This window comes from Numenius arquata, chromosome 2 (genome assembly GCF_964106895.1).
Source record: "Numenius arquata chromosome 2, bNumArq3.hap1.1, whole genome shotgun sequence".
NCBI lineage: Eukaryota > Metazoa > Chordata > Aves > Charadriiformes > Scolopacidae > Numenius > Numenius arquata.
This window is the reverse complement of record NC_133577.1, coordinates 17,692,644-17,836,822: the sequence shown is the minus strand read 5'-3', so window position 1 is coordinate 17,836,822 and position 144,179 is coordinate 17,692,644.

Below are 144,179 nucleotides of genomic sequence, written 5' to 3'. Positions count from 1 at the left end.
CTATGCCATGAAAGCTGAAAGTTGAATTAAGTGAGCAAAATATCAGACCCCAGACAAGTTCGACTGAGGTCATTGACACACCTGAAGCCAGAAAAACTTTAAATTGCTGTCATTTTAGTTTCCGTTTGAGTTCAGAAGGGCTTCTTTAAATTTGCTACCATAACCCATAACAAAGGAAAATCATACCTCACACTGCACAACAAAACCACATTTTCTTCTTTTTTTTTTTTTCTAAGAAAGTGCACATATTTTTAGGAAGAATAAACAGTTAGAAAGCCATAAGCTGATGCTAATGATTTTCTAGTCAATGCATGTACTCATCCTAAATAAATAAATAAATGTCAGCTGTCAGTCCTATGCTTATTGTTGCATTAATGTCAAATCCATGAAAAGGGTAAGTATGTAATATAGTATGCTCCACTAGTACTGAGGCAATGACTTCTTTTTTAGAGTGTGAGTAGGAGAAATGATTTCAGCCATATATTTTGAATATCTATTTGAAGCTATCACTTTGCAGCGAATAAAATATGTTTTATCCTTGTTAAGTCTGCAATCAAGTCTAGCTTAGTGGGCTAATGTTCTCATCGCTTCAACTTTCTTGCTTGGCAGGGGATCAGCCTCTCTTTGCTGCTCACATTCAGCAGGCAAACTTGCAGACTTCAATCCTGCTGGCACTTGTCTCTGAAATAAATGGGCTACAGTGTACCTTTTGGCCTGACAAGGAAACTGTGAATCTGGGAGCCTTCCCCTCAGCCAGTCTCGGACCTCAGAGAGGGGCTGATGTTCCTTCACCATCAATGTCATTACAAACAATGTGGCTGCTTAGCAAAATGCTTGAAACACACGCAGAGAATTAAATTAGCCATGGCAAGAACAACAACAAAACACAGCCTATAACCCCTTAGAAAAAAAATCTCAGATGAAAGCTATGGGACTAAATAACTTGAATGGAATTATCTGGGGTTTTTTTTCTGTTTCCTTGCAGGTCATGTAAGAAGGGAAAACAGCGCTGCACCTTTGATGTAGTTTTAATAAATGTTCAAAGTGCCTTCAGTTACTGCCTGAGTAATTAGTGTGGATAAAATGGGGAACAACAGAATGACTTTCTGGGCTTCCTCAGGGGACCGGACTTGGGAAGTAGCAGCACTGTATCGTATGTGATGAAACTTTGAAACAAGAGTAAAGGAGAAAGCTGAGAATAGTAGGTGGTGGAAGCCTCCCAAACACACTACACTGCTAGCTGTGTATGTAGGAGAGTCTGCATTAGCACTGCAATCTTCAACCACTGTGATTTGCCAATCACAGTTTTGGAAATGATACTTCCTTGGTCCTTGTGCCCTGAGGGAAGTCTCTGTGCATTACCATGCTGCCTGCTTGAGTGAATCCTTTATAGCAAAATAAACCTGGCTGTGAGAAACAGAGAATGTTTTCAAGCCAAAACACCTATGAAGAGGCTTGTGTTTGTAGTGAGAGTTTAAATCTGGGAGTCCCATCTAGCCCATTTTATACTCTGATCCAGCAGTTCCTTGTTGTTAGCAGCCTTTTTCAGAGGCACCCCAGGACCCTTCTTGTGATTCCCCACAGTGCTTCAGAAACACCACTTCTCCCAGGAAAATAGGCAGGACTTTGTGGTGGCTATTTTTAAGCTGCTACAGTTGATGAAAATATTTTGGACTGCCTTGGTGAAGAACATCAGAGCGTCTATATGCTGTCTTTAATAAGGCTGATAGATATCTCCAAGTCCATGGATTAGTCATATTGTTCTCCCACTGTAGAGGTCCCAGAAAGCCTTTCATTCATATGGAAGAAGAGATGCATCTTGTTGTCTCTCTCTGCATCTCTCAAGCTACCAGCTGGACAGCCATGTAATCTCCACCATGACACAGCAGTAGGGTCCTACTCCCATTTTTTTACATTCATTAGCTCAAAGTTCCCACTGTAGTTATCACTTCGCCTAACTCTGTGGTTACAAGGATGGTGGTATGTGTCAGTGGACTCCATAGTCTGCCAGTTTTCTAAGAATTGTATCATCATACGCTATGTGGACCTATCCTCTCAGACTCAGACAATCAAAGTAGCAATGAGTCCAGCACCGTGTGGATACACAGTTGTCTCCTGTGATGCCACCGTCTTCCAGTGAATCTGAAATGTGATGTTCTTAGCAATAGTAGAACTTCCTAAAATTTAAAAATGTGGACAAGGGTTTGAATACTGCATGCCTCAGTCAAGCCAGATGAAAGACTGAGGACTGCTGGATGAGGGATAAAACTTCTGGCAATCAGAACATGGATGTGAACGATTCAGTCATCTTTTTGTGTTTCATCTTCCTGTTTTGCATTTTACAATTTCTAGCAGCAGACAGCTGTTTTAGGGAACCTGTATGGGGAATGTTGTGCTTCCTCTGCTCCTATTCCCATAGATAGGGCAGCCTCTGCTACTGACTCTTGATACTCATATTTCTGTCTTGGAGAATGCAGACCACATCAGTCAAAGCTTGTGAGTAACAGGGAAACCTGCACAGGAAGCAGGATCCTTCTGTTCTGCTATTGCTGGTTAAAAAAGACTTTCTTTCTGATTGTCATTCCAGTGGTCCACAGTTTTCTGGGGTGATAAGGGGCTATATTTATTATCTGTTGCCTTCTTCTGTGACTCAGCAGCAAGCAGGCCAAGATTCACAAACAAAAGTAAAATGACATCAGCAGTTGTCAAATAGAAAAAGACAAAGCTGACAAAGGCATTTTGCTTTAATGCTTCTAAGCGGATATTGCAAATAACAGAGTGCACACACACACAGAGGAATATTCAACATGGAATTTTAAAACAGCTGCCAGCATCCACATCTTGGAGAAAGAAAAGTCACTGCCTGCCTCAAAAGCAACTTGTATTTTAAGTTCAGCTGATCAAAGTTGAGCACAGCAGCAGCTGCAGGCAGCTGCAGCAGCTGAGCCAGTGAGGCCTCACATTGGGATGGAGCTGACAGGCAGCAGTCAGGCAGGCTGCACCGACCCGCAGCATCAGCCTTGCAAAAGATGTCAGTAGCGCATAGGGATGGTGCATGACCTTCCAGCCATGCCAAGCACCAAGCACTTCTCTGCTGCTACAGCTAGTTTCTGCATCACCAGTACAGAGGGAACAGGAATGGATAAAGGCAAGGCATTCATGGATCTCTAACTGGTACTCTGTGTGTGATGACTGAGACTCCTATTAATGACCAAGTCACCCATGTTATCTGCATAGGTGCTTGCCCACTAATCTTAAGCTCAGGGAAGACCCTATGCCAGGCTTTTTTGGAGCAGCACTAGAAGCACTGCTGAACATCCCGTCCTGTGAATCACTTGGCATAGTCAAAACAGTCCAGTAAGTTTCTTGTCAGCACCTGATAATTTTCCTTATCTTTCTCCAGTTTTCTATGTGACTCAGAGAATCAAGAGGCTAATTCTTCCCACAGATCAGCTTTCCGCTATAATCGGGTACCTTGTTTGGCATTTCCTTATCTGACCAGCTCACCAATTATTTTCCCTACTCATCCCTACAGAAGGATGAGTAAATGAGGACCACTCAGATGAGAATTGATCAGAGTTTATTCCTCAAGCAGAGCCCAAATCAAACTTTTTTCTGAGGCTCAGTGGATATTACCCAGCTTTAAAAGACAGGTGCTCACAGAACTCTTTCCTTTCCTCCCTACCACAGTTCTAACCAGAAAGAAAAAGGGCCTGAAACACAGCAAGAAAGATTTTTGCTATGGGATTATATTCCTTCACCTCTGCTTCTCTTTCTGTCTCTCCTAGATTCCCTTGATCAAGAGTCTCTTGATCTTTCGGTTCTGAAAGTCATCTCACCAAGTTTCAAACATATCCAGTAGTTCATAGCTTCTCCCTTCGAGAAATGTGTCGAGTTCCTTTTGCATGTTTATTTCTGATCCTCTTTGCAGATATGTTTAAAAGCTTCCCTACATTAACATCCCTACACTTCACCTTGTTTCAGAAGATTCCCTTTTCTTTTCAAAATTAAATGCCAGATTTTTTTTGATCTCAGGACTGAAAGCGACTTTTTACCTCTGTTATTTGAATAGCTGGGAGGAAGCATTGTCAGTTTTGAACAGAAGTTTAAGCATAGCCAAAGCATGTGTTTTTCACCTTAGATAATACGCCAGTTCTCTAAGGGCAAGAAGCTCAACAGGTAAATTGACATAGATTTTACTGAAATCAGCTATCTAAGCTGAGACTCTGGTTGGAGAAATCAAAAGCAATCCTCTCTAGAAAGTAAGTACAGTCACCAATTGATTTTAAGTTACTTTCCTTGTCAGTGAGCACTTTGTGCTTGAGGATGTCAAAGGCTGTTTTCCTGAATCTTCTCTGTACTTTTTTTGTGAAATTTTTTGTGTTATTTGGGTGTAAATTCTCCTTCACCCAACATATTCACTTCTCTTGCACCTTGGCTTTCAGACCGGGTGCTGAGCTGATCTCTATATGAAAGCTGGCTGACATATCCTATGGCTGTCACTGAGCAAGACCGAGTGGCCTCTTTTTCTGCTCAATTAGTTTTTCATACTTCAGCGACTTTGCTGTTCATTTTTGGAGGCCCCTCTAGCACCGCTTCATTTCCTACACAAAATAGCTGCTGCAGTTGAGTAGGCTGAAAGGATCCATGCCTGTTTCTCTTCCACGTTGCCCTTTAGTCGTGCTTTTTTCCTCCCTATCCCTTCCACAAGGACTGAGTTAGATGGTAGAGGATTGCAAGTCCCAACAAATAATCATAATGTGGTGAGTCCTTGACTTTATTGCATCTTCCATAATGAATGTTCTTCTTCTCTTGTGTAGGTGGGAAGGTGTGCATCAGTGCTGCTGCCTGGCCAGAGTGTTGCTGGGAAATGTAGTTTGACTGAGAGACAAAGACCCCAACAAAGAACAGGAACATGAGGGACTTGAGACCTCTGGAGTGCTGTGATGGCCCTTCAGCATTGAAGTATTTAATATATTTTCTTGGTTTCCCTGCTCAGGTTTTCGATGAAAAATTGAAATGTTCTGTGGAAAGTACAACCATTTCATGAAAAATTCACTGCCACTGAAACCTCGACTCTCTGTTGCAAAAGAGTTTGATGTAAAACTTCTCAGTTCATTCCAATTAGGACCAATGTGGAGCTCGCGCTGTGCTATCCCAGGGCTCAGAAGGCAACCTAGCTGTTGTCCTGTATCTTCAGTAGCAATAAATGTTTGATCACCTTGTGTGCTCAAGATGTAGGCTTGAGAGGAGGAAAGCAAGGCCTAGTTTGCTAGTCCCCTTGAATTCTCCGCAGAAATGGTATGACTTGCCATTCATTAGGCCAGGGATGAAGCTTTTTCTTCTTGCTTGTTTCTTGCTTGAGTGTTTACGTTACACAAAGCCCTATGTTTGTTCACTCATTTGTTTGAAGGTTTTCAGCCTTATTTCCGATTCTGGCATTGCACTAGGCATGTTGCCTCTTTGTTTTAAGTGATATTTTTCACTGAGATGGATTAAAGTATTCAAATACCTTTAAGCTGATGTGCCTCTAAATGAAACGCTGCAATAATTACTGAGGCGATATACTGTAAAAAATAATTATCGCAGTTTTGGTATAAGAGAGAAAATGGAGACTGCCAGTTGCTGCACAGACAACTTCAGCTGAAAGGTCACCACAAGCCTCCATGGCTGGTTTGGGACATTTTAACTGCACATATGTTAGTCTTTTTACTAGCAGTATATGTGCCTTTCAGCCCTCAGGACTTCTAGAGTCAGTGGGCACCTTGTCCCTGCCCGTCTCCCCTTTTTTCTGCCTGATTACTGGAATATGGGCAACATTTGGTGGAGGTGGCACATAAACCCTGTGGCTGCTTTCATCATTCTGTCAAAGGGAGGGAAATAATCAAAGAGCTGCAGCAAGAAAACAAATGGCCAAATAGCTGTTGAAGCAGGAGGTTCCAACTCGCTGGAGCTCAGCTTATTACAGGCCATATGCCTGAGTGGCTCCTCTCACTGAGTCCTGCACCCAGCTATGGAAACAAGTGTGAAAGTGCCTGTGGTTCATCAGGCTTGATTTGCTCGAACTGTGTACAAGTGCTGAGAGCACAGAAAACAAGAACCTGAATAGGCTGTAAGGATAACAGGAGAGAGAATCCTTTACAAAGTACAACATTAATATAGAAATTCCCCAAATATTTATGTAAAGATGTTAATGGGCAATAATAATTTGTTTTCCAAGCTCACAGCAGATGCTCTTCTAGTACACAGGCTATATTCATAAATGATGCAGCTTAACATAAGTAGGGAAACAAATTGATATGCTCTTTTACTTCATTTTAAATATCATGGGGTTGAATTAATAGTTACTCTTGACAGATATCACTAGCTCACACCCTTTCAGCTATGCCCGACATTTGTAGGGCTTGCTGTGTAAATGAGAGACTAAGCACATGACTCAGCTCCTGAATGATGGATGTGTTAAAGAGACTGAATGGCAGAGCTGGCAGAATAAGGAGAGCAGAAAGGGTGGAAGTCTGTTTTTAACCTGGCATTTCAGTTATCTTTACCTGGGAAAGCTCCTCCCAAGAGCACTGAAGGCTCAGGCCCCAGCCAACCATTTCATTTGGGTGTTAGAATATCTTAATTATCTAACAAAAGCAAGTGACCGCCAGCAACCAAGAGCTTGCTCTACAGCTGCTGTATTCCCCGTTCTCTCTGTGGAGTACTTATTTTCTCACAGAGCTTAGCTGCTTAACAACTTATTCTGGAAGACATGTTCCTGCTAAGGTGGCTTTGCTAATTTATAAAAAATATTCTTATTCCAAAAAATGAGACACGTATATTTAGTTATTCTGGAGGAGGTACTCTAAGTTCATACCATGTACTTAATTCAAAAGGGTTTCCCTAAAGAAGCTGATGCTCCTTCTCTCTCTACCTCTTCTGTACTTTTATGGCCAGGTTGCACAGATCTGTGGCCTTTTTCTCCTACAGACTGGGGTTATGTCATCTGTCTAGTAGCTCTTTGCACACACTAGCCATAATTCAGTACAGCTACATCAGTCCAGCCATGTGTCATAAAAGGATGATGACAAGGTCTGCTTCATTTCATTTATACCCCCCCTCTATGTGAAATACTCCTGTCCTACCTTTGAAACCTTTCACCTTTTTTTTTCCACTTTGGTGGCCTTTGGCTTCCCTTTTTATATTGTCCACTTAAAAGGTTTTTTACCTGGGTTGTGTGTCTTGCTTAACTTTCCCAGCAACACATCAAGTAAGGATACACTTTATAACTAAAATGAGCTGTGCTGACAGCTCTGGTCTACCTCTATTTTGGTTTGAAATGTTGTTACATGAAATGCTAGGAAGGTGTCTAGACACTGTGCAGGGTAGGCACCGCATACACAGTTAGCAGACATTACTAATCCCTCAGTGCTAGTTGCTGTCCTCCTCCATATTGATTCAGAGGAAAAAAGGTTGTGAGACAATGTTTTCACCTGCACAGGATGGTTTTAACCACCTTTCTCTTCTTGTATCAAGGCGCAAAACTACATATGGAAAGCTGTTTCTTAGAAATTAAAAAAATCATCTTACTAGTTTTATTAAAATTTGCCATTCTTTGCCTCTGTGTCACATAAGGGTCCATTAATTATCCTGCTGTCTCTGAACATGGCTCCAAAGAACAGGGTGACCACCTTTTTCAATAAAATTGCAGATTTACAATTTTCCAGCTCAGTGAATTGCTAGTGTTTAAATATATTGAAAGGCTAGTGCCAGGCTGCTCTGCCTCCCTGTGCAGCATTTTACTGGGAAGGGGGTGCTAGAAGGATACATGAGGAGAGAAAGAAAAGGGGTAGAGAAGGAAAAACAGGACAGACATATATGATGGCAGGAAAATCCTGCAAAAACAGAAGGGATCAGAGTGCGTGGAGGGACCTAAGGATCACAGGTGGCCCATGGTGCCTCCTCAACCCTCCTCTTGCTCCCGAGTGAGAGTGATGAATGTTACTGGGACCCCAGACAGGGCAAGGCTGGTCTCTCCTGAGAGGTATCACTCTGGGTGTGAGATGAGGACCAAGTTGATCTAACTCCCTTCTGCCTCTTTGCCCATTGACTTGCTGAGGGAATATGAGGAGAACAAGACACGAACTCTGCACTGTGTCTCAAATCCAGGTAGGTTTGACACAGCCATGCGGAGGTGCGGGATGATTCATGCTTCCCGTCAGCTCTGCTTGGTTTGGAAGGGAAAAGATGAGCCCACACAGGATTCTCCTGCTGTTGTCTGCAATTGAAAATTTGTTTTCTCCATCTGCAAAATTGTATGTTCTTCTGGCAACAGGGAAGACAGGAAGAAAAAGAGTGGGAAACAAGGTAAGGTGACTGAAAAGAGAAAATTAATAGTGATCTAAATAAAAGATATCAGAAGGAAGAAGGATGGGGCCTAGTGACAAAGGCAGAGCTGGGGGTTGCATTTTTGTGTCTGTAGTTGAGATCCTGACATATAACTAAGCAACCTTTTGTAACTGCCTCCCTTGACTATAACAAACAGCCTTTCTTACAGACACAAAATAATAAAATATCCAACTCCTAAGACTCAGTCTCTCCTCTTAGTGCTTACAGTAATGTTCATGCTCTTGAGGGCACCACTGGCATCAGACACTGCTGGTGGTGGGAGCAGCACTGCAATCTCCCGCTCAGCTGGGTCCCAGGAGACCAATTTAGGGGTGACAGAGGACTTTGGGTACATGGATCGTCTGCCAAGAACAGTGGCAGATTGTGACTGGATTTACATGGCCATGCTCCTAGGGGAAGCAGGACTGTGCCCAGGACAAACTCCCTGCCACACTCTCTCCACCTGTTCTGTTAAAAGGGCTGCAGAGACAGGAGAGAGGCCCAAAGGCCTTTAAATATTAGCTCCCTGAACTTTCTTTGGCTCTGTTTGTGAAACAAAGCTTCTCCAATAACAGCCAGGAGGCTTTCAAGGCTCTCCCTTTCTTATGTAGGAAATGGTATTGGAAACTCACTCTGGCTTCCAAGTTGCACATGTTGAATTCTGCTCTGTGTGAAGCTGAAAAAGGAGACATCCATTTCCCCTGGGTGAAGGCTTCCAAGAGCCTCTGAGGGAAGTCCTACTGCTGAAATAGCATCTTCCCCTTTCCCCTCTTCCCATCATTGTTCTTCTTTTTCCTCACACACCACACTGCACCCACAGAGACCCATTCACTCTTGTGCCAGGCAGTACTGGATGAAGATTGTTTTTGGTTTAGCTTGTGCCTGGAACTTGTGAGACCTAGATGTGAGTCTCTCTTGGGGTGGTGCAAATTTCTGCAAGAGTTTGACATATGGGGTGGAAATGATGTTGCCTCACCACAGCTGACTACACTGTACATCTGTGATGGTCACTTCTGTCTCCCTCCAGAAGCAAGAAATTAAGAGAAAAGGACAGGTAAAGAGTGCAGCTCATGAGACATACTTTATTCCTATCTTAGGATGAGACAAATATCCCCCAGAGGGAACGGCTTCTTTCTGGCCACCTCAGGGTGGCCATGTTTTTAGTGGGCATCTATATAAAGGATAGCTAGCTTTAGCCAAATAAATTGTACTTGCAGCCTGTCCTGTGTTTTAGTTTGCTCTTTATAATGCAAAGGTGGCACAGTCAATTTCCTTTTGCAAAGATGTTGTGAAGCTTAAATCCAGTAACACTTATGTGGCATCTACATGGGGAGGTGAGGATGGCATGGGAGTGCCTATCAAACTGTGAACATGACGAGCTGCTCTCCCAAAGGCTGTCAGGGAGGAGTTGCTCTGGCTGTGGCACCTCCGTTCAACACCACATTCATGATGAACCCAGATAGTCACCTCCGCGGTCTCGTCTTTTTCCTGACTTGTTAGTAACATAAATAGGTCACAAAATAGATGGTTTGTTGCAGCAAAGGTAATGCTAGAGCCTCAGCCTTTCTTGATGTTGAAGTTCCTCAAGAGAAGTCCCAGCCATAGGTTGTCAGAAAGTATAGATTACCTTACTGTGAAGTTATTGTCAAGGGAGACAATGGAAAGGGAGATTGATATAAAATTTCTTTTTGATCCCTTTTTATTGAAACTGCCTCACTTTGATTACCTTTATCTCTATCACACATACAAAAAAGCTAGGGTTCAAGCAAAATTATATATATTATATTATCTATAATAAATATATAATATATAATATATGTAAAATTATATATATTTTTTCAGTTTGTGTTATAAGTAGGAGGTTTTAATTTTGCCAGAATCCAATGTTTTTACTGAGACTCTTTTTTTTTAAACATTTCTTGTCCCAATACGAGGAAGCTGTACTGAAATCTTTTTTTCTTTCATGTGACACATTAAGAAATTAGTTTTGCTACTTGCTTTGGTGGGATCAGGAATTCATCTGAATAACTGAGCGTGTCTGTTTGAATATTATATTTTGCTGTAAAACATTGTTCATGAAAGTCATCCTGTTGACCATATTCTTCATTATTAAGATTCTAGCCAGATTTTTCCTAATTTTTGAAATTTTTAATCAGTCACAGTTCCCTGTTCCCACATTCTTGGTATAAACACGGCAATAAATAGTTGTTTACAAGGCACAAAAATGTAACACAAAAATTAATGTAAGGCTGAGGGTCTGCTAATGTTTGCTTACATTGTGGAAGAATATGCATACTTATCATGAAAACTTCCCTTCAGAAAAAGATAACTATTTGAAACTTGCAGGTACAACCCAAATTTCTTTCTTCAATCCGTTTTACTATATTTGCCAAATGCACTAATGAGTATGCTTTCCTGAATTGCTCAGGTGGATTTGAAAGAATGTTTTCTCTCTCCCCCTCCCACAGGTGTGCACACACATATGCACACACACTCACAACCAAGTGCAAGTGCTCAGAAATTCCATCAAGCACTTTAATACCAGTGTCAGGCTTCTCAGCTCAAAGTTATTTTTTGAGTAAGGAGATTAGGACTTTGACCAACTTTCCATGACATATGGAGACTGTGAAGTACAATAAAGCATGCTAAAGGCTGGAGACCAAATAAAAGTACATCAGCAGCTAATTGCTATGTACACCATACAGCTGGAAATGAAACACAGCAAGAGACCAAGAGACATGAACAGATTCCATTACATAGGATTATAGTGATAGTCTGATAACAAAAACGGAAATTCAGACACAAAAAAAAAAAGAACAGTTGGAAGTCCTATGAAGTTTTAACAATTTTGTAGCTGGAAAGATCTTGCTGTAATTCTTTCCCATGGCACGGCTGCATCTCCTTCAGGTTGAAAACAAAGACTCCTGCCTGCTTTCACAACTCAGACTAGCAGCAGTGATAAGTGTTTACCTCCTGAAGGATCCTTCACATTTTTCCATAGCTACTGTGCAGTGGAAGAGCACAAGGTCAAATGGACCTGAAGCTGGGCACTGTTGTAGAGCAGCGTACTGGGCACAAAGAGTCTCTTCATGTTTTGGGTCAAAATAGTAGTCAAACTATCAGCTCCATCGTGTTTTGCTGTACATATGGGGTGTTCTTGCCCACTCCTCACCAGGAAGCAGGGGAGGCAATGGAGCTCCAGCCCTTTGGGCTACACGCAGCCCAACACTCCAGGGCTGTCCCCGTCCTTCTTTCAGACATGGCTGTGGCTGGCACTAAGACACTCTTTCCAGCTTCCTTCAGTCTGCAGGAGCCACTTCTCAAACCTTCAGACATTTTGGCACCATCTCAATGGGACTCCATCTTGTTCAGTTAAAAAGGGTTTCTTGTTTTATTTAAATGATGTGTAAGGCCCTGCTGTAATCTGATTTCTTGTGGAGGTGCAATGTATGTGTTCTTAGATAAAGTGAAGAATATCACTAGGCAATGACATTAGTACACAAAGAAACTAAAGTAACACACACAGATTTCCTCACAAGTGCAGGCTGCACTGCGATGCACTTACATAGCAGAGTGGGCCAAGTCTTCTCATGTAGGAGGACAGCAGAGAGACTCTTCAAAGGAATTTCAGATAAACCACTCCTGTGTGACTTTTTGAGGATGACTAATACTGAAGATAGATGGTTGTCAGAGACACAATTACTTTTTCATTTTTGCTAAAAATATAATTTACAATAGTTTTCAGGCTGTTGGGGTTTCTTGGTTGGTTTTTTTTTGTTGTGTTTATTTTCCCCCCCATGGTTAACAAAGGTTGTTTTTCAAAAATGTGGCTAATTAAGCCATTTCCAGTCCCCCATCTCCATTGCACATGTAGCAAAACATACTGAGTTTCCAAACAGAAAAATATTTAGCAACCTAAAAATGAGCTCTGGGTTGCTTTGAAGAATTCAGAAGCCTGTTGTCCTGCAGCCTTACTGAGATATGTGTACTGTTTCTTGCATGTTGGATATTATAGTGCCTTGTTCAGAAATACGAACACCTTATAGAGAGAGTCAGAGGGATAACTAACTTTTCTGTTCAGAAGATTACTCTTATATTGAAAATATTTTGACCCCACTAGAAATAGGAAGTGACACTTATTTAACAAAAGCATACTCAGAAGTTAGCAGCATAAAATATAACCCATTTTTGTTTGGTCTCCTAAAGCTGTTGGCACACTGCAGAGTCCTTTTTCACAATGTAGCTTCATGTGGCCTCAGCCCACAGACTTTCCTAGTTCAGACTCCTTTGCATGTGCTGGTTATCACACATAGTGTCTAAGTTCTCAGGACCCCCACCAGGTTGAAATCATGCTGGGTTTCTGCAAACACTGCTCCAGAGCCTACAGGTGGTCTCCTTTCTGCAGGGAGACTATTCATACAACGAGATGTTATTTGTGGTGACTACAGATGGCAAAACTGCCTCTAAGTCAGTATCAGCCAGCCCACAAGCTGATGTATACATGGTATACAGTGGAAGGGACCAACAGGGGCTATGAATTCTTCATAAGGCTTTGGAGTAGTTGATACTACCTTGGAAGCATGTTTAGGGCAACTGAGATTTGAATGTTCCCAATTTGGGGAGGAAGCAGCTGCTGGTTTCGGACTCAGTGGATGACAGTGGAGGGGTTCCTTGAGGAATCAGAAAAAACCACCACCCATTTGTAATTATATATTAATTACAATATAATAATAATATATATATTTACATGCATTAAGTAACATAAAGTAGTAAATGACATTTCCAAGCTCCTGTGTTTATAATTTCAAAATAATTTAAAGGATGTGAACCAAAAATATGAGCCTGGTTTGTTTTTTTATTTTTTTCTCCAATACAAACGTGGCTCTGCAGGCAACTCTCTGATGGCTACAAGTTAAATTTTGTTTCTCTCTGGAGTAAGAAGGCAATTTCATTGCAGTTGTGTCTCATGCAGACAGTGTGGCTGTAAAAATCTTCACTCATTCATGTTAGTCACAGAACTTATAACTGCATTACTGGGAAACTGAACAGAGACAGATTGCTGATGTTTTTTGGGTAATGCTATCTCCTCTTCATATTTATTGTAGTATCAGACAAGGTTTTGTCAGTGTCACAAAGAGATTTTCTAATAACATGCAAAAAGATTTTCTTTCTGGAAGATTCTGGGTTTAGATAATTTGCATTTCTCTTTTAGATTTTATTTTTGTTGGATCTTATTAAATATTTCCCTCAATTGTTAACACATCTCATTCTAGCATACTGATTATTCTCTCTTCTCCTTTTACCACTCTGAACTTTTAAATTTTTTTAAACTACTTGGTAGACTTTTATATTTGTCCCCTTTCACCAGGTGGGTTACAGCTGTGCTTGTATTTTCTCTTTTTAAAATCTTTTTCATGCTGCTAAGCAAAGCCAGGAATTTGGATGAACAGTCCCTGGACAAAGACAGCGAGGTGAAGCCATGACAAGTCAAGACACCTAAAATTTTTTGCAAGCTATCTTACCTTAACATAAGGTAACTTAACACTTATCACCCCTGTGCTTCTGTTTTGATCTGCTGGAGTATGTATAATTGATGTAGGGGCTGGAAAAGACATCTGACATCAGTACACAGAAAATGTTAAGCTCTCTCTGTTTCCAGCACATGATTTTTAAGACATTTTAATCCCCTCCTTTCAAGTATAGATTTACTGGGGAGGTCAAGGGTTCATTAATACTTCACTCCTCCACCACCATTAGCACGGGCCAATCCAGAAAAGACTGGTGTTGTTGGGTGCTATGGTTTCATTCCCACATACACTTGCATTTTAATTTTTTTTCCTTTCACCCAAGTCTTCATCATTTTATTTCTTTAATGGTATTTGAAGTTTATAAATTGCCTTTCATCTAAATATAATCAGTTCAAAGCCCCAGTTAGAGACCTTACACTTTCCAGCCCTTGTGGACGTCCTAAGGGGAAGGAAGTACATTTGCCCACCACATTTTCCCTTCCTATTGCAAGGACCAGAGCTGCAGCAATGACTGTTCATCACTCTCTGGGCACTAGAGAGGGGCGAGGTCATGATTAGGCAGCCTCTTGATGCAGATTAACGGAACAGATGAAACTAAAATGGAATAACTGGCACCATCTCAAATGTGGTAAAACAAGGATAGCTCTTCTGCTTGCTGTAGAGGCAGGGTGATACTCTGATTATGTAGCCCTCTGAAAATCACCCAAGGATGCACAGTTTTATATAACCAAATACCCCTCTGTGTGTAAATAACCTCATTTAGTCAGTGTCATTTTATAGCTATGTATGTGAAGGCGGAAGAACATGACATGTTTTGCATGGGGCACAAAATTAAGCTAGCAAAGAGTGTCCTGTGTGTCTGGTTTTTTTCCTGTTTTCTTTAGGATAAGCTTGTTGCCCTTATAGATGGAAGAAATGAGTTTCAAAGGCCTCCTGGGCATACCAGATCTCTTGCTGTCTGGAAACGGAGAAAAAAAACCCAAAACACAACCCATGTACACAAAATAGATCAAGTCAGAAAGAAAGTATCTCCTGTTAAGTACTTTAATGCAATAGAAGCTGAAATGATGACCATATGATGTGTAGTGAGTGAGTGCAGTGATACAGGAGAAAATGGCACATTACCGCAACATTAATTACTTAATGACACAAAGCTGGTGATATAAAAATTGCTGTAGGTAGTCAAAGTTGAGTATAGTCAGGCTGGTGTAGCACTTTGAACTCCAAATATCTATTTGACATTCTGCCTCAAGTTAATTTTTTTTTTTTCTCCCTTCCTGAGACCGTCTGGTTTCTTTTTTATTCTTATTTTTTGCTTCCTTCACAGTGTCTTGTTTTTCCCCAGACTAGCCCTCCTGGGACAGACTAAGCTAGAAAAACTTCAGTTTGCTGCTATTTTACTCTGCTTTACTTAGCGTCATAAATTTGCTTTAGAGACAGTCACTTTCCGGTGTATGAGGACATGGCATCATGAGGCATATAGTAGAATAGTAAACCCAGGCTTTGATCAATTGCCAGAAATGGGGATGGAGAGAGAGAAAAAGGGGGAGCATTTTTAAAATATATATATACAGGAGTAAACAGAAGTGAAAGATACCACAGCTCAAAGAAAATATAATATTTGGGGTCAGATGAAATCTACTAGAGTCTTTCTCTAGAGAATACAAGTTCCCTTCCTCCTGACTCAGCCATGGAAACTAGCTACCAGCCCTGTTTAGTGACATACAGAGGCTAAAACCTTCACTGTGATCGTTATTTTCACCCAAAGCCAGGGTTACCTGACCTTCCATGTAGCTGCAGGCCATTGCCACGTGATCTCATCTTCATGGCTAACTCATCAAGAGCTTGGCTCTTCTGCTCCCAAAATGCCCGGCTCTTAGCAGTCAGCTTGAGCAAAAAGCTGAGCAGATCCCTGGCAATTCGCTGAGCTGTTCTGATAATGGTTTGGGGGCGGGGGAGGGCAGACTCAGCTCTTGCTGACATATACCCATCACTTGTCTCATACCAAAGTCCCTTGCTGAAGTCCCTTCTTCATGCAAAGGGGATTGGAGGCAAGAACACGCTTTTCCCTTTTTTCTATCTTTTAAATGTGACCTCTTGTCTCCTGCTCAGGTCTATTTATATACACTGGCACATTGGAAAAGTGACTGGCTGTGTTAAGCACTGTACTTTGATTGTAGTGGTTTGTGTAGCGTCCAAAAAATATGAATAAAGTACATTAAAAAAATGCTGGAAATTGACATTACATCTCTGTTGATACGCATTTCAGTTGCCAAGAAAAGAGCAGTTTGGCTGAAGCATCCAACAAAATCTGCTTAGTGGGTCTTCCTTGGCGAGAGCCCACAAAGCAGACTGCTTTCATCCAGTACTCCCTTAATCACTGTAAAGAGGTTTCAGAGAGATTAATAATAACTAGTGCAGTTGTTACACCCACGCGCAGTGACTCAGACACACCGATGAGGCCCAGGGAGAGTCTTTACCTGTGTGGGCCACACAGACACATGCCAATATTTAGTCCAATAAAGTTGTCTTTCCAGAAGCATGAATGATAATCTTGAAGGTAGATGATGACAGGGCCTGTCAAACAAGCCCCTATACTGAGACACAGCCCAATATATAACAGAGTCTCGCTAGGGCCATGTTAAAGGCTGCAATGGAAACCTCGCTCACTCTCCTTCTCTCTCAAACATCAGCAATCTTGATTAAAACCAAATATTGCATAGTCCCAGCATCACACTATGCTGCATCAAGAGAAGACTCTGAGGGTAATGAACGCCCGTCTGGTTTAAATGAATTTTCAGACAGTCTTTCCCGAATGCAAGGCTGGGGCAGCTGGCTGTTAATCAGAAGCGATATAGGCAGGAGGTGATCAGACAGTGCTGCAGTAGCGAGGGTGCTGAGGGAGTTTTGAGCTGCTGCTCATGACAAACTCAGGCTTGAGAATAGCCCTGGTGCTACTGACTCTGTGGTAGACACCCAACATTAGCCATCCATGGTTTTGGCTCATTTGGCCGTTGATTTAGCTTATATTTTGTGGGGTTTATGTCATCCTATACCCTCTTTCTGACATTAAAGAGCAGCAATCATCATTTGATTAACCTCTCTGGGAAGGGGGGAGTGCTCAGGAATACACTGGCCAAGAGTGTTTAGTCAGATACAGATTAGCAGAGAATAATAACTCAGTGGCCGTTATGGAGCAAGTTGCATCCAGCAATCAGAGTTGACTAATTATGGATTGCCTCCTGCTTCTAGCTCATTTGATGGCAAAACTCCTATTGACTTCAATGGCACAGGATCAAGCTTGATATGCCCAGTGGACTGTGGAAGCCTTGGACTAGCATGCAGGGCAGAAGGGAGCCAACTGTAACATTAGCTATGGAAATAAAAGCCTTCCAACAAGAGAACCGGAGCTAAATTGAGGAAAAGTAGGAAGTATTTGACCTCCTCTTCCTACCTGAAATATGGCAGGAGACCAGGCTCTGAATAAATTAATTTTGTGGCCAAAAACAAGTAAGGGAAGAAGCCACTTTGGAGAGAAAGAGAAAAGGTAGGTCCTGCTTGAATAACCTGATCTCCTTCCACGACAAGGTGACCCACTTAGTGGATGAGGGAAAGGCTGTGGATGTTGTTTACCTGGACTTTAGTAAATCCTTTGACACTATTTCCCACAGCATTCTCCTGGAGAAACTGGCTGTTCATGGCTTGGCATACTTACACAAAGTAAAAAAAGTAGCTGGATGGCCAGGCCCAAAGAGTGTTTATGAATGGAGTTAAATCCAGTTGGTGGCTGTTCACAGGTGATGTTCCCCGGGGCTCAGTATTGGGACCAGTTCTGTTTAATACCTTTATCAACAATCTGGATGAGGGAATCAAGTGCACCCTCAGTAAGTTTGGGGTAGGAAGTCTCTACAGAGGGATCTGGACAGGCTGGATCGATGGGCTGAGGCCAAGGGTATGAGGTTCAACAAGGCCACGTGCCAGGTCCTACATTTGGGTCAAAACAACCCCATGCAACTCTACAGGTCTGGGAGTGGCTGGAGAGCTGCCCAGTGGAAAAGGTATTGATCAACACCTGGCTGAATATGAGCCAGCAGTGTGCCCAGGTGGCCAAGAAGGCCAATAGCATCCTCACTTGTATCAGAAGTAGTGTGGCCAGCAGGACAAAGGAAGTGATCATCCCCCAGTACTTGGCACTGGTGAGGCTGCAGCTCGAGTACTGTGTCTGGTTTTAGGCCCCTCACTACAAGGAAGACCATGAGGTGCTGGAGCATGTCCAAAGAAGTGTAACTAAGCTGGTGAGGGGTCTAAGAGCACAAGTCTTTTGAGGAGTGGCTGAGGGAACTGAGGTTGTTTAACCTGGAGAAAAGGAGCCTTAGGGGAGACCTTATGGCTCTCTACAACTACCTGAAAGGAGGTTGTAGAGAGGTCGGGGCTGGTCTCTTCTCCCAAGTAACAAGCAACAGGACAAGAGCAAATGGCCTCAAGTTGCACCAGGGGAGGTTGAGACTGGATATTAGGAAAAAATTCTCCACTGAAAGGGTTGTCAAGTATTGGAACAAGCTGCCCAGGGAAGTGGTGGAGTCACCACCCCTGGAGGTATTTAAAAGACATGTAGATGTGGCACTTCAGAACACTGTTTAGTGGTGGACCCAGCAGTGTTAACCATTGGACTCGATGATCTTGACGGTCTTTTCCAACCTAAATGATTCTGTGATTCTATTATATCAAAAGGAGGAGAAACTTCTCTGCCCTTCAAGGGCTCTTCCTGTGCAGAAGGGGCCCAGAATTGACTTCTGTGGGGCATCACAATGTTGGCTGGCTTACCTAAAGTTTTCTTTGCAGGTTATTTCTCTAACACCTCCACCTCCAGCCCAAATCATACAGAAAAGATGACAGGACCATGTGCAACTGAAAACAGAAAGGATTGGTTTTCTTTTTTTAGAGAGGAAGTCAAACAGGAATTGGACTTGACACATTGTTTAAAGTTTTTGTCCTTCTTTTAACCTGCAAAAAAGCAAAAATAGCTTCAACAGTCAGAATAATTTTCAGAACAGAAGTCACATCATTCTGTGCTATCTTGTGCTATCCATCGCAAAGCTGTATTAGCTCACTCCCACAATTTTTGCCACGAGGTAGGCTGCTTCTTCAAAGTCATAGTGTTCAATGCTGTGGCTTTCTGCATTGTACACAGCTAATCAGTGCAGTTACAGAGTGGCTGGGTAAGAGCAGTGTTTCAACAGCCAGCCTCCTATATGCATGTATATAGCCTAGAATAAACTATCAACTCACTTATTATTTTAAATCCCAGGCTATTTGCCTGAAGAGTAGCATGCAATATATATGACAAAGTGTGTGGGTGTCTGCATTTATGGAATGCGGATATGTGAAGATATAGCTAACATTTTTTTCCAAATCTTTATATATTTATTGAAATTGGCAGGTTCAATTACTTTGCTTGCATGCAAGTTGCCTGCTTTTCAAAATCCTGTTTCTGACATGTCTTGTTTATCTTGCATACTCTGTCAGAAGCCACACTGAAGAGGCTCCCAAAGAGCCTCCATGGCACAAATGGCATAATGTGTTATTGTATACGGAAGCCTCTCTTCAGTGGTTGGCCTTAACCTGAAGTTACTTTTCTTCAGCTGTCAAGGCTGCCCAACTCAACAAGAAGAGTTGTAAAATAAGAAACAGAAATAAGAGGCTCAGGCTATAGGCTTGTTTTAGTACGCTAGAAAGGAAGAACAAGTAAATGAGTAAAAAGGTGAGAAAGAGAAAGGGAGTGGAGAGGGAGGGAGAAGAGGCTAATATGATCAACAGCATACAGAAAGAAGCATTGCTGTTGTGAGATCAGCAGTCAGTTATGAGACAGAGATAATGACAGAACTATACCAAAGCCACATAAGGTCAGAGAAAACCCATTGTAATGTTTATACATTATGGCAAGGGGCAAGGACACAGCAAGAGAAATAGAACAACTGGTTAAAAGTCCAAATACTAGCAGTATAATCAGAGACCATGGTGGGAGCGCTGGTAGGATCGGGGCATGCCTAGCAAAGGGTGTGTGCTGTTCAGTGCACCGTGTGGAATAAGAGTGATATGGCAATTTAATGATAACACAACTGTAAAACAAGTTTAGCTTAAAAGCCACTACTGTAAAACATGAAAAAGCATTGTCACTAAAATGGCAGTAGGATGTTAATTTTTATTTTTCCTGCATTCATTTATATCATCACTTAATTTTAAGAGCAAACTCTCTGGTGAATAGTAGGAAGAGTCATTTTGAAACACCTACCATATTGGGACATGAATACTACGCAGATGTATAGTTGCCAGTAGAGTTGAATGACCAAGTTTCCAACAATAAAAATTTAAATAATTTACTTGGGCATGGAGTCTGTTTCTTTCCTGTCCTTGAATATCTTTGAACAGTCTATGATGTTACCTACTTTATTCTTGTCCTGGTTTGAGGTAAAATAGAACCCACTTTCTGTTCAGTAATTTTACCTCTTAGTTAAGCCTCTTCTAACTCTCTGAAAGCAGCAGCTTATTGTGCAGAAAAATGTTCGTTCTCAGAGTGGTAAGACCTATGTTTACACTTCATGCCCAGAAATGGTATGCAGAGAGGCTCTTGCTTATACTTACTGCTATAAAAATCAAGGTCAGCTAATTTCATTATTTGCCCCATTGGAGGGTTGGAAACAGAAAAGTGTAGAGGGGGCCCACCTGCAGGGAGGAGCAGACAGGACAGGTGACCCAAAACTGACCAACAGGTGTATTCTGTCCCATCTGCTCCATGCTCAGTATAGAAGCTGAGGGATCTAAGGGTCAGCCCTCTTTCTTCAGTGCCCGACGTTTGAGGAGGACCCTGTCTGTTCATCTGCTTTTGATCCTCAGCCGTGCATTCCTGATTCCAGATCTGGAATTCAGTTCCCATCCATAGCCAAGTTCAGCCTGGGACTTCCCAGTGCCTGGTGGTGACATCATCCTGGGAGCTCAATATGTTTTTGTATATATTGTATCTATTTCATTATTTCCTTTTCATTTTACCGTTAATATTTCATTACAGTAGTTTAGTTCTTTTTAAACACATAAATCTCTTTATCCCTCCTCCACCTCTCCTTGGACCGAGAGGTAGGGAGAGCATCTGTTGTACGTCACTGGCCGATCTGGGCTGAACCACAACATTCTGCATTTTTTACTTACTCTGAGGATAATTTCCAAAAACTGTAGGTTGGTTGTGAGCAGCTTTTTGTAGGTTTTCAAAAATAAAAATAAAAATAAAACTGGTTTGGATTTAATGTGTTAGTCACATGGTATTTCTGTGCCTCTACTGGATAATTATGTCTCTGAGAATGTGTTTGGTGCAAATTTCAGGGATTCCAAATCTGCTACCTGTAAATATTTAAAATATTGACTGTTTTGAAGCACGTTCTTGCCAGGAAATCTTTCTGCCAGAATATTCATAGGAAGCAAACATAAAATGGACACAAACATTGTCAAAGAGTATTTATTTAAAAAACTGATAAATCTTTGCCAGTTCTTTTCAGGTAACTGCAGTAGTTCATGATCTTCTTCAGCCAATTGGAGCAAAATTGCTATTCCAGTTTTTTATTTGAGGACATTAACCAAAGCCATATTCTAATTAGCCTTGCAAATCACTGTAGTGCTTAATTTTTCCTTTTGAAATTTATCTCTGTGCAAAGGAAGGCACAGAGGATAATTTCCTCTTAGTCCCCTCTCTGCCACACCTAACAGAGATTCACAGAGAATTTCAGTATCTAAGCTTTTATGTGCTCCCCTGCCCTTCTCCCTCCACCAGAGGAGGGTGAAGCCCCCACATATGACACCAGCATTGAGGATGACCTTATAATGAACTGCTGCCCTTGTCTTCCCTTGCCATGACCAGTCCTTTGATTTTCCGGAGGGAATTGCCACCTACTACCTGCAGCCCTGCTAGTCCTTCCTTACCAAATTTGCATGCATTCCCATATCAGGAAATTGCACCAAGGAAGCTGCCAGGACAGCATCATGTTTGGTCTGTGAGAAGACACTGTATCAGAATTTGTCATAGCAGCAAGCACTGTGATTTAGGAAACAAGAGGCAAAGCACCAAACTGGCTGATGATTCACATCAGCTAGCCTGGCTGAGCGTATAACCCAATGAATGGGGCTGCCAAGCTGAGGGAGCATAGAAATCAGTGAAAACGTACCACAAGGTGCAAAATTCAGGCTTGTCAGTCTATAGCAGTGTCCAGTACTACGATGAATAAATCACAATGTTAGAAATTAAAGTCAGCTCTCAGTTTGCCCAGGATGGTTCCAGTCTGTGTCTGAAGCACGCCTGAGGGGACAGCAAGCCACGGGATGGTGAACTGAGCAACTGGTGACAGCCACCACACTCAGCAATCCTAGGTGGGACAATTCAGAGTATGTTCAGAGAAGAAACTAAGACAGCAAAATAGCCCACAAGCATGTGTCTCTTTGCTGTGTTTTTTTTTCCCCCTGGTTGAAACCTTCCCACAAACTCCTGAGCCCAGGATCCTGGGAACATGACATACACCTTGTAGAGCATAGGTGGCAAGGAAAATGGCATGGGCCAGCCCATATTCTTCAATGTGTTTACCCACGTTTGTTCATTTGCCCCTTCTCTACCTCTTCTGGTCTAAGAGGCTCTTCTCCTGGCATCAGCTGCTTTGACTCAAATAGTTACTTTGTTATAGCCTACAGAGTTTGCTTGTTTTAAGAAGAGGATGGGTCTGTTGCTTCACTGTGCCTGGCTTTTGAGGAGCTACTTGCAAAAGAAGGCAGAGTTGAACTCGCATGCAGCACAATTGAGATCCCAGTGCATGTCAGGGCATAACCTGGGCCTTTTAGTTGTGGAAGTCCAGAGGGAGAGAAGAGAACTCTGAAATTCTTGGTTAGCTAACTAAAAAATCCAGGCCTATTAGCTACCTTCAAACCTGTTTAAGGGGGTAAGGAAACTAACAAAAGTGCCACCTAAAAACTCATTGCTGCTAATTCTTCAGAGATTAACCAGTTGTAAAACACCACTGCGGCCAGTCATCCCTGTTATGCAAAGAACAGAATTTAAACAGACTGACAAGCCCATTGAGCTGCACAGGAGCATGCAAAAATACATTGGTCCAGATGGGCTCAATCTACAAGTTCAGTCAGTTGGGCGTTGCTCTTTCTGTTGCATAAGGCACACTTTCCATCCTCCTTTCATTGATATTATAGTAAAAAACATACAAAAGGATTTACAGTGGGCTTGTGTGTTGAGATCTTTAGGCAAAATTTGTCTACCAGTTCCGCTGGTGTCACTGTTTGGAGTTGACTGGAGTTATTACAGCACCAAAGTTGACTGCAAAATTCAGCACCACTGAAGCAACATGTGCCTGCTGTCATAGACACAGCTTCTGCCCCTCTTTCTGGCTTATGTACTGCTTTTCCAAAAAAACCCAGTGGGATCAGGACATAATGTGACTCATCTTTTCTTTCTTGTGACAAAATTATAATTTGCTTATAAGCAAAATGGTGTCAACATATGACCTTAGCAATGTGTGGATCTTGAAGAAGCCAACCTCCTTCTCCATATGGAAACATGAATGTATTGTAATTTTGTTGTAGTTTTTAAGCATAAATACTTGTGAAAAATAAGCTGATAAGGAACACATCTTTTAGTTACTTTCAAGCTTTTATTCTTTCTAGTCTAATAGTCTGCTAATCACTAACTAAGACTTCAGGTGGACCCTAACTTTTAGGGATAGACTTTGCTATTTTGATCTATTCCCCTAGATGAAAGATATTTCTATAACAGCTATTCTTAGAATCATTTATGGGAGAGAGGGAGGGAGTGAACCACCAGTAGAGGAGTGACTCACCACAGCACTACTAATTGCCAACAAAAAATGTCATTTGCTTTGCAAATTAAGGAATCAGCTGCAGAAAAAAAAAAACAAACAAACCTATATATTTGAGAACCAGACACTGTGCATGATCTTTCTATATTAAAACCATATGGGATGGGTATGCAACCAGTGACAGACAGACATCTGAAACTACTCCTTTCTAGGTCCGTATCTCTCCACATCATTTGCCTGCCAACCCAATTTCCCATTGCTCTTGCCTCTTTCTTTGTCATTCCTGCAACATCGCTTGCCTTTGATTTTTTTTCCTCTTCTGTTGTTCCATAGCTTGAAATATGTTGAGTAAAAGGTAGCTAAGGGCACTGGTAGCAGCCTGCAAAACTTTCAATTTCTAGGTCTCTGGCTAGGATCCAGGGAGGTCAGTGGCAACTGAAAGTCATTACCACCTCATGTCTGCTTGGTGACCTCAGTGACATAAATTGCTGGACTGGCCACAGCAGCAATCCCAGCAGAGAAACCACCCACACTCTGTGCTGAAATCAGGCCATCCCCTGCAGAGTCAAGGTTGTGGCAGGGCTGTTTCCACTAGGCCACAAAAAAAGACACCTTCATCTTCCTCATCCCTTTAACTATGTTAAAATGACTCATTATTCTTATTTTCCAACCAACACAAAGGTAGCATGAGAGCTGAGGCTGGGCAGTCATGTGTTTAAATACTCTGCAAATGACTTAACAGTAAGCATTACTTTATAGGCAACTAAATAAACTAACTAACTAAGTATGGTAATAAAGCACAAAGTGTTTCCAATAACACAGCTCATAGCTTATTGAGGTGACACGTGTTATCTTGCTCTCTAGGTGACTGGTTAGCTTGATGCATTCAGGGAAAAAGAAAGTGAAGAAAAAGTCTCCATGTCTCAAGCTGCTGTCTGCCTGCAGACTGATCACAGCTCTTCCCAGGAGAGCTGCTTTCACCTTTCTTTTTCCCCTCCTATGTTATTTGTGACTTGTCAACACCGGGAACTGGTTTGTCCTCTGGTCACATCTGCTCTCTGGTCTCAATGTCTAAGATAGAAACAGCAAAATTTGCCTGCCTGCCTTCCTCCCTCTCTCCCTCCCTCCTTTCCTTCCTTCCTTCTTTCTTCCTTCCTCCTCTCCTCCCTTCCTATTGGTCTGGTGAATACTTTGTGAATATTTTTCTTAGTGTAAGGGCAAATATCCTACCCTGTAGGAGTGTAGCACTAGAAAATTAAGTTTTCCATTTCAGAGGAGAACTCTACTGTCAGATTTCCATTAATATTTTACCCTTTTCAGTGCTCATGACAACTCTTGCCATATTCTCTAGTTTGGAGGAGGAGCATGGGAATATCTAGCTTTTTTTCATTATTATTTTTATTTCTCATTTTTCACCCAAGACACCTGAGATGCTGAGAGTTTGGTCCTTCTTTCTTTCACTTCCTTGATATCAGAAGAGAGAATGAAAATATGATCTCTGTAGGTAGAAACAATCAAAGGGAAAGCAAATTAAAAAATAAACCATTGTTTAAGGAAACAGAGCTAGCAATGTTTGAAACTACATCAGGGATGTTTGGAGCCTACCTCAACAATTTTCAGTGCTTGAGAATGGCAATACAAGTTTATATCAGATTAACCAGGATTTAAAGGTCTTTCTATTTAAACCCACAAATCACAATGAAACTGAATTTTATTACCAGAATAATGTCATCTAAGTGATCTTGGTTAAATCTTTCATATTCATTGTCTTGGGATGTTAACTTTTTATAAAAATTAAATTAATTTACTTACGGATGGTTCCTGTAAAGGACAGAATCACAAACACTCAAATTTAGATGTCTAAATCTGAACTTTTAGTGCTGGAAAATCTTGCCTCGTTGCTGTGAATCCTTAAAGAAGGGAGACAAGATTTTTATTTAAAACTCCATCAATTCACGTCACTAGGGGAAGATGTTCCTGACCTCGGTATGTGAGCTGACACCCTGGCTAGAGGCAAGATACATCTCAGTCTCTGTTCTGGGTGATGCTCTGATGAATGGTGTTCCTGCAACTTTGAGTCACAGAAACAGACGCAGGGCTCAGGCCCCATCTCATACTCCTTGACAGCAGGTCCAAAGTGGTGAGGAGAAGGCGGCTTACAAAATGAAGGAACATGTCATGCCACTAATTAAGATCCGGGATAAATAATTTCCTGCAGACCTTCATCAGACTGCCAGGCCAAACTGAGCAGAACCGTTCCTCTGCTATGATGTCTCTTCATTCCCTCAGGCTCCTGCAGTAGAGGCACACTTTCAAACTTCAGTCATGTAATACAGGCAGCCATGTCCGCTGTGTATTCACCAGGGAACAATTCAGAGTGCATAAGTAAGGAACTGTCTTTCCCTTGAGTAAAAAAAGCTCTTTAGCATGAACACAGATATGCTGGATCACACCAAAGAACCAGCTAAGCCACCACTCTGTCTTTGACATAGCCAACAGCAGATGTTTAAGGAAGAGCAGAAGAGTAGGACATTCATATCTAAATCTTCTTCCTCAGTTACTTTTTCATCCATCACCGGTATATATATATATCCCATGGACATCCTCGTGTCTGTGGTTTGTATGAATTTATTGACCCTATTAATTTGCCAATCTCTCTTTGAACCCAGGTAAGTATTCAGTGTCTACAAAATCTAAGGCTAGGATCGCAAAGTTTAACTACATGAGTACTTTCATGGAAGATCACTGTGAAATTGCAAGTACCTGTGGGAGCAAAGAGACACAAGCAAACTTGAAACCAGAGCATAGTGCAAGCAAGATTTATTTAGCCCTTTTCCTGCTACTGAGATGCACTTGCATCCTTTTGCTGCATTAGAGGCATGTTGAGAGCAATGTGGAAACATCCCTTATGTAGATGTCTAGGTTGAGGGTCACAAGCTGATTAAGTGCATAGATCAGATGCCACCTACAGCCCATGAAGTTTTTGGATGTGGCCAGCTTGAGTATATTTCTTATCATGGTTATTATCAACAGACAGAACTGTCAGGAATCTATCGTAAGCAGGACTGGCTTTAGAGCTGCACAGGGTCTAAGTGATGAAGAGGTTGGCCTGGAGATGTCATTCAATCACTAACAGCCTACTGAGCAATTTGGCAGCACTCCATAGATTATACTCTTTTTTCTCCTTAGAATTGTAAATACTTATGTGGAAAAACTTCTCAAATGTGAACATTAATAAGCTCAATTTGAGGTCACATCTGCCCAATGATCACTTTTTATCAATTCCTTGCATTGCACAACAAATCTGAACTCAGCTTGCCACAAATTGTCAGCAACAAATTCAGTTGGTTACAGCTCCTTGTGCTGACTGGGGTCATTGTATTATGCATGGAGTCAGCATGAAGGGGATTCATGTTATCTGCTGCAAAATCATTTTTCACAGATACAGTATAATGAGTTTGTGGAAAATATGATACCCAATTACAGGTTATAGAAAAGCTTTAGTAACCCTTTGAACCTTGTCAGGATAAGGATTCACTCTAGTTACTCTAGTTTTTAAAAAAGTGCCACTCCTCATAATAATATGTTTCTAGTTATGATTCTGTTAAAAAAAAATATTATCCAGTAATGGATTTCAAAGATCTTTAAGGCAGTACACTCTGAAGCTACTAAAAAAAATTTCAATTGGAGAAGGGCTTCTGTGGGCTGTGAAAAGACATGCAGTCAAGAAGAAACAGCATTTAGATGCAGAAGAACAGTAGACTGAACTGTCTTGAGCCACAGGCAAGGTAGGCAGCTGCTTGGGGTGGTAGACTGCTGGGATTTTGCCTGTGCCAACCAATTTTGTCTCTGCCAGTGGCTCCTGGCATTGATATCCAGGCTTGCTTCTCCTACTGAGGAAGAGGTTGGACTATGGACTGTGGAAACAGCAGAGTGACTCTTGGCAGAGTCACTCTTCCCATCTACAGTATTTTATATCTCTAGCTCCAAGGTAGCAGCGACTGAAGCAGTCTCTTTCCTTGAGTCCTTACCCCTCTTCACAGAATCACAGAATTGTTGAGATTGGAAGAGGTCTGTGGAGGTCATCTGGTCCAACCCCCTTGTTAAAGCAGGGTAACCTAGAGCTGGTTACTGAGGACTGTGTCCAGATGTCTTTTGAATATCTCCAAGGAAGAAGACTCCTCAATCTCCCTGGGTTAGCTATTTCAGTGCCCAGTCACCCTCACACTGAAAAAAGTGTTTCCTGATTTTCTGACAGAGCCTCCTGTGTTTCAGTTTGGGCCCATTGCCTCTTCTTTTCCACATCAGAAGTTGTCCAGGCCTGGTCTGGTCTTGACCCTCCAATTGTGAGGTGGCTAATTCAAGGTTGTCTGCATGGTCCTGTGCTAACTTGGTAGCTCACAGCCAGAAGCTAGCTCCAGCCCCTCAATTGCTTCAAGACTGTGAACTTGAGCTGCATAATAAAAATAAAAATTAAATATGGTGTGTACAGATTCAGGTGAATATGAATAGATCCAGACAAATGTCATTGTCTTCTGTCTTCATCTAGCTAACTTATTTCCGAGAAAACTCCTCCAGAATATAAAGGGCAAGCAAAAGCCATTTGACTTATATTCAGTTTACAAATTAAGTTGCTTTTATCCTATTTTTCAAGCCCTCATTTATATCTGATTAGCTAATGCCACCCGAGAACCCTACCATTTGTTTAATACTGCTTCCAAAACATTTCTCTTAGTATCCTCTAGAAAAACTAATGTCAGTTCTATAATGAAACAAAGGGTTATTATCATTCACAGAGTTGTGTAACTACATTTATGCTAGGTTTGATACTTGCTCTGTAGCTTATGAAATTTCCTTTTTTTTCCTACATCAACAGTTTAAGAAAAAGTCAAATCAATAATGTTCAAATACATAGAAATACAGATGGGGTTTTCTTACCTTTACCTTTACAAAATCCATTAAAAGATCAAAAAGATTTGTTTAGACTTGATCTTTGCCCCATAAATTCCAAGGAGCAACATTAAGCAAATAATTCACAGTAATTAACTGAGATTTTATAATACTAGTGCACATAATAAATTATGTATGCCAGGAAGGTATGATTTGCTCCTTAAATCTGCCTGTAGGAAGTGCTACACATTCTTCCAGAATTAAGAAGTAATTCAGAAAGCTGTATGTTAAAACAGAAAAAGAACTTGCACTTTTTTTTGTATCAGACTCACTGAATAGCAGGCCCAAGTGCTTTTTCCTTTTCTCTCCTATCTTTGTGTGCTCTCAGTTGACTTGCTTAAGACTTGAGATGGCGTAAAACTCCATGTATCTGGACAGGACCCCAAGGAAGGGACCACACAGGTGCACTCTGCCAGGAGAAGACCAACAATAATACCTTGATTTGGCATCCCGGTCTACAGCCAACATAATCTCTGCCCTACCTCGGGTGAAAGGCTGCACCTTCCCTTTGCAGGGTACAGACCCTTTTCTCCTGGCGGGACTATGTGAGGAGGTTAGGCCAGGTCTCCCAGTTGTGCTGCCTTCCCAGCCAGGCCTGTAACACCAGCAGTACAAACAGTTCATCTGGGTAGGACACCCTGCCTGTGGGGAAATAGCCCACCAGAAGAAACACAACTTTCTAACAGTCCCACCCAACGAGGAAGCCAGCACATGGCCCAGTCAAGGGACTTAAGATGCACAATTGTATTTAAAGGAGCTTTCATCAACTTGTGGAGGAATGCTCGCCATTTTCTGCCTATAAGTTTAGTTGACAAGCTCAAATTTCTCAATGCATTTTAGCAGATACTATAGGCAAATTTGATGGGATCTCAGCTAATTAATTGAGATTCAGTGTTTTTCTAATACTGGAGTGGACATTCAACCTTATGTCCCCCCAATTAGAATAGCTTTAGTGAAGGAAGGGATAATAACCTCAGAATTAATTGGACTTTGCAGCAGGCTGTGACAAGCTGTCCAACACATATTCATACGGTCCACTCTGCTTTTACAAGCTAATGGCACAGACTGCAATTTATTGCTGCTTCTTGAGGTTGAAATTAGAAAGAGTATTAATGTTGGTAGGAAAATATATTAGCAGAAACACTTGCTGGAGCTCAGAGATCTGCCTTTTGGCTGAGATCAATAACCAGAAAGCCCAGGGCTGATCTTTATCAGAATATGGAATGAATGCCTAGGAGAATGGATAATAAGTACTGTCCAGGGATTTCATTCCCTTCCTACAACCATGTGAAAAATGTAGCCACTGGGTCCCACAAAATTATAGGCTTCATTTAGATGAAAACTTAGGTTTGCTTTTATTTAACTAGCAATAAAAATTTTGAAGGACTAAAAGCTGGAAACTGCTGGTGTAGCTTTCAGCTGCAGGCATAACATGACTTGCCCTCGCTGAATGAGGTAGTTGTTGCAAGGACTTTGTTTCCTGAGGTGTTTGTACAGCATCTAACGCCTGCTGGTTCTCAAGCTCGACAGGGGACAGCAGCTGCTTCTCTGGTGTACCAGTTAAGTAACCATAATTCACAGTGATATGTGGCACATTAAGATTCAGCTAGTATGTCATTGGAGCAGGAAGCAAAGGTCATACATCCCCGGCCACGTGGATTCTTCAGTACTAGTCCTGGATGAGTACATCCATGTTTTGACTCCCTTGCAAAAGCTGAAGGAAAAGGAATCACTGCCTACTGGCTTTCCTCCTGGAAGGTCCAAGAGGATGACTTGAGGAATTGCTCCTCTTCCTTGAGTGCTGTGTCCTGCTGAGCTCAGAGCCATCACACCCTCATATGACAAAGGAATTGGAATGTGTGTGAACTGTGACACCTCCAGAAGGCAGGGGCAACTTATCTGATTAGGAAGTTCATGTCCATGTGCAGTGTTAGATTTGTCATGTATTCACCTGGATGCATCTGCACAACTACCCAAAAAAAACAGGTCCAGACTGAAAGGTGTCTGCGTATATGTCTGAACAGGACTGGGACTTGGCTTTCTGATGACCTTTCTTGGTGTCTTTCTTGGTCTGATGATCTTGGCTTTTCTTGCCTGACCACACTACAGCCACCCACGTTTCCATCAGCTAGAGGCTGGCTTATCATAATGTGCTCTTTATTATGTATATGTTTCTCTTACTCTGAAATGGCAAGCAAGGCAGGGAAGGATCACCTGAGGGATCTGCATTAGTGACAATATTCTTTAGAACTGAAGGGACTTGCTAGACATGCACATTCAGTAACAGGCCATTGAAGCCAACAGGTTCTCCTTCAGTCATCCAAAAGAGCTGGAGTCTGTACAGCTTTCTGCCGTACGGACTTTGACACAGCTTCTAACAAATAAACCTACAGCAACTATAAATGCATTGGACAAATGAAGCGGAGAGGCATTCTTGACCTAGTGGGAAAACCTTGCAGAGGGCATTCGGGTACCATGCTCAATTTATCACCTATGATTTGTTTATGCTTTTTCATGTAATGTATCCAGAGAGAAAGCATGGATAATGTTTTAGTAAGTCAAATAAAATAAAGAATATGCATACAGCCTGACTACTCATCCTCTTGGAGCATTTGGATACTGATTCAAAATTAGCAAGTGATGAAATGAGTAACATGGGATGGCTCAGAGGATTAGGTAACATCCGCAGAGGAGTGTGCCACTCAGAATTCAGTGATGTACAAGTGGTCAGTCCTGTTCATACAGACTGTGAATAAGGATGACGTACAATTCCCAATGGGCACATGGCAGTGTCGGGGGGAAAACCCAACCCACACTTGATTTAAGCATGCAGGCAGATCTGTTAGCTGAGTTTGCAAAGAGCAGGCCTGATGATCTTGCTATAACCACAGAGAACAAGTCCCCTGTTTGGAAACATAGTTAACTACTGGCATGCACATTCCCTCCACGGTACCCTGGCGCAAACGGGAACCTGAGGAAGCAGTTTTGTGAGAGGGTGACAGATGACTGCAGACCTTGTCCTGATCTGAATTGATGAGTTCACATTGACTCCAGGGGAGCGCCCTGGAAATGTCTGTACAGCCTGCGCGGATACAGTGCCCAGGATCGCTGTCTGCTGGTGTGCCTCTGGTGAGCCGCCGCAGCCAGACCTGGGAGCAAAGCGTGCCTTTACAGACCATAAACCGGGGTCACTGCATATGATCTCTCCCAGTCAGCACTCAGGCTCGCTGAGGAGACAATAAGGCGGAAGTTACATTTTCTGTAACATATTAGGGGTCAAAACCTTCAAGCTGAGCTGCTCTAGCAAGTATCCAATTTAATTAAAAGGATATATAGAGTGAAATAAAAAGAAACGATGAAGAAAATCTACCCAAGTACAAATCCAGCTCAAGATTTAGGACTCCCAGAGTTAAGAGGTGATTTCAGCCCTCTCTCTTCAATCACATGCAGTTTTGCAGTTCAAAAAACAGCTTGAACTAAGAAAGAAAAAAAAAAAAAAAAAAAGGAGAGAAAGAAAGCACCTCCAAAAATCAGTGTTTATTTGAAACCAAAACCAGCTGTTTAGATAAATAATTTATTTGCATTCCAACAGGTGGGTTGGGAGCTCACTGGTGCCTGAAGGAGCTGAGGCCTTTAAAAACCCTGCCAGCTGTGGATGATCCCATCTTTTCAGTGTCCAACCTAATTTTCTCACCCTCTTGTATATCTAGGTATTGGAGACTTTCTAGTTTCTTTCAGCATCTCAATAAGAAGTTGTAATGATGTACAAAATAACATTATCACTGCCTACAGAACTAGTGAGTTAAAGGCAGTGATCCGCAGACAGTGCTAGGTTGTGCTATTTCCGTATGATTTCACTAAAACATTGTCAGTGGAGCCCAGCAAATGCAAACCTTAACAAAGATGACAAAAATAGCAAGAAAAGAAGGTCCTCCTGGAAAGAACACAGCTACAAGAGAAACTAATAAGTGCATTTGATATGAAGTGACTTTATTTTTATTTCAATACAAATAAAAGGGACACAAAAAATGCATTAGTAAGCTTCAAGTTATATTTCTTGTATATATAAGTGCTGGATTTTAGATCAAAGCTAATTGTTTCTTCTTTTTTTTAATACTTGGGTGCTTTTCAGTGGAAGTACACTAAGATTGATATTTTCTATAGCAGAGATGAGTAGCACTGCTAAGGGGATAACAAATGCTTTGCTCTGTATTAGAACCCTAAGTAGCAGCTAATTTACAAGCTTTCAGAAAAGTAGGGCAAAGAAATGGAACAAAGTTAATTCATTTTTTTTGCCACAGTGCAATTTTCATTTTGCTGCCCATCTGGGATTTTGCTCTGCTTTGAACCAGAGCTGTACAAATCAATGTGAACTGCTTTATAACTTGTTAATTGTTCTGTCTACCTATACACATGCATAACAGAGGAAAAGAAACAGAGTGATCAGTGGTTAATTACATTACAATTACTCTTACGTGTTATATGATTTAATCTTTTACAATTATAGTGATACTTATCAGGAAATTCATGTGCACTTAGATAATATTTTTTCATGAAAAATTGGTCGTTAACTAGAGTATATTCTGTAATTCTCTTATTCTAAGAATAACTTTCATTATTGCACATAATTTCTTATTAAGCCCTGAAGTTTTGGGGAAATGCTGATTTGCAGACATATTTAGCTGGCAAGCATACATACAGTATTACTTTTAACTTCTAGTACATTACAAGATGATCGCTAAAATTTTGTAGGAAATATGTTGTCTTTTAACTAATATGAAGTCATCAATTGATAAGAATTGAAGCCTACCAATATCGAAAGATCTTACTATCTCTAGGTCTTGATTTGTGCTGATATCAAAAAATTTCTTGAGACTGAACGAAATAAATGCCTATTGAGATGAGAAGGTATCAATGCCTATTGACAAACATTGAAGTGGTAATAAACTATTGATATAAACACCTTTAGATAGGTGTTGAAATTGATAAGCTTCGATGTCACCTACATCAAAAGGACTCACTATCTACAGGTCTTGATTCCTACCGGTGTTGAAAGGTTTCTTGAGACCAAAGTGTTTGGATTCCTATTGATATTGAAAGGTATTTACGCCTATGAATATCAAAAAGCCTTGCTATATATAGATCTCAATGCTTACTCACATCAAAAGCAGTCTCTAGATCAATAGTTGCAGACACCTATTGAGCTGAAAAGATATTGATATCTATCAATAAACACTGATGTCCATCCATAGGTGTTAAAATTGGTATATATTAGCTATATTAGCTATTTGGTATCTATTATCTATAGTTATTGGTATCTATGCCTAGAAATAGGCATTGGCACCTATTGATATCCAAAGGTCTTGCTATTGATAAGTCTCAATGCCTACCAATACGAAAATCAGTCTCAAGACAGACAAGTGTAGAAGCCTATGAAGTTTGAAAGGTATCAGTGCCTATCTGTAGGTATCAAGACTCTTCAGCATCAGTGCATATGAATTTCAGGTGTCGGCTCCCTATTGGTCTTGAATCCTACTGATACCAAAGGATTTCTTGAGACCAGTAGTATAGATGCTTCTCAAGACAGACAGGTATCAAATGCCTATCTGCAATAAAAGCAGATTCATTGAAATGTATGGGTTCTACTAAAATTAAATTGACTGTAAATAAATATGACTCAGTAAAATCCTTTTTGAACTATCAGCTGGTGGTGATTTGAAGATGACTCAAAAGGGCAAATCCAGATATATTACATGTATTTGTATAGTTCCTGTAAGTAATACAGGCTTTGTGGTGGACCAAAGAGGATTTTGCTAACTGCCCTGAGAAGACCAACCAGACATTTTAATGGCTAAAAATCTTCATAACTATAATAGCATTCTGAGGTGCCCAGAAACATCTGTGCATTGGAAAATGGCTTGAACTTATACACACTGCAGTCAGATGTGAAATTGTCTACTCTGCTTTGCCTATTTGTTCCTGTTTAGAAATTTAGAGGTAATGGTGCATCTCATTTCCCCTGGAGGGCTGAAAAGTGCTGCCTACTGTGTCTGGCTGTGCTGTTTGAAGATGCCTTCACTGTTTCTGGCAATACACTAGTAAAATTTCATTTCATTAGCCGCAATGGCTCTGGTATCCTAGGACTACTTTTGTTAGCACTGTACCATACTACATGGTGCAACAGAGACGTACCTTCAAAGTCAGAATGGCAAATCTAAAAATTTCTCCATTACTTCCCATACTTCTCTCACTTTTCTTCAACTCATTTCTCGTCATGTACAAAACTCAAAATTTTAAAATGCATTTTAGTTAAACTAGTGTGCAAGCCATTGTAGCACTCTTGTTTTAGATAATTTTGCCTTTGGATTACCCTAAAAATAATGAATGTCTTAAATAGTGTTTTGTACTGATTCAACTAAATTAGAGTGAAGACACTGGCCATGGACATATAAGTAATTAAGCATCAGTTGAAGATAGATAGCGTTATTGCATTATGACTCAAGTTCACTATGTCTACCCCTCAGCAAAGTGAGAACAGGTTATATGGGCGGTTTTCCTCTAGTCAGTGCTGCCACTGACAGTGTAAGGCAAACCACCTGAATTTGCAGTGGAGCGGATGAGGAGAGCTCACACAAGCAACACGGTAAGTGCTGCCCTGGGAGCAGTAACACCCAGCAGAGACTTGGTAGCAGGCAGCTGAAAGGAGGGCCAGTAGTTACATATAACCCACTGGTTACATTGCCCAGAAAGCTGTGGCTGCCCCATCCCTGGACTGGATTTCAAGGCCAGGCTGGATGGGGCTTTGAGCAACCTGGTCTAGTGGGAGGATCCTTGTCCATGGCAGAGGGGTTGGAACTCGATGATCTTTAAGGTCCCTTCCAACCATAACCATTCTATGATTCTATGATAAAAATAACACAACCATTTCTACAACAAACCTCTAACCCCAGTTTCTGCTGCATTGCACTGTCTCACAGGCCATGAGCATGGAGGTGAATGGTTGCTGCAACTTGGCTGATAAGCTGTTACTCGCTGCTCTACAGCAGTTTATCCTGAGCCTGGGTACTAGACCACAAGTCTGAGGTGCTATTGTTGGTGAAAATACTTACTGAAGACAAATCTTTTTATGCTGATCACCTTGAGTGGAAATGTTAACAGGTGTTTAAGCAAGTACAGAGAAAAAAACAAAAAAGGTATTTTTTCCAGAGACTTCTCATTCCCAGACCTTTCTAGACACCCTGGTGGCTCCTGCTATCATTCCCCAGCACCCTCTGATTTCTTCATTGGCCCAAGCCCATAGCATAAGTTACCATTCTTTTGGCACCAAGTGCCTGAGTACATATACACACATTGTTCACAGTTCCCATGATATCACTGATCTTTGGCCAGGGCCCTATACATGTGCTTGGTGCTCCTACTCCAGACTTTGGGAATTTCAGGGGAATAGAGAAGTTAACTGAATCTTTAAAATAAACACACATAACAGATCATGGATCTGCAACCTAAAAGTCAGTTCTAAGAACAAAGAGACTAATTTTCAAAGGAAAGCATAACATAAAGATTTCTTTTTAATGCTTCTAATTAGACATCATTTTCAGGGGTCAATCAAGAAAAAGGTGAAAGAAAACTATTTCCCTCTCTGTAGCCAAAACGTAAATTAAGAGAACCAGAAAAATAAGAGAAGGGAGGGTTAGAGGTTCCTTCAAAGTAAATGGCACCTGTGGAGAGCCTGAGATTGGTAAAAGAAAAAAAAAAAAGTCATACAATACAACATATTTGAAAAAAATTTTCTCTTAAGAGAAGGACATAATATTCAAGAACAATGTGTCATGGTTTCAGCTGGGATGGAGTTGACTTTCTTGCTAGCAGCTGGTGTAGTGGTATGTTTTGGGTTTGGGATGGGAATACTGTTGGTAGTACACTGATGTTTTTAGTTGTTGCTAAGCAGTCAAAGCCTTTTCTGCTCCTCACACCACCCTGCCAGTGAGCAGGCTGAGAGCGCACAAAAATTTGGGAGATGGCGCGGCCAGGACAACTGACCAAAGGAATATTCCATGCCATATGATGTCATGCTCAGTATATAAAGCTGGGGGAAGAAGAAGGAAAGGGGGGGACATGTTTGGAGTGATGGCGTTCATCTTCCCAAGTAACTGCTACGTGTGATGGAGCCCTGCTTCCCTGGAGATGGCTGAACACCTGCCTGCTGATGGGAAGTAGTGAATGAATTCAGTACTGTTTTTGCTTTGCTTGCATGCATGGTTTTTGCTTTGTGTATTAAACTGTCTTTATCTCAACCCACGAGTTTTCACACTTTTACTCTTTCAATTCTCTCCCACATCCTGCTGTGGGATAAGTGAGCGAGTGGCTGCATGGTGCTTGGTTGTGAGCTGGGGTTAAACCACAAAACCATATTTTGATTATTCTCCACTATTAATGACATCAAAAAAGTTTGGAGGATAGACTGATGATTCAAGGCAAAAAGTATTATTCAGCTATTTCAGAAATAACATATAAATAACCCAGCAAACATTGTTGTTCTTAAAGCAAGTTTTGTTCTAGGATTTAAAGAAAATTGGGGAGATTTCCAATACATCCTTTAATAATGGAAGTTCTGGTTTTCCATTTCATATTTTATTCTGGCCAAAATTATTCATGGACAAATACAGGTTTTTCTAGATTATTCTTTTTCTAAATCTTGGAGGAACACACTTCAGTTGCTCATAAACCGCCTCCTTTTGCTTAAAGGCCCAGATTTACAAGTATATTTTCTGAACCGCAGACAACTAAAAAAAAAATTAAATCAAAGGATTAATGCCTTATTCTCAATTCACAACGTGCCCGAGGAAGAAAATTGCCTCAATTGAATGTCAATGGCAAAAGTCCATTGACCTCAACAGGCCAAGATTTCAGCCTTTGTTCTTTGCCAATTTGCTGATATGAAAATTCAAATATCTGTATCCTTTGATACAAGGCAAAAGTCAGAACATCATGCATTTACGAACATCAAATAAGAACAGGTAACAATTATGTTTGTTATCTAAGCAAGCATTTAGAAATGGAATCAATGTTTTCAGACATTTTTCATAGGACTTGGCTTTCATTATTAGCTAAAACCAGCTTTCATCTATTGCTCTTAATATTTTTGTTTCCTGTGCACCAGAGCTGCAAATCCATACTGAGCCTTAGCTCTCAAGGTTGTTGCCTCAGATTTGGTCAAACTCAGCAGTGACTGAACTCTGTCACCATTCGACAGCTCTTTGGGGTCTGTGTGAAACGCCTGACAGGTTCAGTGCAGTCCTGGGGAGCTGCTGTCTACATTACGAAAAGTACAACCAGAAATTACATTAATTAACAACTCTGGGATTTTCCAGGCAGCCAAGGACTGAGTAAACTGCAGGTGATGGAATTATTCTGGTACCTTGGGGGTAGCCCCTTCTGGCCAGAAATGTGGCTCATTGGTGAATCTGGTGTGAAATCTTGGACTGAACTAACACAAACTGGTGAAGGATTTTAATTCTCCAAGGATGCCAGCCCAGCACCTTTCATCTCCACTAGAAATACCGCGAGTTGCACACAAAGAAACAGAGGAGAATTATTTCTCCTCATTGTCCCAGCAGTTTGGCTGGGCATTATTTTACTTTGCAACATGGCCAGTGGGCGTGAGCTCTGAACTCTCAGCCACAGGGTGAAAAACTCATTTTAGAAACTAGCACATTAAACTAAGAAAATGCATTTGTAAATCTTTCCCCTGAGCTCTGGAGCAGTCTTCCTGGGGCTGGCACAGCCTCAGCGTAATGGTTGGCTGCACAGCTGCCTGGTAAAAATTGCAAGGTCTCCCACTTGCATGTGTGCAGAACAGGAGAGGAGCCATGGACCAAGCTGAAAGCTGCTGACATCACCTCTACAAACATGCAACTGACTTTTCTCAGTTTTCTTTGTTGTCTCAAACAACTGCTGAATGATTTTTCAAGTAAATTTCACACTATTCTTCAGACAACTCATTCAGCTCATTTGACTTTATTTATTCATTCCCTGCTAACAGAAGTGGCAGAGATGAACAACTTAATATGTACAGCAAAACAATTATACAAAATGAAATTCTAAAGGAAAGGGGTAAAGAAGGAAAGAAGTTATTGGGCTTTCTTGATCCAGCTGGCAAATCCAGAGGAAAGTGGACATTTGTGCCTTTGAATGACAGCTGAAAGAGGGATTCTTATGGCAGAGCAAGTTCCTTGTTTCTGCGGCATGCCATGCACCTGCCTGGGTACCCAGCTGAAGACATCACTACCTAGAAAGTTCATCCAACATTGAACTCCTGTGATTCCTCTAAATTTCATATTGTAATACCGCTCCCTAGACACACTAGCATAACTAGATCAGAATATTTTACATATATATTTGTTATCTTGGGGAGAGAATTAGTATTTCTAGTCAATGTAACTTCCATGAATGTGAGATAACTTTCAGTGTGCAATATTCACACTGAATGTATCTGAACCTAATAATAGCTATGAACTTTTCTTTATTATCTCCTAGAAGTCGATTACACTTTCTGTTAATAAGAATAAGGGAAGGTCCACAATCATGGGATTGTGCTTCAACATAATACCCTTGATAAATAATACCCAGGTGGCAATTTACTTAGTCACTGTAAGCAGCTAACTCAGCAGTTGTGACATAACGCTGCAGTCTGTCAAATCTCTGCTCCCAGTGCTTCATCCCCGTGGAGTGGTGATTGCTGGGAATCCACTATTTACCAGCTCCAAGGAAGAGGTGCCTACTGCTTAATCTAACAAAATCTGCTGCAGCTGTGACTAACACTTCCCATGCCCAGTGCATACAAAGATCACAGCTTGCATCATGATGGTGAGATTACACTGTAAAAAAAACCAAAAAAACCCCAAATAAACCAACAACACCAATGCCCCCACCCCAATGACAAAAAAACCCCAAAACCAAACCAAACCCACAAAAAAATAACCCCACACCAAACAAACCAAAAAACCAAAACCAAACTCAAAGCAGCAAGGTTGTTATAAAAAAGAGAAGCTTGCACAAAACTCAGGACTCTTTTTCCTTCCCAGAATCTTCCTTTTGGTTTCTCCCACTTCTTTCCAGCTGCCCCTGCTGTTCCTGAACTCCTCACCTGGTTGCCTGTTTGTATCTCCTCCCACTCTCGTCTTGGAGCTACCACTTGAACCACTTCTGTTACTGAGGAGGCCGATGTTTTTTGGTCACTTGAATGCCATGCCTCCTCATCGCTGCACCTCAAAGCTGAGGCCCGCTCTGCTAGGCCTAGGTGAGGTGCCTCTTCTGCATTTTATACTTAAACAGGACCATGTCAGTTACATCGACTTACATCTTTTCCGAGTCATTTAAAAAAAAAAATAAAAAATGCTCCACTGGGAATACCTAGGATATGATAAGAGTGATTCTGTCGGTCCCGTAGGGCTCAGCTATCATAGCCAAACAATCATCGTAGGCAAGTCAGAGGTGTTGGTCCGATTCCACAGGGATCTTCTGTTAATGGGCAGGGATCAAAGGGAGTTCCCAGGGCCACCAGTGCAGAGTAAAGACCCTCAGAGTTGCACTAAGGGACAATAAAAGGATTCAGCTGTGGACACAAATCCCGTGCAAGTACAGCCATGGGGTTTTTACCACTGGCTGTAGAACAGGGTGGGGAGGGAGAGGGGGAGGAGGGAGTCGTGCACTACTTTTAAGGGGTCTGTGAAACCCAATTAAGAAAACCTAGGTCCATAGCTTACCTATGGGAAATTTCTTAAAGGGCTTGCAAATTTCCAAAAGTACCAGTAGTGCTGGATTGCATCTCTCTGGGATACAAGCCTGTCATTCTATTTATTTGTAATGGTTGCTGTGTTACTGTGGCTCTGTGAACAAAGTTAAGGTGGTTAAGGTGTACCGCTTTTAGGGGTAATGCTTGTATTAGAGCCCCTGAGTATGTGACCACTTCTTTCTTTGATTTGAAGGCCTTACTGATATCTTTTCTTCTTATTTTTAGCTATTTTATTACTAGCTTCCAAAGGAGGAAAAAAACCCCACAAATTATCCAAGCACTTAGACATCTTTAGATGTTACAGTTCAATAGCAGTTTACTGCCATTTTGGTAAATTGTGCTCAGCAGTGAGCCACAATTAAATGAAATCTTCATTCTAAATGTCTCTAAGATAAGGGTGTAGATTTACTCTCCTCAGAATACTCTATATCTTTATTAAATGCACATGTCATTACAACATAAAAAGATTGGCTCCTCAAGCAGACTCTGAAAGATGGCTACATTTATTTTGCTCTCTTCCTCAAATGACTACCAGAAATGCCTGGAGCAAGATTCTGTTCCTGGTAAATATTGGGCAAACTGGGAGCTTTCTCCTTTTGCAGACTTACCCCATTCACTGGCACTTGACTTGTAGGTTTAAAGGGATGGACAGGGGAAGGGGGAAATAAAAAAAGACACAAGAAGAAAAAAAAAAACAACCAACCAATAAAGCCTCACCAGATTTCCCCTCACCCCAGTATTTGAAAAATCCACTTGCTTCAAGCTGTATCCATAAATGCAGTAAAGTACTCCATGCTTAAGTGTCCATCTCATTGCTTAATCCATCAAACTCGGCACCACTATTTCAAAGAGATAGGGACACTTGGTAGGAAAGAGCTGATCCTCCACCTCATGGTAGCATGACCATTTTGACTGTGTTGGACAAGCTGGGAGAAAAAGACCATGCAGGTGGTGCTCATCATTTTGCCAGCACTGTCTTGTGTGAGGAGAGAGCGCTGTGAAGGAAATCCTCTGCTCCTAAATTCTGTCTTTTGTGTGTGTGCGTGCCTGGGCAGTAGTTCAGACATCAGCTGATGACCTGACACTGGCTGACTTCTGGCTGAAGCTGGATGCTGCACTTTCCTCCCTGCAGGGATAGGCAGCTCTCCAGGAGCCTGCCTTCAGCACCCAGCTGAGAAGGAGAACGTCACTGAGCGCAGGGCTGATCAGCAATGGTTTTTTTTTTGTCATGGATGTCCACCACTGGGGCATGCAGGGGAGGATAAAGTGAGAAGCATAGGACTGAGCTTTGCCTCTCCAACAAAATTCTTAGCTTACAGCATCTCAAAGCTGCAACTTCTTTTCCATTGATGCTTTTCCTGAGACCTAATGAACTGACTGTGCACAGGGCAGAGCAAAATGCAAATAGACTCCATATATATTTCCTGATTTATTTTTTTTCATGACTGATATTCCTATACTGCTTTAAAAAAAAATAAACCCCAGCAGCATTTCATTGGTTCCAAAGGAAAATAACTGGTTAAATAACCAGTATTACCAGATCCTGAGTACCCTCTGCAAGGTGCAAGGTAGAGGACAGCCTCAGGGTAGGAGACAATGACTGGTGTATTTAACACCTAGGAGGGTACTGTCCATCCTCACCTGTCTCCCATCACGACCACCATTCTCAGCAGACATCACTGTGGCAAGCTTAGTGCTTTGGAGGAGCTCAGGAGTTAGAGCTGAGTGAGACAATGCGGGCACCAGTGTTTCAACACTGCCAGTTTGATATAATCTAATTACAGTGCGACGAGCAACTGCTGGGCTGTGCGGTGTTCTGCAAAGTAAAGAGCTCCTGACAAAAAGGCATAATTTTCACACAAACCAGAAAAATGAAGAGTTGTCTTCCAGATAGCTCTAGCTGACTACAGGGAACACCAAAGTGAGCAGCCTATTTATTATATTACATCTGACATTATGAGAGCCTATGTAATGTAATTATCCATAAAAGTCCCAACAGTCCGCCAATTGTTCCTCACAGGTGTACTTGTTTTTAAGACAGCTGTCCTAGATATCCATTACTTACAGCCTCCTGCTTACCTTTATCTGCTCTCTAAGCATTATTAAGAGGAGTTCTTTTTGCCGCAAACAACTGAATGAAAATATTTTGGAACCACACACGAGCTCTTGGTTTAAAAATACAGATGTATTGTTATTCTTACTACAGATTTTTTATGTAATTCTCTGTTTAGCTAGGACATTTGATGAATTTATAACTTATGTTCCTCATCAGTGTACTGGAATGGAAAAGTTCTTTTGCAGGCTGTGGGCCTTACTCTGGTCCCAGGGAGCCACTGGGGGCCTGGGGTTTATTCCACTGACCTCTGTAACTTTACTGAGGAATACAAGGAGCTGTGCTTCTGCAAGGAAAGAGAAATCTCGCCCTGCAAGATTTGGCAGTACACCCACTTAGGGTCCAAACTCTATGATTTATAGAACAGGAGTGTCACTCTTGGAAAATGAATACCAGAACAGAGGATTATGATCAGCAACAGACTGAGATGCTAAGGACTCAGAATGTTCTCCATTTAAAGAGGCTTTGAATGGTGAGCATGTTGTTGGTTTATGTTATTTTCAGACTGGCTTTTTGCTCCTTTTTATGAATTGCAGATTTTAATGAAGGCTAGGAAAAATAGAAAGAAATAAGGAGGACTTTTAATGAGGAATACTGAATGGTGTACGCCACCTCATGCGTAAACATATATCAGCTGCATTGTCGTGTATTTCCTATGGAAAGTGTTTGTGAGGTGTTGGCAAATTCTATGTGTTTCACTAAGTCTATTCCTAATGTCCTGCAAGGGAAATATATCATGAACTCACTGAAGAAAGGATGGTCAACTGCATTTGTAGACAGCAGTAATTAGCCTCTAAGCTTTAGGATCTTAGAAGGTTGCCACGGTAATGAGAAAGGGGTCCTACTTGCATGCATACAGTGAAATTATTTACATACTTAATGAAGCTCATTTGCTCAATTTGGGCTTCTTTAGAAAAATAAAGTGCAACTACGTCACAGAATATTTACTTGATCGAATTATATTGTATTCCATAACTTGGAGTGTACGTACACCATTTCATAACGCTGGTGGTAACTGAAAATAGTTTCTACATACTAATTTCCAGGATCTGCAGTCATAATTCATCTTTTCTGCTTGAGAAATTAATAGAGAAATATTGGTTTGTAATCCCAGCCTCTTTATGATTGACAGATGTCTTCCTTGAAAGGGACATTCTGCCACACTGCTTGAGCTCAGGTGGCTTTATCTTGTGACTGGTAATGCCATCTGAAATGTCTCAGTCATGTTGATTGACCTGCAGTGCAGACCATGGATTGGTCCTCTTGAGAGGAGTTAGGTTAATGTTGTAGGTCAGGGAAAGCTTTTGGTCTGCATTCATAAAGAGATTTGGATAAGACCTAGGAACCCAACAGACAGTTGTGTATGGCTCAATCTAAATGTGAAATACTTAAAACCTCAGCTAAGCTGACTAGAGGTACCATGGGAGGTTTCTCCAACCTTTACAACAAAGTTACTCTCGCCCCCAATATACAGTTATGAGCTCCTCTGCCTTAGTTTTGACAGTCCATGCAGTTGCACATGCACACGTGCAGGAAGGTGGGGGCCTGCTTCTATCACTCGTGTGTGTACAGACCAAGCCAGGAACACCCAAGAATGAACACCTAGCTCAGGACACACTGGTGGTTAGAGCATTTTTATGAGGAGAAGGGTATCACCGTTACCTCCTGTACATCATTTCTGACTTTTCCTGTTACAAGTCCTTCTCCTTCCTCAGTGTGCTACCTTTTGTGGATCTAATTCTTAGACAAGAGATTCTTTATCCTTCATAAGAAGCCTACGCGTTTCACTTGGAGTTGCGAATCTTTTCAGGCCACCAGGAATCTAAAAGTATTCCTAAAACTGCATTGCACTGCAACAGTAAAGATTCCGCAGTCAATGGCAAAAAATTCTTTAAGGTGCCCAAAGTAATAGACAGAAAATCTTCAGTGGAATCTCCTGCCTTCTAACCATGAAGTTTGTGATGAGTGGAAGTGATGAGTGGTTTTAGCTAGGTATGTTTTTAAAAGATATTATGAGAGTTTTTCAATTAATCTATTCTGAAAGACTGGGTAAGCATGGAAAATGTGGTATTCACACATAAAATCAGGTAAAGATGAACCTTAGTCTCTCCCTTGGTTGTAGGTACAACTTTGCCTGGCTACAGTTTTAGTGTCCCACCTAACACTCCTTACAACATTGTCCATCCAATCCTAGAGACACACCTGGAAACACAAGAATCACAAGTAGAAGGGAATCACTTTCCAAGGGAAGACAGTAGCTCTGGAAAATTAGTCCGGCTGTTCGCTTGGCATTAGGATGGGGAAGAAGGGACACGTATGCAGCAATATGAGAAAACACAAACTTAAACATACTGGGTCCTCTGCTCTCCACAACCAGTTTATTGTGGCACTATGGGGTGACACAATCAAGAAAGTTCTCCACTTAATGATAAGCACCCTGATTTAACAAAATGAAAATATTACCTTTGTCCTGATAACTTCCATCTGATTCATCACTATTTGAACTCTAGTGAATCAGGTGTCTGCCAAAGTGCAATGGCATTAGGCAGTGAAGATTCAAATCCATTTGGCTGTGGGAGATTTGACTGAGGTCACCAGGACTTAGAGCGGCCCTTATGAGACCCACTAGATAGATACCATGTGCTCGTATTCATCCATCTGTGCCACATCCTAAACTGGATGGACCTTCTGAACGCATAGGCCTTGGTACACACTGAGTTAAAGAGAGGGCAGTAATTGAACTCTTTTGAATGCATGCTCTGCTTTCCAATTATGTTTCTTCTTATTAAAAATTATATAAAGAGAGGAATCAAATGCTTTTTTGCTGCACATAGTGTCGTGGTATTGTAAACCCCACCTGCTATGTGTGCTGTGCTGTAGAAGGACACTGGGTAAGATCAATTTCTGCAAACAGTATTGGCACCAGCAAAGGATCCCTTTTGACTGAAAGAAAACACAGCAAAAAAAGACATTGCACGAGGCAATCTCCCAGCAGCTGCTACAGGACCTGAAGCATACTGCTATCTCACATCATATACACTTCTCTTGGGCTGTTGTGAGCTAATCCTTACAAGTATTCTATAAATGGAATTATAACTAAACATGAGCAAATCTTAAGAATAATTCAACTGGTTCAGAATCTCATTATATTTATTTAACTAGATTTCAATCTTATTCAAACTCCATGCCAAAAAGCTCACAACCCAAGGCTTCAGGCAGCCTTGAAAAAACACTTAAAAACACAAGAACATGGAAGATACAAAACAAAAATTGATCTGACTGGCAACATTACATCCATCTATTTTATCCCCAAGCATTTCAGAGGCAGTTCCATCTAGTACATAGGAAACAATAAGCTGACTTAAGAAATAGGGTTTGACTCAGCTACTTGGCCGCTGCCTTGCCCTAACAAAATGGCTCCATGTTTTTTCCTGTCTCACCCTTTTCCAGCCTTCCTAACACTGGCTGACAGCCTTCTGGGGCTGGAACCATCTATTTTCATGTACCTGCCCTCTGTCCATAGGTTCATTCCTAAATGATTCTCAACCCTTAGTTCCTGTAAGATCTCTGTTTCTCATGGCTATGGAAAAGAAGAGCAAATACAAGAGCAGAGGATACATGAGATCAAATAGGCATCCAACAGAGTTACAGGAAGGGTAGAAGATAAGGCCAGGAACCCACAAGTTTATGGGAAATGTTTTTTTGCTAGTTCTCTGTGACTTGTTATGTACAGAACAAGACCATAGGAAACAGGATTTCCAGGAGGAGAGAGGAAAACAGGAATGGCTATCCTAGGAGACACACTGGTGATGGTTAGCAACTGAAGGGAAGAGACAGATGACAGGGAGAAAGAAATTAGCAGGTAAGGAGAAATCTATTTGCAGATAATCCACCTAGTTTGGGAGATTATGAATCTGACTTCTTTTAAAGATCTACTGTTTTGAGCAACCCATATGTTTCCTTCCACTAGGCTTTCTGTTTTCCAGGGGCTGTCAGGGGATGTCCATTTGATCACTTTCTTTGTGTTCCAAGAAATTCCCCATGTGAAAACTCCCCAAACTCTATAATTGACCATAACGGAGCTCACACACTTGAAGAAGGACAATGCTGAAAGAAGAGACATAGCCACAGAGAGGAAAATATTGTACTGAAGGCTGTTAACAGGGAAATACACCGTCACTGGGAATATCTGCCTGTATAACATCAATGTTCAGCAAGGGATCCATACCTAGTGTCCCCCTAGGCTTTGCAGGTAAACCATCTGAAAAGCCGACTTGAAGGAGCAGCTCTCTCTTCTGCTGCTAAGGCCAGGAGATGCTGTTATAATATCTAGTATTCTTCCTGGAATATTTATAAGGAGTTTCAGAAGATTGATTTGGCCACTGAGGATAGATATGTGAGCATCTGCTGTAATGGCAGTAAAAAGAATTAGACTCATCAGGAATGGTGATTCATAATGATAGTGGCAGTGTTTGCTCTTTGAATATAAAGAATCTACTAGGCCCTTAAAACCAAGAATAACTTACCCTTCTACGTGCAAGAAAAGCCTCCTATTTTCCACAGCAAGAACAGCAGCCAGGAAGGGGCCCAAACATGTGTTCGCACCTGCATAGAGGAGTGGGCGGATCATCATTAATTGAGGTATCTCTTTTGCTGATCACCTCATATAAACAAAAGGGCATGCCATCACATTTCTAAAGACATTTGAAAAACTGCTACTGTCTGAAACAGCACAGATGAAGAAACCTTATGTGAAGATAAGGCAAAAAGTAAGCACTCACTAATCAGTCAACACCATTTGCTGCAGAACTGCCCCTAAATGGAGCTTGGGTTCCCAGGGAATGAGGAGAGATGAAGTAGGCAAGACAGATGTCTTCTCTCCTCCACCTGGGACCCAAGGAGATGAAGCCTGAACTTGGTTTCTTTTTATGTATCCCATTAAAGAAAAATAAATAAATACTGTTCATTAACTTCATTAACATTAACTTCCATCCTTTCTGAAATATTCCCAGAAAGTCATCCTAACATCCTAAGCAAGGATCACTCACATTCGTGATGAAGTCACTCAGACTGAGTGAACCTCTGCCCCCTCCACCTCTGCTCCTCAGGTGAACCACCAACACAAGCATTTTTAAGCTAGGGTTCTCCATGCCTTTAGCTAACAGATCTTCACATTTTCCAGGAATAAGGAGTCCTAAGGAAAGGTACTATAGATCTTAATAGAACTAAAACCAACATTGTATTCTTAAAATTAGAACTTAAATAGCTATTTAAAATGCTGAACCACAGATCTAATTCTCCATAAAATTCTACTGGAGAGCTTGAAAAAACCCGTGGAAAAGATTTCCTGTTTAACTACAGAGAAACTTTCCATAAATGGGTGCAATGGAGCTCATCAGGCTCTCCAGAGACAGTTAAATGAGCACACACATCCCCTCCTCTTTTAGCCTGCATATTCGCTGGTTGAGCCCACGCACGCAGCTGAACGAACAGTTCCTGGAGTACCATCCTGCTCTAAAAATGAATCTCTGCATGGTCATGCGCTCTTCTTATAGACAGAGCAGCATGCTTTTGACAAGTGCTGTATATGGGGTGTTTAAGAATACAGCTCCAAAAGATTAGCAGCAAGCAGGTGCTTGCTTAAAATGAGATAGACGTGGGAAACAAACGAAAATGAAAGAGTGTTGAAAGACCATTGAGAAACCTCCTCCTTCTAAGGAAACTCTGCCCACATTAGCAGGTTTCTTTTAAAAAAAAAAAGCTTATTTTGGTCATCACTGACAACCTTCCTCTGTTGTGTAGTAGTTCCGTTCTCAAGTAGTCAGGTGCTGCCTGCAGAGCACAGTCCTACTCATCAGGAGCAAAGCTGACAAAATCTGCCTCTTATCTTGGCATGTTCAGCAGATTGCAGAGTTTATACTGTATATTTGGTGAGTCAAGCATCCATGCTGCCAAGCCTCCATGTGTAAACGGAGGCCTACCCACACTGGCACAGTATAGCAGAAGAGATTCACAGACTTATTTATTGGAAAAGTGTGTTTATTAAACAACCATGCTTCAAAATACAACTGCCTTTTTCTTTTATCTCCTTTTTCCCCACGGCCTCCTCAGAACTCTCTGGCACCAAAAATTCTACTGCATTTACAGCCAACAACTGCAACTCAGTCTGAAGTCCAGATATAGACTTCACACCCCTCCGGAGCAATCGCTCATAATTTCAGGGGTTTAAGGAATTTCAAGAATTGCCTGCAAAGATCTAAATCTTATAGAAGTATGACTCCTTCACCACCTGAGCCATAGGGACTGTACTTTCTATTTTAACACTCATAAAACATGTACAAGGGCTGAGGCATTTTTGACACATAAATCTTGGTTGCTGAAAGTTCACTCTTGTTCTGCTGCCTCTTACAGTTATTCCAGGCAATCTGCCACTCTCAATGTTTCTGGAACTATAATAACATCCTTCCCCCCAAAAGTTCATAGGATTGCTATTACCACAAACTCTGTAAGTTAAACCGCTTTTGTTGCTTCTTGATCCTTTTCTTAAAGATCAGGTGCCATTTTGCTTGCCAGTCAGTCAGAAATTGTATTTTAAGAAAAACATTTTAGAGATAGGGGCACAATATGTCCTAGGTGAATAGATGGTGTCCATTAATCTTGTGCTCCTCTGAATCCTTATTTTAGAACAAGAGACAGCGTGTACACCTGGTGTATATTCAGTATGAGATAAATTGTCACAGGTACTGAAAAGACTGTGCTCTGTGATCCTGTGCCCCATCTGCAGACCTCAAAACAGTTGGTCTGGTTCCCGGCTCCCATCTACTCCTGGGCGACAAACAGGCGAGGGTAGTCGCTCTGCCTGGTGGAGGTTGCTCATGGCCCTGAGCCGCTCCTGTTCTGAAAGGCCAGGCTGAACATCTGCCAAACCCCGACATTTCTCTGCTTGTAGGAAGCTATGTGAAAATGCAGAAGAGGAAGATTCCTTCCCTCTCCTATTGTCATATGCAAGAAGATGTTTAACATAAAACAGTGAAGAAATATGGATCTGGCCTTTTAGTTACTGGCAGTTTCAGAGCATGAGCCTGAACGATCCCTGGTACAACTCCATTGGCTTCACCAGAGGTCACACTATGCTATTAAGAGTTGAAAAAAGACAAGATATGCAGTCCTGTTTCTTTCCAGTCCATAAGACTAGTCTGAAAGGTTTTCTTTCCTGCCTTATTTTTATCCAAGATCTATCAAGAATATTGAGTTTTATCTTTGTTTTTGTTGAAGGATTGGTGAAGTGGAAAAAGCCCTTTCTTTAATTGCAGGGATAAAGGGGCTTAATCTATAATAGAAAGCTAGTACTTCACAGTTAGTTTCCACATATTTTAATTCAGTGCATTTTAACCAAAGAAAACCCAGCATGTTCAGGATGTTTAAAAAAAAAACAAAAACCCTTCCCTTCACATTTCCTTAGATTTAGTCTTTGTGGTACAATTTATTCAAGTGCTTGTGCCATACGCAGCACCGTCATATCTGAGCTTATTACAGATGTGCATCAAACAACACGATTAACATTTCCACATGCTGTTTGGTTTTTTTATCCTTTTCAGGGCAGGTGTATGTGGAAGAATGTCTTATTTGGTCCTTTATTTGTTTTGTATGTATCTCCATCTGAGAGAAGGGGAGGTAAAAGAGGAACATTTTGCACTAGGTAAATGAGTGCAGACTCAGATGTGGGGGACTAAATGAGCACAGCCCTGCAGCCATTCCTTCAGTACTGTCTAAGAGGTGACTACTGGATGTTTCTTACTCCCTGAGTAGATGTCCTGAGAGAGGGGAGGTACCGCAGTCTCCCTCCTTCTTCTTCCAAACTAGCATTAGTTAACAAAGATCTGTTACACTCTATACATCAAGCCCAGAGATGATAGCATGCCATTGCCACGGGTGATGTTTTCTGGCCTTTTTAAGCATGGAGTAAGGAGGCATTTTACACTTTACATGTCTATAAAACACATTTTACAGAAATTATACATTTTACAGAAATTATATATTAATGAGCTTTTTGTGTTGTTTCAGTCCCTTCAGTTTCTCCCACCTACAGCCAGAAGTATCTTCAAGAGTATTATCCGGTCAGGTAGAGCTTAGTGACCCTCTCAAGACACAGAGTTGGCTGGGAATTTCAAGCTGGTAAAATAACAGAGTTTATTTAGTGGTTGCCTGTCTCATGTGTGCCATGTAAACTATTTCCTTGCAGAAGCAAACAACCAAATAACAAATGACAAAACACAATGCAACTCCACTGATGATCATGCTGAAATCTGAATTTCGTGGCATGGTGTGTGTCTACTGACATCTACATCAGAGCGGTAACAGGGAGGGAAGGAAAGACTGTGGTTTAAATTCCTGAGGCTAAATGAAATACAAATATACCCTGAAGCCAACAGACCTTCACGTGTTATACATCTGTGCTGAATTTGCTTCCCAATATCTTGTTTCCTAGATTTCACGGGGGCAGATGGTGGAAGAGAGCTCCCTGTAAGCAGCACATTCTCCCCCTAAGAGGGCTGACCTTATGTCTCTCAGACATGAACTGTCTGGTTGATTAATCAGCAGTGTTGTTGGACTCAGAAGAGAGTTCGGGTTTGCTTCCCTTGCCTGCAGAGCAAGACTTTACTAGGGCAGGGTGTTAAACCGGGACTGCCAGAGATGTTTAGAGCAGGTGGTGAAAGTGAACGGCAGGGTGGGGAAGGAAAGAGGATGCTGTACTCCCTGAGGTGACAACCTGTTGCATGTAGTGTGCTCGCCTGGCATGGCAGCGTGTATGCCAGTGCCTGGAGCTGCAGAGAAGTGCTCTGTCTCTTTGGCCTTCACTGCCTGCTAGGCTTACCTATGTGATGCAGCCTCTCCAGGTCATTCAAAACACCCCATGATGCTTGGCAGAGAACCTGGCACGAAGTCTTGTTCTCTGAAAAGACTTCTTTCTTTCCCTGGATAAGGAAAATCCTTCTGCTTCTAAAGGAGACAAAAGCAGCCATTCAGTTCAGAGCTGGGGTTGTTTTCATGGCTTCCAGCAAATACACTGCTCTTCAGTATTGCTGATAAATGTATTAAATGAGAACACATTGCTTTTAGAGGGCAAGTAGCTATTCTACCTAAATGCTACTTACACGTGAGTGTTAATCAAGAAAGATGTTCTGAACCAATTCAACTATAATACCATTTTTCCTTCCTTTCCCCAAACCAGCATTTATATACATAGAGTTCATGAAAGACAGTGCTGTGATTTGATTTATATTTCTACCTGTTTTTGTCACTGACTGTCCATTTGTTTTAACTTTACATAAAGACCAGCGTTTGGGCTACTTAGTTACAGACTTAAGTGGAGTGGAGGTTCACTGGACATTTTACCTGACTCAAGGATAGCGGAGAACCAGAGTAATACCCCAAAGTAATATGTCCACCTCAGAGGGAGTTTTTAAAGAGTGACAACTCAGGTAGTTCTGCCACAGGATCTATTCCTGCTTTTCCTACAGAGAAAGGAGAAGCAAATGAGGTAGCTCTGGGGCAACATGGTGAAGCCTAGCAGTCCTAGACACGGTACCACATGGGGATGGGACCGACAGTTATTTGTGGGAAAATCTCAGCTGTGACAAGAGCTGAGGAGAGGGGATTAAAAGGCCTTTAGGATAAAATCTAAGAGGTCCTTGTAAGTAAAATGTAGAATCGTGCTTTTGGGGGTATGTGACAACGATAGCAGGTTACGAAAAAACTACACTGATTTAAATGGATTTTTACTGAGGCTGCTTGAAGCCTGCAGATGAAGATGCAAACCCCTGTGAACCAAGCCCAGTGGGGCCACTCTAGAAAGCGCATTTGAAACCAACACAGCATTTCACAGGGCTGTAATTGTAAACTCTGCTTCCACAAAGTCTTCACTCAGACCTGTCAGTATTTATAGGGATACTTCTAGTAAACTGCCTGCAGACTTCAGCGTATGACAAATGCTACAGAATGAGAAAAATTAATTTCTTGGTTCTTTTTCAGGATGCTGGAAAGGTGTTTGAAAAAATGTAATAGTCATATTAACTTGATATGCTTCAGAACATTAATGCAAGAGACTTCTTTTTCAAATAGATTCATAATATTTATAATAACCCTTATGCTATGCTGCTTGTTGCCACCCACGTGAAGGAAATGCCATACAATGTTGTCTGATATTATTTGCTTAGCTGTAGAAATTTTGGCATGGTATTGTGTAGAAAATGAGAGGAATCAGCTGTGTGCAGCTGATATATTACCTCCGCCTGCAGCTTCAAATGGTTACACCTCTTGTGTTGCACCCCAGAGGTGACTTCATTGCAGTAGGTGAATGCTACCCTGTGTATTAGGATGTGTTTGTAACATTCCTTGGAATTAAAGATACCAGATGGATTTCTAACGAGACATTTAGTATAGCTGGCTGGCATATCGGAGACAGCTTCATTTAATGTATACTACTTCATTAGGTAATCCTTTTGCCAAGCCCCAACTGGCAGCAACAAGGACCAGGTTCTGTGTCTAGATGTCCACTTTTAACAACATCTTGAGACACCATCCAAAAATGAAGAGACACCAAATCAAGCTGTTGGAACAGTTAGTGAACAATAGGCGCTGCTCACAAGCAGTAAATCAAACAGGCTTATTCAAACAGTACATTATTTGGGAAAGAACAAAAAGAGAGAAGTGAACCAGAAAACATAGGGAAACGATCTATGATAGGTCCCTTTGGTCTCTGCTCCAGTCCCTCCTACTCAAATAGATGAATAATATAATTCGGATTGTCCCTCTTTTAGCAAGTTGCTGCTTATTGCCTTCCCCAACCAGACCCATCACTTGCTGACCTGGATAGATGTTGAAATGTCCAAATATAGCTGCTGGGTAAGACCTTTAGAAAAAAATCCCAGCTGACTGTGCAGGGGCCAACTCCTCTCCTGATGGCCTGCTCTGCTGTGGGTTCCACTTCTCACTAGGAATATGAAAACAGCCCATGAACACCCCACTTAAAGAAGGGAGCTTCCTTAAAAGTAGGGTCCTTCCTTGCTTCCCAAGTTTCTTTAGCCAGTTCTTTGATCTGGAGCATTAGATCTGGGTGGCTGGTCACGCTCTGTAACACTTCATTGTTTTCAATGAAAATGTCATAAGAAATGTCTTAGCACTCGGGGTTAACAGTATGTCTCAAAAATTTACTAAACTGTATGGAAACAAGACCCAAAATTAGTTCTAATCTTCAAAAGTTGTCATTGCTCTCCAGAAACCTTTGCTTTTAGTGTATAGAGTAAGTTCTGAAATTTCCTGTGTCTGAATCTTCTCATACTCCAGCTGGCAATGTTCACTGCCAAGGGAACAATCTCGCTGTTATGCACAGGATTTGCAGAATCACAATCCTCTCTTAATCCTATTCATCAATTCCAGTCCACACATTGGTATTTGTTGCAGAATATTATCTTTTGATTGGTATTAAACAGAGTTGTGTGGAATTTTTTATAGGTAAGAACATGGTAGAAATGTTAACCTGATTGGCTACCTAAACTGTAATATTAAATATACAATTTTACCGTCTCTTTCCTGTGATATGTTGACTCCTCATATTCCTTGATATTTTTACAAAAATCATTTTTCTACTGTCTGTGCAGCTAGGCTGAAAAACATGGATATAGAGCTTGGCCACATATTCTCTCAACATAAAACCAGCTATAAAATGTATAGTGAAGGCTGAGATAGACTATATATAACAGGCAGAGAGGAAAAACATACCCTGCTGAAAACAAAGTTTGCTTTATCATTGATTTAATTTGAGGCAGGATATCAGTCAAGGTGTGTACATGCCTCTGGCCTTGCTCAGAGGAACATGTCTGCGCGTGTGCAACCCCCCGTACACCAACTTCCCTTTCTTATCATGGGTTTCCCGTCAGCAAAATCCATTATTTTGAGTACTGATGAGAGACCTGAGGGTCCATCAGTTACAAAAAGCAACCTCCAGGTCAAGGACAGTCTGATAGACTTGTACTTTCCACTGCCAGAAGTCACTGTTTCCGGCAGTAAGATCTAGTATCCAAACCCCATTGGAAGTCAGATCTCCAGTAGGATCAGTATAGCTTTATTAAAAGTGAATATGATTACATGTATACAAGCAGCTCATCTGATTGTTTAGTGGAGTCTCACCTTGCAAGACTGCAAGAGTGGAAGGAAGGGATGCATTTTCCAGAACTCCCTTAAGAAAGTAGAAAAAAAGGGTATTAAAGGGACCATGGATGCCAATGTGTGATGTTGACTGTGGATGAAGGTTGCAGAACTTGTAACAAACAACCTTTGGTGAGCACCCAGAGCAATGGTAGGTTTCAAGGCCCATTCATTTGGACTGTAGTCTAGACCTGGATGTAAACTCTTTTTTTGCTAGCCAAAGATCTCAAAACTGGAGATCTGCCATATCTTAATTGAGCTCATTGTGCAATCAGCTGGGCTACAACTGAATTGGGCAAGATGAGACTTGAAATGGGAACAAACTCCTTCCCAAAGAGGTCAGCTATGGCAGTAATGATTCTGGGGCAGGCAGGGCCAGCTTTCTGGTCCTTGCATGTCCTTTCCCTGTAAATGGCCACTTACAAATAAAATTCCTTTCCTTGAGAAATTCCCAGACCTCTCTACTTAGACATGGAGATGCCAAATATAGCAGGAGGTGCTGAGTCCTTTAAGATTCACTGTCTTCAACAGTTTTTTGATGGTGCCTACACGGGACAGAGCTGTTAGTGAAAAGATTTATTCTGGGAAGGAAATTAATACCACCAAAACAAGGAGGAAATATCTTGCTCTTGAAATGCTTTTTTTTTTTCTCTTTAAACCAGAAGAAAACTCATCTAAAGACCAAGACATTTAGAGGTTTTGGAATTTATTAGGGGTAACGAAATAACCTTGACAAAACTTGATTTTCTGTGTCAATACCTTGAGCAGATTCAGACAAACGTAGCAGGAAGTTCTGAAGGAGGGGAAAAGATTTAAGAAGGCTGGGATGCTGTTGTCTTGTAATGCTGAGCTAATTCGATAGCCCATCAAACATCCTGGCAGAAGCATACAGCGCTCTGTCACATAACCCAGACAGCAACCAGAAGCAAAACAAAATATTTCGATTAACATACCACTAATGGTAACATGAAGACCTTGTCTTGTCTGGATTTACCCTTTAGCAAATTATATGCATAAATAAATAATAGCTGACATTCCTAGTCTTAATAAAACCTGTTGTGCTGTGTATGGGGAGATGTGATTTTTCATAGTATTTTCCTCTTCCACCTTTATCAACTTACTAACTCCATCATGTTTTCTCCACAACCCTCAAATTTAGTTCTATGTTGTTATGATGCTGGTGTAGATAACAAATCTCATCCAAACCCACCTCTGGCACCTCAGCTTACTTCTCACCTTCTCAGGGCTGTTTTCAGGTATCATAGCCATCTCCCACAGATGGTATGTCCCAGCCTTGCTCAGTCTTTAGTTCTCTCTAGGCTATCCATGGACTATCCATGGGTTCTGGTAGTAAGGACAGCTCTTCATCAGCCAAAAATCTCCATCGAGCTGCTCCCCAGGTCATATCCCAGATATACACCTTCCTTCCTCCTTAAAGGCTTGTAGCTGATCCTGTCTTGTAAAGGGAGTGAGATGTGCTTCAGAGTGCTGTGCACTTCAGTGCACCCTGCATGCTGCAGGATGTATTCAAAACGCCAACATCAGCAATAAGTACAGCCAAGTGCTCCCTATAGAGTCAACCTATTTTATCCATCAGACAAAGAGACATAACTGTCATCTTCTAAAGACATGTCCCAAAAGGTATAATCCTAAACTCAAAGCACTCCCATGAGATCTGTGTAAGCAAAATTTGCTAATGCCCTTTTGTTATGTCCAAAGGCAGATTTATAGATGGCCTGTCCTATTATTTCTCTTCCACTCTCCAAGGAACTCATCTTGCTCGTCTTGATAAAGCCAACACTGAACCTTACTTGGACTGGGAGCCAGCACAATAGCAATGTCACTATCAGCTGTGCGACTTTTCAAAGATTCTCACATTTTCCACCCTTTTTTTTTTCTTTGCTAAGGAAGAAATGATCTTGCACCCTGTTCCCTTGGCTTTATTAAATGAGGGGCAAAATCACATTTCTCTCTTGGCTATTTAGAGAAAACTCTTTTAAAATCACAAAACAGAGTGGTGCCCATATGGTCTTCATATTTAGGTGTTTTCCCAGCTGGGATTCATATGCCTCTGCCACTTCAAGGTTTCAAAAAGATCATGTAAAATATTGCCTCTCTGACAACAGAGGAAAAGAAAAGGTTCCATAATATACAAGGCCAACCAGTGAAAACATTTCATCTGCACTTTGCCCTGGGGCTAGTAGTTTAAGTCTAATCTGCAAGCAACAGCTTCAGAGTGCTACAAGCATAACCTATGTCCATTAGCAGCATTTTCAGGGGGGAAGATCACAGGTCTCTCTACTCCCTAGTCAACTTCTAAAAGGCACTTGTCGCTAGGAGGAGGATCTCTCTTGCCCTCTTTTTTCTGATGGGTTCTCATCACAGGTGAGATCTACGAAAAACCCACAGCCTCTATTTATATTTCTGAGACCCTCTAGCAATTTGCCCTCAGTTCCTCACAGGAGAGCCAGAATATCAGGTGGCCAGTTAACAACCTTCTCCCCGCACCCACACCCCCATTATTTTGGTGTCTAACAGCATAAAAGAACATAACTAATGACATTCACAATGCAGAAGAACAGAGGGAGGTAGAAAACATAATGAGTTACTGTGGAATAATGGACTTATCCCTGCTATTGAGGAAATGAGACTTAAAGGGCGTGGTTAAAGCCTGGGTTTTTGTACAACTATGCGTTACTCCACTCCATGTTCATTTTAATTTAATTGAGTCCTTTCTTTAAAATATTACTTTCAATTTCCAGTCTTCAGGAAAAATTAATAAAATAGGCTACTTTTCACCTTTGTCAATAGACTGTACACACATCCAAATTTTTCATCATTCTCTAAACCTTAATTTCTGAAGCAGTCATAACTCCTGAGCCTGCATTGGAGAAAATGTGCTTGAAATCAGAGGTTTTTACACAGAGCTTATAACAAAATCTTCTGCATTTCCCACCACCCGCTAGTGATGATCCAAAAATAGTGAATAGATTAAAAAACAGAACTTTTTGAAAGTAGATGTAGTGTTTTGTGGTTTGGTTTTTTGGTTTTGTTTTTTCTCTACACTGGCTTCCATTTGATTACTAGCTTAAGAGTGTATAGTCTTCAAAATTGCTTTATTGCTGTAGTCTTCTGTGATAGATCAGCCTCCAGCTCACACTTGGGGGATCCCTCAATTCTTCAAACAATTCCCAGTTTGCAGGTAGTAGTGACCCCAGTATCTGGATATAGTAGTTCTGGACAGCGGGTTTTCTGTTGAATAGTTCATCTCCCTAAGTGCTTTTCCAGTCGTCCATAGCAGTCAGGACTGATAGCTATTTCTTACTCCAGGGAGGGGACAAGGACTTATCTGGCTACTGGCCCATAGACCGTTCCTGATGGACTGATTTGTACAGAGGCTGCCTTACAGTTGGGCATGGCTCTAATTGTCTCCTGAGCTATTAGAGTCTGTCCTTTCTTCCCTCTTCCTCCTCCTTGCTCCCCTTATTGGCCCTCCAATTTCAAGCCTTCTTGATCTTATTCTGTGATTATTTTGCCAGCTCTATCTGGCAGCTCCTTTCACTTTGCCAACACCACTTCATAGCATTTGCTCTTCTGTGATTCACCTGAAAGTGTCCCCTGCAGGGGGGACTCAGAGCTTCTGCCTCCTTCCCAAGCTTTGCTTCTCAGTTCTTCCCGTCCCTTAGATAACCCCTCAAAAGGACAGCCAGAGATTGAGAAGCATCTGCTAAAGGTACAAGACCCATGTTGCCTGTGTGAGGTTTATAACTTCATACCAACAGAACATGATTCAACAATAAGTATTTCATATTCATTTACTGTCATTGCCAGATGCTGCACAGAAAAAAAAAGGGGGGGGGGGGAGGAAGGGGGATTATTTGGTGATGGGATTTCCAAAGATCCAATTTTTCGCCATGATTTGGCTCCTGTTTAAATTCACAGTAATATTCATCCTGAGTCTCAGAGGTAGAAAGTTCATTACGGATAGATGAGGAATGATTTTTAAAATGTCATCCATCTTGTCAAAAATAACATTTTTAATACATTTAAAAGAATAAATGTAAATTATCATTGTGGTTTTTAATCTTTATGAAAGGAATTCTGAAATTTGTCTTGTGATTTCACCAGCCATTTTGTGCTTTATTATCCATTATTGGATTATTTAGATAGAGACATTTCTTTGGGTAATTATTTTTAGTATTTTTACGTATGCAATTTTGAAAGGCTCTGTACCAATACAATTGTTAAGACTGCATATCTTCAGGAATGATTAAGCATAATCATGTAACTATAAGCATGCATTGCACAGACAACTAGAATACAGAATTGAAACAGTCTCAGTTGTGGTTGCTATGTAATTTTTCTTTTCATACTAATATTGAATTTTATGTATAAAAGAGAAACTAATTTCCAAAGGTTGAGAGAAAGCCTTAATTCAGAATTTCCTGTAGATGCAGGCTCTGTTTATTTTGGGAAACTACATTATATATTTTAACTAGCATGATATTAAATGTGATTTTGCCCTGGATGTAATCAAAGTTAACTTTGACCATAGCCAGATAATACATTTTTAATGGCTACAGTCCTTTTTAGTTTATTATATACATATATTTCATAGAATCGTAGAATCATAGAATGGTTAGAGTTGGAAGAGACCTTAAAGATCATCGAGTTCCAACCCCCCTGCCATGGGCAGGGACACCTCCACTAGAGCAGGTTGCTCAAAGCCCCATCCAGCCTGGCCTTAAATATTTATATATATTGAGATATTTAAATATCTTGATATCATATCAGATACGTAATAGCCTGGCAGAAAAAAGTGATGGTGATATTTTATATATTAAATTAAAATTTTAAAGGGGTGCATAGTCACACAGAGCTGTCTTGTTTGTGTGAGCACCTATAGGTTAGATATTCGTGTAGGAAATTATGTAAGAACTAAGAATAATAATTGTCCTCTTCCTCACCACTTCCTCCAACATGCACTGAGTCTCCTCGTTATAACTGGAAGAAATCTATTAAAGCCAATGGAGTTGCACCAGTATCCCCTACCAGGGAACCTACTTCTTAAAGTTTGTTTCTCTGGAGGGGTCTTAGCACTAGATGTACTAGAGATGTGATGTTTCCAGAAAAGGTGAGGTATCTCATCAACATCATTCAGAATAAAGTCTAACAGAAATAAATGGAAGGTTTACCTGAAAATGAGTTAAGGAATTAGATGCTAGAACTGCAAGGGTAAAATTATACAGTAAGTACTAAATCAGTGTGTTGCTGTTATAGTGTTATCATCAAGCTCTCTACAAGCTATCTGTAGGAGAAGCAAACTTTTCACTCCAGAGCCCAAGAAGCATCATTGCCCCAGGGCTACCAGGGGGTATAGGTGACTGCACGGCAGCTGAGAGACTGCAGCATGCTTTCCTTCCAGATGCAGTAGCCTGACCATGGCTGACCTCATAACAGCACCTGAATGCTGTGCACACAAGGGCTCGTGCTGTCCCCATCCCTGCAAACTGCCAAATGACGTCTGTGGCTCCTTGTGGCCTCTTGCTTTCACCCTTGGATGCTGGATCCCATGAAAAATACCTCTATATTTTCCAAGAGTGTTCATACAGTCTTTATGGAGAAAATTTGGGAGTACAGTGAATAGCCAGTGTGGCAGATGCAATCATCTGGGTGAATTCAGCTAAGACACTATAGAGCAAAAGAGCCATGGAAATCAAGCTGCCCTGTCTGATGCAGTAATAATCCTTCAGGGCTTCAGAGAGACCAATGTATGGATCTGTTGCTCTCTGTTGCTTTCACTGTTCCTTAGGTAAGTAACAGAAGATGGCAGTCTCCAAGACAGTCATCTTGGCGTTTATGATGGGAATGTAACTCTTTAACACACATATCCAGTCGCAGCTCAAATGCTTTTTAGCTGATGGAGATCTCAGCATAAAATTTTTGCAACAGATGTGCTTCTGTGTATGTGGATACATGATTGTGCATATAACAAAATGAAAGCTTAAGGGAAGACTATTGTATAAAACAAGAACAATGTAATATGTTCATTACTTAGGTAACATTAAAAGTTACAAATATTCAATTGTTATACATTGAAAAACAGAAAAAATTTTTCCACTGAGAACATGGACAAACACAAGACAACTCTAACGGATTTTAGCATTAAAAAAAAATTCTATGGAAACTTCTTACAATAAGTAACAAGTAACCTTTAAAAACTTTTTATGCTGCTACTACACAGAACTGTTAGGCCAGAGGATAAAACAAGATTTTAGAGAATTTTATAAAATATTGGTGGGGATAGACTCATGATTCCCAAGGTAAGAGTCATTCACACACTCTCCAGCTTTCCCTTTCTGTGAAGTATTAAATGCTCCCTGAGTCCCTGCGAAAGCTAGCACACACTAGAGCTGCCATGCCATGTTTTGCACACTGTAGATGTTTGTTATCACCTTGTTTGTTGGCTTTTGTGTACAAAAATAAAAGCATTTGTTTTTTAAAATTATGCATGTAAATCTTGTCATTAACACCCAGCAAGGACCCTAGACATATTTACAACCTAATTCTAGATCTCACAAGTGCAAAAGTGATGTTGATATTGTAACTCTCCACCTCCTCTGTATAACCATGAATAAATCAGTAGCCAGCCATGCAAGAGGAGTTGATGAGTCCATCAACTACCCAAACCTTTACTAGAGACAACTCACCCCTTTGTGGGAGAACCCATCAGAAAGGCACACAGGAGAAAGGCTCCCTCTTTCCCCCTTTCGGCTCCCCCTTACCCAGTGTACATGATACCTTGTCACTGGATTTGGAGGATCTGTGGCTATTTACCTCTTCACAACAAGCAGAAGAAGGAAAGTTTTGGCTCTCTATTTCTACCAACCTGGCCATGGGAGAACTCTGACAGCAGAGAAATGCCCATGTCATGTCACCCTCTCAAGGAACAGAGCAGTGCCCAGGGACCATGCTGTGAGTGTGGCAGACCTTGAGTCTTACTGGGGCTTCAGACAGCTCTCTGCAGTGTCCCAGAATACCAAAAACCTCAAGCAGAAGAGACATCTTCCTATTTCTGCCTCCTTCTCAACCTTGTTGTAAGCCAAGAATAGCAATAACTGAGAAGCAGGCTCACTGATGCCAGACATCCCTGTTATATCTACAAACATTAGTGAGGACTGACACAAAGGAGGACTTTTTAATTTAATGTTGCAGACTACAAATTGAATTCTCAAACTTGAGAATTGCCAATCTGACTTGAGGCTTGACAGTTCTTAATAGCCCGGTTACAAATTAATAATTTTTATCTAGCTGAGTGCATAACATTTTGATAAATTGTCCATTTGCCTGTCTGCTTTATCCAGCTATGCCCTGTTTCCTTTCTAAATCTAAGGAAACTCTGTCCATAAGTTGACTGTGATGGAAAAAGCTATTTAAAATCCCAGATACCCCAATGCCTTTCACTTATTCTATTATAATAGGTGTTGCTGAGCCACTGAATAAAAATACCATTGTATATATAGACAGTTTCCTCATTCTTTATTTTTGTCTTTCTTTGCTCCTTTTTCTCATGTCATTGCAGACTTGTAATTTTTGTATATAGCTCAATATCTTTAACTTACAAGTATTTCTCACTGTCATTCCTCAGCTCTTGTGGGGTATTTCAGTCCATCTCAGATGTCCTAGAATACCACCCTTACCGTGCCACAGACAAAAGATATTTGCAGTGACACATGACAGTCTTTCCAAAATAAGCCTTTATCTTCTGGATAAAAGGTGTAGAATCATTAGTAGTTTCAAGTTAGAAAGGCAAAACAAAGCCTAACCAAGCATGTTCCTCTAAATCTGACAGCTTGTTTGTGCTAAGATAGCTGGACCATTCTTTGCCTGGCCTTCCATACTTGCTGCGTCTGTCTCTACATTTCTCAGGCCACCTCAGCCCACCATCTCTTTGCAGACACCTCTTGATAACCCTCTTCCTACTAATTTGACCCGTTTTTTGTTCCTTGTGCCCAGGCCTGTAACAGTTTATTAGTCCCTTTGATATCTCTGCTGCTCATTGTAGCTATAAATCAGTTGATCTGTTGGTGAGCATCCACCTCATCTGGTCCATTGTTCTCCTTGCATTTAGTACAGGTTATGACACAAAGTAGATTAAACCAGACAGAGTTACCAGAGAGCTTTAGGAAACCTCTCTGCATTAATGCCACAGTTTATGCCCTACCATCCAGAGGGACCTGGACAGGCTGGAAAGGTGGGCTCAAGTAAACTTCATGAGGTTCAACAAGAGCAAGTGCAGAGTTATGCACCTGGGCTGGAACAATCCTCGCTATCAATACAGACTAGGGGATGAGGTATTAGAAAGCAGCCCTGAGGAAAGGGACTTGGGGGTGCTGATGAATGAAAAGCTGGACATGAGCAGGCAATGTGCACTTGCAGCCCAGAAGGCCAATCGCATCCTGGGCTGCATCAAGAGATGTGTTGCCAGCAGATCCAGAGAAGCGATTCTGTCACTTTACACTGCTCTGGTGAGACCTCACCTGGAGTACTGTGTGCGGGTCTGGAGCCCTCAATATAAGAAGGACATGGACCTGATAGAGAGGGTCCAGAAGAGGGCCACGAAAATGATCAGGGGGTTGGAGCACCTCTGCTACGAGGACAGGCTGAGGGAGCTGGGGTTTTTCAGCCTGGAGAAGAGGAGGCTCCGGGGAGACCTAATAGCGGCCTTCCAGTACCTGAAGGGGGCCTACAGGAAGGCTGGAGACAGTCTGTTTACAAAGGCCGGCAATGACAGAACAAGGGGTAATGGCTTTAAACTGGAAAAAAGCAGATTTAGATTAGACATTAGGAATAAGTTCTTTACCATGAGGGTGGTGGAGCGCTGGAATAGGTTGCCAAGGGAGGTGGTTGGGGCCTCTTCCCTGGAGACATTCAAGGTAAGGCTCAACGAGGCCCTGGGCAACCTGGTCTAGTTGGGGGTGTCCCTGCTGACTGCGGGGGGGGTCGGACTAGATGACCTTTGAAGGTCCCTTCTGGCCCAGATGATTCTATGATTCTATAAAAAATAACAAGTTGAGATTGTATTCATAAAAGCAATATGCATGTTCTGTATTTGGTCACACATGGAAAAAGAGCTTTTGGAGATGTTCAAGAATATAAAGAAATTCCTTTATTAGAAAACAAGTGCTTAGATTTTTACACTTGAAAAGCACTTTGTGATTTCGGGACACTTTCTCTTCTGAAAATACACTTGAAGAAAGATAAATGTTTAGAGGACCCATAGCAACTCTCACATGTGCTGGATGCTGCAGTCAACCTGTGAAAGTTTTTCTGACTCCTTACCCCAAAGGGATCACATGATGGTCGGGAACAGCTCTCTGTTTCTTGGATAACCCACTTCCTGTCATAACCTGTGCTAGATGCAAGGAAGCAAGGAATGTCATGATGCCTACTATTTCGTTCCCCTGACCCACTGCAGGGTTAACTAGGCCTAAATCATTCCTGATAGATACTATGCTCCTGTACTTTTTCTAGTCTCTCCAGGAAATCTATTGCAGTGTTAAACTATCTTTCCAGGTCAAAATTTTTTTTAATGTCTAGCCTAAAATTACCTTCATTCAGAAGTAAGCACATTGCTCCTTGTTTTATTACCAGTGAACACATAAACAATATGTTCTATCCCTTTCAGTAACCTTATCCTGGAGATGACCATGATCTGTCTCTTCGTTTCAGAATTACGCAGCCTGCTTTTGTTTGATTTCTTTTAAGTCCTCCCTCAGGAGCCTTCATTTCCAGATCACAAATCCTCTTCGGACTTTCACCAGTCAAAGTGTGGTGCCGAAGATGGAAAGATTACCTAAGCTAAAGTTTTACCAGAACTGACTAAAATGACAGATCTTCTTCATCTGTTTTACTTGCAGTGCTTGTGTTTTTACTACCCAGCATGATGCTTTCCTTTTTATTTTACAGTTATGCTGCCTCATATTCAGATTCTAGTCTACTGTAAGGCCCAGATCCTCTTCTGCAGAATGACTGCAGAGAAATTAATTTCCTAACTTATATTTGTGTGGTTCATTATTTCTGTACAATACTTTAAATATAGCGCTCCAGACTTATTTTTAGTGAATTAATTGATTTTTTTTTTTCTTCCTTCAGACCATTTCTCCAATTTGTCATGATAATCTTCAGCTTTCATCCTGTACTCCAATGTGTTGCAGCTCTCCCAGGCTGGTATCATCTCCATGTTTAATAAATTCAATCCACTCCATTATCCATCTCATTAATGAGATTACTGAATAGGAAACACCTTGGTGGCACCAGCATAGGGAACTTCAGTTCAATTTGACAGTGAGCCTGTAATAATTACTTCCTTTCAGTACCATCTTTGTGAAGGCTGAGGCGCCCAGTGCAATGTGGAGCCTGGAGAAACATCTGCCCTTCGTGAGCTGCAGAGCTTCCTGCCTTCCAGGGCTGGGAAGCTGCGCACTGTGTAATAGGCAGTTTACTTTGTGTTAGCAATTTAACCCCCCCGACCTTAAGCTAAAACCAGCTTTGCCTGGGAACATGTACACACTTAGCTAATCACGCGCATGTGCTTATACGCTTCCTGGTACAGAGCTTCCACCTTTCGGCCCCAAGACCACAGGTATTCCCTGAGCTGAACAAACATGATGGGTGCTCCTACAGCTACCTAAGTAGCACTGGCTTTGCATTTAAGCTAATAGGTTTGAGGGAGATCTTTTCTCTTGCTGACGTGCTGCTTTACAGCGTTTCTCAAGCGTGGCTCACAATGGAATAGGAAGCAGTCACAAGTGGGATGACTCACACTCATGAGCTATTTTCATCTGGCTTATATTGCTCCGCTAATAATGTTTTCCCTCTGTATTCAGAAGTCTTTTTCAGAGAAAATGAGGTCTACTGGTGTGAATCCACCAGTGCCATCCCCAGCTGGCAGCATGTCTTCCTCACTGAATTGATCACCTTCTCTTTTCCTCAGTTTCTCCAGTGTGAATAGGAAATTCACCTGAAAATGTGAAACATTCTTCAATTGTTTGTAGATGCAAATGGCTCCCATTAATTCCCATTTGAATTTTTATGGTGATATTATTCCTAATGCTTCTTTCCATCCTCAGACTAGTATGGCATCTAATCACCCAGTGAGATCACCCAGTATCTACATGTGAAGTTGGAGTCAACTATTTTCATAACAACTTTCCACACACACTGACACATTTTCCTTGCCTTTCCTCTATTTGGCAGCAATGGCAATGAATTTAGCAACTACAAGACAATGGATAGTCCATCCCTTTTTGGAGACATTGGGGCTAACAACTTGGTGAAACAATTCAGCTGCAGCAACTGTGCCAGAGGCAACAGAGGATTTTTCTTCCCCACCTCTTAAACATTTTTGAAATGACATCCTGTGTAGGTGTGCGTCCATGAAGGTCTCCACAAACCTGCCCAAGTCAGACATTTGTCTCCATTAAGTCATGTGCAAAGATAAGGGCATTCCTGTAGTCAACAAGACGGCACATTGTATTTTAAAATGAAGGATCTGCAAGGGTGGCAGCTCATTTGCATGCAGGCAATGCGAATGTAGCGGAGGAGGTGTTGTAAATCACCAAAGAGCTACTTGACAGTGCCACTCTGTGAGCCTGGTTCAGAATTATTAATTAGAGCAGTCTGAGGATGGTTTGTTTGCATATCAGTTGAGCTAAGCCATGTTGGAATCCCTGTAAATAATAAAACAGGCTGATTAGGCCTAGTCATTAATTAAGTGTCTTCACTGTGAATAAACAGTGAAATCTTTCAGTTTGCCTGGGACCCCTATGACACTGTGATAAATATGCAGTCGCAAAAGCTCCTATAACGTGGTTTGACATCTTCATCTATTAAATTGCAGCTTTCTCGCCAGTGACAAGGGGTTCAAATCCCACAGTGGATGATACATCTGCCTAATTTTGTTTGTTAAAATATATTGCTTTGGAGGTTTCAGATAACCAGGGTTGAAAACCTGCTAGGAAAAAAGAAAGGGGAAAAAAACTTGTTAATACTGTAAACTGTAGCGCTCAGTCAACTGTATGGGTGGCTTTTTATTGGTATAACAATGCAGAAGATAAAAAAATCTGGTTTTAGTATTACATGGATGTAAAAGTTAGCTATTATTTATTTGACTGAAACGGTATACATTTAAAACCTAATTAACTCGTCTCAGAGGTTGGTGCTTGAATGGTTGTTTCTGGTTCTAGAGTCCGCTGCTCCTCAGTGTGTAGTGAGACAAAGTTAAGAGATCATTTTTACAAACGATACTTTTTCAAACTAAAGACAATGTTAAAGGCAATTAAATCTCATGCCCCAAGGCATGAATTGATCATGGTAGGTGACCAACAAGGAGATTTTCTCCCCTTACGCACTACTGAACAATTGGTGAGGTGCAATGTGGGGATCTTTCATCTTCTGAAGATTTGAATATTGGCAACTTTTGCAGTCAGGATATTAGACTGCTAGACAGATCCATGTGCTGAGAAGACAGTGACATGTTCTGTTTTCTTGTTTAACACACAAGTACTGCAAGTCACACGTGAACATTGTCTCCTGGAAAATAAAGTAATTTTTATCAGTTCAGCAACATGGCAGAGATCCACTCCATTCCTGTAAAAGTCGATGGCCTCATCCCCAAATATTCCCCCTCTGCAGCATTCTCCCTGTACTCTGCCACAGCAAAGAGGGCCAGAAGGGTCTTATTTAGAAAAAGGGGTGCAGCCATCATTTTGGTATTCTGATACTTCTAACGGCCAGTTTAAAGGTGCTGAGGTAATTGTAATTCTGAGCATGAACATTTGAATGGGTGGGAGACAGATGACTCGGTGAGATCCATCTATTGATCTCAAGATTTTCTAAGTATTTAAGTGCCATGCAACAATTAAAGATATTTCTGAGTATGCACTAAATGGCTTTATTCTGACAAGCTCTCTCGTTTCTTTTGTACATAATAGAGACTGAGAATACCACTGAACTTAGAATAGCTTTTAGGAAGCCAGAGCTCAGCAGACAGACCGTGTGATGCTGACAGCCTTCTTTAGAGGTAACCAATCAGCCAGGTGGCAGGAGATCACTGAAGTTACTGTTGTGGCAAGTAGCAACTTCCTGAATCCACAGGGTTACCTGGACACGATTAAAGGTTATAGGCCTCAAAAAGAAATTAATACAGTAATATAAATACATTTGGAACAGCTGGATTAACTCCTGCTAAGTAGACAGAGAAACAGAATCCACCATAGTTTCTCAAAGAGGATAGCAACGACCATGAGGATTGATTACTTATTTGGGGAGTCCACCATCGATGCCCAGAGTTGTTCTCTGAAGCTGTCACCATCATGCTCCAGAGAGACCCTAACAGGTAGCCACTGGCAGTGTTCCTCTCTGTGCAGTGATTCCAGCAAAGTAGCATGGGAAAGGCGCGTGATCTGTGTGCCGGGAGACCTGGCTCCTGCAGAGATTTGTAGCGATATTCAGAACGCTGATGTCACCCAGCTGGCACAAGGGAAAGGATTAGCCAATGTCTAGACACACTTGAGGCTTGCAGGGGAGCTGGCTATTTGCAAATGAGTCTGGAAGGGACTGAGGCAACCTTGGTGGGCCAAGCAGAGGCAGGGAGGAGTCCTGCCAGAGTTTCCATCCCTGCTGCCCACTGAGGGAGTGAGACTGCTGTCGGTGAGGCAGATAGAGAATTTAGATGTGTGTTGAGAGCCTGGGCTTCTCCTCCTGGACATTGTCCAAGAAATCTATTACAGCTTCTGTATGAAGAGGAGACACAGCTCTTCTCTTTTCTGTTAGACTTTCCTATTACTGTCTGCGCCTCTGTTGCCTGGAGATATGGCTGCCATAATTCTGCCTGATAACGTGCTGCGGAGTCTACCGTTGCTTTTATTCCTGGTTTCAACAGCCTGAAGGATCCTGTGCCCCCAGTTATGATTAACTGATCCCTTCGGGCTGGAGCTCCTTTGCTATAAAAGCAGGGAACTGCTGAAGGAGTAGGCATCCCCAAGTTTGGCATTTATTCTCCTTCAAGGCCTTTGGGACTGCAGGAGTTTTAAGTTATTAAGCCTTTGGCCATATCAAAAACCATGCCCTTTTTTTTTTCTGGCTTTTGCAGAACAAATAGCCTGAGAGCTGGAGAGCCTGGAGTTTATTTTATTGTCTCCTTATCTTGCCAACACACTTTGTCAGGTGGGATGAGCAGTCTTTTTGTTTGTGGCTGGAAATGTGCATTCCACCCAGAACAGACAGTGACCCCCAAAGGACCTTTTGCAGAGCTAAAGAAATATGTAATTTAGAAAGCCTCTCCTTCCCCATATAGCTCAGCTAAGGCACGTTTCAGCTCTCATTAAAGTTGATGGAAAGCCTCTTAGGTACTTCAGTAGTGTGGAATCAGGCCTATTAATTATTATACTTTTCACATTCTGGGGATACATACCAATGCTGTAGTCATCACAAAATATACCACAGACTGCTGTGAGGGTTCATGATAACTTTATTTTGGTTGATGGAAAAAAATGGCATTGTGGAGAAATTTCAAGGTGTCTTGCACGCTATCACAGCAATTAGCATTGGATCACTTCAGCTTGATCCTCCTCCATATGAAATCAAGACCTTCCACTGGTGTCTCCAAATTTAGCGCTGCCAGGTTCCTCATGCTTTGTACACTAAAGAAATTGTCTGGAGTTTGCTTTTCAGATACAGCTAGAACTTCCAAGTGAAAAAGGAAGTGCCATACACTACAAGTAACTGCCTCTGGGAAAGTAGAGCAGAGGGCTGTGTCCTGCTTTGTGTAATAGACCACACATTTGGCACTCTAACAAAAGGAAAAACTGCAGTGCACTGCTGAAAACTCCACAAAAAGTGCAGAATTTGCTTTGTTCTCTAGACCAGCTTCTCCTCCTCTTCCAAGCGCTGTCTTTTTTAACAGAAAAGATTTCTAGCTGTGAGAATAGCCTCCCCAATGCAAATGACACACAGTTTTGTTCAATTCACAGCCAAGCAGACAGGGGAAAAAAATCCTGGGGAGCCAGAACCAAATCTATGAAGTAACAGTGAAACTCCTATTGACTTTGGTGGTCTTTGAATCAAACTCTGAAAAAAGTTTTAACATTCCGTAGTCGCCTTAACAGAGAATATTTTTTCTGATGCCTAACAACCATTTGCACACCTCAAACTGCTGTAAAGCACTGCAGAATGGCATACTAATTACATCCATCAAATGTACCCGTCTAGTCTGGCTGGCACATCCTTTTAAATAGATATTGCATGGGAAATTCTTCCTGGAACACATGCTTATATTAGCAGCAGTAGTAAGTAAGCCTGCCAGGACATCTGGGTCTGGTGGTGTTGTCTTTGTTTGAGAAGAACCCCTAGAAACTTTAAGATTCTAGAGAAGAAACAACAAAGGCCATTTAAAAGCTTTCAGCTGTCTCTTTGCTTTACGGTATCTGTGCATTGGTTGATTTTGCTCATATCTACTAGCTTATGTTTTCCTAAAATGAATGTCTTTTTTTTTCCTGATCATGTTTCTAATCTCTAGGCCCTTTTGTAGTAATCTGTCCTCTCTGGGGCCTCCCAATTTATTATCATCTGCAAATTTTGTCAATGCATTTCATTTACCCTCTCTCCTGTCACATAAAAGAGGGTAATGAATTAGACCCCAACTCTTTAGGGGATTAGGGTGTAAGATTGACCCTAAAACATTCCTACTGTTGTGCTTTAGTCATCTCCCTTCAGACTGACACTTACAGGTAATACTGCTTACTCTTGTCTGGATACAGCAGTAGTTTTTCAAACACATGCCAGTAGTTATGAACAAACCAGCTGAATTAATTTTGAGATGAGTGATGGGCTTCAGGCTGCTTAACTCCTACCTACTGTGGATGGTAGTGCCTAAAATCTCTGAGTCCCCAAGCCGGATTGCAGTCTTATGGGCTGCTTCTTTTTTATGCTGTGGACAGTTGAAACCATTACATGCAGTTTAGGCTGAAAGCTCCTGGACTGCCTAATTTCCTTCATATGCTCTGAGGTGCCCGTTCTGAGGGGATGTTTCTCTCTCAAAGGTTTGTTGCAGCCCAGGTTGAGACAGCAGAAGCACCCCCCGTCCGATAGCTCTGCAAGAGTTGGGGTAATTCATGCTCTTATCACTGCACCAGTGGTGTAATCTAGTGGTAGAGTATGCCCAGAAAAAGAGAATGATTTGGATTTCTCCCTGGAAAAGAATATGGGGGAGACTGAACCTCTGTGTTGGGAGTGGACTTTACACACTAGGCCAGGTGGTATCCTAAGTCCTCGCTTTTGGGCTGAACTCCATCACAAGCAAGAATAGAAGGCATGAGGGCAAAAGGCATGTGTAGGGTCTTTTAAGATGGACACAACTTGAGCTTTCATCATCTGTTCCTTACAGGGTGTCTGCACTTTCATCAGTCCATCACTGGCTGTCACAGGGAGGTGCCAGTCTGGAGTGAGGAACAAGCATCCCCATTCTAGTATCCCTTCAGCCAGAAATCCTAATTCCTAACCTAGAAGCCTAAATCAGCAGGTAGCACCACGTCCCCAACGCCAGGTCTCAACCTCACTAAAAGGAACATTATGTCCTTCAGCTTGGAATTATTTCTGTGAGATTGTTGACTTTTTAGTTAATTTTCTCTAAAAAGATTTTAGCAAGGCTAAATCAAAACGTATACTTTCAAAATCAAGACATTTAGATCAGTATTATTTTTCTGAATGAGAGACATTAAAAAACAGAAAATATTTCAATATCTAATTCTGACTTGAATAAAGAATAATTTTCAGGAATTTCAACAATTCCCAAGGGGTTTTTGTTCACTCTTATTTTGATTAGTTTTCCCTTATGCTTTGTTCAGGTTTTTAATCTCCATGAAAGGCTCTTTAATCCAAGCTCCCAAATGCAGATTACGTTCCTTGAAAGCAGTCTGTCTATGCAATAATCTATCTATATGACTGCACCTGCGTGTGTGTGTGCATGTGTGTGTCTCTGAGTAAAGATGTCTGCAACCAGTAGCCTCAGAAACAATAGGAAGACACCACTACATTCAGAAAAATAAAGAAAACTTTCTCTGAAGTCACAGTGAGGGGGAGATGCAATCTGGTTTATAGTACACTTGCAAAAATATTTATGCCATAGTATAACTATCATAAAACAGTCTAGTACAAATACAACATTTTCCAGAAGCCCAATGAATTAAACAAAGCTCATTTCTGACTAACAGTTAGTAGTAAAATAAGATGTGCATTCTTGGTGCTGAAAAGGGAAATTAAGCACATTTGGAAAATTGAACAGCAAGAAACAAGCCATTCTGATTTTTCTAACGAGCTTCTTTGAGTCTCGGGGATCTGGTGATTTTACTGAAATGTGTATATTAGAAGATGGCCTTATGAAGGGACACAAATTAGGATTTTATGAAAAAAAGGAGTGGCCCAGTGAATCTCTAGGGGAGCAGGAGGGCTCAGTCTCTGGTATGACACCCCAGATCAGTGCCAGTGACAACTGATGGAACGTACCTTATGTGTCAGAGAGGGGAATCAGGTCTGCTGTGATAGAAGAGAAGCAGAGGAAGCAAAGAAAGAAAGTATGCTATTACTGAGACTGGAGATGGGCTAAATTGCTGGGGAGGAGGACAACAAGAAACCTCTTCCCTGACTGTCTCCATTAGAAGAATTCCCTCTGTCTGCTACCAGTCCTTGACCAGACACCAGGATGAGGCCTGATGAGATGAGATGCAACCAGCAAAGCAGCCCAGCTGGTACCGGCATGCCAATACTGAACTAACTAGCTAGTCAGCGCTACAGTGTGGACTTCATGGTGGCAATGATAAAAAGAAAACCTGTAGGGAATAAAGAAACAGCTGCAATCTTATTAAAACACAGACAAAGAAATAAATAATTGCATGGTTTACAAATTAATCTAATTCTTCAGTACTGATTACAACATATTTGCTACACAGACTGCCAGGCACCTGGAGGTTATTTGCATCATAGAGATACCAACAGACCAGAGAGTATCCTGTTACCAGGAAGCCAAATACACTATAGTAAGGTCTATTGTTTTGCCTGTGTTTCAGCTGTTCTCCACTCAGAATGTCATACCTTAAAATTATCAAAACCCTAAAACACAGGCCTTCTTTCCAAGTGTGCTTGAGCACATGTGCTTACCTTGACACAGAGCTACCTCTGAGGAGTTGCCAAAATTCTCAAAGGACTGGACAAACGTCACAAGTTATGGTCATGTCTCTGGAGGATGTGGAGACCACTCTTTTTCCCTGGAGAACATTTCACATCTTCAGAGCAGTAGATGTCAAGGACTAGAATTTTAAAGACATTCAGATGTCAAACCCAGAAGTTAGTTGTCAAAGTGCTGTAAATGCACACGGTGAAAGTTTTCTTCAGGGAAATCTTCCACAGGTGCTGAAATGGAGATACTTCCAAGACCTGGTAACATTTCTGCAGTGGCCATAACATACACCCCTGTATGGTCTGGTTTCTTTACTGGAGAAGTATGTGTATTGTTGATGCTGAGTATAGCTGGAGTAACAACATTCAGGGAAGCATTGTACTATGAAGATACCCTATAAGATGCTGTGGCAGGTGACTGAGAAATATAGACAGACCTTTGGACAGAAGACTCGGTGGAGCATAACACTGCAATGCCATCTTCCTCACAGTGAACTGGTTTAGATGAACACTTCTAGTTTACGAAGTGTGATCAACAGTGAAAAGTATTTCTGAGAAAAACAATTTCAATATATATATTTTAATTCTGCCTTTCCCCAAAAGAGAAATGTTTGCCCTATATACTTCTGAGAAGTGCCCAGAGCTCTTACTTATTCACAGTGTTGAACAAAACATATACAGATCTGCAGGTTGGTTATCGCTTTGCCTCTGTGGTTTGGCAAGCTGAATGGAGGCACGAATCCCACTGAGACAGCTTATTTATTATAAGGATGTGCCCAACAGAACCAAACTCCTTCTTTATTGGCCACATCGACAAAATTTTGGGCATGTGAAACTCTGTCAGAAGAATAGTTTCCAAAGGATCTAGTTCTGATGGAGATGTCACGGTCAATCTCCTTACAAGCACATGAGGGTTAGTGCAAATACCTCAACTTATGTCAAGGGAGAATCCTGGTCTGCCAGTAGATGTGGAAGAGCTGACCTCTGGAGCAGATGATGATATTACAAGGAAAGGCACTAATGAAGCTCTCATTCAATCAACAGACCAAGGATTTCATCATTCATGTTGGTGGAGTCTAGGACCATCATGAAAATGAGAAACTGCCAAACTGCAGAGATTTAAGATGCCCTTTCTGTAGTGTTGTCCTGAACGACGTGTAGCAAGTATGAGACATGCTCCACAGACTACATGGTTTTGATCCTCTGTACTGTGAAAGACAGGCTGACTATCAGCTCCCAGGTTGAAATGCTTCTTGTATAAAAGGAATGTGAGCGGGAGGATTGAAATTTATAGCAGTTAAAGCCAAGAACAGTAATTGTGCTCCTGCTGCTAATATGCTACTTGGGATACACCAGACTGATTCCAAGGAGAGGCACTATTCCATGGGTAAACGGAAACTGGCATCTGTGACTATAACATGGGTATTGTTTTAAGATGGTTAGGAGAATATATGCATGTCTGTCTTTACCAGAATGAAAATCAGTGACAATCTCAAGAACTACTATGTTTATCAACCTTCTGGGCTGACAGTTACTCATTCATTTCCATAATTTCCCTAGAGGAATCCACTAGTTAGGGTGGCAAATGCTTTTTACTTTTTCTTCCCGAATAACTATCAGGTCTCCTGCAGGTGAACTCCAGAACATCTTTGCATGAGAAGTACAGGTAACTGTGGGTCTCTCCCGGAGGCCCTTACTTGCTGAGCCTGAGTTGACATCCTGGGTATGTATCAAATGCAATAATTAGTCGACCTGCAGTCCTGTTCAACAGTTTGATGTATCTTGAAAGGCAACCTTGGAATACTCTTTCTTCCTGACCCAATAATGCAGTATAATGGTAGAGAAAGGTTTATCTTTATAATGCAGAATCTTACTGGGTTTTCAGCAAACAGCAAAACATTAAAATAAATAAAAATGACAGGCCAGTTAAAATGAAATCCTAGCATTATCATGAAGGTCATTCAGCATCAATGGTCTGTGTGTAAGCAGAAGTAAGACTGTTTCTAGGGCTTGGACATGATGCTGCACAGTGCTGTACACATCTTCCAGGATGCTGAACTCCTGTCCACATTGAAGAAGCTCAGAAACTTGCTTAATGGAATTCATATGTATTAAACAATAATGTAACCAGCAACAGTAAAGCTTACAAGCACAAATGTTTAGAAAGGTAACAAAGAGTGGCCATGAATCAGAAACCATTTTTGTCACTGGTTTCTCAAAACCCAGTAAGGGTTTGAATGAGCTCCAGATAGAAAAGCTATTGTCAAAAAACCCCATAAAAACTGCTTTCATTTTTGAGTTAGTTCATATTTGCTGTGCTATTTGCATAAGGCAAATCCTAACCTAAGGGCAGAAGGGGGAGAAGGAGGATTCTCAGGGGGGCACAAGTCAGAAACTGATTAGAGAAACTGTGATCATGTTTAGAAGACTTTCAAGAATTGCACAAGACCTTCAATTGAGCACTCACCTTTGCACTTTATTAAATGTTACAAAATGCTTATCTTTCAATGAAGGAAGAGAGAGACAGTGGCACAGTTTCTTTCCAAATTAATGGCAAATAAAGCCTTTCTACTTCAGTATAATGAATTTGATTACACAGCTCTAGCTCTTTACTCATAAAATTCATTACCATTGAGCAGCCAAAGAAGTAAAGGGATTTCTAAGGAAGGGTACAATTTTAACTATGATGCCACTGGAAAATTTTAAACATCTTAGATAGTCATCTGAAATGCTGTTTATACACTATGTGATGCAGATATACTTGTTTTATTGACTATTTAACATCACCGTAATCAGCAATAAAACATTAAAATTATGGCTCAGGAGCTTGAGAAAAAAAAATTATTTTCTATCATTTTTATCACTCTGATTTACATATCTACATAAATATTTGGAGGTTCTACTCAGAAAAGGCAGAAGTGAAACTACTAAAGCAAAATAGTGTAGTGCTATTGATATGTCTATGACTATCTCACCTGTCTGACCTGCTATTAAGATCAGAGCCACTCATCCACATTAGAAATACAAATACAGATAATGAGAGGTTTCCACAGTAGGACCCAAACAAAGCAAACTTCCTTCAAGATGTAATTTGAATTTAATGGCTTGTCCATGAAATAAACAAAGCATCATAAAAAAAGAAAGTTTAATAATGCACAGTGAATCAAGAAAATGTATGATGTGCCAAAGAACTCTTTAATCTTAACAGGCTCCTGTCTATATTTACTGCGACACGTTGTCAGAAGAGCTGAGCTCATCATGCTACTTTTTCAGTAACATCGTGATGCAGAATTTTAACTGGAACAATCAATTTTGATTGCTGTTCCCCACTGCTTCATAGTGGAGGGGAAAATGTGTTTTGGTGGTGAAAATTACTTTGCAATCTTTCCTTCTGCTTTGCAGAGTGATCTGTGTCTCTTCTCTTCTTGCATGCTGAAAAGGAGTTCATCCTGCTTTTATTGGACTGGGTGTAAATTTGTATTTCCCCAGAGTAATTAAGGAAAAGGAGAAATTGGCCTGACTTGGGAAGATAAATATCTTTCTCTTCTAACACCAGTGTTAGGTATTTGTACTAGCTTGGCTTAATACTAGACTCCGATGCTATCCTTAAAGTAAAATGAAACTGGTTTCTTCTTTCACCTCTGCACTATGTCACATCAATTTTCATAGTGCAACGGGTTTTTTTGTACTGTGGAGGAGCATAACTCAAACCTACTCAGATTTCTGACTTTGCTGTAAATTAATCTTGCTGATGCATGTCTGGCACTTGAACTAAGTTGTATCTTCCACTTCTCCTGTAGCCTGCATGACATCAAAATGCTACTCATACTGTGCACTGCTGTTTCTTATCTAGATTATGGTGATATAAAGAAGACCAGAGGAAAAGGTAAAATGCCAAAAAGAAACTCTGTGGTGTTTTCATAGCTTGTTCCTATCCTCCTCCATCTCAAAAATCCATCTACAAGACCTCTGAGCTGTCATAGGCTGTGAGAACGGGTGACAAGAAAATCTATTTGTCTTGGCTGAAATGACAGTTTAAAACTCTAGCCCTTTTATAATACAAGTGCTCTTATGGATATAATGGATCTGATTTTCCTCTCAGTTACCTGAGTAAAATCAGGATTATCTCCTTGAAATTCCACCAGTTTAAAGCAGAATCAGGCCCATTTCCACATGTGTTGCCTTAGTGCAAAAGTTGTCTTCAGCAGTTACATTTCCAAGCATTAAGTATTGTGGATTAGATATAGAACAGAAACAAGCTCCAGTAGTGTCTGGTTTCTCTTACTGTCAGGACTTTTGATCAGTAGGAACTTTACCAATATACACATTTCAGAGCCAAAACAGTGCTAGCATCATCATGCCAGGAAATTGATATCAGAGTTAGTCTAGTCTGAAGAAAAGACTAGCCCCCATAGGAAAGTCCTTTGTGAGCACACTAATGCTGAAATAACTAGTAAACTCCCCCAGCAGACACTGCAAAGAGGATGTGGTCAGAGGGAAGGGCTACACGTGCTTGTGCCTCAGGGAATCCCAGGAGCCACTAAATCTCCCTCAGCAAGCCCAGGCTGCTATCAGCACTCTTGCCTTGTGTTTCGCCAGTGAAGATGAAAGATATTTTTTCAAGATACTTTAGCTTGTGCCAGGGGAACTGGAATAAGTGGACAAAGACCAGGGAAATGAAAGGGTTGCTTAAAATTACCTTTGCACACATGTAGCCTCTGAATCCTGCTGAGCATTTCTTTGTACTAATTTGGGACCTGTTCTACAGTATTCCTAGAAAATCGTTGTTCTCAGGAGGTTATTTCCAGGAATTAAATTGTAGCCCATTTAGTTCCAAGGTATCCACCATAAGTAGGAGGAAATAAATATGGCTCACAGAAAACAAAAAATTGGTTTTAGGGCTGTGGGAATAGAAAAAGAGAGAGATGTCAGTACTGACATTGGTATTTTTCTTCTTTGTAATGCTTCTCAAAAAAGTTTCCCTTGTGGTGAACCTTTTTAGACAACAAGCTGGTTTGCTGCTGCAGAGGGAATTAAAATTGCTATTTATTTGTGCTCCCTTTTCATATAGATACAAATAACTATGAATGATGAGTCAAATGTCAGCCATGACGCTTGGAGCTATGGCTCTGCATTAATCTTCAGCTTGGCAATTTTTTTCCTTTTTTTCCTTCACATTTGTTTCATCTGAAGGGCTATGCCCCTCAGATACTCAAGTGGGAGATCAGTTACCCAGTTTCAACTTCTCTGCCGTAATCCCTCTATTTAAAGGTGAGATAATCAGCTTTTGTTTGGTTGACTTGGATCTAAGACAATTTCTGGACTAAAGACAAAGGAGAGTCTACATGGAGAGAATGCAGAGTCTCTGTTTGCCCTCAGAGAAAGGAGGTGGCCTGTTATGCTCTTTCCAGCACTGAAAATTCTCATGCCCTGCAAACCCCAGTGGTATAACTTAGAGCATTACCCAGAGACAAATGTTCCTGTTAGTAAGTGAATATCATTTGGACAGCAGGCTCAGGAACGTGCCAGAATATTTGGCATGGGTGATCATCCCGAGAAAAAATAACCACTTTATTCATCAAGTGATGGCACACAAGGTTGCTGCTTGGGGAGCTACCTTTCAACTCCTGTTGACTGTCACTTTCCTTTTAGGATTATGTGTGTTCTGGAGGAGCAGCAAAACTAACTTACTTCCTTCCTCCCTTCCTTCCTCCCTCCCTCCCTTCCTTCCTCCCTCCCTCCCTTCCTTCCTCCCTCCCTCCCTTCCTTCCTTCCTTCCTTCCTTCCTTCCTTCCTTCCTTCCTTCCTTCCTCCCTCCCTTCCTTCCTTCCTCCCTTCCTCCCTTCCTTCCTTCTGTTCTTTCTCTCTCTGTCCCCCTCTCCCTCTGCCCCTCCTTTCTATTTTTCTTCTGAATTTAGTGTTATGAAAAATCACTGGACAAAACTGGTGAGAATACAGTGGTTTACACCCACAGAAGCTGTGGAGGCATCCAGGCTACCTCACCAGCTTATATCAAAATGTCTCAACAGTGACTGGGCATTTCCCCAGTGTTTTGTATTCCTATATCACTTCTGCTTGGATCTTCCTTCAGAAGTAGGAGTAGGCAATGGACACTGAGTCTGGGCTTTTCCCACTACGAACTGAGATTCCTCAGGAGCTATATTTCAGCCAGAGATTCTAGGCCACATGAAAGTAAAAAATACAGGGTATGATAAAATTCCCACAAGGCGATGAGCCTCTTCAGAGACTGATGAAATGAGCACTTTTGTTACCTCCAAGCAGACGTTTCACTCTGCAGTTCTATTTCATATAAGAGAATATCAGGAAGGCAGCAATTTCCATTTTAGGACTAGGTTAGGGAAAGGGCCTAAAGAAGAACACTTCTGTGCAGTCTATTCCTCTAGGAATCTGCAGCTGTTAACGCTCAGGGAACAAATAACTTTGTTCATGCCCCTGGAGTAGGGTTCCTGGTTCTGGCTGGGTTCAGTAGAAGTTACCATACAAAAAACCTCCTGGCTCTTCACAACATAAAATGTGATGCTTTTTAGCTCTGTAGCTGTGAGTGGCTAAGGGAAAATGCACCAGGGATTGCCAAAGAACAGGTAAATGTTGCTAAACACTTGCGTTTATGAACTTGTTGAACAAGGCAACACAGGACAGATATGATCCTGCTTGCAAGCCCCTATAGGCTTTCCTGGAAGTGTGCAGGATCAGGAGGGACCTCAATGGTGTCTTCTGAAAAACCACCCCGGCAGAACACGCGAGTATTTCCCCACCCTGGCAGAGGGACCTGTTGCTGGTCAGATGTGTGAGAGCATGGAGGTGGCGGAGAGGTACACAGGAAGGAATTCCTCCAAAGGGATGGAGGAATTGGGCGGAGGGGTCAGATGGATGTGACAACCTGCCCCCCCCTCCCCCCCCCCCCCCCCCCCCCCCATTGCAATCTTACGATTGCACTATTACAGATTCAAACTTTGGAAAAGCAAAAGTTAAAGTTCCCATGGCAACAGTTATCTCTACCACAATTCATGCCCTGTATACTTATCATACACATTTAGCATCAAAGAGGAATATATTACATGACACATTTAACAAAGAAAAAAGAAAATACTCCAGTTGTGGAATGCAGCCAAGTTAAAGATTGCTAGAGAAACCTTGATTTTTGCACTGCTTGACCTTTTCAATTTTAACTGTAAAACTTTATGGTTACATTAACAAAGATTTGTACTTATTATCTGTTCACCTCATCCCACAGATGGTAAAGGCATTGTCCAAGCAGAAGAAATGTTCAGTTCCCTAGATACTGTCTATCTTCTACTAAGTCAATGTCTATTCTCATTTTCCACTGATGGGCTGAGCTTCATTTGGAGTCTTGCTAGGACAGAAATTAACAAATATATTAAGAGAAGACTGGTGAAAAATTAAGTGATATGATGTTGGTTCAGGCAGCTGTCTGCTTTAGTCAGTTTTGTAGTTCCCTATTCTCATAAGCAGAACTGGATGAAATTACATGGATTCTGTATCCTAGTTTTGATGCAGAAATGGGAGATGGGGGTGGGGTGGTTGCCTTTTCATCATACATATAGGAATGGTCAACCCAAAGTTCAGCTCCTCCAGCATTGTGCTCTCAACAGTGACTGACAACAGGTGCCTGTGGGCAGCTACAGGAACAAGGCAAGGATATAGAGAGACTTCCCAGAAGTTTCTCTTAGCCTCAAGCAAGCCATAGATCAGGAATGTCATGAAACAAATCTTCTTTTTTTTTTTTTTTTTTTTTCTCTTCCTATTCTGAACCTGTCAATTGATTAATTCATTTTATGCAAAATGCATCAGAAACAGTAATGGGCTGAATTTAGCCCTGAAAGAAGTGGGTATCATTCTACTCATTTCAATGGAAGTACTTCAGGGACAAAATTGTGCTACTTGACCTAATTGTCTCCTGGTATCCTTGCAAATGCAAGCAATTTCACCGAATCTGTGCAAAATGAGGATAAGTAAAAAGAAGAATCCTGGTGAATGTTCCAGACTTTCTGTCTCCATGCACTTGTGTCCTTGTTGGCAGCTGCTCATCATCACTATAAACCACTCTCAGATCAGATTGGCATTGCCTTGCACATTCACTCCACATTTCAGATGGTGTAACCTGTCATAGCACTGTTCATGTCAATTGATGGGAACTTTTTTGCTCTAACCAGAGCTTGGAGCAATTTGATGGCAGCACGTGTTATTACACAAAGCACAAGGCAGTGCCTAACAGCACAATCAGAAAATCATTAATTTAATCAATTTCATCAACTTTACCATCATGGCAAGAGCTGGAAATTAGATTTTTTTATAGCTATTATGACATTTTTGTGCTGTGGTTTCTTGGGAGTTTCACTGGTTTCACTGCTGTAAATCATCATTTCCCCATAGAGTTTTCCCAGGCAGATTAACCAATGCAGGTATGTAGTACCTGCCATATACTCCACACCCCACCCCTCCAAGACACACAGTGTGTATAAGGGTATGAAAGCATATGCAACCTATACCAAACCATACAAAGGTTTATTTACCTGTTCTTCACTCATGGCTCCAATGAAAGTGAGATACAGGCATTTCCTACACAAAAGATTTGCTGTTAGGCTGTTATCTATCCACTTGGATGTAAAAATTACATAATCATGCTACCAACCATGCCCCAAAACAGCTGTTATGCAGGCAAAAGACTTAGAAATATAACCCTAAGTATCATCAATACACTTTGTGAACAGATTCTTACTGCAGAGTTATGATCATTGTATGCAACAGTTATAGTGCAGTTTATTTGAAAGATACGTTTTGAAACAACATCTCATTTAATGGGACCGTAACAACTCTAAAGGAGAACTGTTACAGTTATTTAATATCAAAGAAAGAACATAGATGTGTACCCACTGATACAAAGGTTGTCTTTGCCCTGAGGGCCTCATGGGTTGAGGTTTGGGAGAGTCTGAAAAGGCTTACTCTTTAATTAATGTAGAGAAAGTAATTTCTACTTGTGACCAGGTATGATTAGCTTTTGACACTCAATTATCTCCACGTATCTACAGTAAAAAGTTACCTAGATTTCTTGGATTGCCAGATTTAACATAAAGAGAGCTTCAACTCATACAAGAGGATAACAAAACTGCTTAAGTGTGACAGTTTGGGAAAATCTGAGGTTTCAATGATAAAAAGTTTTTCCTTGTTGTAGTATCATAATTCAGACATCTTGGCCTACAGATTGGCAGGTCATTTCTTTTCTCTCACCCTCAGACAACAAATGTCTTTGCTGGTGGTGGGTCAATATTAGCATTTAATTTCCTTGACATACACACGAGGAATATCTGCCAGCTATGTCCAGTCTGAGGCATAAACTACATATTCCCTGATGCCTGCCATTATTGAAGCTTCTAACCTAAGAAAGAGAGTTTCTTCCTTTCTTTGCAAGCCCACTTGCCAACCCACAATATCTCAACAACTCAACGCTGGCAATGATCTCCTGGTCATAAAGGCCTATGCACCGAGCTGTTCAATCTGTACTCGAATTGTTTTCCTGATCAAAGAAAGCAGTTGAAAGCTACGGAGATGGAGTATAGCCTGGCTCCATCCCCATTTCTGTATCAAGTCTAATTCAGAACAGCGTGGATCCCAGCAGGGGCCATGTGGGATTCAACTGGGCCCCACTCCTCCACTGTGTAAGGATGGCAGTTTATTCCTAATCTTTGTTTCTTTTCTTCTAGTCATGTATTAAACCATGTGAGGGGACCTCCCTTTTATCCTATGAGCGTTTAATTTCCTTAAGACCCTTTGCTGATGTGAATCGCTTTTTGAAAACCCAAGTCCACTATATATCAGGCATCATGCCCTTAGCCCGATTCTCATTAACTCCTTCAAAGGATGCTAATGGATTTGTGAGGCATGTTTTCTCTCTACAAAATAATGTATTTACCAATTCTATTTTCTATGATCTGTACCAATTTGTCTGGTACAGAAATCAATTTTACTGGTCAGTAGTTTTTCAGCTCTGCTCTTTAAACTTTTTTTTTTTTTAATAGCATCACATTTGCCACTTTCCATTTCTCTGCTTTCAAGAGTGATTTCAGAAATTAGTAGTTTAGCAGTCTCATATTTTAGCTTCTTTAGAATGCTTGGTTGAATGCTACCTGGTCCTTGAGATTTGCTACTGTTCATTTTATTGAATTGCTCTGAAAATCTCTTCTGTTGACAGTTCGATTTCAGACTGCTCTTCAGGCTTGTCCCTGTAAGGAACAGTTCAGGTGTGGAAACCTCTGTGACCTCTTCTGAAGAGAACATTGATGCAAATCATTCGTTTAGCTTTCTCACCATGGCCCTAGCTTCCTGGAGTATCCCATTAGCACCTTAATCATCTCTCAGCCCATTGACTTTCCAAAAGGCTTCCCGTTTCTGAGAAAGTTCTTATTAGTCACTTTTATGTATGTAGGAAGTTGCTCTTCAAAATCTTTTATTGGCTTGCCTCGTTAGAGTTCTACATTCAACAGGATGAGTTTAACTTGTCTTTTGTTTTCCTCATTTGGACAGGATTTCCACATTCAAATGGATGAGAATTCTAATAGCCTTCTCTATTGTGTTGTTTAAATATGCTGGCTTTTTTCAAAATATTTTTGTTTGGTTTGTTTGGGTTTTTTTGAATACATATGATATACTGACTCTCAGATTCTAATAAAGTTTGTTCCTCCAAAGCATTAAATTATTTTGCCCAGTCCTTTTTACTATTTTTCTTCACTTTCATGTAGTTTTCAATTTTTATAACTTAAACATGATCATCATTAACTTTTTTCATTCTTTCAGTCCCACTCAGATGATGTAAGCATTTACAGTTTGACCCAGCACCCATGCGCTGCTTCAGAAAAAAAAAATTTTTTTCTCCTTTTGGATGTTTTGGATTAGTTGCTTCAAGAACTAGCTATTTGTTGACTCCAGGGTTGTACCTCGGACTCCAGAGACTTTACTGCTACTAGAGGTGAACTAAGATTTTAAATCTGCTGTGTCCTGTCCTTGGAAATAAAATCACTTTCCTGAGTCTTTGACAACCTAGCTGCAAAAAAAATAAGGGTTAAAAATATCATATGTCGCTGTAAATCAGAAGTCACTTACCAATCTGAAAAAATTAAGGTAAGACACAAGGACAGTGGTGTTACCTAATATCTGGAAAACTGATAGCCCTCATATCCTTAATCATCTACAATTACCTGTGACAGGCAACAAATGAAGTACACTAAATCTTGAAGGTAGGTAAGTCACCTTAATAAGCCAATGCATTTAACAAATTCCCTTGTTTATTTCCTAGGTCCAGAAAGGGCTGTGAGGTTCATAATGAGCTGTGCAGCAGCAAAGTGGCGTATCACCTGAACTGGACAAATTTCATCTGGCCCAGCCCATCTCCTGTTGCCTGGGGATAACATCTGGAAATCTGTGGCCTGCCAGGAGGAAGGAGGTGGCCAGCCACTGTTTCTGTCAGGAGGTCCTTGCCATGAGTGCAGAGACTGGGACAGGAGCCACGTGGCTTCTCCTCCCCATCATGTGGTTGGTCGTATCAGCCCCATGCCATGCCAACTGCCTCTTCCTCCTCGTGTCCTTGGTGCCAGGCCTGGGCTGGGAGGCTGAGCTTTGGATGCATCTCCAGATTTTTCAGTGCACCAAATTCAGATGCAAATAAGAGTAAAGACAAATGTGCCCAAGGGCAGCTGCTCACCTTGAAGCTTCATAGATTTTTAAGGCCAGAAGAGACCAGGATGTTCATCTGCCACTCTCAAACACCATCCCTCTAGCACCAGGCACAGATATGACCCCAGCAATGAAGCTTATTAAGTGAAGCTTATTAAGTTATCTTATTAAGCTTATTATTTAAGTTATTTTCATAGCTGCTTCTCTGCATGTGTTTGACTGGGGAGAAATTCTCAAATCAAAACTGCTTTTCTATTTCATATTGCCTTATCAATACGTTCTTCTTTTAGGATGACAGGAAAGGTAACCCCAATTCTTGTATTCATGAATATTCATAGAGGTGAGAGGATTTAAGCAGTTAGGGTATTGTTTGAAAGAAAGTTCAGATCCCCATTGCAAACATCATCACAGTGATAGAAATTCTTCCCCTTCCCTGTAATAATTTACTTTAAAAACATCTTCCTTGTATTATTTCTAGCTATCAGAATTAGTCAGCAAAGTATAGCCTAAATTCTGATACCAGGCAATTGTAGTAAATGGAGAAACAAGCATAAATTATATCACTAGTGAGCCCAAGAAAGGATTGCAGTGATAAGGGAAGATGAGCTGAATCATTTATTTCACCTTATCTTCTGCTGGTAATAAAATAGAAAGAATGATTAATAAATATTTTTTTCTTATAAAGAACAAGCTATTTGTATGCTTTGCCATTCCATCCTCACAGAAAGTTCTCACCAGCCAAGTGTAGCATTTGCGTTCACACCACTTCATCCATTGGGCATTTGACTGTATCTATGCCATGCGACTCTAGATGCCATTTGATTCCTAAAGTTTAGCTGTCTGTATCATGAAAATTCCACCTTGTATGCAAGCAGTCTCACTTAACGCAATCGTACTGTCTTCACAAGAAGGATCTGCACAACCATACTGTCAGTAGGTAAGTCACAGAGCGAGCCACCACGGACAGCTGGGAAGCAGTGCTCCCCTGAGCATAGGTGAGGTTGCAGTTCCCGCACGTGCGCTTCTGCCTCTGTTCTTTGCTCTTTCTGTTGACAGAGAACTTCCTTCATCAGCGGTCTCCACCACACAAACTTTGCAAATCTTGCATGAGCATTTTAAAAAGGGAGGGTTGGTGCATCCCTCTTTCTATGCGCATATTCACAAAGGCAAGAGTTGTGATTTCAGCAGGAACAGACACATTTGCACTAGCACTGAGGAAACCAGCTTGGGCAGCAGCAGCAGCACATTGTGACACTGGGAGTTTGGGATAAGTTGGACAGATCTGCCTAAAATTGATGAGCACATGCTGAGGAAGCTGTTATGCACTAAGGACCATACTGCAGAGCATCGTTATAGTGGTACCCAGGCTAACAACACCAGAGGTGTCTCTGCCCTTGCTGCAATGACATCTCTGATTACAGTATAGGTGGTTTTTGCTGCTAGACACATCAGTGTGTTGAGACTGTTTTGTGCTGCTCTGGGTACATAAAGAAAAAGTAAATAAACATTTACCAGTCAGCTGAAATGGGTGGTAATGGGCACTAATTATGTGAGTCAAATAAAATAACTGTTGTTTGAATGACTGACCTTTAATTTCTATAACTCGGAAGCATCCATTTGCTACAGCATTCTGACATGAGTTGTCACATGGCTAAACTTGCTTTATTATATAGAAATTCCTCTTTCTTTCTGCCAAAGCTTGGAGTCAAGAATTTTTTAACAAAGTTTATTATCGTTTTCTCTGAATTTTAACCTTATGACTCAGGGCTGATGCGTCGGTGCTTTTGAGGAATTTCTGTTTTCAGATTTTCCCAGATGTCTGATGTCTGAGAGAAGACGTTTTTTGAAAGAAGAGCAAATGTTACCATCAGAGTAATATAAAATAATGAAATGAAATGAAATGAAATGAAATAAAAGCATCTATAAGCTGCTTCATGGAACTTGTGGAAATAGCTTATTTAAGGCACTGTGACTGTCGGCAACTAAAATTGTGCAGCTATTTTGGAGACCTGAATTTCCTGCTGAGTAACAATTTACATCAACAAACTAATTATATTTCAGAGTTGTTAACAAGCTTATCTATTAATTTATGTGTTCACTTAAAAACTACTAAATAGAAATATGTTCCTGTATAAATACTAATCTCACTTTTGGGGGTAAATTGTCACTCAATCATATTTATTATAAAAATACCAAGAAAACTCCCACATTGTTTATGGAATTTAAAACCAGACACTAGATTGACTATAGCTAGGACATTGACAGCCAGAACTAGGACTGGTTTTGCATCTGTGTCACCTGCATCAGTATAAATACTTTAGGCACTATTGATATCTATTCATGATCATATTAACTGCTCTCAGATTAACAGAATTCAGCACAACCTGTTGCATGTCATTAATTTTGAGTCATATTGACCAGAGAATGAAAGGCATATAGGAATTACTAAAACTAGCCCACACCTGAGTTGCATATAACTTTTTTTTGGTGGAGGGTTTCTTTTCGAGCTGACTACTGTTGGCTAAATCCCTCCACTGATCCTGAATAAAGTATGCAGAAGTTCCTACCTAGATGCAAATTTCTTGGAAACTGAGAGGAAAATTGCTTTTAAGATGAAAGCATAGGCTGAGACTTGAAAGATGTAGTTTCAGCTCCAAGCTGTCTTCTAGACTTTCCACAGACTTTATCAAACCAGGTCACGTGTCCACAGTTTATTGTCTTGCACTCTCTCTGCTTCGGTTTTGGTGTGGGTTTTAAGACCGTGTTTTGCAGACTCATGGACATTCACAGGTGGCTACTTGTTAAGGGTTGCCAATTGATGCCTAAGGGAAAGCAAGCTTACTCTTGGCAGGCTGTTATTAGTGAAAGTGAGGATATTTTAAAAGGGACATAAATAATGAAAGCTTTAAAAGTCTATGCTTCTGATTTTCAGTTTTACCAGGTGAGCTGTCTTTGATTAGGTGGAGGTACAGCTCATTGCACAGTGGAGCCTTTGAACATGACGATTCTGTGATTCTGTAATACTAAGGTCAGTGGCTCCATCCTACAGGACCTCTAGTAGAGCATCCCCACACCAACCCTTCCTGCAATGCTCTATATCTGTCCATACATTATAAACAGCTACTCAAGGAGTAGCACAACTTATTTTCTATGTTTTCTAGCTTTCCTAGTCTCAGGTATTCACAGTAAACATGGCCAAGCTTCTGTCAAGGTCAGGAGCCCAGTGAAGACTGTAAAATACAAAGCACAGAGGGATAGCAAAAATCTGCAGTTTTGGCTGCTTTGGTGATTTCTGTGGCTCACACACACTTCCACACCTCAAGAGCATAAGCATCTTAAAGGTGGGAGAACACATCTTCAATGATGTGATGAAGATGAAGAAAGATGTGATGTGATGAAGAAAGATATGTCTTGTTTTAGCTCTCTGTGTGAATACAAATTTCATCTTCATGCACATAAACAGTAGAAAAGACTTTATGTTGAGAGCTAGTTTAACAACTGGAAGAATGTTCCTTCAAAGACTGAGACATTAAAAGGAGATACATGACCTTAAAACTTAGACAATTTAGAGAAAGTGTCTTTCCATTTAACGAACAGCTGGTTCAATGCAGAGAAATATAGTCATTTTTCTTGGAGATGGATTTATAACTACTAATATTTTCATGCTAGTAGTATCTTCAAGCAAATGTAATGTTTTATGGTGTACCATGGTTTTATATACACATTTCGTTCTTGTTATTCCTTGAAAATAAAAGAGACCAGCAAAAACGAAAAAAATGTGGAATGCAATAATACTGGATTTACCTGAAATCCTAGCAATAATGTATCAGAAACTCTACACCAAAAAAAAAAAAAAAAAAAAAAGCCTTAAAATGCAAACCTCCACGCAGCAAAGACACTAACTGAATGTCATAAAATGAAAGCAGAACACTGAATTTGCATCCAGTCATTCACTGGCATACTTACATCTTTTGGACAAATGCAAAGCTCTCAAATACCATAAAAAATGGAAATATAATGGCCTCAGTATGTAAAATAAAACCCCAGTGTAAGATAAAATATATTCCAATGACTGCAATTAATTGCAAAGTAGAATAAATCACTATACAAATAATTTATGTGCTTTAAATATCATTAAAAAAAAGCCATTAACCAGCCAACAGGAAACTGGCAGCTTGACAATTTTATGACACTAAACAGGACCGCAATGGTGTGATTCTGACTTCATTTAAGACAGTGACAAACCTCCCGTCAACTTTAGTTGGGGAGAACTGAAGTGTCAATAATTTTTCATTAAAAAAAAAATCTATTTTTCTTCTGCAATGCAAAGGAAGTCAAAAACTCTCAGAAGTCTGGATATACCAACATTTGGGCTGGTTTAAGTATGCTTTACGTACTTGCAGAAATTAGCAGAATAATTTGTTATAGTCAGGCTTGCATTGTCAAATAACTCTTACATTGCAGAATACCCTTATGTTCATTTGAAGTTTAATACTTATTTTTTCCTCTGATCAAGAAAGAGTGTTAAAAACTTTCATGTTCTTATTAGAAGGTTTGAGCCTCTAAAGCTAACAAAAAGAAGATATGATATAGGAGAAGCCATTATGTATTGTTACTTTATCAAGTCTGGTCTTTACAAACAGCAAAAGGTAATCTCAGGACAAGGGCAGTTGACATTTCTCATCTTTACATAATTTTTGCAGTAGTGTAACAGTTTTGAGAATATTGTGTATAACAGAAGTGTGCTTTATGCTCAGAGCAACATCCAAATGAAGGAAGAGAAGAAGAGGGTACCCACTGTCTGAACTATTGGTTCTTGGCAGGTGGATAGTGGGCCAACCTTCTTTTCTGCATTTCAGCAGCAGGGTCGGAAAGCCCAGGGGCATTGTGGTCCCATCGAGGGGAGGCCTCTCAGCTCCATTCCCACTGGAGCACAGAGCCACAGAGAACTTGAAAAAGCAGACAGGAGAATGTTTCTGTTCTGAGCAAAAGGTAGGGAGAGGTTGTAGCTCTGCAAGACCAGGAGTCCCACCTCTTGCCCATGACCCTCTGCGCATTCACCATGAGCTGGCACCTTGGGATGAAAGCAGAGACATCCCACTTTACTATGCTCTCTCCAGAAACAGGGGCTGGCACACCATGGTCTTCCTGGGGTTCGTCCTGCCACTCTTCGCAGGGAGCTGCTTACTGAGATGAAGGAGCCACTTGCTTTTTTCCCTTCCCTCTCCTGCTCATCACCAACTCCAAAATACACCACCGCTGGCTCCCTGCCAGGTCCTGCACTGCCTCCCCTGCTCGGACTCGACCTCTCCGCAGGCAGAAGGTCTAACAAGGATCTGCTGGGGGACAGCCAGGGAGTGGGAGGGGAGAAGGACATGGTATTTTGGGGCTAGGAGGTGGGTAGGAAAGGGAAGGGAAGGGAAGGAGTGCTTCATAAATCATTGTCGTCTCCCGAGCTGAGTTTAATTTAGCCCCTAGGACCAGAAGCTGCTTTTGAGTAACTGCTAGGCGGTGCTCTCTGCTTGCACATGTCAAACACATGGCCCCTTCCCAACAAGGGCCCTGGGCAGAGGTTTATGAGACAGTTGGAGCGAGCTAGTGTTGAGGCGCTGTGGTATGCCAACAGATGGGCCGGGATGAACATCTTATGTCGGAGATTGCTCCCCAGAGGCTATTTCTGGCCTCTTTAGGCCTTTTGTGTTGCTGGAGGGCAATGGAGCTACAACATAATACAGAATTAGGCCAGCTAGGTCTGAATGAGGAAGGTGTTGCTAGCATTTGTGAAGCAAGTGCAAGTCAGCTATTTCAGTACTGGAATGATAATTGTCTTTGCAATTTGAGTAATTACCATGTGGGGCAATATATGTGCACTGTGACAGCATTTTCTAATGCATCCATTAGCGTGCAGCTATGCTGCACAGTAGCAAGGCTTCACCTGTTTCGCAAACTTTTTAAAGCTTGTCAATAAAGTTAAGCACATCCTTCAGTTCTTGCTGAGTCGGGAAGAGATTAGTTAAAGCCTTAACAACTCACCTCCACCAAGGTGCATCTTTATTCCTCGGAGAAAAATAGCAGGGCTGCCTGCTGGTTTTATGCATTGCAGTCCCTATACATAGAAAGACTTCAACGCACAAGCTTCCCTCTTCACTAAAACGATATTAAAATAAAGAGTGACTGTGTTAAGTGACAACAACAGGAAAAATATAGCTCAGATATTTAGGCACCAAATTCCTTGAGATATTTAGGTGCCAAATTCCCATTGAAATCATTGAACTAAAACCACTACTTCATTCGGAAAGTTTGTGCGTGGCCTTTGGTTATGTCAATACAGCACTGTTTCAAAAAACTTTACTCATTCTCAGCAGTTCATTATGACTATCTAAGCTGGTCAGACTTGACTGAAAAATTTGTAAATGTTTAAGTGCTCCCAGTTTTGGGTTCTTAAACCTTTTCCCGTTTGAGACAGCTGCTTGTCAGCAGAGCCAAGCCCTGCGCTTTCTCTGCCTCCCCCCTCAGCTAGGAAATGGCACTTCTTCTACGAGAAGAATGAACCTTTTAGTTGGTGTCTTCACTCCAGGGTTGAGAGCAGAGCCCGGGGCTGAACCAGGTGGGTGGGATAAGGTGGAGCTGAGGGCAGTGGCCCCACTCTGGCCAGGAGCCGCAGAAGGGCCTGCATGGATGTCGGGCAGGAGGGATGCTGCTGCTCAGGGTTCGCTAATGAGCCCTGCAGGCTGGCTGAGCACCGTGCAGCGCTTATGCAGCTAGTTACAGGCTGGAAGACAGTTTTTGGCATTTATTGGTGCCCTGTGACACCTAAATTATCATAAGGTCAGAAAATTCATTGAACCCAAGCAGCACTTAAGCACTGTTAGACTCATTTGTGGCTATTCAGGCCAAACAAGTTTTTCAGAGGGAGACTATTGGCTCCAGGTAAAACATTAATGCAAAGAGCACAAAAAGAAAGCTGGGCTGTTTTAATAAGCTGTCTTGCTGCTGTAGCAGGGATGGGCGGGAGATTATTCCAAACAAGCGGCTTGCTGTGACAGCTAAAGGAAGCCCTGGGATGCCGATAGGAGATAATCAACAAGGAGACACGTGTGCTGCTTTTTTTTCCTCTCTTTCCACTTACTGTGGGTATCTTACTGATCTCAGAGCACTAGGATCCAACAGCCACCTTTTTAGTGTTCAGTACCTCGAGGGAAACATGATGCCGAGTTGTTAATAACTTCACCTGCCCACTCTGACATGTCCATTGCCACTTTCACTATCCCGGGAGCAGTGGGAAGTCAGCAGGGGAAAAAAAACCCAACAGCCTGATATAGACCCAAGAAACATAATCAGCTACTTCTGGAAGGCGACGTTGAAGCCCAGGTTGTTACAGGATCTTCCCTGGGTGGCAGGAGGAGTGACCTGGTCCCTGGGAGACAGCCAGGATTCCCCCTTCTGCCGTGCTATGGGGGCAGAGGGGACAAGGAGGGAGGGACGCCAAGGGAACAGGCGGTGGAGGTTGAGATCCTTTTCCTCTGAGTCAAGGGACAGCAGCTGTCAGTGCGAAGGTGGAGATATGTAAAATGGCAGGCTGGGTTCACTGTCTTCCCAGAGCAACAGCAGCTGAGTCAAACAAGCACAGCCAGAAACATGAAGCCCTTAAAGCATCCACCATCCCCCCCACCCCGCATACTCACTTACATATATACACACATCGTAATTCATGCTACATCAAAGCAGTGATTACCACAGCTTCCTGCCTGTCTATTTCTGTTTATTTATGGTGCATTACACATTTTAATGCTATTCTCACACAGTGGCTCAGCTGCCACTGTTCTGCATTTGGGTGGGGAAAAAAAAAAAAACCCAAACAACAAATGGCTGCAATGTACAGTATGTTGTCCCCTGGGAACAAAGGACAAACGAATGCTCAGCACCTTCCAGGGAGCAGCAATTCAGAGTTATTAATAGCACGATTGCCCCTTCCCATTGCAGTCTACTTCATGGCCACGCACTGGAGCTGGGAGGGGTGATGTGGGCAGGGGGAGAAGGGCCGGAGCTGCTCCCAGAGTGACCTTTTAAGCCTGGCTGGCTTGAGAGGAGTTCTTACATCATCCTCCGTCTCTGTGATCAAGTCTGGCTCTGGGCTTCTTCAAGGCAGGGGACGGAAAGGGGAGGGCAAAGGTTTGACATCAGCCTGAGGAGAACCAGCAAATTTGTGTCTTGTTTGAAGCTGGATTGGAGCTAATGGTAAGAGATCAGCTACTAAAAATGCTGCTCACTGTGAGGTCGCAGCTCATTCCCTTTTCTCCCCCTCCCCATAAGGTAAGAACACGAGGACTTGACTTTATTAATTTATTTAAAGAAATGGCAGTCAGCTCAGACCAAGTTGAGCATACGAGATTTATTTCTCCTTGCCATCAACCTTACCATCATTCCCCCTTGAAGCCTGACTTCTCGTTACCATTACTCTCCTTGCAAAATGCAAGTCATTTTGTTTATGCCATGGGAAAAATATATAATCTCTTTAAGTGCATAGACAGTATCAACATAAAACAAACAATACTGAACAGGCAGCAAAACCAGAAGCCATTGTGCCAGCAATCCCCGCTGTGACACACAGACCGCCGCTGTGCACCTCCTGCTGTACCCTGGTGTGTAGGAGTGACTTCTAAAAGGCTCTTTTTACATCCCTTAATAGTCCAGCCATCCTTGTGAGTGCACTGTGGGCACCGTGCTATCAGCAGAGCTTCTGCTGTAATAAACTGTTCTTTTGTATGCCCAGCGATAGCACCCACGGAACATGCTGCAAGTACGTCCAGGGTCCCAAAGCCCCCATTGCACAGGGCAAGGGAAGTGCAGCTACGCCCATGGTGCCATGCCAGTCTACCTTGGGCCTGAACTAGGAAAAAGAAAGCAATACCATCTTTCACCTATTTTATTCACAGCCTTTTTTCTAATTGGGAACCTCACCTCAGACCAAAGGGTCTGGAAGTTTCTGAGAGGTCTCTGTCTACTGAAGAGAAGCAGAAACAACATAAATAACAAACCGCTCTTGATGGGAGCAAGCTTCAGGCACTGTTGCATGGAGTCACATCTCAACCAGACAGTGAAGGGTGAAGGGCTCCATGCCTCATCACAAACTTCCTAAGTCACCCAGTCCCTCCTGACACCCTGTTTGCAGAAGCATTTGCAACACAAAAGGGTAGCCTGAAAGGGCTAAGCCTTGCATCACTTATTTTTTTAAGCTACTACAGTGACATTTCTGCTCTTAATTTCATAGAGTCGCTAAACTTCATTAATTTATATGTATCTATTTAGCTATTTTTATACATATATATACACACACCCACAAAGGCAAGGGCAGACTCTAAGCCAAATGTTGACCTCATGCACAGATAAAAAAGGAAACTCTACTCATGCTGGTAAGATTGCATGGATTGGTTTACAGGGTAAGGAGTGACAGCCAAAGTGTCTGGAGGTATAGTCTACGCAGAGTTAAGTTTCCTACACGCTTGTCCACTGCTCTATATAGGTACCTCTGGCAGGGGCCTCACCAAGCCCCTTCCCAGCCCCTCAAAGATTTGAAAGACTTCCCAAAGGAAAGAAGGAGGAAAACCCTCATGTGAAGGGTGGGTTTGGGTGACAGCACTAAGCAGAGAAACTACAACAGAGCTCAAATGCCAGCCAGCACAAAGGGGAAGTCACTATGGGGACCAGGGAGAGGGGTGCTAACCACCACCTCTTACCAAGTCTGGACTATCCCTGAAGCAGGGAAGTAAAACAGATGCCGAGCCCTCTGAGGGAACAACTCCCAGAGGGGGCACCTGAGAAGAGCATGGCTGAGTCTCCCACCTGCCCTCAAGGGGGGGCTCCAGTCCGAGGCAGAATTGGGTTTGCACTGGCCCCTGGCAGGTTTTGGTTTCATGGGCCGGTTAATCCCAGACGGCATGTGCTAGCCCAGGCGGGTCAGTAACACAATCCACACAGAGGGATTTCATAGGGAGAAAGAAATGCTCCTGCTATGCGGTAGCATTCGTAACTGGGGGTATTTTTATCCTCCGAGCTCAGTGCACGTGGGCAGCAGCCACAGCGCTGAAGGGGATGTGGTAAGAGCTCCAAGGAAGCAGTTTGGGGCGGCCAGGTCAGTAACGTGGGGCTTCAGCAACAAAATTAAAGGTCTTAGGTCTGTGTTTGGGTGAGAGAAGATAACAGTTCAAAAGAGCTAGTAGTGCCTCTTGGCTCAGAAATTGAGTTGCAGCTGGACGGTTTCAGGGCTGACCGTCAGCCTCATTTTTTCATGATTCACTTTACTATCTGTGGCTATAGTTCTCACATCACCAACAAGTATGGGGCTGGGTATGCTGTTGCTGTGTTTTTGTAACTGACCTGCTCCAACTCACCAGAGAATTAGAAGCATCTTAGGCAGCTCTTTTGTCATGCATGGTTTTTCTGTCACTGCAAATCAAATAAAAAAATGTCCACTTTATCCAACCATGTTCAGCTTAAACCTGAGGCTTTTAAGAGATGTTTTTATTATTATTGTCCTATGTTGACGAATCAGGGAAATACCATTCTGATCACAGTAAATTATTTTGGGTTTCTTGATGGGGTAATTCAGACTAAACTCTTCAATCCAAAATGAAATGTACCCTTCATTCTCCAGGTGTTTAGTTCTCTTGATGAGCTTTGTTTCTCTTGACCTCTTAGTTTAGGTCACTTTTAAAATGAAAAATGCCATTTTGACACAAAAGGTCAAAAAGTTTCATTTGGAAAATGTCACAGCAAAATGTTTTTATGGGCTTTTTTTGAAGCACTATTCTGTTAAAGACCACTGAAACAAGAAGTTTCAAACTTTTTAAGATTTTCCCTTGTCCCTACTTTTTTTGACAGAAACTCCATTTCAGGAGAATTACATCTCCTAAGAAAGTTTCTAATCCTGAATAGATTGTAAAACAAAAGGAAAGTAGAAGAACAAAATTAGAACATCAGCCCACTGCCACTCAGCTAAGCTGTGGCCTTTCTTGCCACATGAATGAACCCCCTAAAAGCAAGGAATAGGGATTAGGTGTCCTTGGCAGACACTGCTCTTTTTTGGAGAAAGGAGACAGTTCTCAAGAAGAAAAAGGGAACATACAAGAGCTGAATTTGTGAGAATGGTCATATTGTTTTGCAGGGCGATCCTGAAATCAGCAGAAAAGTGCTGCATCTAGAAATATTTCTGTCCTTTATCCCCATGACCGATTACACAGGCTTTGCAAACTGCCAATAGCTGTGTGGGCAGTGGCACTCCTGTCACAGGAAAGGTGTTTCCATTTTCACTGAGATTTGTTTGCTTTGTCAAGACCCTGCAGCCTGATACTAGCAGCCTCTCAAATCCAGACTGGCAGTGCTTTACCATAAGCACTGAAGTAATCTTGAAGTCCTGACTTCACTATCCATATTCTCCACTCTGTTCATAACATGTTTTGCTGTTTACAGCAGAAAAAAATAGGTGTGTGAACATCATCCTGTAGCCAAGGCCTTTCAGTGACTCTCAGTGAGGAAAATTTAGGATTAGAGATAATGCTTAGATTTCTGCTATTGGGCCCTTGCTCTGTCCCTGCCTGACACTCCCCAAGCAGTGATTAAATCAATGGGAATTAATCATATCCAGTGAAAGAATAATGGGCCTGTAGTTTGCCTTTTCTGTGTGATAGAATAATACAATCAACTTCAGAAATCATTTGTGATTGCCCCCGTCACAGGCTTTTGGCCAAATTAACCACTGTTACACACAAATCCAGAACCATCCCCTCAACTTCATCTTTCAGCTCCGAAGGTGCATGCTATGCGTTCCCTGTATGTGGCGTGTATCACAAACAAAAACAGGGGAAAGTCACAGCAATTTCATCTTAGACAATCACAAGTTTTTGCTGACCTGAAAACCTAAGTAAAGGACCTGTGTTTTCCGTAACACAGGAAATTTCACGGCTTTAAGGAAGGGAAAACAGAAAATCCAGAACAGCAAGAAACCATTTACAAATTCTTCTGCAATGCAGAAATTGCACCGATCCACAACCAGTCTCCCTCCCTCACCCCACCCTCCACCCGCCGTGTCCCGCCAAGAGGTGCTTTCTTTCACTTCAACAAAATCTTTTGGGGAAAGCGGAAACCGGCCCTGTCCCGGCCATCCCCCGCCGCCGCCGGGGACCGGCGAGGGGCAGCGCCCGGGGGCAGCCCCGGCCCCCCCCGCTCCTCTTCGGGCGGCACCAGCGTGGGGGGCGCGACCCCCTCCTCCCTCTCCCCGTTGGGTCCGGGTGTGCCGAGAACCAGCCAGGAGGCAGAGCCCTTTTGTCATTAAATTAAGCAAAAGCCATTCTGAGGACTAAGCGCACGCTGCAAATTAACACGCTCCTCGGCTAATTACCCTGGGCTGGAGGTAGGGACGAGGGAGCAGCGGGGGGGGGCTGAGCGCTCCCCTCTCCCCGGCCGCACTCAGGGCAGGCAGCCTCACACCAGTAAGACGTGCTGGCTTGGGAGGAGGTATTCCCTGCACCCTTTCCTCTTGGGTTCTGCATACGGACCAACAAGACCCCCAGTCACCCCGCGGGACACACAGAGCAGACTGGCTTCGCCCCAGGGCTGGGTGTTCTCTTCGTGAGGCTGTGCCTGCGTGGCAGCAGGGCTTGGTTTTATATTTACTCCCAAAGCCCCAAAGCACTCCTGCGGCAGTCACCTCAGCCATGCCTCTCATCACGGCACGATTAACGAATGAATTAATTATGGTGCGGTGCTGCTAGCTACCTCTCTGCATTGAGTGGGGCATACAGTCAGCTTGGGGGGCTCCTGAGGGGCCGAACACCTTAGCATCCTGCTGTGGATTGCAAGAGGAACAGGTTCATGTCTGTTTGCAACTCAGCCAGCGTACAGCTCTCACAGCTATCCTGACTGTAGCAATGTCTTTGTCCTGCAGTCTGGCTAACTTCACTAGGATTCATTGTCAAGAAGAAGAGGAGGAAAAAACAGATATTTTTTTAAAAAAGATCCCAAGAGCAAATGCAAAAGCTGATAAAGAAGATGAGTTCCGCTGGGATCCAAGAAGCAGATGTAAGTCAGACATTAAGCCTTTTATTTAAAAAAATTAATAAAGTTATTATTAAATATTAATGAACAAGGCTGGAGTCCATTCTCTCCCTGGTAAGTACTAAGCAAAATTAAATATGTCATTCTTCTCCTTTTAATGTGATTGGTAGGGGTTAATTTTAAGGTTAATTTTTTGCCACTTGACACATGGATTTCAGGAGGTTTACATAGTATAATCACAACTGCCATTTCACTATGGCGACAGGTTCCTCGCAGAGGCTGCCCACAGAAATGTTCTTTTTCTTTCCTCAGAGGGACCAGGGAAGAGTGCATCTTCTGGCTACAAAACATTAGCACTCAGACTACCAGAGCATAGTCACACTCTGCTGCCAATGTACTGCCCGATCTTCAACAAGTCGTTTCATTTTGAAAAAGTTGCATAAAATTGCTGCCAGGATATGAGCAGCTCCTCAAAATCAGGTAGGTATGCAGAGTGATGGGTTACCTTCAAACCTTTTCTTCCTAGCAGAAAAGCAGCCAAGGGCCAATCCAAAAGATGTATCTTGGGGAGAGAGGAGAGATCTCCAAGGAGGGAGGGTCCACAGCCTTTCTGGGCACTTGCTTCAGTGCTGGACCACTCTCACAGTGACCTTTTTACCCCTATACTCAGTCAGAATTTCACTTATTATGACTCAATGCAACTGCTGCATGTATCACCTCACTCTAATGCTGCAGCAGTCCCACAGAAAGGCAGAAAGGCCCTGTGCTGTGTTACTGTCTCCCATGAACATGAATGTCTCCCTAGATGAGGAGAGCTCTGGAACACCCACTGTGTTGAGGCATCGTATTTCTGCAGGACTGGATAGCCAGTTGTGATGGGGAAGACTGGTTCTTCAGAGAATGGGTAGGGGATGGTGAACAGTCCCACCCTCTCCAATCAGTCCCAAGACAGCACCCAAAGGTTCCTCTCCAACAAAGAGCCCGGGGCAGGCAGGCCCTACCCCAGGGCACCACCAGCTTCCCCGGCCCTTGTGAAAATCCATTGAGCTCCTTGGCTGGAAGTGTCTTGGGGAAGACACAGCATTATCTCATTTTCAAGGGGCTTGAGTATCCTGCCTGCTTATGGCCTTTATCAGCCTCAGCTCTTTTTGTAGCCCTGCCATCTAAAGTTATTGTTCACATACTGTAGCTAATTCCCTTTGATGAGTTTCACAGCAAATACAGCTTCTTGAATATTTGTTATGCCAACTCTGTGGATGCTGGCTTTGCACATAAGGAAAAAAAGTACATGGATGGATGGTACATCCATCTGTAGGTAAATTAAAAATGAGAGCTACTCAGCGACTGCTCTGGATGTGCGTAGGCATTTCTGTGTGGTGTTTGTTTTGGCTGGCAAAGCAGGAAACTGGGAACATCCTTAAGGTTAAGAAAATGCACATGGACAGGGCATGATATTTTGAAGAGTGTCTTGACCCGAACCTGTGATTAAACAAAAAGGAAATAGCATTTGAAAAACAAGTAAAGGATCACTAAGATATTCAGGGCCTTGGAGGGATAAATATGCTTTCACTTTTCCTGGCATTTTGCCTGTCAAATTATGAGGTTATTTGTGGTGCTAAATGCTTTGCTTGTGTCTCAGAAAAATGCAGGAACCGCTGGCTTTTTTTTCCAGTGGAAGGGAGAAGTTGTTAATGATCCCAAAGGTTAAGAAATTGGCAGCGTCAGAAGCCAGCACTCCTTTATGTATTCATCAGCTGGGCTCCGAGTGGGCTCCCAACGTGCAGGATTCCCCACTCGACTGCCTGCCTTCCCCAGAGACCCCTGAATTTGCCCACATGTGCACACAGGTATCAACCTATGTATAAAGGAGGGTTAGGTTTGCAGCCAGAGATGTAGTAGAGATATACCTGGACCAAAACTATAATGTGGTTCAGTATAGGCAGGAGTTCCAAACCAAATATCTTTGCTGGGCCTTTTCTTTGAGCTAAACCAAGCTGAATTACACTATACACCCAAAGACTTCAGAAACTGTATAAATATATAGCACGGGCTATATGTTTATATGCCTGTATCTCCTAGATCCATATAGAGACGGTGTGTCTAGGGCCACAGACACCTCCCCCAACCCAAAACCCCCTGGTATGTGAGCAACTAATTTCAGAGGTCCCATGCTGCTGTGCCTGTGTCACCTCTGTTTTGGCATGCACAAGGCCTGGGGCAGGTGGGAAGGGTCAGAAGAAACACAGCTACTTCTCTCTTTCTGCCCTGCCTTTAACCTGCTGCTTCTGGTTTGTCACCAGAGGGGTCTCTCTGAAGCGCGATGTGTGGCAGTGACCCTATGGATGTGCTTAACCTCAGCCCATCCACCCAAAATGGAGGACACTCTCTGGACCAGATTAACCTCTTACCTCCAGTTTTCAGAGACTTTGTTAGAGAACAGGTAAGTGCATCAGCTTAGAAAATCCTGTCTAGTAAGAGCAGAAGGTACTGCCTGTTTAGGCAATTGCTTAGACAATTCAGTGTAGTGAATTTTCCTCTACAGTGGTACCCAGAGAAATCAAGCGTCAACTCTGCCTGACTTCCCATTCAAACTTCTCTCCAAGGAAGCACAGGAGGGGAAAAAAATGGAGGAGATTACAATAAACTTCATCCTAAGCATCATAAGCCTTGCCCCTATCCTTCTGCTTGCCCCTTACCTTTTCTATCTAATTTAAAATATTCATCCTGCAAAGGAAAAAAAGGAACTTTAAAAGGAGGTATGGAACAAACTTATTAAAAATACATTTGAAATTTCACTGCTTGTTTATGGAACTGAGTACAGAAAATCAAAAAGTGTTCTGGCAGAGGAAGAAATGCATTTATTGAGGTATCACGCTGTAGCAGTGCACGGAGGCCTCTAATGAGAGCACGTCCCAGCATGCTAAGTAGTCCTTATCTACATGGGAAGCTGCATTTCCTGACACCTTCTGAAATCTGAAGACACAGCGACAAAGCATAGTGGCTTCTCATTTACCAGCAGGAAGAGTAATGCACTGAGAGATCAGGCCTTATACCTCAAAGCTGAGAGTGGAGCAACTTCAAACAAGTGTGTTTAGTCAGGCTTACCCTGTGCCACAGAGCTGGGATACCAGTGCCCATCTCCTCAGGTACAGGCCAGCACCTAATGAGATGCTGACTCACACATCCTCTTGCATGTAGCACCCGTGCACTGGGACACGGAGTTTGTTATCTGAAAAGCCCCTGGCATTTGGTTTGTGCTAGGTAAATAATAATGGCATTAATGGACTAAAATATTAACAGAAAAGACTAACTGTTGTAATTTCTTCTTTGTATGATTCAAGCTAACAGCATCTTCTTTTCTCAAAGGGAGACTGCTTTGAAAGGATCAAGAACAGCTCTGCAAAAGTGGGAGGAAGGGACATTTATATAACAATAAGCCTTTTCCCCCTTAATTTTCTCAGTTGGCTGCACAGTCTTCTCCTGTCTTTTGATGAGATCTCTTAATAAAAACATTAAAAGGATGAGCATAGGCAGCTCCATTTCCAGTAATAGGATGGGTATGAGGCCAATGAGAAAATTTCATTTCATAAAAACCTCCCTGCTGAAATCTACCCTACCTCAGCGTTTATCAGCTTCTCTGCTTTATTGTCTAGTTAAAATGGAAATAGCTCAGCTTCGGCTCTTACTCATCAAGCCGTGTGGATGACAATGTCAACTGACACCAGTTTTCCTAAGCTAAAAAAGCTGCCCTGGGGTATGCAGCAGTGAGACCAATCAGATTTAGTGATTAATATTTCCTGCTTCAGAAAAGATAAAGACACACGTTGAAATTAGACTTCACTGGCAAAGATGACATGAGAGAATACCTAGGCAAACATCGGGTTTCTGAATGAAGGACAAGTGGCTCGATTCTTAAGTGGCATTTCCCAGCGCAGAAATGAAGTTTTCTGGTTGTGTTATACAGACAACCAAGCATTGAAAATTAGAAAAAGGAGTCGTCTCCGGTTCCCCTGTGACCAAATCTACCCCCTGAGCCATTAAAAAAAGAGGCAGGCCTGCCCTCAGTGCTTGCACAGTAATCATTTGCACCAACTCCTGCCAAAAAGTGTTTCTCTCTTCTTTCAGTTTGGATGTGCTCTTTAGGATTCCTGCAGCGTCCCCAGTGTGGCTCTGAGAAATATCACACTCTCTTATCCTGTTTTTTTATTCCTTTCACCCACCAGCAGCTTTCATTTTGCTTTGCTTGCCTGGCCACCTGAAGGAAATGCTTATAGTCTTTCAAACTGGGCTCAGAGAGTTTGACTGTGAAGGTGTTACATCAGTGCTAAACAAGCGCACCGTCAAAATGGAGCAATCCAGCTAATGAACAGGCAAACTCCAAATGCTGGGTTCATGCTGGTGACTTTGGTATGCTAATGCTAGGTGTAACAGAGACTGTCTCTTCTGCAGTTTTATTTTAGAATATTTACTCTCTAAAGATGTAAAAAGAGGAGATGCCTTTTCTCCTGCCTCAACTTTATCTTGTAATAGGGATCCTAGCTGAGAACTGGCATAGGGATGCAACATCCCTTTATTCACATATACAACTCTCTTACAGCTTTCACAACACTTGCCTTTCCTTAGCCTTTGCATGAGAAAGAGATTGAGGAGGAATTCTGTGGTTCTCAGGGTCAGATACGATCGCTAGGGATCCCCTGCCATTTCTGGCTCAGCAGAGATCTCACTTAAGCCAGACACAGAAAAGCCTAAGTAACCGTTGTGGTCCAGTGGAAGAACTGGGCCAGCAAAGTTACAGTCTGCTCTTACAGCTCACCTTCTGGGGTTTCATGCTGTCCCCAAGCATGTCTCCATCCTAAATGGGTGGAAAGCTGTCAAATATTCTCACGCAGGAGCCTTGTGGCAAGTCAAACCTGCACTATGAATATGGAGCATCTCTCACCTCACCGCTTCCAGGACAGAGGCTGTCAGGAGAAGAGCAGAGCACTGTCTGAGCGAGCTGTGTGATGTTAGCTATTTGTTCTTCACAGAGTTTTAGATCCCAAGGTAACTCTGAGCTGCTCTAGGGCTGTAGGACATACTTACCAGGAGCTAACATGGTCCTTGACAAGATGCTGAGGCTTTCAGAGCCAGAACCTTCTAATAAAAAAGAAAGCCAAGTCCAACAGGAGAGGCCTGGAAACAAAGAAGCCTTTGAAAGGGGAGTGAACAAGAGCAAGTTAGACACAGCCCAGGTGGCAAGAGAGGAGAAAGAATCCCACTAAAAAATGAAAACTCTGGGAGTGAGAGACAGGTCTGCCAGAACAGAAGGACAGAGAGACCAGACTTAGAAACAGTAAAAAAAAAATGTCGCTAAAAGCAGAGGACAAAGTATTAGGAGCCAAAAGGGGCTGAGTAGGACACCGAGATCAAAGGAATTGCTTTATGGAAGTTGAAAGCACAAGTAAAATGTAAAAGCCATGGAGAGACATACATCCCAGGTAAATCCACAGCTGAGGTTTTGACATTTCACAACACAGGGTGTAAAATGTTTGACCTGATTATCTAAAAAGGAAAAAAATCTCAATCACTGTCTTTTTGCAGAAGAAATCCTGCCTATCAGTTTGAAATACAGGAGTGCTACTGTATTTTTTTAATCCTTTCTGGGGTTGTTTTGCGTTTTCCTGGCATCCTGACATGCCCAAATTTGATGGTGATTTCTCAGTATTGCACATTTTGGTGGGTCGATAGCCCAATGGAGTGAGAGAATGAAATCATATTGCATCTAGTCAAGGCATACAGTTGCTTGGAGTATTTCCGGTGCTCTGAGAGGGAGGAGATGATTAGAGAGGGATTACATCATACAGACATATGCAGCAAATGAATATGTTAAGGGACAAATTTCAAGTCCACATCACAGGTCATGGCTTTCAAAAGAGCTTGGTCTGCATTTGGGCATGTAAAAAAGTGGTCAGATTTTTTACATGCATCAAAACTTATCTCCAGAATGAGATTAAATGTCCATTTGGGGGTGGTAAAGGTTTACGGCAAATCCTGAAGGTCACTGTAAATTAGAAAACTGGATTCCTTTTCTCTCCATCGTATGCTCTTAGTCCCTCTAATTTATACTTCCTCCTCCCAAAGGATTAGCAAATAAATTCATTTTATTTAAACGGCTTGTCAAAATACAACACAGTCAGCTTCAGCTCACGTGTTCCAGCTCAAGAGCAGAAGCAGTCCACGCCGAGGGAAAGTCACACTACCAGTAGATCAGAGCTTTCAGTCAGGGCCACAGGGGTAGCTTTGATGACTTTACAGTTAGTTCATGATTAATAAACGCCTTTTGTAAAATGGCTCTCCTGCGTCCCCACTCTCCCCCCTGCCTGCTACCTGTGTGCTCTGCCATACTGATGTCTGACTGTTCTCTCAGTTCATCTGGGTTAGGAGAAAAGAGAGTATTTGAGGAGAGGGGGGGGATGTATGCGCCCCCGTGTGTGCGCACACACAACGCATCGCTTGTGAGCCTCCACCGCCTGAAAACAGCTCTTCATTCTTGTCAAGACAAACCCATAGCGAAGTTCAGAAGTCATTGCTGTTAGACAGGAAAAGGGCCAGTTCAAATCTGTCACTCCATCAGAGCATGGTATTCCCCCCTGGTAAAGGTCACTCGGAGAGAAGATATGAAAGCGATTCAATACTTGAACTTACCCAAAAAGCCAAGCAACTTATTTACTATGCAGCGACCCTGGAGTGACCTCATCCACAACATATGCAGCTCCCACTGGCATCAGTTGGTGTCGTGAGTACAGATCAAGAAAACAGTATTGCTGTGCGAGGGGAATACATCAAGTATATCTCTGCGGTTTAGTTTTACAAAACCTGTATGCATCTTTCAGTCACTTTTTACCAACATTAATAAAGTATTGAGTGGAACTTTGAAAAATGTGCTTTTATTTCCATCCAGGCATTTCTAATGCTATTTCTCAAGGCGCAGCAAGCAAGACACATACACCAAAGACACGGAAGAGTTGTTCAAGCTGTGCTGTCTTTAACCTTGAACAGGAATGTTCACAGAGATGCTCTGAAATAAATTCCACTCCCAGTGATCATTTGCTTAAAAGTGAGGAATAAGCAATATTTTTTTTTTCTTTTCCAAAATGTTGGAGGCCAAAGGGATAATTTAGAACTTTTCTTGCACTGAACTTGATGTCATTAGCTCTCAGGAAAGCAATCGGTTCAGAAGGTAAAGAGGAAAATTGATGATCCACATCTTTCAAAGGCACGCTGTGGTTATCGGCATCGCAGGACCGCTGTATGAATCACTGTTTTGTGTCACCGCTTACACACAGCTGTGCTGTCACTGTGCAGAATTTTTTTGAGCATCAACATCCAAATCTGGATTAAAAAGGGAAACCCAAACAAATTCATCCTACTTCCCTCATGATTCACCCGCTTCCTTGTCACCATCGTGCCCTCAGTGCAGGGACAGAGAAGAAGGAGAGTAAAATGTAAAAACAATCACCCCAAAATATGAAAAGCTGAGGCTGTTTAGATAGAAAATAAGGTCTTGCTTGACTCTGGGGTTTCTAATGCAATTTTTTTTTAAATTACATTCCCCAGTTTCCCCCAAACCAAGCTTATTTTTCTAGTATAAAACGGCCAAACTGCCTGCCTGATATAAAAAGCTATTTTCTTTCTTTCTCCCCCCTTCCCCCCCACCCCTCGTCAATCGACAGCACTTCCCTCCGGTGCCTCAACAGTAGCTATGACTGTGTCTTAATGAAAAAAGATGTATAAAATATTACCATAACCTCAGAGGCATGAGTAAAGCCCTTATTAGAATTCGGGACCTACAGCTGGAAGGGGGGCTTGGGCCGGCAGATAAAGTTAACTATTGTTAGCTCACAAGTGGCTCAGACTTCCTGGCAACTGCAGTGAATTACTCAGCCCTTTATGCAGGGTTTCAGAAACAGTTCACTGTTTCACAACAAAAAAGGCATTCAGGCCGGGAAAGATGGTCTCCCAGGGCTCTAGAAAGCTAGCTTTAAGACAGTGAATGGACACTGGAGCCTCCTAAGTGAATGACCACTGTGGGAAAGGGTGGTGATGTCAGCCTGAATGCATTTCCAATGGTTTTGTCCCACTTTTCATTGCTTTTGCGCTCTCTCTTGCTCTCTTTCTCTGCCTCAAGCTGTACCCTTCCTGTTCTTTTCAGGCCATTATTTTAAAAGTTTAGAGCTCGCATGCACAGGGAGGGGAGGGCCCGCTGCGGCATTGCTGCCATGGCAATGCTGCTCTGTACTTTTGTTTGCATATAAAAAATATTGGGGGTATGGATGGAGGGGGAGAAACTGAAAAGAAGATGAAAAAGTGAGCGGTGGAGGGACAGGAGAAGAGGGAGCGTCAGCGTCCTGCGGCTTGGAGCTGGCGCTACGAGGCTGGTGGGGGGGAAAGGAAAACTGGGGGCACAAGGAGGGGAACTGATGAAAGCAGCAGGGATTTGGGGTCCTTTGAAAAACAAATTTGTAATCCTTCACACTGCACATGTTTGAAAGGATCGGCACTTTTGAAGGCCTAGAGAAGAATCGGAATAATGTTCTTAACTAAGCCCCTGGAAAGAACAGAGCCGTGCTTTGGAAAACATACCCAATTACATAAGTTTATCAAAAGCGTTCAAAGGCTCCTCTGTCCTCAATCAAAAGGGGGAAAAACAAAATAGCAGAGGGGTGAAAGAGGGAGAAGCCTCCTAAGTGAATTTACCCGCAGTAGCAGGCGAACAGCAGCTAAGCTGACATGCTCCAAACCGGTGTGGCCCACCATCCCCAAACCTCCCCACGTCAGCAACACGCAGGCTTCAAGCAACAAGCCCTGGAAAGCGTCTTTGCAAGAACCAGGTGGACGTGTAGGTAACACGGGAATATGGAGCAAGGCGCTTGATATGCACTCGCTCCTTGTAAATAAAACCATGAGTCCCCTGGCTGGCAAGCCCACCTGGTTTGCTTCCTGCTTTCCGTGAAACACCGGCTATTCATACGGATAAATGCATGCAGGCTTGGCTAAGCCTGTCCTGAGGCAAAATTATGGGATAACAGCATTGCACAGAGAGGGAGCATTACAGCTTAGCCCGCACTAAGTTCCCAGTGTGCTGGGTTTTTTTTGACGCTAATGTGTCTAAGAATGCAGAGGTACGTGCTGCATGCACAAGTGTGTCTTAGCAGCAGCCCCTCGGAGAGGCTTTCCTGCCCTCTGCCTGAGCTGCAGCCTCGCTTTGCCGAGACTATCTTTACAGGCAAAAAAAAAAAAGTAGCTTTTGCCGATGGATAATTAACACAAATTCACAGTCCTGCTGTTAAAAATACCAGCAGAGACCGAGGCAGCCTTATTGTGGTGTAAAATAGGCGAGGAGAGACTATTGGCTTCACCTAAACTGGCTTTATATTTGTGCTTTCAGTTACCCCCCCAGAGAGGCAATATGCTTGGGTAGCCAGAGGTAAAAGCACAGCACAGGCAACATGCTTTAGTTTTGCCATAAGGTAAATTCACTAAGATCAGCCCTGTATCTCATGTGAGGCTGACTTCAGTAAGTTTTCCTCTGGTAAAAGTTAAGAGCCTTGTCTTCCCTGTGTTTTTATTGTGGAATAGCTCTTGCATACAATAAGAAGAGACACGGCTTTTTACACTTAAAAAGGAAAGGCCTGTGCTGCCTCATACTAAACAGGCTCCCTGTCTCCAGACGGGATTTAGCAGTGAGGTACCTTCACCACATTAGTTGTTGTCTGGATAAAACCAAACCAAACCTTTATGACAGAGCTTAAGAGGGCAAATACAAAACTATTGACACTCACTGAACCACCGGCAGCCAGCCCCACGGTATGAAACTCACTTTTTTGGTGACAAGGCCTGTGATCCTGAACTCCTGAGGTGCTTGGAAGTTCCTATCATAAAGACGATCCACTAAGGATGTCTCTAATCTCAGTCTTATGAGATAAAGCAAGGGGACATTTATTTCCCTGAGGCAGTTTTTCCTCCTCATTCTTTTCCTTAAAAAGACTGGCAATTCCATACCTTGTTCTGCTTGGCTTTAGCAGGGGACCTGCGGTCTCAGATCTTGTCCACACAGAAAAATCCAAAGACCAAGGAAAGCATACAAGGCTGTTGTTTCGTGACTGGTTTAGGACAGTCTGAGATTAAGCTGCCATCAAATAGACACAAATTGTGCCCTTGCTTGCAGGAGAAAACCTATGTTTTCGGATGGCAGGACAATCTCTGGTGAACTTAATGCTGACTGTGAAACTAGGAACAGTTTAGGCAACTACTGGAAAGAGTCCAGCGAAGGGCAACGAGGATGATTCAAGGATTGGAGCATCTCCCTTATGAAGAAAGGCTGAGAGAGCTGGGACTCTTTAGCCTGGAGAAGAGAAGACTGAGGGGAGATCTTATCAATGCTTATAAGTATCTGAAGGGTGGGCTGAAGGAGGAGGGAGCCAGACTCTTTTCAGTGGTTGCCAGTGAGAGGACGAGGAGCAACGGGCACAAGCTGGAACATAGAAGGTTCCACTCAAATATGAGAAGAAACTTCTTTACGGTGAGGGTGACAGAGCACTGGAACAGGCTGCCCAGGGAGGTTGTGGAGTCCCCTTCTCTGGAGATTTTCAAGACCCGCCTGGATGCAGTCCTGAGTAACATGCTCTGACATGCTCTGGGCAATCCTGCTTCAGCAGGGGAGTTGGACTAGATGATCTTTATGGTCCCTTCCAACTCTAAAAAATTCAGTGAAATTCAGTGAAATTCAGTGAAACCTTCTCTTAGTCATCTTTTTCTTCCTGGGCTAGTGCAGGATGGTGTAAATAATGTTAATATGAACATTCCAGTTCATTATAAATCAATTCACTGGCTTCAATAAACTTACACAGTGCCAACAGGAAAGTTCCTTTACACAGATTTCTGCCAAAATAAAAACAGCAGGACTTATAATTGATATAGGTGTTTCAGTATCATCAATCATGTAGACATGCCCACTGAGAATGTATGTGGTCCCTGTGTCTCCACAACTGCAGGGACTGAGGTGGTAACTCCTTGACACTGGTGCCATTTACCTAAATTGTTAATCCACTGAAGATAAATAGGCATTAAGAAAAATACCAGAATTTTAAACTGCCTGCCTGAGGTGTTTTCTCTCCTCAGCTTGCCTCCACTTGGGGCTTCTGACTTCGCTATTTCATTAATTCTTTTCTTACCCATAGTAGGCTTGAATGACCAATATAAAAAGGATTTGTCAATGTAAAGAGTTGAAAAATGAAAATACTTTTCAGGCCTTCTTTATATACTGAAAAGGAAAAATAAAAAAAAAACAGCCCCAAAAGGCACAACTCTATTTTCCTGGTCACCTCTAATTCCCATTCTGGCTCTAAGCAAGTCTAATCAGTCAGGTGCTCTCAAGACCTGCAGAGCTCCGAAGGCCCCAGCGTGAGGCCCCCCTAAACCATCCAGCGCTGGCTGAAGCAAGCAGAGTCTGTGTGGTGTGGGGAGTACTTTTTCCTGGTTAGAAACAACTCTGAGTTGAAGCTTCCCAGGAAAGACCCCCTACAAAAAACTCTATTTCCACAAACCCCTGCAGAAAAATATTTTGCTGTGTTTAGAAGGCCCGTGTTTGCTTGAGTAGCCTCGGGCCTCCACACAAATACTATGATGTACCAACAATTCCCCACCACGACACTTAGAAAAACCTTCTCCTCTGAAGTTATGTGGTCTCATCCACAGCAGATGTACTGCTGTGCCTCATGGGCTCCAGTGGACTGGGTGTGCTGTGGGACAATGGTAGGTAATGGAAGGCATCTGAAGTGCAGCCCTCATGAGACTCTGTGGGCATTCAAGCAGTTGTGAAGACAAGTGTGTGACTTAAGTAGAAGTTAACTTTCGAAAATTTGAATTACAACAAAATTTTTTTAAGAATTTTATTGCTATATGAAGTTTCAAATATATATATTATTTTGTTGCTGTTCTGATTCTAGGTAAAAATACACATGGAACTGTTGCAAAAAACTGCAGGACAGAAAGTCCTGTCTTCTGTCAGCTCTGCTTGAAGGTCATCTAAAGGTTGGATTGTCTTGTCTGGCACCAGGCTCTTAGTAAGCGATCAGCATCACCATTTTCTTTCACTTATCACAGAAAAGCTCATACCATTATGAAGTTCCAGTCATTTAAGATATTGCTCTAAGAAAGAAGGGATGTATCAGCTAAATTTGAACCAGCTCAGTGAAATAACCCCCAAAGTTTGAACTGGATAAAAATCATAGGAAATAAACAGCTATGAAGGCAGAAGGCCAAAACAAGATTTAAAAGGCTTTTGAACTCTATCCAGACAAGATCAGGGGAAATTAAAATGATTTTCTAAGAGCTGGCTCCTGGCAGGTATATTTTAAAGTAGTCTCTCCTGAAACCTTCCCTTCTGTGCTTCGATCTCTCACAGCTTTGCTGTGAATATGGTTAATTGGAGTCTGGAAAGAAAATCTTCAGGAATAAAATCTACCTTCTTTCCTTATATAACATTCCTATCACTTTGTATCTAAGTTCTTCACAAACACTGATAAATTTATTCCTTCTGCCTTCCTTCCTTTGCCTTCTGTGAGCTAAGGAAGTAGGCTTTCCTGGTTTTCTAGCAGGAGATGTGAAAATCTCACTCTGGCAACAATTAGGTCTCTGTCTGTTGTTTGCAGCCACTTTCACTTGCAGAGGGCTTTCCTCCTCTCTCCTTCCCTTCCTGGCTTTGGCCATGGTGGAAAAGTTGGGCTTTCCTTGTAAGCCCTTTCTCTGTTCCTTTCCCATTCTTTATCCTCCACACAGCACTGTAGCTGATACTTCTTTTCCCCTCTATCCATGTTGCCATCTCTTGTCCCTCCAACTCCTCTCCATCAGCCTTCCCCTCTAATTTTAGCTCTGGATTCTCTTGGTTCTTTTCATCACAATTTTTCATCTGAGACTGACAAAACCACCACTAAACCATGTCCCTAAGCACTACGTCTATCTGTCTTTTAAATACCTCCAGGGATGATGATCCCACCACTTCCCTGGGCAGCCTCTTCCGATGCTTGACAACCCTTTTGGTGAAGAAATTTTTCCTAATATCCAATCTCAACCTCCCCTGGTGCAACTTGAGGCCATTTCCTTTTGTCCTGTCACCAGTTACTTTGTAGAAGAGATCAACTCCCACCTCTCTACAACCTCCTTTCACGTAGTTGTAGAGAGCAATAAGGTCTCCCTTCAGCCTCCTTTTCTCCAGGCTAAAGAACCCCAGTTCCCTCAGCTGCTCCTGTAAGACATGTTCTCCAGACCCCTCACCAGCTTCATTGCCCTTCTCTGAACATGCTCCAGAATCTCAATGTCCTTCTTGTAGTGAGGGGCACAAAACTGAACACAGTATTTGAGGTGGGGCCTCACCTGTGCCGAGTACTGTGGGATGATCACTTCTCTAGTCCTACTCACCACACTATTCCTGATACAAGCCAGGATGCTGTTGGTCTTCTTGGCCACCTGGGCACACTGCTGGCTCATATTCAGTTGGCTGTTGACCAACACCCCCAAGTCCTTTTCTGCCATGTGGCTTTTCAGCCACTCTTCCCCAAGCCTGTTGTGCTGCGTGGGGTTGTTGTGACCCAAGTGCAGAACCTGGCAGGAAGGGACTCTGACCATTTTCATAGAACCATAGAATCATAGAATGGTTAGAGTTGGAAGAGACCTTAAAGATCATCTAGTTCCAACTCCCCTGCCATGGGAAGCGACACCTCTCACTGGACCAGGTTACTCAAAGCCTCATCCAGCCTGACCTTGAACACTTCCAGGGATGGGGCATCCACAACTCTGGGCAGCCTGTTCCAGTGATTCATCATCCTCAGAGTAAAGATTTTTCTCCCTAATATCTGATCTAAATCTACCCTCTTTCAGTTTAAAACCATTAAACCTCATCCTATCACTACATTCCCTGATAAAAATCCCTCCCCACCTTTTCTCTAGGCCCTCCTTTAAGTACTGAAAGACTGCTATAAGGTCTCCCTGGAGCCTTCTCTTCTCCAGGCTGAACAACTGTGACTCTCTTAGCCATTTTGCTACCTTTGCTTTCCCAGATTTCATTTTACCTCCATACATGAGCCACTTCCTCTTTAGAGAAAACTGTCAATGCATACTTTGAATTTTTTCTTTCTTTTTATTGGCCTTGTCTTCAATCTTCCTCGCCGATAACTCTTTTCTCTGATTTCACCTGCAAAAGTTTCTTGTCTGCTCTCTTCTTTGAGCATATGACCTGCCTCAGATACTTCATTTCATGACATGAACTTTTATATGATGTCCCTATAGCTTACTCTTCAGCATCTTAGTCTCCTCTGGCTTTTCTCTCACAGTAAGTCTTATCTTAGGAAAAAAAAAAGAAAAAAAAAAAAAATGTTGACTCTGCTTCTCCAACCTCCCACCCTGCCATTCTCCTCCTTTTCACCTTCAGCTTTATTGAATATGCTGCTGGCAGTCAACACATGAAGGCCTTTCCCCCATTTCTACCCTAGAATCTTTCCAATATTTCTCCTAGCAGTCCACAGAAAATAAGTGAAGGACCTTAGTGATCTCGTCATTGTCAAAGATTTTACTCTTCTTGATCTATCAGTCAGGTGAATTCAACATAGCTAAAATCTTATTCTCCCTTGACTTTTGGCTTTTTCCTCAGTCTTATTTTTCTCTAGTAACTTCTTGTTTTTGAGGGACTTTAAATCTCTGAGATTCTGCCTCAGATCACCTTGTTTCCTCCCTCTTCAAAGTATACTTGGTTAATTCCAAGCCACATCCATTTTTATGGTATTTTATGCTGTTTCTCAAAACAGCCTGAGATGCTGATTTTTACTGTTATTATTATCACCACTGATGGTACTGTGTTGGTGTTTAAATGTGAGTTGAACTCTTTTTATAATCCATATTCAGATTGCTTGTCTGTCGTCATGCACGAAGGACATAACAGAAATAATACAGAATCAATATTTCTGATTTCTCTGGTTCTCTTCTTGTTCCTCTTCAAGCCATTGTCCCTACAGACAATACTCTGGACGCACCAAATTCCTTCATTAACTCCAAAATCTAGTTTGTGGCTCTTTGCTTTCAGTATGCCTATTTTTCTTCCTTGTATATGTCTTGCTCTCTGGAAATACCTAATTCCTTGTACAAATATCTCACTACCAGGTTAAGGTCTTGCTCTTCTTTGATCTTTCCATGGCACTAGGAGTACTCCTGAAATGCTTGGCAGTTAATAGCTGATCATTGATTTAAGTGGGAAGTGAGAAACCTGAATATTTTATCGGATCTGGGCCATGGTCCCTCCTTAGGGAGCTTTTATCCACATAAACTCAGAGAGTCTGCCTAGCATGCAAAAGGTATCTGGCTCTGCTTGAGAGATCTACAAGTACTGACAGACAATATCTAGTTTCATATTATATGAATAGACAGGGAGAAGCCAGGTCAATTCTCCTCTCTCAAGAGTTTTTCTTCATCTTTGGAGCAGAGCAAACACCAGACTTACTCCCTTGCCCCAGAGTGATGCAGTTCCTCTGACTCTAGAAATACCCTAAGCAGTCGGCACCATCAGTCTACTGAGCAGTCTCCCACGGCCCCTGCTTTGGAGGTCCCACTCATGCCCAGGGCAGGGTGTGCAGACAGGAGCAGACAGGGGCCTACTTCTCAGGTGCACTGGAGCTGGGTGATAAGATATTTACACTGTGACTGTTAGAAACTCTGACAACACTAAATCCATTTGGAAATACAACATCTCCAGCAGTAAAAACTACCATTTGCACCCTGGGTGAGAGGCTGGAAGATGAGGTTTCACTCTGCATTTTGCTGGAGTGTGCCCTGCCCATCAGGCTTTAGCCCAGGCTCAACTATTGGGTAGGAGAGGAGCACTGCCCATCCTTGCCCAATCTCAAGTTGTGTCACTGTGCAGAAAGTAACTTAAGTTACTTAAAACTAAAAACCTTTCTCATAAGAAAAGATCCATGAAAGGAACAGGCAAGAAAGATTGTGACTTGGTAGCCCACTAAAAGTGCGGGGATTAAGGGAAAGGAAATTCTTGCTTACCATGTAAAATGGCCTAAGGAAAAAAGTCCAGGCTGAACTGTAACACATCTTCTAGTCCTTCATGAGGGCATGAAGACCTCAAAGCATGGGTCCAATGATTACTTTCAGTTGGAAGAGTCAGGTGTCAAGGTCTTTGCTGCCTGGGGAAACTTGTGCACAGAAGGCAATTTCCAGCACCCAGGGAACCCAATGCTCACTTCCCTTGTGAACACTCATCTTAAACTAAAAGCAAATTTGAGAATGGCATCTTACGCTAATTTGATGTTGAAGCAAGCTACCAAGTACGTGGTGCAGTCTCTGTGCAGGTCTGCGCTACACAATGAAGTGCAGTGCAGGAACGCCCAAGGCAATAGCAGGACTGAACTGGCCAGTCTGAAATTGCTGCAAAAGAAATAGTTCCAGTAGACATGCTCTAAAAGTGGAAACTGCATAGACAAAACCTCATGAAGAGCCAGTTAATACAAGGCAAGCAACAGTATTTCAGCTGCTGGCTGCTTTGGTTGTTTCTCTGGGTTTGTTTTTACTTTACAACTGGAGACATCTTTCATAAAACGCCTTCTCACAACATACACCAGATTTCTGGCCTCCTATACTTATGGTTAATTCTGGCAGGATGTCAACAGGATTCTAAGGGTAATAATTTCACATAAAAAAGAAAGAGTCGTCCAATGTGTTAACATAATATTTGTGATACTATTTATTTTGAGATTACCATAACATTTCACCAAATCCAGTTTTATATTTGTCATGTCTTGTCTTCTTATCTTTTATATCTGATTGTTATTTTGTCAGTTTTATCACTGCTTTATTGCATAATAGCAGCATTTTATATTTCAATTTGTACCAACATTCAACATTATTTATTTGTTATATTCTTTTGTGAGGTTTTTTTTTTTTATGAAAGTAATAAAAATTTTAAATATTAAAGAATATCAGGCAAGCCCTTTCTCCTTGTTTCAGTGCTGAGAGTAGATTTTTGCAGTGGTCAAAGCATTAGCAGCATCTAGAGACAGCATTCAGTCTTATTTTCTAGTATTGGAATTGCTGTAATTGTAGGTCACGTGGAGAAGCTTCACTGAGGACTTGGAATCACCAGGAGCTGAGGTTTCAAATATGTGTGCTCTCAGTTACACACTTCAGGACTTACTTAGGTACCTATTTCAGTGAGTTTGGACCCTGGAGTCATCAGAACGGCAAATGAAGCCAGTAAGAGATTTTGATGGTCAGCACCTCTGAAATTCCTGCATGGTTTAGGCTTCAAGTGCCAAGATGGACTCTAATAGAAAACAAAGCTTAGAAACAAAACCCACTTACTCCTGTGACAATACCATATTTACCCTCAAGGCATCTCCCCAGAGAAAGATTCAGAAGTCATAAAAAGTAGTTCCATGGGGGATGGATGAGGTCTCAAACTCTCTTTACATATGCAGAGGAGAAAACACTTTATTCTGTTATTGTATTTAATAAATGGAGATTCCTTCTTTGTCTCAGAAAGTACAGTCACCCTTCTGTTTCTCTCCATACTCCGTACTCTGCAAATATCAGCGAGAAGGAGCAGGAGAAGTAGAAACTGGAAAGAATCTACCTTGAGAGGGGGACAGAAGGGTGGGAGAGAAGATCAGGCAGGTATGACTTGTTTATTCTCTGGCATATTAAACAGCTGCAAATTCAAGAAAACACACAGAAACAAAAACATCTGGGAAAAGATCACCAATATATTAGCTCAGAAACTAAGTTTGGAACCATTGTCGATAGGGAGGACCATGAAATATCAGATGTCTGGGACCTTCTTGGATACTGCAGAGAAGGTTAAGTATCTACATTCTTCACAGCAGTTCATGCTACCAACTACCTTTGACTGCAAAACCCTGTCAGTAGAGTGAAAAAGTCATGATGCTTAAATGTTCATAGTAACCTTTTCAAACAGTGCAATATAAATAATTGTGGCAAAGAATAGATGGATGGATAGATAGATGGATGCCTCTTCTCTGTAGAATTAATTATGAATTTGGATAAAGAAGCATTGCTTGTACAGGTGACTTCATGCTCTTCAAGCCAGCCTACCTGATGGAGAAAACATTTTCTCCTTTCTGCTTACTAAAAAAACCCACCAAACTAATCAAACAACCAAACATAAAATCCCCACCTTTTATTTATTCCTTCAGGAACACATAAAACCAACCTCTGCTTAGAGGCAAGCCAAATACAGTTAAACAATGTGTATAATATGAAGAAAAAAAGTGCAGCTCTCTTTATGTTAATATAATTAACATTGCATATTAACTAGGACGGTAATATAATCAGGAAAATATGAGGCAGAATCTCTTATAAAACAAACAATAACTTGTGGAAAAGGGCCACAGGTGAGACAGAAGAAAATAAAATCCAAACAGTGAATATAAAGTTTTATGCCCAAATTTGCATCCTGCAGCATCAGAAAAACCATCACAGTTATTAGAGTGAAAAGACCGAGGAAGACAATGACAGCAAGATGGCATGTGACCCTCTAGAGTCCCATAATGGGGTTTGCATTTTAATGCCTCAGAACACACACTTGTCTGAGACCCAAGGAACCTATGCACTGGGAAGGGAGGTCTATTTGATGAAAGACAGGTAGACCAGTGATGGTCTATTAAGAAGTGCTGGGAGCAGAAAGGCATTTAGTGGAGATCTGGAAAAAGCTTCCACTTTAAATCCTTCTGACTCAATGTAGCAGTGAAACAGTCCTTTAGCTGGTAGCAGCAAAGCACTGGTGATGTTGAGAAAGTCAAGTAGCCATTCATTACTGTGGCATGGGAGAAGTTGCATAAAGGATCTGAAAAGCCCTCCAAAGCACCCTGAACCCAGGCAGTAATTATGTCAAGCGTTTGACCCACCAAAACCACTATTAACCTCTAACAGAGGCACAGTTGTACAGCCAAACATTCACAATGTTAGTCATGTTTAAACAGCTTCCAGTAAAGATGACACAGGCCTATTAGAGGAATTTGCACATTCCCTCTGGAATTGATAGGATTCTTTCAAGTCTTTGTCCTCAGCCTTGGCTGCCAACTTCATCTTTAGAGTTCTTATCCCTTATTTTCCCTGGGAACCTAATAAATGAAATATTATCCCCACAGTTTTAATTTTTCCTATTAGAGGAAAATTTGTTTGGTGAGGATGGGCTGGCCTCTGCTACAAATTTCCTAAAAGGTTGATTTAAATATGTATATTTAAAAACTTGGCCATGAGCCTCAGTTTGGGGTAGAGAGGAAGTCCTCTGTTCTCCAATTTTTCAAGCACATCAAGGAAAAGATAGTAAATGTCATAAAAAATGCATTGCAAATCCCAAAGAGCTGCTACATCACCTTCACTTTTCTCCAGCATTTCTTTGTCTAACTCCATGTATATGCTCAAGGGATGCTGGGAGTTGTCCTTCCGCATACAGGAACAAATCCCAGCGAGCCAGACTCCTCTCTGGCTCTGAAGCTGCCTAATGCCACTGAAATCAATAGAGTTATCCTCATTTGCAGCAATGGGAGGCAGTGTCAAGTCCTTCCCTTCCTTGGCAGTCTGCAGCTCTGGCTCAAAGCCATGAATGAAATGGCTTATCCGACGTGCAGTGAACTAACGCTGCTGCTGGACTAGTGAGCAGTGGGGACCAGCTGGAACCCAGACAGACTGGAAAGAGATAATGCAACAAGAGGGACCCCCTCTCACACACTCACATACACACATACACACAAGGGTGACAAAGGTATTGTTGTCAATCTGTTGATTTGACTGTCTTAATTCTTAAGAACCATAACCACTGAAATGCACCATTTATAAATCAAACAGGGGCCACAAGGACTATTACAAGATATTTTTTTTTAAATCACTGTTCTATCATTCCAGAATAACTTCACTGTATTTAGCTGAAATCAATGGAGTTACCCTAGCAAAAGATGGAAGTAATCTGGTGGTGAATCAAATCTTTCAGGAATAAAACACAAAACCAGAGTATAGTCCTTGTAATTTTCTAAGTGTAGGCACAGTGATAACCATTAGGTGGATAGCTGTTTGTCCTGTTCTGCTCCACATTCTAGTATTTTATATCAAAATCAAACTTACTAAATGAGTCACTAACTATGTTCCCAGAAGTTTTGGAAATAAATTCTGTTTATAACTTTCACCTGACATCAGAAACCTTTTAAGGTGTTTCAAACAAGGTTTGAAGTAGGTAGACTGGTTTCGCTCCTTCCTGCCTCAGCACTCTTTTTTTTTAGCTGCATCTTTTTATTTTCTTGCAGAATTCAAGCAATGCTACTCACAAAAGCATACCACAAATTAGCACTCCTATGTATACTTCAAAGAAACCAAGCTTACTATACAGCACCTGCCTGATCCTTGGCTAGTCTTTCTTGGTCACCTGAATCATGCCTTGGGTACCTACAAGCAGAGGCTCATTTCTCCTGTGATTCTGCATTGCTTTCAGAATAATCTTGTCTCCTCTTCCCCAAAGACTTCTTTATGACGTTTTAATTCGATCCTGACACTGCAGCCATGAGGTCTCGATGAGGAGTTGTGTAATGCAATAGAAAGAAGAGTTATGACTGTGGCACTGTGGGTTCAGCAGCACCAGCATATCAGCTGTACTTCGGCAGCCAAATGCAGGCTGCAAGGAATAAAAACGTGGAAAGGCTATCACATAAGAACTTCACTTTTAAAATGACCAGCCCTGTAGTGCAGCCATGGTGAGTAGGCTTCTCCTAAGTGTTCTCCTGAGAGCGAGGTTTTGACCTAACTGTTGCCAGCCCAACCCCTGCTTCTAGCAGGGTCAGTTTTTTCACTCTTTGCTAAGAGGTTCCCTTCAACTTTCTTCATACAAGCTGAGCAATACCACTGAATACCTCAAGACTCAGGGGAATATTGAAGCTCTTGGCCTACATCAATTCCTTAGCTCAATGGCTAACCAAAGCCTGAAGGCTCTCTTCCCCTTCAGCAACAGCTGCTGTTCCTGTTCCCAATTTTTATTTGCAACCATTGGGTATGTTAATGCAACAGACTGGCAGCACTGAAGACAGGTAACATGCAAGCAGAGCTAAACTAGCCTTAAGCCAGACAGCTCATCTATCCCTAACAGGTGAAGCTGATGTTGCAGGGGTCTGAGTGGGAGCTACTTCAGCCCCTCAAGCCTAACGCGTAGCCTGGCTGCATCCTGCTGCACTGAGCAGCACCTTGGTAGTGTAAAGCTAGTTTATCTATGCTACCTACAGTGGTAAGGGAAGACTACTAATGAATACTGTATGTCCTCTTAGAGACATGGTTCAGTGAGGGACTTGGCAGTGTTAGGTTTACGGTTGGACTCGATGATCTTAAGGCTCTTTTCCAACCTAAATGATTCTATTCTTTGCTTCTATATTGCACAGAAATCACTGAGGTGTAAACCAGTCTTCACATTTCCCTAGATGCCCTTTATCATGACCATCAACAAACCTATTGCTCACTGTATCTTGTGATACTGAAGTATCCTCAGCACTCTAGCTGCCCTAGGTGCTGGCAGCTGAAATGCCCTGAAAGGTGTGGCATTTGGATGCAATGGCAGGCATACCCCAGCTAGGGACTCATGAAAGATCTGGGTTCAGCAACAGGATCTTCAGAATCAGGAAAGTAGGTCCTGAAATCATGGGTTGGGATTTTGGAAGAGGCCCCAAGCAACTTGTGAAGCTTAAATTTCATTGTATCCAGTGAGAAAAGCACCAGGGGGGAAAGAACTTGGCAAAATGTCAAGCATGAGTAGAGACCTGATAAGATTCCTTCTACAAAATTAATGTGAAATAACTTTGGGTTTCATTTCAGTGCTGAGAGAAGGTTAGGGTCAGTTTTTTCTCTCATTCTGAACTGATGCCCTGATTCCTTCTTACATTTCTATAATAAGCTTCTATGAATTCCAATAAAATAATCACCTGCAGGATTCAGTTTTATTGCCCTAGACAAATGCATCATCTTTACTCCAATTTAGAAAAAGCATTACAGCTAGGTGTAGTAGTCCAGATCCTCTAAAAAATGGAACACTCATTGAATTTAACAGCAAGGCTTTTCTCCATCAAAAGGCTAGAGACATCACCATTATCCAGGTTTTTTTTTTTAATTACAGCATATGGCTGGAAAAGTTCTTTAAATAATCATGCTTGCACTGGAGTTTGAAAGTTGCCATCTCCCACTGGCTATATGTACCTCAACAAAATAATCTACTATAAACTCTGGAAAAGGAATTGAAACATTGTCCCACCTCCTTTAGGACACTTACCCAGGAAACAGGGTCCAGGTTGAGCTATGAGGGTTCAACCTCATAGCTCCCGCTTCTGATGAAAGCCCCTTCGCCATATTGTCTAACATTAAGCTTATGAGCAGGCCTATGTTATGGAGGCTACCAGATTGTCACTCAGGCATAATGTGCCTTTTGAGTTGGAGCTGTACTCATGGACTCTACCATTAACACTGACATAGCCATCATATGTATCCTGCTCAGGAACTGAGTAGAGAAAACACCAGGGAGAAAAAAGAATGAGGTTTAATTTTTATCCCTGCTGAACAGTTTTTCCCTTGGTTTTGAATCACACACATAAAGACAGTTTTCAAGGAAGAAACACAAGGTAATGTTTTGCGTCACCATGTAAGATAAAAGCCTATAAGAGATAGTTTGAGGAGTTTGAGTCAGCCTGCAGTTCCCTTGCTTCTGGGTCTTGGCCTCAAAACAAGTCCACAACGGTGAATATTTGGGCTCTTGTGAGGTGTGGGCTCTTTGTGAAGGTCCCAACTACCTCTAGGTCTAACTGATAAGACCAGTGCCTGCCATGCCACCTTTTGCATGCCAGAAAAGCATACTGTAAATTCATGCATTGATCAAGTGACTTTTCCATTCTGGCACACAGAAATAATAACTCCTTCAGAGTGTCAAAAAAGACTCCATATGTGTTTGGCAGCACCCAATCAGACAGACTAAACACCTGACTCCCTTCAGCTCTGTTCTCTTTGAAGCTGGGTGGGACAGCTTCTTTGTCTTGTTTAAGCCCCCAAATGCAGTGAAGTGTGATTAGACTATAGTCATTCACTCAATGCACACACCTCTTATGGTAACAGCCTAATGCACTGGGAATGGAAGAAGTCTGATCCAACAACCTCCTTTTCACTTTGTGGAAGATGAATCTTAATACCTCTGTATACTGAAATCTGAAATGCTCCTGGAGCCCTGAGGACAAAGCATCAGATGTCATCAGGAGGAACATGGGCTGCCATGCTTTATGCAGTTCCCTGACTTTACTAAATCTGCCAGTAATGCCGCCAGCACCACTGTAGAAATTCTCTGCACAGACAGAAAGCCCCTGTTACATTGGCCACAAATAGCTATCCTGCACTGGTAACTTTCATGATCTATCCATCTTTCCAGGACTGTATAGATGGGCATAAACAGTGTATATATCATTCAGTTCAAACCTTCATGAGGCTGTTCTTTTTATACCGCTCCTGTTCAGAATGAATTTAGTGCTTTCAAAGTTGGGCATTAATTGTTCCTTAATAAGATATCATCATAAAACATGCAATTTAGTGCTTCGTTTCTTCCAATTTCCATATAGGAATCTGACTGTGCTAAATTCAAGCTTTAATCCCCCTGGCCCTTCTTGTAACTGGCGCTATAGACTATGAAGGGTTACCGACCCATAACAAATAAATTAATAAGCTTGTGTAATTATATTTGGGTCATTTTATTTCAAACCATGAAATCAAAAGCTCTGTTCATATTAGTGCAGGAATTGCTGTAACTGGCCACTGGGGCTCCCTTGATACACCATCTGCGAATGCAGCAAACTGGCACATGTTGGACAGAAAGAATCCATGCTCGCGTGCATAATTTTTTCCATTACCTTTGCTGGACATCCTATTTCTATCCATTCCTTGTCTCAAAAGAGTAATTCTGCCTTACACCATGACCTTTCTCTATTTCAGTCAACAGTTGCTGAAAAGTCCTCACATCGCTACCGATTAGTAGAGATTATCTGACCTTCAGCTGTCTTGGGGTGAAGTGCAGAACGGATGGGCACAGCCACAAAGGGGACTCCTAGAATGCATAGAAAGAAGGACTGTGCTTCCCATGGGAAAATGTATTGTAGCACTGTTGCTTATCCCATTCCTCTTCGCCTCCTATACGTCTTCTGGTAGAAACACACGCTCTTTCTGACAACTTGAGTCACTGGAGGTTCTTACTTGGCTCTTCTCCCTATGCAGCACAACTCTTCTTTCTACCTCCCTGCAACCCTCGCCCTCATTGTTGCTTTGTCTTTGGACTTTTTGCTCTTGGCTCTATTTTACCTCACCATTGCCTTAAATTGGAGGCCTGAGGAATTTCTGTGACTTGCCTTGCTGCAAAACACTTCTAACTTCCAGACCTTGTTATGCAGTCACACAAGATAAGACTGGTAAGGTTGACTTCTAAGTTACTATGGTCATCGCTATAGCCACCTTGACATCTGTAATCCTGCAGCTTGGAGCTATGAAGAGGGTTCTTCCTGCTCCTGCTGTGTGCCTGAAAGGCCAAAACAGGACAGTCATTCCATGTATTTCCCCACTTCATAGACTTATGGAATACTACTTCTGCCCATAGCTAGAAACTTTCTGGACAGTCTCTGTCAATTGACTCACCACCTGGCATCTCTTGAAAAGACAGCTACACACAGCTGCCTTATGATGTAGGTCAGCCGGCATTTTCTGGGTGTGAATTGCCCACACACCATGCTGAGGAAGAGGGGAGAGCACGTGAGGATCCTAGTTGTGAAAATAGAACTGGAAAGGGCTCCAGAATGGAGATTAGTTCACTGCATTACTTACGATGTATTAGTGAAAAAATGGTAGAGACAAGCATCTACAGCTGCTACGTCCATGCAGCTGTAGCAGTTAGTTAGCAGTTAGCAGGGCTCCACAGGAATGCACATTAGTAACACAGCAACTTTTAGACAATAAATTAGTCCATCAGCAGCTATAAATGTGACAGCCCTTACGCAGCCTCTGCGTAATAAGTCTCAAAAATGATGGCTCTGTGTGGTAAGAGGATGCACCAAAGCAAAGATCATGCTGTATGTGCCCTGTGCTTATATACTTTTCCTAAGCACCTGCTGGTAGCCCTATCAGCTTCAGTATATTAAGCTAGATGGCCCTCTAGTCTAGGAGAAGAGTTCTTATGTCCTTCTGAAGAAGGATCTATGGGGAGATAGGTTACTGTGGCAGAAAAATGACATATCTTTCCCAGCTGCTTTACAGCAGAAATGCCTCAGTTCTGCCCTCAGTAAGCTAGCTGGAGTTCCCACGCGCTGCAGTGCAACTTGTACTTGAATAGCTGAGGGCAGACCTTCTGGCATTCATATTTCTATATGGTTAACCTAAACAGAGAATAGTTTATCTATCTGGAATTTTGGATGCAGTTGCTTCATACAAGGGTGATTTTTAGCAGATGTAGCCATTTTATACTTATAAAGTTAGCAATGATTTTGGCACAGGAGGTTTTGTGTGCAAGAAAGCCACTGACAGAAAATCTGAACCAGAAATGAAAGTAAATCTAACCAGAAATTAAAGTGCCTGCCAGCTTCCAGCACAGCATCCCACAATTTTAACTGTGTGATCATCGCCCTTTTAAACTTAAACCATACAGAGTTTGGCAAGAGAGACAAACGCTCTTTGTCACATTAAGGAAGAAAGAAAAAGGCTATTCTGTCATTTAGTCGTGACTTTCCTTGATCATCTTTTTCCTTTGCGTCCAACCCTTGCAAGTACTGTAAGACCCGAAGGATTCCAGGTCCAGGTCCAGGTCCCTTCCAACCTAGGCAATTGTATGATTCTATGGTGGGTCAGCCAACAGGGGGCAGCCAGAGGACAGGAATTAGCCTCAGAGCCTGACACCCCTTTATTTCAGAGCCCAGAAAAGCAACAGTCAATCAGCCTACCAGGAGCCCTTGGTCTCTAGACTGATTCATTAGACAGACACCTCCTTCCCTGGCTCATCATTTCGTTATGACACAGGAAGATGTCAGCCTTTCATGGGACAAAAGGACATTCTTAGGAATGCAAAGGACTGAAATATCATCTCATAGCCTGGCATGCTTCCAGGACACCAAGGATGTGCAGTCTCCTTAATCACAAGTCCTTTTTTGGTCCTGCTGCATTTTAAGAGACTAATCTGACTCAAAGACGATATCAAGTTCACCTAAAGTAGCCCAGAGGATTTGCATTTGAAAGCCATCCAGCCCAAGCTTAACCAAACCAGTCTTTCTTAAATTAAAAACAAAAAAGAAGGGTCTTGCTCGACAATACTCTCTTTTGCTTCTCAGCTTTGCCCTTGGGAGAGTGCATTGCTGTCTGCTTCCAAGGTAGTATTTCTGGAAGGTATGTTCCTTTTATTTGGGCCAGAACACTAAGCAGACTACCAAAAGGACATACACAAGCTATTTTGGAAGCTGTGCTTTTTCTTTGTGGCTGTAGTCAAACAAGTGTACCTCTGCTTCATAGCACTGTTCTTACACCAAAAGCTGGCATTCAGGGAAGACCAAATTAAACTGGGCAGCTTGGCATTACAACCGGGCCAGTCGCTGGGCCCCAGGGAAGGTTAGGCTGCCATGGCATAAAGTTGTCAGAGTATAATATTAGAGGCTTGACAAATAGAGGATTTCTCATAGGACCCTATACCTGTGTGGACTCTGGAGCCAAACATGACCAGCTCTCATTTTCATCTCACGCGTGGGATAGTTACATTTAAAATATAAATAAATGATAGATTACCCTCCTCCCTGTGAAACAAGAGAAGGAGTGAGGAAAGGAATATAACCCAATGAAATCACTGGAGCCTAATCTTTTCAAAACACTGCTACTGAACTCACCCTACTGTCATTTCTCTTTGGCTGCCATGACTTTCTAAAGCCCTTTTTCAATCATTTCCTATCCTTGAATTTTAAACCCAATTATTCTACCTGTGTTTATGATGTGCAGCAATGTTTCCCCCACCCACAGGACCTCCTTTCTTCAACTGTTGTGTCTATTCCCATTGCTCCTTCTGAGGCACCTTATCTATTCACATATTCTCTTCTACTTCTCTTGTATCATCCACAATTTTCATATTCTTTGGTATTCTTGAGTAAAAAGACCTTTCCACTTCTCTCCTGCCTTTACTTTGGACTCAGCGTCAAAAACTCATTCCTACCCCGCAACACTCTCCATTGCTGAGCTCCATGTTTCTTGACATCTTCTAGCTCTATTATTTGCCAACACACATGACAAAGAGCAAGAGCAACAGGCACATTCAGAAACACAGTAAGTGGAAAAGAAAATTTCAAGATATTGGCATTTCAGCATGGTTGTCACTTCAGTTCTGTCCCCACCATTAATTCTAAAGGAGCCCTTCACATATTATTGTGTGTTCAAACTCTATATAAGAAGTTCCTCAAAATGCTTAAGTGATTCAGAGCATATATCCTAATCAAAAAGCAATCATGTCTCTTAAAACAAAAAGGTGATGGCCAAGCCACATTTGGAGGGTGGTTTCCTCTATTCACTGCTCAAACTGCTACATGCTAGCTGAGCCATGGAGAGATGTCAGCTTTTTGGAAACCCACTTTATAAGCAAGTTCCACTGCCTGCCTGAAAACTGTACAGTTGTTCCACTTCCTTTCTATACTCTACGGGACACAGCTGGCCCTCTCCTATGCTCCCTTAAACACCTCAAATTTGTGTGTAGTTAGAATGAGACATGCTCGCTAGATTCTAGAGGTGCTTGTTAACAATGTTAAAAAAATAAAAAGCGAGATCCTCAAGGTTCGCCAACATACGTGAAAGACTGAGGTGCCTCTAGCCCCAGAAGGGTGAAATATGTGTTTCTTTACACACTGCTGCTTCAAGCCAGCCCCAGTTTATTGTCCAGCAAAGTCAATGGCTGTCCATCCACTTCAGTGGGCACTGCACTGGGCCCCAAATCAATAACATATTTCAGAAATTCTCCTGAGAAAGAGCAGGAGCATTAGCAAAGCAGCACATGAATTAAAGCAGTCTTGATCTGCTTTAATGTGCGCTCTGAGCCTGGGGCCCACTAAGAACCTTCTGATCACATAATCTGCCTATCTGGAGGATCTGTATATATACAATGAGATAATCCTGGTAATCAAGAGTGTGGATAATAGCATTATTATTTTATTCCCATAAATATTTGAAAAGATAAGTTTTCTTCTTCTGTGCAATCTGATAGGTAAAATTCCCACAGTCACTGAAAAAGAAAAAAGACCTGCCAGAAAATAATGGAAATGTAATAGGAATAAAAGCAAAGATTTGCAAAGATTTTGCAAAAGCAAAATCTCAGAAAGCGAAATACACAAGTAGAAACATTTTGACTGTGTAACTGTTTTCAAATCTTCAGGTGTAATCAAAAATCACTGAGAAACAGCATACAGCTGACACTGTTTTATTACAAGTGTCAGAAAAGCATAATTGTATTCACCAAGGCCTTGATCATACATAGTGGTTGCGTACCAATAAACCTTGCACCATGCCAGGTATGGGTAGGAGGCAAAAGGCAAGACTAAGGCATAGCCAAGACAGAAGCAGGCAACTCCTTTTGTCCAAGGGAAGGGGAGCTGGGAATATTGGGGCAGCAGAGGACAGGAGAAAAAGTGTATAGCCAGAGAAGGGCAGTCTGGGTCTGGCATGCTGGTGAGTGATCACAGCAGTTGCAGTCCTATTCTGGTGCCCCTGTAGAAATGCAGTATCTGCCTGAGCCCTACTTAGCCCATTATGTCACTACTAAAGCCAAAGAAAAATGTTGACAACTCAAAGACAGGACTGAAGGATGGAGTGTTACCGATATAGGTCAACTGGTAAGAGTGGAAAGACTAGTCCTCTTACGGGCAGTAACAACACCAGAGCAGGAGCGACTTCTGTTAATTGGGTGAACTGTTTCTTCTAGGTTTTGCTTCTCTGAAGAAATGAGGCCTTCATCTTTCTTAGTAGGAAGTAGCGAATTTCCTTCTGATCCTAAGGGAGCTGCAGCAAGGACAGAGATCACTGCTACAACAAAGTTACTGAGGTTTGGGAATAGCGGTTATTGACAAGCATCTATCCAGTGAGTGCCAGAATAATCCCCTAAGCCATCGAGGGAAACTCAGGTCACCTTCCATTCCATACATCTCTAACTATGGTTTATTAATGGTCTGAATATGTTTGCCATTTCTACATAAGGGTAGTTTGTGCTAGTGAACTTGTTTTGGTATGTTTTTTATAATAAGATGAAATGATGCTTTGTCAAAAAAAATCTCTGCAGCATAACCAGTTTCACAAACTTCTGCAACCTTGGCCCTGTGGCTGTACACATGGTGTAGATGGGGCTTGGAAGGGAACAATTTCCTCTACAGTCAGGCACTCCTGTTTCTTGTTGTTTTTAAATTGTAAATTAATAGTGAGGTATATACCCATGAAGTAACTGGATTTACTTGAAAATTAACACTGGAAACTGGCTTCTCAGAGTCCCTGCCATCAGACTACAGCAAAACACTTTGTGATAAACCACAGCGCTACAGCTTGAAATTAGACTTAAAGAATCATCTACATCATATACCATCTGCAGAGCAGGAATTACTCACCAGGAGCTCTTGAGCTACAACAACAAAATAAATGTATAAGTTTCTGCCAGAAGGATTGTGCCAAAAAAGAGCAGACTAACCATGGAGTATTTTTTGCTACATGGTATTTACACAACTCTTATTATTGCTGTAGTCCCCTAAGTGACTCAGTTTTGAATACTTTCTGGAAAAGCATTTAGGACACACAATACGAATCCTTATCCTTATTTCATTTACTGTAAATTTGTGGGTTTTTTGAGGTTATGGGTTTGGTTTGATCCAGAACAAAAACAATTTGCAAAATTTGGATTGATTTTGCTTTTCAAATTCTCATGACATTCAGTGAAAGCTTAATCCAGCCCTATTGAAGTCAGTGGAAGTTTTGCCAATGACTTCAATGGGGAGTAAGATTTTAATTATGCACTACTGGGTACTGTCAGCATTTGATTCCAGTACTTGTAGACGCAGGATATGGGCCTAAACAGATTACAGTTGGTTCCCGAGTGGCAGTACCATGGATTAAGCCCAGCTCAAGGGTGTTTCTTCCAAAGAAGAGTTCGTTTCTAGAATCCAAACCCCAGAAGACTTGCATTCTGTTTCCAAAGTAGTCCCTTCATCTGCAGGAGATTAACTTCTGTAGGAGCATTTTTCAGGAATAAATTCTTCCCTCCGAGTCAAGGTCACTGACATCACAGGACAAAATTAAAGGTTATTATCATCCTTTTAGCTGATTCCTCCTAGTTTGGCTTCCCCCTCCCCACAGGGAGGATCGCGTTTATGAGTCCTCTGCCTTCCCTGGGGCACTAGCACTATCCAGTTATGTTACGATTTCTTTAGTATTTAATTTCATTAGAAGATCAAGTCTTTCATAAATGTCAAGAGATTGTCTGGGTCTTTGTTTTTTCAAGACAGGATGTTTACATTCTTGGCGATCACCTAGTTTTCCAGGTTATCAAGATTTCTGTCAGGTAGGATATTACTTTTTTCTGCTCCCTGCTCTCCACACAATTATCTAAAGTGCTTTGTGTTTTCCCACATGGGGCCCACTTCTGATCTCCTTCACACAGGTTTTAATCGGCCTCCTCTAATGGAGTTACTTCTGATTTAGTTCACTTTGGTGAGGAATCACTCCTCAAGTCTTCGCAGAGCTGTAGTGGGCTTCAAGTCCCTAATTGTGCTACATAATGCTTTTATCTTCCTTAAGGGCCCTCCTGTCCCCAAATTCCCCTCTCAGTGAAAGTCCCACCAGAAGTTAGTACTCACGTCACAACTTCCAGAGGGATAAAGAGAAGGAGCACCCAGGGTCACAGGAAGAGGATGCAGCATGGGCTGTTATATTCCACTCCATTTTCTTGTCGGCTGTGGCTTTCCCCTGCTGTAGGCACAAGAAGATACAGGAGTTTTGCCCCAAACCCATTTCGGCTGGTGCTTCACCGAGTAGAGAGATATTAATTTATCCTGTCCACGTTTACTCTGCTCATCCCATCTGGATCTTTCACTGAAAGAATAATCTCACCTGCTCAACAGGTATATGTTGGTTTGTTAGGGAAAAATCAAATCTGGTAAAGAGATTAAAGAGGTAGTACCAGAGACAGATGAGATACATGGAACAGTTTCTCCTGTATGCATCAATCTTGCATCTAATTACAGTCAATCCGCACCACAATGGGCTCAATTCATTTCATGAACACGTGGACTGAGTTCATTTTTAGAGCCAAGAGCAGTTTATTCCCCAAAGTTAACACCCTGCAAAAGAAGATAAAGCAGACGAAAGATACTAAGCAGGAAGTCAAATGTGTGCCTTTGTATTAAAGAAGTTTTCAATATTTGCATTTTGTAGGCCTTGTTAGAATAGAAGTTGTGCTTAAATAAATTAAAAATTAAACAGGAACACACTATTATTAAAAACTGCATGCTTAATATCTGAGACAACCATTGAGGCTTCTTCTTTCTGAGATTTACAAGCTATATGGTTAGTTTTACAATCCAGGAACAGTCTCTAAAACAATGCACACATTTTACTAGTAGCATAAAATCTTCCTGATATTAGTATAATAAAATATTTTACTTGCAAATAAGCTTATAAATGTTTTCCTAAAGCAAGCAGTAAAATGTGGCTGCAAATGTAGTACAGCTTCAACTAGAATTTCTCCACATAACCATTCTGGTTCAATCCACAACCCAAACAATGATTACATCTTATAGAAATATTTAGCAAAATAAGAGTGAATGTTTTCAAAGGAGGAATAACAGGATAATCTGTCTGAATATCCATTCAGATAGTATATCAAAAGAAATATTCCAGAGTTATCTTTAAAAACATCTCAGCTAAGAAGTGTTGCTGAAAATTCTTCATGAGAAATTACTAACAAAGGAGTCTACAAGTCAGCTGAGATAGAGTCCATGAATAGAAATGTTCAGAACCCTCCTCAGGAGGCAGTGTAATTGGCTTTGAAGCCAACTTCTGCTTTCTAGAAGACAGAGCCAAAGCAGTATGCCTGCTTTGGTTCATAGGCCCTCAATAAATGACCCCACATTCATCTCTGTAGCCTACGTGAACATCTTCATTCACAACAGCCAGAGGAAAATTCAAGTTAACCTTCCCACTCTACCAAAAAAAAAGTATGACTCTTTTAGTAGTACAGTGGAAGCTTGGAATCAGTATCATCCATTATTGACTTTGTAGCTAACTAATGGCTTTGCACATTATTAGCATTACTAGTATGAATATAGCTAATGGATATTAAAATGATATGAAAAAGTGCTCATTAAAACATTGTAAAATGCATTTGGTTAGTAATTAGCACTTTTGAAAGCCTAACTTCTTAACTAATGCGTTTATTTCACATATTTATAATTGCAAAATTATATGTGCTCATTTTTATAGATTAGAGTTTCAAAAGAAATGTGCTCAGTATAAAATTCCAATATACTTTTTCATCTTTCCTTTCTCTTTTGCACATTTACAGAAAGTGTAAAGGAAGAAAATTTCAGCAGTAACTCAGTGATGGAAAGCTAGCAGATGGAGCTCCTGCAAAAATCATTCCCCTGACATGAAGGGCAGGATGACATAGGGCGAAATGCCATGTGGGAATGCAATGCTCCTGAGTGGACTCCAAGGTGTCCAGTCCTCTCTGTCCCAAGTGCTCTCGCTTGGAGCAGCCACTTGATTCACCAGTACACTCAGGGTCTGCTGGATGAGCATCATGCATCAATAATGAGCTTCATTGTAAGTATAACTTCAACACAAAGGCTTTTACTTCAAAGAAAAAGTGATCCCCAATTCCCAAACACCATCATGGTGAAGATCCAATTTCCTGATATAGGTAATCTGCTAGGAAATGGTTGAATTTATCGTATCCTGGAAGGGAAAAAAACCCAAACAAACAAACCACACCCCCAAAGCCCCCCAAAAGAAACAATTAAAAAAAAAAAACAAACCAAACAACAAAAATCTAGCTGAAATAACCAGGAAAAACAGAGCCAAAGGAATGTTGGAGGAGAGACTGGAGATGACATCTCTTTAGCAAGGCCTCGACTGGGGAAAAAGGATGAAAATTACAACAAAACGTTCCTACACCTTCATACTGAGTTTTTGTTTTGACCAAATCAGAAATATAGTTATATTTTTTGGTGAGTGGGACATGTAAGACCCCTTGAGACCGCTCTGTGGCCTGCAGCAACACTCCTGAGGGCCACGAGCAGCAGAAGTCTTGCGACTCCCTGTGAGGTCTCTGTCTAAGTTACCCGAGTCCTTGGTAAGGGGTCGCCTGCCCCGGCAGAGTAAGGCCTTGCAGTTGTGGCCCTTTCACTCGACCTCTCCACGAGCAGAGGATTCAACAGGAACACTCGGCTCTTCTAATCCTCCGTCTCTGAAAGGCTGTGGGCTCTGAAACCGCCTCTGCCCCCAGCAGAGAGGGGCTGCGGCTGTGCTGGCGGGGGCACAGCACGCTCTGCGGCCGGCCGCGGCCGCCGTATTTGTATATTGTTAGCACAGAGATCCTTAAGCAGAAGGCTTTCTCTTTGTTTTTCATAACATCCTTTAAGCAACTTTTCAGGTTCCTATGGAAAAAAATCTTCTCCTCAATGCCTTATTGAGTTCATTTGAAATTCCAAAATTAATGAGGCTTTTGTCTCCCTCTTAACCTAAGAACTATTGCTACCTCTAAAAATAAAAGAGATAATCTGCTAAAGAGCTAAAAATACTGAACTCCGACAGCCTTTTCAGACCTTTACAGAGAAGATGATTGACACACTTGCACCTTTAATCTTCACAAAGAAAATGCTGAGGCAGGAGCTCCTATGCCCACCTCGCAGCAGCTCTCTCACCAGAGCCTGCTGGTTGTTCTCCCACCATTAGGAAGGGACCAGGGCAGTCTGGGTAGATGGTTAATGTTCAGAAGGTGATATTCATAAGGAAGCTGTAACAATCGCAGCTTGTGATTGGTGGCTGTGCAACACTGTTTTCAAGAGCAAGCTCTGTATTTTTTTTAGTGGGAAAGGCAGGGAGTCTTTCAGACAGCAGGGCCACAAAGTCCAGCTACGTGCCCTCTGCCCAAATCCCCATAACTCCAGGAAAAACAAAAGATCTCCTGGAACACAGCTGGAGAGTGCATGCTTTGCATGAGTTGCTACATGCTTTGAACAGGACAGTAAAAAAAGCAGACAAGTTAATAGTACCAAAAAGCTCTCCTATTTATCATAAAGAGGGCTCAAATAGTCACAGTGCAGTGAGCAAAAATGTCTATTTTTCCAAATCTTACTGGTCAGAACACTTTTACCTCACTTTAATAATAACAGAGTTGTATTGGGTGTCCACAGCAAGTTGTTGGCAGTGGCAGGGCTGCAGGAGTGGTTTCTGCGAGCAGATACGGAAGCTGCCCCATGCCAGACCCAGCCAACCCCTGCTGGCTCCAATAGACCCACTGCAGGGCACAGATGAGCCCATCAGGTGGTGCCTCTGTGATAAGGTATCACAGAGAGAGTGGGTGGGAGCTTGCTGTTTGCCAAGGCTAACCCACCACAAAAGTGAATCAGTCACAATGTGTTGAGCACTGGACTCAACCTGGAGCCTCTGCAAAAGGTTGTATTTGGTATCAACCAAAGGAAATACTGGGAAAGGTAAGGGCTATTTCACAGGGTTCATCTACAGACATAAAAAAATGGCAATTCTCTAGGGGAAATGCCAGTTCCAGCCTTTGCTGATTACTTGGAGAAAGAGGAGGCGTCTGCGTGCTCCTTGAATCCCCTTTCTGCTGTCCATCTTTTAGAAGTGACTAGAATGTGGAGGACAACCGAAGATTCTCCAACAATGACACCTTATAGAGGCTGTTTTTGATTCTAAAAATATCCTGGTTACTACAAGTTCTGTTCTTTCCACATAAGATGTAGACCTGCTTCCAAGTCCTTATTTCATTTCAATTAGACTTCTGAGAGTATAACAAGCTTTCCTAACTCTAACTATGATAGGACACTTCGGTCACTTCTCCTCTTTCTGTGGCCAGCTGCATTTACTTATTTCTAGTTATAACATCTTTTCAATGTGAACCCACCTCTCCCTGGGTTCTGGGCTCTTTTTATGACACATGGTATGTTCTCTAAAGCTGCAGTACACAGAGGGATGACCTTCACCTTCTCCAATCTCTTTGATGATAACAACACTGCAATGGGGAGGCCAGTGAATCAAGATTCCATCCCTTAAACACTCATTCTGGGGAGTGAGGGGAGTGAGGAAAGGCTAAAAGAGAACGTTTCTCCTGTCCAGCAGATTGCTCATGCTGCAGAGCCATTTCCAACACATAGAATTCCCAGGCCTGTACAAGGTGCCATGAGTTAATCTCTAACTCATTTGTACTCTAGAATGTTTCTATCCATTTAGGCTATCAAGGGATTTGCTATGCTTCTACTGTGTCATTATAAAGTCCTCTAAAATATTTCAATCCTGCTTTAAGCTTAAACTCCTCAAAGAACTTTAACTGTGCAGTGTGAATTTATGAAGACCATATGAAAGATATCAAGCTCATGATAAAAGCCAGAGATAATCCAGAAAAAAAAAATTAAAAAAAATTAGTTGGAGTACAAATTACCCTTCCTGCCTGTTCCCAGGCAAAGAAATATCTCCAGCATGCCTCCAGGGCAAATCTCCTGACAGAAGTCAGTCAACCTACCTCATATGTTTGTGTACATTCTGAAGTCATTGGTCACTTCCACAAACTCCTGCATTAAAGCCTTTCTGCTCTTCAACATGATCATGTTTTACAAGATTTACAGGGTTGGAGTTAGTGTTAGGTCAGACTGTCTTTGGGATAGCCAGGTTCTTTCTGCAGGTTGTATTCCAGCTGGTGGAGCTCCGCCTTTTCAACCATCACCGAGTCAATGGGAAATTTTGTCTGAGGCTGGGCACCAGGTCTGTGGCTTTTTGCAATAGCAATTAAAATCAAGTTTTGGTTGTTCACAGTTGACAGAGACTGTGTGGAACTATTGCATGAGCTGTATCATACCAGCTATGATCTCCTGCTTAAATCATACTTCAGGTGGCTATACTCTATACTCAGGTGGCCATACTCTATACTCAGGTGGCCATTCACACTCTTTACCATCTCAAATCAACAAAATAATCTCTATCCTGTAGCGATTGCTGTGGGTTGTCAAAGGAATTGTCCTGGCCACTCCCAGCATGGTTACCTGACCTACATGAAGTAGAACATTTATAAAGGCTTTGAAAGTGCAGTATATTGGTCAATATATAATTATTCCTACATTCTATCTAATTTCAACACTATTTCAATTTCTATTGTGCTAGCAGAATTGTAATAAAAATTAAATCACTTGTTTCATTTTACTAACATTGTATCCTGGGGTTTGTAATTGAAGGGCAAAAAATAATTCTGACTTGCTTCTTGTATCCTTTTAGTTAATCTGATGATGATTTTGGAAAAAAACTCTGATTCTGTAGAATGGGAATGCATTTCCTCAGACCTGTTATTTCCCTCCCAAATCAAATGTTTGTTCTCATTCTCATACAGAAATCATGCAAATCCCTTGTTTTCCTGAGTCATTCCTGTGAACTTCTCTTCATTAAAGAAAGATTAAATATAGATATCTAGATATCTAGAGTACCTCTACAGAATGATTATTTAAGCAGGTTTAATCTTGATGCCCCATTTAACAGCACGCAGGCTTGCAGGGCAGGAATTGCTCTCCAGTTGTCCAGTTACTAACCCTTCCATGACCCTGTCTTTTAATCTCAGGGCTGTTGTACATGGATTGACATGTGTCCTGTAGTGTCACACTTTACAGCTTTCCTGAGTCTTCTAGGACTTTCTCTGCTGGCCTTTGGGTACTCTTTAGACCAATTTGCAGGCTGACATCAGAGGAATGCTGTTCTTTCTCTCCCTCTCTCCAACTAATGATTTTTAAAGCCATCCATTTCACTTTGCATTTGACATGAAGGCAAGGAAGTACATTTTAAAAATCACCTATTGGGTGAGTAATAAAAGCCTTGAGCCATTAAATTCATACACGTTTTTCCTTAGCCTTTGCCAAGTTATGTGCAATAAAACAATTTGACTGTCCTTGACCACACTTGATTGTTGACTATCAGAGTAGCATAAGATATCCCTCAGACAGTCTGATTACATTATACAGTGAGATTATATTAAATGTGTCCTACGTTTTTGGCTGAGACAGCGGCTAACTGTGAAGATAGTGGAATCTTTGAGATATTTCTTTTCTCCGTCCTATTTAAGAATAAGATCTTGTGCAAATTCTTCATAAGATCTCCTGACAGTTCACATCTGTTGTTTAGTTCAGCCTACACTTGTGTGCTGCATATTGTGGGCAAGCCTGCCCCACAATGACCCACGCTTCCAAACAAGCTCTGTCTAAACATCATGCTGCTGGCTGTGTGAAACGGAGTGATTTTAATAGGCTTGCTTGGTGACAAAAATCCATTTCAGATCTTCTCTGGCCCAACCCTTTTTCATTTAATCAGTCAATAGAGTGCAAAGGGCTTATATGATGCATCCCTGGGAAAGGAATGCATACTTACACCCTGCTTGGTTTTATTTTTTAGATGCTTTTATAAAACTAAGCCAACCCAGCTATAACAGAAAGATCTTTCATTTGACATTCATCATTCACATTCATTTGTCATTAACTCACTGATATCGAGAACAATCACTGGCTCACAAAATAGAGTAAAATTCACCTTAGTAACATCTGCAGGAAAATTGTATCCCTGGTGTAATACCTACATTTCTGTTTAACAACGTGACCCAAGCCACAGAAGACACACATGTATTTCTGACTTTTGAAGACAGAAAAACAAAATCATGCTCTCCTGCTGATGAAAGTCTCAGTGATTCCCTTTTTTGAGCTACGACCTTCAGGGAATCTTCATTCATAACCAGCAAAAGACAAATAGTGGTAAAGCTGAAGATGCACAGAGAAATTTGCAAAGGCTGAGCCAGTTTCACCTTGGAGTTTTCTGAAGGTGTCCTCTGATAAAGGCCATTGTAGTAGGAATCCTGATGAAGAGGAGTTTATGAGGGCAAAATAGGTCTCACCCTACCCCTGTCACACACACCTCCCTTAAGTCATAATTACAGACATATAAAAGGGACAGGACGTTCTGAAAAGTAAGCAATGTCTGCCGAAAAGAGAGTGCCAAGGCAGGAATAGTGTATAAAGCATATAAATCCAGCATATTCCTCCTACAGCCTCCTCCCATGAAAGCTGCACAGCCATGGTTGCTTAGAAGATGTAACAGGACACTGTCTGTTTGCCTTCCCAGAGAATCTCCCAGGTAGCCCACCCAGCTTGTTTGGACAAGGAAACTTATTTTACACCTTCCCACACTGAAATGTGACCCAATGTAATGGAATGACTGGAAGTTTTTCTATTGATCTCAGTGTGCACCAAAGTGCTTCCTATCTTCATTGAAATGTCCTTGTTGATAAATCTTGCAAGCTGAGTCTTATTTTCATTTTACCAAGAAGAAGTGAAAGTGAAGTTGAAGAAAATTGGTCAAGGTCATGGGGACTTTCCTTGCCAGAGCTGGATTTCAGAAGATTGTGACTCTTCATCCTTAAGTAGAAAGCTGAAGCCATTTTCTCATCACCTTTTTTATGCAACATTAAAAGCAAAAGGTAGCAGAAGGCGTCTGTATGGTGACAGCAGCCACTTCAGCAGCCATGTATTGCTAACCTCATTATTAAAAAAAATCAAAAAAAAAATCCTTCTAAGTCCATCCATCTCTGAGGTGTCTTCCTTGCTTTCTTGCTTGGAGTTCAATGATCATTAGGAAATTAAATGCAAATAAAATAAACATGTTTAACAAATCCAGCAGAAATGGTTGCTTGGCTATTCACGTTGTTTGCCTGGACGTGATCAGTCACTCACACCATAAAGGCCAATTCTGAGAATCAGTTGCAAAGATAAGGGAGGGTTTTCTTCCCACTGACATCTGACCCTGAAGTTTTGAATTGCTGAGTAGGAGCTGAAACCTGACTGTTCATACATTCCCAATGCCTGAATTATATAGAGAAGAATGGAGTTTGCAATAAGAGTGGGGCTGAGACAGGCAAATGTTAAGTGTCAAGCACTACACTGAAAGGGCATGCATCTCATAAAATAAGTGTCTGTTGATGAAGTAGCAGACAACATTTTGTGTATCTATCTGCTCTATTTTTAACATGCACATTTTAAATGAGACTGTACCAGTTTGAGCATTTTTTTCTCTCAAAGACTCATTATTACCATAATTTGTTCCACAGTAAAATCAAATATTCACTAATGTTTTTCATGTCAGAATGACAGGGGGGAATACTATTTTAGCACCACAGCAAATTCCATTAAATACAAGAAGAGTTTAAAGTCTTGTTGTGCATCTCAAGCTCCCGTTTTTAATTAGATCTCTTGTATCCTTATTTTCCACCGGGTGTGGGAATCCTTCAGAGCCAAACTCATCTGGCAAAAGCACAAAACGTACTCACAGCCCATGGCTTTATTCGATTAATACAGAATTGTTACATATCATTGTGGACATAATGCAGCATCTGGACTGTTTTTCCCTCTCTTTCGCTGTTCTTTTTCCTGTTAGCATTAAGAAACAGTATTTTCTTCCTTTTTAACTCTTCATCTATAGTGTTGTGTACCTCTGCACACCAGCTTCTCCCCCTCCCCAGCCCCCTTTTGAACTGTGGGCCCAGCGCGCAGAAATCTGCAGAGAAAATTTCTAATTTTATTTCTGTTTGATTGATGATGGGGGCTGCATTTATCAAAGCAGAAACATACAAGAAACACCATTCAGAGATGATAGAATATTACTTCTGATTAAAAAGTAAAAAAAGGGTATCCTTTTGCCTTGCAGAAGAAGAGTGATAAGGCCAGATATAGTAACTACTGAGAGACTGCTGTGCTGCAGAAGCAGTGAAAGTCCTTGTTTTTATGTAATGGCTTGAATCAGTAAAGCCTTTTGTGGCAAAGGCCAAGGTACTTAGCATGCCTTCACATTTAGCCATTCCACTATCCAGCACATCTTCTTTTGAAATTGCGTTTTGAAGAGATATTTGAGCTTAATCAAGTCTGCTCAGTAACTGAAAAAAAAAAAAAAAACCCAAAGAAAAAACAGTTTCATCAATCTTTTAATTCCAGTCATCATGTGGAATCTGATAAATCAGCTTGGTCTTTTGGAGAAGATAGTGCTAATGATAGAGTGACAAGGTCTCACACAGCTCAGTGCTAATACTTCACTGACCTCAGGACCCAAGCTAAGACAACACAGCATCATGGTGTATCAAAGAGGAATTGCAGTGCCTCAGGAATCACTGCATCATCTTCACTGCATGCAGCAAGCACACCCCTGGCCATGGAGAACAACAGAGACTGCAGAGATGAGACACAGTCAAGCAAGCAGCCATCTAGGTTTGTAGGCAGCCCGAAACAGCAAAGTAGCCGTGAGCCCTGCTTTGCCTACAGTGGAGCTCTGGAAATTCGTGCTCATGGTGTGAATAGAAGGGAAGGCCAGAGTATCTATGTTGGCAACTACTACTGTGTTGGCTGGGCAAGAAAGAACAGCTCTTTTCTTCTGCTTCCCTCAGTAGCTGCAGCAGCATCACCAAACCAGTCTCAGGAGGGCTCCCTGGCTCTCTGTCCTTCCTCACTCTTCCCCTCAATCTGTCTCTCCTTACATCAGAAGAAGCTGACCCAGGCCACACTCCCTGTTAGAGAGAGCTGATAGTTGAGGTTTTTCCCAACAGAAAACCTTGAGCAGTACACAACTAACTAGCTCAGTCCATCACCTTTCCAGCAGTAACCCCTCTGTTGGGGTCAACAGTCTCTGCTTGACTAAAGCATCATATATTTATTTCACCTGCAGAGAAATGTATGCAGGGCTGATCTAGATGACAAAGACACCGTCTTTCTTCATATTTGGCCCAGTAGCTGGTTACTCGTTCTCACTGTTAAATAATAAAATTGCATTGAGTTTCTTATTTGATTGGGGGGGGGGGGGGCGGGGAGGGAAGGCTTGAAGCTTTTTGTCTTTGTTCTTGAAAATAAACTGATTTTTAAAAGTTGCCTAATGGTAGCTTTCACAGTCTAAGTGGCAATGATTTCTTCAGTCAAGTTTATACTTGCTCATCTTTTCACTTTAGTGTAACCCAGACACTTCATTTCCTCTGATTTACCCTGTGTTTCCTGCACACAAGTTGTGCCTGCAGCCCTGATGAATTCTGTATCTGAAACTGTATCAGGTGCTTTAAGCCAGATGGATTCAGAAGTGTGCTGTGTGGTGGACAGTGCAGCACTGCTGTACCTGAACAAATTGGTCTTGACTCAACATGCTTGCTACAGGCTTGAGCTCACATCAAAAATAGCTTAGATGCCAAACACAACAGCTCCCAGTCCAGTGTCCTGGATGGAGCTCAGGATGTACAGAATTGAGACATCAGACTGCTTTAGCTGACCACAGTTCACCACCCTTCACAGACAGGATACAGTCCTGTTTCTACCAGTGGAGATATTACTGTGTCCAGTGGGTAGGTTCACTTGGTATAGGAGACCCAATATTCTGCTCCTGGAAAGCACTTTCCAGGCCATCTGAGAAGTTACCTCAGATGTTGGTGATTTTGTGTGTGTGAGAGATGGAACATGATAGATCATGTCCTTTGTAAGCATTACCTTGATTGAAACAGCGAGGAAAAAGGTTGAGGAAGACCCAAAATATTTGCACAATAATTTTTCATAATTTAAAAATTATAAAGCTTCCAAATAACTAGGTTCAAGTCTGAGGGAGTAAAAGGAGCAAAATCACAACTGGAAGACTCCTGCCTGTGAGGAGCCACTGTCCAGACCTCTTCTCTTGTCACCGGACACATATGTTAAGGAGATTGTTGCAGTACTGCAGCTACTCGAGCCTCTCTGTGCTATATATAGTTACAAGTCTATTTGAGTTTTTCTTATTTTATTATATAGACTGGGTAAGTGCTGTTTTGTGCAATGCTGGGAACCAGGGGTCTAGCTAAGCATGTGCAGCCATTTGCACTTACACTAAAGACCTAATGTCCTCAGTCTGCCGTATATGAACTTAAATGGCTAAAACAAAAATCAGCCTTCAGTTCAACTGCTCCAAATTACAATTTATTTTGCATTATCGAGGAACATGCTGAGGATCACCTGGAAAGAATAATAATTACCTCACTATAAGCAGTGCTCTCAGAGCTTTCTACCATTTGCTTATTTTGTCTTATTCAGTATGCATCATTTTGATTTAAAATCATTTCTAAAAATACAGTCATTGCCTTTGGCTTTCATTCTACTTAAACTACCACATAATGCTGCACATGGACTGTTTTCTTTCATTATCCCAGGCCACCCTGAGTTAGACAGTATGCATTAACACTGCACCTCCTATAGCGTAACACATCTAAGCCATGGACTAGAACGTAGGACCCAGTGTGCCAGCAAGGGAGCCACATTTGCATTTATATGCTTGGCTACAGTGATGCTGGGGGACAGGGTAAGCAGAAGCTGTCATTTGACTCAATCTCTCTAAATAAATGAAGGGAAAAAAGACTTGATAAATGCATGGCAATCAACACAACTGTACAGTGAAAGAATTATGGCAGGGAGGGTAAAGAGGAAACAGACATGTCTATTTGTAAAATGCCATCCTAACAAGGAGAGAGCAAGACTTATAAGATCACTCACCTAAATACCTCCCAGGATGTCTTCTCTGATTAAGGATTTGTGAGAGTTATTGAGTTTTGAATTAGATGCACTTTAATAAAACAGTAGAATGTTCTTATCTGATTGCACCTGTATTGATTGTGTTAAAGAGGTCTATCCTCGGATCAAGGTCAATGATTTTACATAAACTGACTAGCTAGATGGAAGTGCTACTGGTATTTAGGACTCCCAGTTTGTCCACCCTTTTAGTGTATGATACTTAACTGTGAAACTTAGAGAGAAGAACTCAATGTTTATTCCATATTCTCTCTGTCTTCTAGCAGTACGGTACTTACTCTAGGTAAAGTATAAAATTAATTTGGAAAAGACCATTCATGCTAGTGAACTCTCTAGCAGTGGTTGTTATAAGCTAGAAAAGGAAATTTTGCATCACGTATATTTAAGCGGCAATGTTTCACAGACTTAAAAGAAACCTTGACTATTTTGAAATGCTGTATTTTATGTAAATATCCTTCTTTACCCAAGCTAAATGGGACATTATACTGATTCGTTGTTCCATTGGCTTCAGTAGAGCTGATCTATCTTTCTACTACGGTGTTATAATTTGGACGGTTTCTAAGTGATATACTGACAGTTCTCCTCAGTAACTATACACATATATATATTTAAAGTATTGTATATCTAGTTATAAGTCTGTATAAAACTTAAAATTGCACATACCCACCTACTCACTTTCAACCTGTTAGCTTGCTCTGCTTGGGACCTTGGGTGCGGATCTCAGGAGCCCATGACATAAAGGCTGCCAGACAACCCCCAGCTTTATTTAGGAGTGGATAACAAGCCCTTCAGATCTTAACTAGACCAGGGAGCTACCACAATGAGTGAATGTCCTAGCAGGCTGCCGAGGCTAGTAGTAGTGCATGAGGGTACCTGTACCTTGTGGGGTGACCCCAGCTCCACCATCAGCCATGTGAAGAGATCAGCCTTGCACTTTCAGAGCTGGCAGGCACACCTCCTCCTAGTCACCCTTACTTGCTCTTGTCCCCATGGAGGATAAAACAGAGGAAGAGGGCTATTCAACAGGCTGCTTACTGCGGATGGAGATGCAAAGCAGAGGTAATACTGAAGCTGAGGGCAAGAACATTTAGCATGGGCACAGTGAGCCTGCGCTGTAGCAGAGAAGGGAAGGAGGCAGCCCTAAACTTCCCCTTCAAAACTCAGGCTGAAGCAGCACTTGGCTTAAAAGTTTTGCAGAAGTGATGGCTTGTTACCAAGAAGCAGGCTGGGTAGATGTCCAGGTAAATCTGTGCCTCCTCAAATACTGCAGGGACGTTCTTCACTTCATGGCAAGGGATGGAAAATGAACTTTGACTGCAAGAGGAGAAAGCTCCCATCAAGTTTATAGGCTGGGAAAAAGCGCTGGCCAGGATCCACAAGCTGGTTGCTGTTGAAGAAGCTGCTGGCAGGCTGAGGAAGCGAGTCTGAAGGGGACAGCTGCAGGGGAAGAGATGGGCTTGCTGTTGAGAGAGGCGAGGGAGCGTCAGCAGTGCAGGTGTTGAGGCTGCTGGAGGCCCAGATGGTGAGAGATTTCCCGAGTAATATTTCCAAATGTCACAATTGAAACATATGAAGGGGAGAGGGATCCCAATACCCATTAAAAGCCAGTTTTGTTCATGACAACATGAAGCCTGTCAGCAAGGCAAGGAAAACCTGCCACTGCAAGTCCAGATGGAAATGCATCCTGTCCATGTATAATACAAAAGAGCCTGTTAAGGAACTGCTAGTCTTTCTGGGCAAAATTCAGCCACAGCCACAGCAGGAAAGCTGGATTTAGGGGAAACAAAAGTTTTCCGAGGGCATCTGGAGCTTTCTCTGGAAAGTCTCATACTTCTGCACATCCCAAGCTTCAGAGACCACCCGGCCAAGATGACAAGCGCCCAAAGGAAGAAAAAAGTAAAGCGCTCACTAGCTACCTTTGAGCCAAAAAAGTCACATTTGTTATCTATGGCAAAGGACACCAATAAGAATCCTGTCTCCTCTTCAGCTGGCACATTTTCACGAAGGGTGGGATTTCATTTGGATGATACATTGGCTCCCATCTGTTTGCCTTATTTTCTTGGTGCTGCTAAGTGCTGGGGAGGAGTGAGTGTGCTCATTTGTGAGTTTCCTCCTCCCTGTAGCCTCCCATTGGAGTGAGTGCAGAAAGGAATTAGGAATTGGTGCTTCTCAGCCAGAAACAAGTGGTCAGACAGCACTATGTCCAAGCACTAACTGGGCACGCATGTTTCTCTGGATTAGTTGTTATCACGTTTGCCTCAGCAGCTGAATGTTCTCCATCCATCAGCAGGTAAAACACACAATAAATTTTGCTCAAAACTGAAGCAAGGATAAGACACTTATTTCTTATCAGTGACAACAAAGATCCCTTTTCCCTGCAATTCCACTGAGCTAGTAAGATATGAGATACCTAATCCTTTTATTTCGGGTGTTAGCTGCTTGTTTCATTTCTCACTAATTAAGTTAATGCAAGAAAGAATCCATAGGCTTTTGAACAAGCTCAGCTAGTTGTTTCCCTGCTGTAGCAGTTACAGGGCCTAATAAGCAAGGAGCTCCTGATGCAATTCCAGGCAGCAACGTTGCTCTTTTACTGCTGCTCAGCAAGGATTTTTATTTTCTCTCATTTGGCAGGAATAAGCAGAGGTCTCCTTCCAACAGGCGATGTATTTTGCTTAGAAAGGTCTATGTTCTGGGGCTTGGAGGAAGGGGGGAAAACTAAACGAGCAAGTGAGGCGGTGGCATCTCAGAAAGGTAAGCCAACAGGTCAATTCACTAAATGAAACATAGTAAGCATGTTACTTCAAAGAGATTTGTACCCTGGCAACCGCAGATTTTTCAGACTTGAAGCATGATGTTTGCCATTTCTCCTAGCCTCATTTCCCCTTCTAGGAGCTGAAGGAGTGAAGTACAAAAGCTGAAGACTGTCTTCTCATCCTATGAGACAAAGACCTGTGTTTGTGGGAATCCTCAACGATTTTGAGAACTTGACCATGTTGGCTTTAAATGAGGAGGCACAGGTATTGCTAGCAGAGACACCTCAGACACTCAGGCAACGTGCAACAGAGAATCTTGGGCTACTAACCTGTGCTGAGTGTCCTGCTACAAGAGTTGCACTGCCACAGGTACCAGAATAGAGAAATTTAATCCAGCCCACTGGATCCATGTGGGTCCATGGATCCACCATCCATTTTGTGTTCTATATGTTTCTGTACATTTGAACTTCAGGGCATTGCATTTTCATCTTTTAATACTATCTAAAGGTAAAGCTTTTAGCACTTTTCCCATATTATTAAGGAGTCTGGTGTCCTCTTGGGTGACATGTAGGTTTGAAAGCAGAAACAATTATTTAATGAACTGGTGAACTTTTGGCTCCCCTTGATTTTTTGAAAGCTCCTGAAATTGTGGCAAGATTTCATCTGT